A 144,179-nucleotide genomic window follows, 5' to 3' on the forward strand; every position below is an offset into this window, starting at 1 on the left:
AACCTGCCCCAGATGTTTGTTTTGCTTGGCTGGACCTGTGTCATGAAATTGAGGAAGAGAGAAAATACTAGCCATGAGCTCACAACCGGCTGAAACAATCTGCACCTTGTTTTCCCAGCCAACAAATTACTTAATGATTAATTGCTTAATAACTCAACCAAGTCGTTGTAATTAAGACTGCTAAATACATTTCTATTTATATCACACACTGCTACAAATCTTGTGCTATGAATGGCACAAAATGTTTTGAAGATCATAAAAGAATTATCAAAAATGTTGTAATAATTTGATAACAGATAAAGCTGCATAAATAAATATGCAAACATTCAAAAAATTATTTTTTGGAATTAAATATTTTTAGCCTGGGCTCAATTTTATATCAGTGATTAAGCTCATGTTCAATTTCAATGAAAAATTGAAATGTTTATTACAATGTTTATTAACGTGATTTTTTTTTTGACCCGTTTTTTTTATTTATTTATATATATATATATATATATATATAGTATAGTGGGCGGTGGTGGCTCAAGTGTTTAAGGCTCTGGGCCATTGACCAGAGGATTGAGGTTCAAGCCCCAGCACGGCCAAGCTACCACTGTTGGGCCCTTGAGCAAGGCCCTCAACCCACCCTGCTCCAGGGGTGCTGCATTATGGCTGACCCTGTAGTCTGACCCCAACCCTCAAGGATGGGATATATGACGAAAGAATTTCACTGTGCAGTGATGTATATGTGACAAAATAAAGAATACTTAACTTCATTAACTAGAAGTAAAATTTCTATTTTTGCTTAGATTTAACATTTGCAAGAGTTCTGTTTTTTTTATCTTTGCAAATGAAAGATTTCTATATCATTGTACATTTAAATATGCAAGGATGGTGCTGGTCAAATCTGTTTTATACACTGTACAGTGTTATACCTCCCAAGTTATCCTGGAATTGTGGTTTCTTTCAAGATATTATTTTATTTCTTTTTTACTTAATACAGTGTAAAAACACAAATGTCAAAATCAAACTCTTACAACACAATATAAAATACTGCACAAAAGCAAAAAGTATGTGAAAGCACTTAAAGTAATGTTTGCACATGTAAAATTGTCAAAATGTACGTTTAAACATAGTATTAATGTTGTAGTAAGTATTTTCTTATTGTGTGCATTGTATTTTGCATTTTTGTTGGGAATAGTATTGTTGCAGGACTAATAATTAAAAATCTCACAATTTCACGTTCTTGTATCTTGTTCAGAGTACCTGCTCCGAATACGCCATGGTGTATATACAAAAATAGAACTAATTCTAAAATAATGGCTAGATTAAAAATACTATTAACATTTAAAGTGCCTTAACATTTGTTGTCATGATATGTAAGGGATTCTTAATGAAATGAACACATAAAATGCCTTCACAAATATCACAACATACTGTTCTATCATTTAAAGACATTCTTAAAATATCTTTTTAAGATATATAAGAAAAGCAAAAGTCCAAAAACGTCGCAAAAAAACTGTGCTGTAGTCTACGTAGTCTTCCACCATCAGTACAAGTTAATGGTCATGTTGCCAAGTGCACAGTCATGTGATGCGTGTCAGATATTGTATATGTATGTGCGGTTTATAGCCTGAGGAATGTATATTGAAGATAAGGTCTATTTAAGGTGAAATTTTCATGCAATGTAAGCAGCTGTAGTTGAGTTCATCTATCCATACTCGGTAACATCACTGTGTTTCCAGCAAGGTGGTTTGTGAAACCACAAGTTTCTACAATTTTAGTAACTGAGTAGTTTCTCATCCCATCGTGGAGTTCCCGGGTGGTCCAGGAGGTCCACGTGGGCCAACAGGTCCAGGCTTTCCTCTAGGCCCAGGGATACCATGTAAACCTGGGAGTCCTGCTTTACCCTGGATTCCTGGTGGTCCTTTTGGCCCTTGCAATCCATCTTTGCCTGGAAATCCCATGTCGCCCTTCTGCCCCTGTTCACCTCGAGGTCCTGGTTGTCCTAAAGACCCTTTGGCTCCTTTAAAACCTTGGCTTCCTTTCATTCCATAAGGTCCAGGTTCCCCTTGAGCTCCTTTAGGCCCTATAAAACCCTTTGGACCTGGAGGACCAGGAACACCAGGGCGTCCTTTGTCTCCTTTAACCCCTATTGATCCTGTAGGACCTAATGGCCCTGCTTCGCCCCTGTTCCCCTTTGGACCTGGTGGACCAGGAGCACCTGCAAAACAAAAAGATTAAATTCCTCTACATTTTATAGAATGCACCATCTAACAGTATATACTACAATTAAAAAGTATTGCTACCTTTCAAAATGGTGAAGTTTTGGATTAGCTGAGAATGCCTGGTGTCCACCAACTTCATCTCCTCCATAACCATAGAGATGTTCCTCATATCCATATCAAGACGTACATTAAGGATCATATATTGTGATCTCAAGGAATCAGCAAGGTTAAGCAGAAGCAAGACAGTATTGTTTAAATTCTGCAAGTCTTCTGTGTGGCCCCCCAGCTTTAACTGGCAAGATGAGCTCTCCATGTTGATATATTTGTACATGCTCTGAACATGGCTGACTGTTGCATTAATGCTGGAGGCAATGGTCTCAATCTCCAGTTCAATGGAACCCATTCTTGTATCGAGTGTCATAAACCTTTCCCCAGTCCTATTTTCATAGTATTTTGCGTGATATTGGTGGTCATGCATGTTCTCCTCATGCTCATCAATGTATGAAGACACGTTTTCCAGCTGTGTCTGCAGGTTCACGACCTGTAATGTGAGCTCCTGCACCATATCTGAGCTCATGCTGATTCTCTGATATGTGGCAGAGATGCCACTCTGGATGCTTCGCATAGTTTGGACATTAGTGCTGGAATTGGACTTGAGTGCACTTAGTATTCTGCTGTAGTTCTGCCAGTCTTTGGTAATTTTCTGTAACACCAATGCCTCTTCTTCGGCTTTCCTCTGAAGAGCATCTATCCACAAGGCACTAAGTGAGACAGTGCTGTTGACCTGTTGAACAGTAGCCTTCAAATCATATTGTTCTTGGACCAAGGTCTTCATGCCCTGATCAGTCTCATTGATAACAGCCTGCCATCCATTTACCTGATTCAGGTACTGCTCAAGAGATTGGTTTATTCGTTTAATAGTAATCCCATAAGCCTGGACATCTCTCATCATCCTGTTATTGGACTGTGTTAGAGTGTTTTGGGATTGAGTGTTCTGGTCCAATAACTGCTCTTGACCCACAACCATCTTTTGGAGGTCTTCAAACTCCTTTTTGAGCCTAATGATCTCGTCCCGGAAGTTAACTGTGCTGTAGCATTCTGTACAGTTCATGACATCTGCAAAATATATATTATATTTACATTTCTGATGGGTTTGGATGGCTGTACGATAGAACAGTATGACTGTTATACTTAGAAAAAGCAGAAAAAAGATAAATCCTCCAAATTATAAGTATCTGTTCAGTTTACACCTGAGATTCAAGCCAGTAGTAATGTAACAAGGAGGATTTTTTTTTTTTTTTGAGTCAATGAGTGACCGACTTCAAGGGGGCAAAGAGTACTAAGAAGCCACGTGATTAGAAAAATACTATCATCAGACCAGAGGGCCAATTTCAAACATGGCTTACAGTTTTCTAGATGAATAACTAATTACCATTTTTTTAAAAAAGCTATTCTGTCATTTGGTGTTTTGATGATGATGGTGGAGAGTGCTATTAAAAACATTGCTTCTCAAATCTATATTTTTTCATTTGGATTGAGAACTTTGTAAGTCAGGGGTGTCCAATCCTATCTGGAAAGGCCTGAAGGTTTTCATTCCAACCAAGCAGAAGCCACAGCTGAGTCTATTGAAAGCCAAGATCAACTGATTAAACAGGTGGAATTAGGTGTAGCTTCTGCTAGGTTGGAATGAAAACCAGCACCCACAAAGGCCCTTTTTGGATAAGATTGGACATCCAGGGTATAAGTGGACTCAAACACCAAACCATGCCAGCAAAATGAATAAATACCCCCATAGCAGAACAATCATTTTCTTTTCATTTGTCAACTGTCACCAATTTCCTTCTTTAGGGATATGACAATATTAATATCTCACCTTGAGTACTCCCCTGGCCCGTGGTCATCCTTTTATGATAAAGTGATTCCTCTTCATATAAGCTGTCAACCTTCCTAAAAACTGATGACAAATTAATTTCAGGTTTAAGTGATTAATGAAACTGTTCAAAGCCCTGGCACAGAAACAGAAATATTTTCAAGGCCTAAATCCTCAAATTAAAATGCAGTATTGCAGAGTTCTATTAGACTGTATGCATATGTAACATGTTTTATTTCGACAGGGTGATGAAAAGGCCCTGTTGTTATAAAACAGGGATTAATAATGATAGATTACATTATAACTCCTCTGGCTCTTGCCATGTTTTGCATACGTCAAAGTTTATTAGTTTTTTTTTTTGCTCTTTGATAGATTTTATGAAATAATATACTTTATTTGAAGACAATTGAAAGCTTGCTGTTTTACACCCATGTTGGGTAACTGAGAAATATGAAACAGATGTGTCAGTGTTTCTGCCCTCACACTATCTTGTTTTTTACTTAGCAGTAACAGCAGTTTTGGAATCTGTCTTTTCCAGTTCTTTTGTTTTCAGTTCATTAGGCCATGTATTTGCAGGTCAAATTTATGTCTTCCCAGTAAAATATCAGCACCACCACAGAGCCTCAAGTGTGTTTTGGAATTGTTTGCTGTCCTTTTGTTATTATCTGTAAATCTGCAAGCATGGGTTAGGTCTCTGCAAGCCCATGATTACACTGAAATCTGAGATACATCTGGAGAGAAACATCTGGAGACCCTGCAGTGGCTGACAGAGAGGATGACCTGCTCATATGATACCGTAATTATGTGGCAGTTCCTCTGTTCTTCAGTCAGACCCCCATGGTTTCAATTCTCTGTGCTTTACAACTCCACTGAGTCACAAGCATGCAGTGAAGTCAAGCGTAGTGAATGTGGGACGCTGTTGGTGGACTGATTGGTGATGTGAGACTTGTAACCATGGTGCCTTTTAAAATGCCAAATGTTGAAATGAACTTTATAAGGATATTTAATGTCATGGCACTCATTCTAGACAGTGAGACCAGCTGATTTTTACTCATCTAATATTCATCATCACTAACAATGGACAGATGTCTTTTTTTTATTTGTAAGTGAAACCTAACATCTTTATCGCATCATGGCACGGTATTTATGATATCCATGGTGCAATACCTCAAATCCCTAGGAACCCTGGTTTAAACCTGTGTATGGGAACCTGCCTAAGTTTCACATGTTCATCCTTTGTGGGCTTCATCCAGGTTCTCCAGTTTCCTCCCACTGGTAAGCGTATTTAATGGCTATGCTAAATTCTCTCTATATGTAAATAAGTGTATGATGGACTAAGGTGTATTTCCCCCTTGTGCCCAGGGTTCCCAGGATATTCTCCATCAGGATGGTGTGGTTACTCAAGACTCAAGAACATCTTTAGCTCACCCAGAGAAGCCAGCACTGCCAAGGCGATGACTATGAAGGCAAAGAAGCCGTAAAGAACTCTGACAGCCAGCTGGAGAGAACGAGTCTGCTGACATTTCAAACAACCTCCTCGGGTTCTTCCTGTGGACACAAACAAGTCTTGAGTACATGGTTCCATATGCCAAACCATAAGCTCATTTTAAAGAGATTTGTGGTGCCATTACAAGAGTAACCACTAAAACGAATACGAATTTCAAACTACGCCCAAAAGTTCTACTCTCTCTCTGTCTCTAAATTCTCTAAAGTGACGACATAACTTGAAGTTAAGTCTCTGCTTAATAAACCCATACAGCCTGTGCCAGATATTTACAGTTTACACACCCATTTCCTAGTTTCACAAAGAATTGTATGAAACAGGCATTGGGACATAAACAAGACTGTAAAAGCTGACACAAAGAAGTGCAAATCTGCTAGAGTTTTCAGTTTAGTATCACATTCATCATCATTGTCATTATTGCTATGTGTCTGTTTTCTTGGCTTTGAATTCATTAGCACTCAGTAAGATCAAGTTTTGTATGTTCACACAGCATGCACGTAGTTACAGATCTGTCACACTGTTAGCAATGCTGTAATATTCGGGAAGTTTTCTCATTTCTCTCTAACCTCTGAAGGGAGGAATCTCCTCCTCCTCCCCGGTCAGGTCCTCCTCTGAGAAAAGAGATTGTTCATAAGATAAATGAGTGACAACTGCAAGATCTTAGCAGCACAAATACATTAACTGCCTATTATCAATGTTGTAAACTCCTTTGAGGCACATTAAAACTCTCTCCGTCTCCCCAACCTGACAGAACACAGATAATAATGAGTGGACTGCTTTGTTGGATTATTTCAAATGAATAATATGTAACCTTTTAAATAATAAAACAAAACAGGACAAATTGTTCCATTTTATTCCATTCGAAATGAATACATTCACATTCCAAATGACTAATAAATAAGCAAATCGTGAAAAAAGTGAAAGAGAAAAAATTCACAGTACCTTTGAATAGCTGATTCTCATAGCCACAATAGCTTTCTGCAAGAAAAGTAATTAGAGGGTTTTGTATTAGATAGTTAATGAAAGCACATGTTGAAATGGTACTTTAAGATTTTCACAAAAAAAATCAAATAAAAACAAGCTGCCAGTTCTGCTGTCCATGACACAAACCATGTGACTTGGGCTTGCTTCCAAGCATGAGGTAATATCTAGAACCTAATGCACTACACGGTAATACAAAAACATGAAGTCAGGGAAAGGAGTGTGGTTTAATCAGTACTTCAGGAAAAAATATATCTTCTTTTAGGAGAAGAGGAAGCAAAAACAACAGTAAGAATAGCATAACTGAGTTTAAACAGCACGAAGAAGAAGACTCTAACAAGAATGGCTCCACTTGGTGTATAACACAAACACATTATAAATTCTACCAGCATCAGTCAGAGAGAGTTGGGCCAAAGTTCGATTAACAGATGCTGAAGCAGTGACTTGTTTGAGTCAAGCTGATTAGACAGTTACTGGATAGCAACAACTCCAAATCAAGATCTAACCATAAAATATCATCTAGTACATTTCTCAAAGTCAGGCTTAACATACATTAAATTGTTGGGGGGGTTTTTTTGTTTGTTTGTTATAAGCTGGTGTGCAGGGCAGCTACAGGGCATCATCTACCCCGAGTGTACAGGTCAAGTGAGTGAAGTACTGCACCAACAGACCAAGAAATGTGCAGGAATGCCGTCTGTCTGCACTTTTTCCAATCCAGGAGTGGTTACGCAGGTGTCTCTGGATCAACAGCCTCAACCTTAGCCACTGGCATTAGCGCTGCCAACAACACAGAGGAAAAATTTAGGAGATCCTCTGGTCTGGATGGCGGCCATCCTTCTCCAAAAACAAGTTCAGAAGCTTACTTTTAAAAAACTGCTGAGGCTCATCTAACAGAAGCAGCCTTCAAAAGTACAACTTCTGCATGTCTGAAAGGGGCAGGATGTTTGGAACAGGCGCCCAAGAAACTACAGGAAATGGAGGGTTTGTTTAAGTCGGAGAACACAAGGAGAATTTGGTTTTGATGAGAGTGATGAGTCAGCGGGAAACCCAGTTTGTCTTCTGATGTAAGACTTAAACAGATTTACACTGCAGAAACGTATGTTAAAGGATTGCGTAATTTTATAGCACACACAATGACGATGGAAAATCGAACACAATTGCCTGTATGTTTAGGTTTCCCCCTTCAATTGGGAAAGATTAAATCTAGACAATGCTGCAGCCATCCAGAAGATCTGTGTGGAAGGAATTACTTTGGCAGTAGCCAGTCAGGAGTCTTAGTGAGCTCATGAATGACCCTAAATGCCCTTTAACCTGACTGATTATGTAACAGTACCCTGGAGTCTCATTCAGGGTGTACTTCTACCTCATTTCCAGAAATCCAAGGAAAATTGAAAAATGGTGGCCAGTATCCAGCTAATAAAATGACATAAATGTCTTTAATAGTTCAGTATCAACTGAATGGTGCAAAGCAAGTCTAGATATTAACAAAACAGTTACAGCATGTAAGATCAATACAGGCTTAAATATGCACAATGTTAAATGTTTTCTCAAAGTCTTTAATCTTCATGGAGATACCAAAATGTCCTTCAGACATGTTCCATATAACATTTTCCAGCAGAAAACCGCTAGCATTATGGAGAGCTTGTTAACTGGATCTGTAAAAAAAAAAAAAAGAAAGAAAATAAACAGCCCCAGGACAAAATAATGAGCTCCACCTATAACTTTCGGTTGAAATGTAATAGTTGGCCTACAAGTGTGGGTATGCAGTATATCAAAATCTTTGACACTCAGCATTTTTCTTCTCAGATGTAGGTGGAGGGAAGGATTAAAGGTGATTGGTCTGCTTGGACAAGATGTTTTATAGCATTCTGCCCACTTCCTGTAAAAACAAGGGGATTAGATGTGGTGGTGATGTTACACACGTGCCCTTTAGCTCAACTCAGAACTGTGCCGAGTGAGTAACTACATCCATATGAATCATGGCATGCTGTATAGTCATTAAATATAATCTCTGAATCTGTTCTGTAGAGTAAATCTGTAGATGGCTGATTTGTATTGAAGTCCAGACTGTGATGATGAAAGAGGCTTTTTTTTGGCAACTGTGAATCAGTGCACATTCTCTGCCAATCAGAAGCCGAGTAGCTTTCAACTAGTTTCTGACAAAAGGAATAATAAACAATTTCCTTTTATTTATTTTATTTCTGGATTGCTAAGTGGTTAACAATCCTAACCACTGCCATCTAACACATCTAACAAGTTCTCACACTCCAATCCCGAGCTCTTCATCAGTGGTTTGTGTTCCTGAACTATGTCCCAAATCGCAGCTTTTGTATGCTCGTCTTTCAATAAATAAAATTGTGTGTTTGTATGCTGTTTGGATAGAAAGTTAATATTTGAGTGCAGTGCAGTCACATGCTGTTATTATGAAGGCTGTGTAACACTGCCCAGGAATATAAAACCAGTCAGGATCCCGGATACACAAAGCATGTGGTGTGACAGACGTTTCTTGTGGTCTATTTCGCATGCAACAAATCAGGATGAAGTGTTCCAGAGATGTGCAAAGTATTAATACTAACTTAATCTTTAATTTTTTTTTTAAATTTTAATATCTAAAAAAAAAATCCAAAATAATTATGCATTCATTTATATGTGCTAGATGTGTTTACCCAAATTCCAAAGATGCACAATGAAGCCCTTTTGCAAACGCACAAGTCTCACTTTATCCGTGTCAACAAACCATCTTTTCCAGATGTACTTTATAAGCAGCATGTGGGCATGTTCTGAAGCAATGAAATGCAAGGAATGTGTATATGCATTTTCATTAAATACTGAGAAATGAACTAATGTATGCATGTGTTGTGGCCTGGGGTTGAAACTGTTAAACTAAAACACATGCCTCAAAGATGCATATTAATGAAGAAAGCTATAGCATTATCTCAACACATACTATAGAACCTTCAGACTTGTTATGAGATACATTCTTGGGAAATCGATTCCTTTAATGGACTGACAGACAAAGACCACACCTCCTTTATTGGACTGAAAGGAAAAGAGACCACACCTCCTTCATTGGACTGACCAGAACAGAGACCACATTTCGTTTATTAGACTGACAGACCTAAAGGCCACACCTCCTTCATTGGAATAACAGACATAAAGACCACACTTCCTTTATTAGACTGATAGGAAGAGACCACACCTCCTTCATTGGACTGACAGGCATAAAGACCCCACCTCCTTCATTGGACTGACAGGCATAAAGACCCCACCTCCTTCATTGGACTGACAGGCACAGAGACCATGGATCTTTGAATTGACTGAAAAAAAAAAGTCTCTTGTATTGGACTCACAGGCTTGGAGGCCACATCTCTATGATTAAGACTGACGGACATAAAGCATTTAGTGGAACTGATGGAGATAGAGGTACAACTTACAAGCACAAAATCTACAGGGCAACTGCAGGACACAGAAACCATGTCTCTTCAATGGATTGATAAGCACAGAGGCCACACCTCCATAATCTTGACTGACCAGCAAAAAGCATTTACTGGGACTGTCAGGCACAAAGGCCACACATCATTCACAATGACTAACAGGCATATAACATTTGCTGGGACTAATGAGCACAGATGCCACTCCCCATTTACTGGAACTTACAGGCACAGAGTCTAAGGCTCATTTATTGGGCTGGCATGTACAGAGACCATGTTGCCATCATCAGGACTGACAAACAAAAAGTATTTCCAGGGACTAACAGGTAAACAGGCCTCATTGACCTGTGGCAACGATCACAGCCTATTTACTGCAACTTAGAGGCACAGATGCCATGCCACATTCATCAGGACTGTCAGGCAGAGAGAAGCAAGAAGAAAACTCATTAACACCAGTGATAAATTTAGCTGGCCATCAGATTTAAACAGCTTTTAACAATACGGGCAAACCCAGTTTTATTCATTCACCACCTCCAAACAAATTTTACACGCTGTTCTTAAACAGTGCAGCTGTATTGCAAATAAGTATATCTTTACACCACTTGTCAATACACATGACTTGGTATTTCTGTAGTCATGCCCAGACTGGATCATGTGATGTGGATCTCCGGTCACACACCTGCTGCCGGTCTCTTGATCGCCGAAAATGCACCGTTCCTGCAGCTCTCTGGGATATGAGCTCAAATAAAGAGAAACAGACCTCCTACCTGCTCCCTTTCCCCATAAAAACAGCTTACCCGTATGCTACCTCTGCCTTCAAAAGGTATCACTCAGCTTCATTTCCAGTGAAAAAAAACATTACAGGATAATATCACTTGATGGTATTATTTATGCAGGAGTTTGTTTGAAATGCCAAAGCAAATGTCTTGAGTGCTGAGAATGTGGAAATTTAATATAAACCCCTCTTTCTGAGTCTGTCTTACATCCAAGATCAACATATGCTGACTTTCCCCGGACACTGAAAGGGGTAAGAGGTGTAGCCTTTACAGAAAAATGCCTCCAATATATATATATCTATGTTAATGGGGAAAAAATGACCAAAGAATTTTGTCTTACCTTTCATATTTGCTGTATAACGATGTTTCCGAAGGAGAGGTGATGAGCAGGTAGTCTTGAGAATTGTCTCCCTTCACAGGTCCTCCACTGTCTGATAAAAAGTAGACAGCTGCATGCGAGTCTTAAATAAGTATCCTGTTTATAACCAATCCACTTTATTGTAATCGGAGTTCACTTGCTGTTTTGAGCAGCTAACTTGTGCTACATGTTTAAGCAAGTCTGCATATGTAGCAGCCACTCCAGAACATGCTTCTCTTTTCCACAGAACTAGAAGAAGCTGAGAAACATGTGCAGTTTGGAGAGAGACAACAGAGATCGCAGTGTGTTCCTTACTGAGAGAAGGACAGAAGGAAGGGGAGGGAGAGGTGGAGTGGAGAGAGAGAGAGAGAGAGAGAGAGGGAGTGCATATGTTCCTGCAGGCCAGTCCCATCCCGGCCTAATTACTAACAAATGTCTGGATAGAGAAGGACAGGCACCTTTGTCTTCTGTTTCTCCGTCACTGACACATTTATAGGAATTTAGATCGGTTCACATATTCTGCCATCTGGCTGTGTCTCAATGTTCCACATTCCGAATCAGTATCTGTGGAAAGGAATTTGTGCCATGTGGATTAGCGCAGAGGTTCTCAAACTTTCTTCAGTCAGGTAGCTCTATAAAAATATATCAGGCCTCCTTAAGTATACATAATATTTAACAGCTAGAAAGATTACGCTCACTATTTAAATGCATGGATTAATATTTAATCCATGCATAAAATAAAATAAAATAAAATAAAATAAAATATCAGTAAGAAATTGACACTACTTATGTGAATTTCAGTTTGTCTGTTTTTTGCCTCTACTTGTTAATGTAATTGAAATAGAAAAAGTTTAGGACCAACTTTAGGACCAGTTATATACAAGTGTTAGGCTAACATGTGACGTTGCTAGCTCATTAATACTCGCTACAACAACAGTATCCTGATCAGCTGATTTTAAAGATGTTCACCAATGAGGCTGTAGAAACATCAGCCACCTACAGATATTTCCTGAGGCTAAGCCTTTTATCTTGCTAAGTATCCTAATGGTCTAACGGTGATTCTTCGGCTGCTGAGGAAATATATCTGGCTGTCATCAACACTAGAAACAACTAAAAGTGATACATTTTTTCCTGGTGTTTTTTATGTTATTTTATTGGTTATTAAATCGTTTTTGCGTGGCCCTAAACAGATTTTATGAATTAAGAGTACATGGATATGTGGGGAAAAAATGAAGCACACATTTTGCAGGAAATTGTAAAAGGATAAAATCACAGACTGTTAAATTTACAGCTATATTTTGACTATGTCACAATCACATAAAAGACCTGAACCCAGTTCCCCAAAACCACTCTGAAGTTCAGGATAATCTTAAGTGGTAAAGAGTGTGTTCAGTGTAATGGTCCCACTACCATCCCCATTGGTCTAGGTTTCTTTGGATATGAATTATTGGTCCCCACAGTGGGAAATGTGCCATGTGCCACCACAACTGGACCTGTTCTGATGAATCTCAGTTTCTGCTGAGGTACACAGATAATAGGGTCAGAATTGGCACCAACAGCATAAATCCATGGACTGAACCTGCCTGGTGGAGGTGGTGTAATGCTGTGAGGAATGTTTTCTTGTCACACTTTGGGCTTGTTAATACCAATCATCCCTCACTCGAATGCCACAGTCTATTTGAGTATTGTTTCTGATCATGTACATCACTTTATGTTCACAATTTACCATCTTATAATGCCTAATTCCAGCACGATCAAGCACCATTTCCCAAAACAAAAGTCACCTCAAACTGATTTCATGAACATGACAATGAGTTCAATGTTTTTTTCCATTCCTCTGATCTGAATCCAGTAGAACACCTTTGGGATGTGTTAGAACGAGAAATTCACTAACAGGAAAAATCTGCACTAATTGCATGACACAATCAAGCAGTCAACATGGACCAGAATCTCAAAGAAATGCTTCCAACATCTTGTGGAATCCATGTCATGAAGAACTGAGGCTGTTTTTAGAGCAAATTGAGTCCCTGATTAGATTGGTCCCTGGTTCAGATTAGTATCATGTTCATAATAATGTGCTCAGTTTCACTGGGAAGCAGTTTCACTATATCCATGTCATTCACACCTAGGAGTTATTTAGCATAGCATGCCAGTCCACCTACCAGCATGGTTTTAGGAGATAAAAGGAAAAAGCCAAGACCAGAAAAGAAGCTCATTTGTATATAGAGAGAACATGAGAAACTGACACAATCTTGGTATCAGCTTGAGATGGAACTGAAAACCCTGGCCTTGGTTTAGTATTGTGTAGTAAAGGAAATGCTTTAATCACAAAATTTCCCATTAAGACATTCATCAATACTGAACAGAACAGTCACCAAAAAGGTCTTGCTTGATTGACCACATTGTGGATAAGGAGAACATCCTGTATGTGTTTTTTAAAAGTCAACTAAAGACTTCAGACCAAAAACACAAACGTTTGATGTGTCACAACAGGAATGTAGTGTGCATTTTATAGTCATACAAATAGCTGGCAGTTCGCAAGCTATCCTCAGAGGCAGCGGTACAATGATGGCAACACATCCAGTTTGATAAATATTGCAAGATGCTCTTCAAATAGTTTGGATGAGCTTCTGAGAGCACACGGTTCCTTGATTTAGGCCAGAGGAATTCCATTCAGTGAAGAAATGCTCTTTGGGAAGCAAACACACACACATACACACACACACACACACACAACAGGCATGTAGAAGACTTTATAAAAAAATAAAAAATACACACAGTTGGGATACATTTTGTGGTTGGATAAATATAGCACACTTATTTGTAGCAGCATTATCCATTGGAAATATGTACTGTGGATCTGGATTGCTAAAAATAAGGTTTCTTTAATGGGTTAATAATTATATTGTTCAAAAGGCTCCAATCCCGGTCCAGTCTTTTGAGGTTTGCTGGCATTATATAAAAAGGTAAAAACATCCCTGAGACAAAAAGGAAAAGACTAAGAAGTGGTTATTAAGATTTACCCCAAACAGCAGGATCACAGTCGTAGTCCATTCTTGGGTGAGTATTGAGACCGCACTGATTGCATCTGTGCAGATGTGGAGATTGCACGTGATCTCGAGCAAGGCATCTTAGCACAAACAAACATCTGGAGCGAGTGATAGATAACGGGTTTTCTGCCGGAAAAGAAACATGCCGAGTACACACATGGAAGGTCTTACTTTAGGAAATGAAATGGAAATGGTTAATAAACATCTCAGTGATGTTGTATAAAGCAAATTTCACACCCTGTTATATCAGTTCATGTGCCCTGTAATCTGATGCACTCAACATCTGGAAGGCATTATACCTAAACCTTTTACAAACATTTATCTGAAAAATCACAGAGATTACTGAACGATGATAAATATACCACAGAACATCATGCTGAAATGCGTGCTGGCATGTGATGGGTAACATCTCTGTCCCGTTGGGAGGTGGAGAAACGGGAGCGTTCAATTTGCCTGTTCATTTCACTAACGCAGGGTAGTTCACAGGTTTGAACAGGGATCTAATGACTTCACGCCCACCAGCTTACATCTGGCTGCCAAAAGGGCCCATTTGGCTGACATATGCTGTATGAGTGTGTGAATGAATGTGTGATGTCATTTCCATAAGATGATGCTAATGTTGGGAAGCAAGCGACCCCTTTTAGAATACATAAATATATGGATTATCAAAATAATAATATCACAGCTTTAGAGCTTTTAATTTCAAAATAAATCACACACATTATATAAACAAAAAATTTTTTAAACAACTGCTATCATATAAATAGCACTTGTTCATGGTGGAGTTATTGCAGTTGAATTGAGTCACAGTTCATTATTTATACTTGTCATAAAAGTTTGTGAATTTAAGTGGACAATAAGAAACATTAATGTGACTGGAATTTAAAATGCCAGCCAGTATATATCTGTAATAACCATCATACCATTTTCTGCAGCTCTGATTGTAGTGCTGCTCTAATTCAAATCAAAGATTTATATGAATGCTTATAGGAATAGTTTTAATATGTTTTCATTTCTGTAGTAAAGGTCAACACTATATCATTTAAGCATAATAATGAATACATGGAAGCATTTAGAAAACAAATAGATAGATAGATAGATAGATAGATAGATAGATAGATAGATAGATAGATAGATAGATAGATAGATAGATAGATAGATAGATAGATAGATAGATAGATAGATAGATATTTTTCATCTTAAATGATTCGTCTACCATCTACCTGACCCTATGTGAAAAAGTAATTGCCCCCTAATCCTAATAACTGGTTGCACCACCCTTGGCAGCAACAACTGCAGTCAAACATTAGCTGCAGTCAAACTGGCCTTCATTTACATCGCTGGAGGAATTTCAGCCCACCCTTCTTTGCAGAATTGTTTTAATTCAGCCACATTGGAGGGTTTTCGAGCATAAACGTCCTGTTTAAGGTTATGCCACAACATCTCAATCGGATTTAAGCCCAGACTTTGACTAGGCCACCTCAAAACCTTACTTTGGGTATTTTTTGAGCCATTCACTTGCTGGTGTGTTTTGGATCATTGTCCTGCAGCTTAACCCAAGTGTGCTTGAGCTTGAGGTCATGAAATGATGGCCAGACATTCTCCTTCAAGATTTTCTGGTATAGTGCAATTATGGCAAGCCATCCAGGTCCTGAAGCAGCCCCAGACCATCAAACTACCACCACCATGTTTGAGTCTTGGTATGATGTTCTTATTATGAAATGCTGTGTTAGTTGTTAGATGTTTGATGGAACTTGATGCAGGATCATGTGTAAGAAGCAGGCCGCCATGACCCTAGACCACCACCAGAGGGAGACAGGGAGACAGCTCAGACACTCAGGCTTACACTCATATAGATATATATATATATATATATATATCTTATTCTTCAAGAGGAGTTGATTAGTTTTCTATAGCATCAGTGCTGTTTGTCATTCAAATGCTTAAAATGGGGTGGTTTAACCCCCAAATGTCCAGCATGCTGTGGAGCATCTTATTCCACTTGTTCCAAAATTGAATTAATTCGTAAATGACGAATCATATTTTAATGTTTATAGTAAGATATAATGTTGGGGAATAGACAAGAGACAGGTTTATAATATATGTGTATAATAATCAGGTGCCAATCACTTCCATGGCCACAGGTGTATAAAATCAAGCACCTAGGCATGTAGACTGTTTTTACAAACATTTGTGAAAGAATGGGTCACTCTCAGGAGTTCAGTGAATTCCAGCGTGGAACTGTGATAGGATGCCACCTGTGCAACAAATCCAGTCGTGAAATTTCCTCGCTCCTAAATATTCCACAGTCAACTGTCAGCTGTATTATAAGAACGTGGAAGTGTTTGGGAACGACAGCAACTCAGCCACGAAGTGGTAGGCCATGTAAACTGACGGAGCGGGGTCAGCGGATGCTGAGGCGCATAGTGCGAAGAGGTCGCCAACTTTCTGCAGAGTCAATCGCTACAGACCTCCAAACTTCATGTGGCCTTCAGATGAGCTCAAGAACAGTGCGCAGAGAGCTTCATGGAATGGGTTTCCATGGCCGAGCAGCTGCATCCAAGCCATACATCACCAAGTGCAATGCAAAGCGTCGGATGCAGTGGCAATCTGATGGACGAGTCTGGGTTTGGCGGTTGCCAGGAGAACGGTACTTGTCTGACTGCATTGTGCCAAGTGTAAAGTTTGGTGGAGGGGGATTATGGTGCGGGGTTGTTTTTCAGGAGCTGGGCTTGGCTCCTTAGTTCCAGTGAAAGGAACTCTGAATGCTTCAGCATACCAAGACATTTTGGACAATTCCATGCTCCCAACTTTGTGGACACAGTTTGGAGCTGGCCCCTTCCTCTTCCAACATGACTGTGCACCAGTGCACAAAGCAAGGTCCATAAAGACATGGATGACAGAGTCTGGTGTGGATGAACTTGACTGGCCTGCACAGAGTCCTGACCTCAACCCGATAGAACACCTTTGGGATGAATTAGAGCGGAGACTGAGAGCCAGGCCTTCTCGTCCAACATCAGTGTGTGACCTCACAAATGCGCTTCTGGAAGAATGGTCAAAAATTCCCATAAACACACTCCTAAACCTTGTAGACAGCCTTCCCAGAAGAGTTGAAGCTGTTATAGCTGCAAAGGGTGGACCGACGTCATATTGAACCCTATGGATTAGGGTTCAAAGGACATTAGTGTGTATTTCGGCCGCCTTCAGCATTGTTTTACAATGTAGAAAGAAATAAACATCAGGAAAGACCATGGAATTAGAAGGTGTGTCCAAACTTTTGACTGGTAGTGTATGTATACAAAAAAAGATGTCTTCATTTCTTGTGTTCACTATTAATGTTGTGTGTGAATAAAATGTAAATAATGTGAAACATGATTTCCTCTGTTAAATAAACTTTTATTTTAAACTCACTGCTGTACCTGAAAATGTAAAATAAACTTGTTGCACAGGACATATGTCAGAGACACATCCACCAAACCGCAGGGGTTTAGAATAGAAAAAAAATCAAAAAGCTTTTATAAACTCTGTGTGTTAAATCACTATTTAATGATATCAATTGCAGATAGACAGCAGCAACATTAATATGTAATTATATGAAAATTTACTTCATTTACTTCAAAAAATAAAAATAATCCACGTAAAAATAAATAAAACACGTGAATCACAAGGATGCTAGGAGTTTGTTCTTTCCAGCATGATAGTGTTTGTTTGTTATTCCAAAAATTATGCGTAGAGTTTTATGCAGATTAGGGGGCGGGATAAAAGTCCCTATTGGTCCACTGATTCTCAACCTACTGCCCTTCTCTAGCCAATCAGTAAAATGACGTCACTGACGCGCGACTCTGCCGGTTAGTGTTTGAACCTGTCTTAAGCAAGTGAGAAGATGGGCGATTCCACACAGCTACATGTAATCGATATCAATGTATAGGTTAGTTAGATGCCTTAATTGTTCAAGGAATCAGTTGTAATATGGATCTTAAATGTTCCAGTTGTTTTGTGCAGGTGTGGAGGACATGGTGCTTTCTTTCTAGAGGAGCAGAATACTGGGGTTGTGCTTACAGAGACTGAGTGGATGCTGTGACCACAGGCACAGTTTAGGACACACACTGACCCAAACTCCCCATCCTGAGACTTTGGAGGATATCTGTATTTATTAGTTTTAAACTATGTGCAGCAAACTGTGGAATAAATGTTTTAATTACATTTATAGCATCACTTTGCAATGCATTTAACCCTAAATCCTTCTGCACCTTTTGTGGTTGCATGCAACTCCATAATGATGTTGATCTGTCTCTAGCACACAGACAGAAATAAAGAGTCTAGAAAAAAATTCTAATTTAAAAGACTTATTTTGAGTTTGACTCTGACAAGAAGCCATTGTTATAATATGAATAAACAGCTCTCTCTCTCTGGCTTTAATATAAAACAGTAACACTCACTGCTTTAATAAAACTTTATTTTATTTATTTCTTTTTTCAACACAGGACAGAACTAGCAGTAACAGCATTCGACACAGAATTAAAACAATAAAACTACTGCAATGGGCAGAAACAGAAGTGCAGAGTCAAATACTTTAAAAATATTATACAAATAAACAACTGTATTTTATATATCAAACAATTACATCTTGTATAAGCAAGAACACTGCTGTAATGACCGGAACATTTAGACTAAAGCTTTTGTTATCTTTCATGGTTTCTGGAACAGTGTTTATTCTACTTTTTCCACAGGCAGGCTGCCTCCTGAAAATATCGGGGAAAGAGCCAAAAATGTGATAAAGAGAAATGCAGCAGACTTTCATAAACTCACATAAAACTGAATATCTAGCTTTTATTAACGGTCATCTTGAAAACATTGCATGGGGAATCTATGCTTCATTACAGCACCAGCATGGACTTGGCCATTTCCTTATCAGTGCATGTGTCCGTCTCTGATCCTGCAGCCCCTGACCCTGTGTCTGACTGACCTGAGCCTGTATCTGAGCCTGTATCTGACTGACCTGAGCCTGTATCTGACTGACCTGAGCCTGCATCTGAGCCTGTATCTGAGCCTGTATCTGACTGACCTGAGCCTGTGGACGCAGTGATACAGGACTCTGGTTAAGAGTCTGGGTTAATACAGAGATAAGAGTAAACACAAAGTGAAGGACATTACTTTAAAGCTCTACATTTCATCATGATGAAACTGAACACATGAGCTTAGTGCTGCTAGTGCACTACTCTACTGTTTGAGCAACAATAATGTTATGCTATGATGCTAATGATTGTACAATGATACACTTGTCCAGTTCATTAAAATACTCTTTAGCATAATAACAGGAGGTTTGACTCGATACTACAATAGACACACATTTAAGAAGCTTTAAACGTATTAATTAAATCATCTCACTTGCTTAAGACAGGTTCAAACTCTAACCGGCAGAGTCGCGCGTCAGTAACGTCACTCGGCTAGAGAAGGGCAGTAGGTTGAAAAGCAGTGGACCAATGGGGACTTTTATCCCGCCCCCTAATCTGCATAAAACTCTATGCATAATTTTTGGAATAACAAACACTAGCATGCTGGAAAGAGCAAACTAACATCCTTGGGATTCACGTGTTTTATTATTTTTTTTACGAGCACGATTTTTATGAGTACCATATTTTTTACGAGTACGATTTATTTCACGAATATGAAATAGTTTATGGCTTGACGCCATAAAAATGCGCGGTTTAAAGTGAACTCGTGTTCATGCTGCAAAGAATGATCTGATCTACATTAAATATTTAGCTAGCAGTCTAGAAGTTGCCTAGCAACAACAGTGGATATTAACGTTAGCTCAGACACCGCTAGGCTAACATTAACAGGTGTAGACAGTAAATATGATCATCCTGACCTGAGCTAATTTACTGAATCAACCAACTCACATCTCCTTTCTTTCTTTTCCTGCATGTTGACATTAAAGTCATCTGTTTGCTGCTTCTGGTGTTTTGCAACGAGCTTTTTCAGTGAGCTAGTTTTACAGTGTGCACGTGGCGCTCCTGGACGCGGACGCGCGCATCGACACAGGCAGACTCTCTGTGTCCTGCTCGGTCCTGCTCCTCCGTGGCGATGATAAAATACCATAAACCAATCTGAAAACTGGTGGGGACATAGACGGGATTTTGAAAAGTGGGATTTTGAGAAGTCCCAATGGAGATTACGCCCCTGTATGAATCAGATTCTGCCAGTGTATCTACCGTTAGCACCGGGAGCTGTGTTTCTGATGATTTGAATAGAGAAGCGAGTAACTGGATCTAAGGAGAAATGTTTCTCTGCAGCATGCTATAAGTCTAGACCCTGGCTTGACCAATCCATCAAAAATGATGCCTGCTTTGGTTTCCCATGTAGGGTTTTAATCCTGCATATGCCATGAGAAAGACGGTGCATTTGTCCGAGAGGAGTTACTAACCGGACAGCGACACTAGCACGAGACCGTGAGCTGCAAAAGCACGTGGGCACGACATCTAGCAAGAGTTTGCCAAAACACGCCGGAGATTTACGATCTGATCAAATATATTAGTTCAGAAAGCTCATGCACTGATTGGGTGTACTTCTGTCATTGTTGCCGTTTGTAGTTTGTACATTTAGACTTCACAACCTTTAGCTCTGATCAGTTTTTAATAGCAGCGATTATATTAGTGTGTAGTTAGGAGTTTATTCACTGCTATTGCAGGTATTATTTACCAGGTGTCTTGCAGTCTATAAGAAGTCTACGACTTAACCAGTAAGCTACTACATCCTTAGAAGTGCAGATTTTGGTACGTCACTGCTGAGCTAATAATGGAATTACGTCACTGGGGTCACGAGTCAGAATTCGAATAGTGACGGGACTGCTGAAGATTTGATCATTTCTACTTTGGCGACTTGACGGTTCACACTTTCAGCACTTTTAGACTGAAGCAAGAGACGGTTTTTTGGAGTCTTTAAACTGACAGGTGTGTAAAACTCTAATTTAATGATCTAAATGAAAACAATATCAGATGGGGTTCAGTGAAGGAAAAGAAATTGTTGTCCTGCCATCATTCAAAAACTCGCACTAACTATCTGTTTACGTTTCTCCTCCATGATTTACTGTTAGAGTCAAATGTCTGCGGTGTAACTGTACTTTACACCAGTTTGGAAAAGCTGAGACTTTCTCACATTCCTGCAAATGAAAAGTGAATCTAAGAATAAAAATCACTTTCCGTTTATTAAAAATAACTTCGAATAGCAGTGGTGGCCGGTCAATACGGGGTGCTGGACATGGAAGCGTTATATAAACTTAAATCTATAAGCAGAAGTAGTTTGGATAAAGGATAAATGTTCCTAATAATATGACAGGAGTAGCTCTACACCACCTTCATTTTGTCAAAGTAGCTCACAGCAGAAAACAGGTTGGAGAGCCCTGCTCTATAAAGTTCTACTGTTTTTGTGTAGATTTGCAGAAGTACAGTGAAGATGATGGCAACAAAGGTGATGAGAAAACGTGTTGGAGTTTTGGTGCCTCATCCTGTAGAAGAGGAAGATGAAAGTTGTTCATGCAGTGAAGGTAAAACACACTGAACATCCTGAGCTCCACAACCTCACTGTCCTTTTAGCTCCTTCCAGTCATGATCACAACATTTCTTCCTCTTCTTCTCCCTCTCTTTAACTCCAGGGAATGCCAAGGTCCTGCAGCATGAAGAGAAATATGTGTCTGATGGAGAGATGTTAACATTTCCTGGTCCTCTGATGAGGTGAGACGCTCTTTCTCCTCTCACACACTCAGGGTTTCAGCAGTAATGTTCTGAAGCAGATCATCAGGAGGTTACAGTGTGTGTGTGTGTGTGTTATAGGGCTAATCTGCAGAAGGACAAGCTGATGAAGTTTATCCAGCAGAAATATCAGGAGTGTTTGCTTCACCTGGATGATCCTGAGCAACAGTATTCCTATTTCTTTTGGACCATTATGGAACGTTTTCTTAAGAAAAATGGAGTAAGTGCTGGACTTCATTCTGTGAGAGTTCCTCTAAAATCAGATACTTAAGAAATGTTGATGCTGGGAGCAAAGTGTCCCGCTTTGAACAAAAACAATTAAAGAATTCAAAAAAAGAATATTTTTGATAAAAATGATAAGTGGCTGAGTGAATAAACCGGTGTTCAGTGAGACGTGAAGTTAAAGAGATGTTTCTTTTCCAGAGAGTAATGATGGCTGAAATCACCGCACTGCTCTTCAAGGGCTACGGCCTTCTGAGCCAAAAGGTGAGTGTATCAGTGTCACTGCCTTCTGTCTGTACTGTGTATTGCATTGGTCAGAATCACGTGGACTAACATGAACCTTTCTGGTCCAGGTGCGACGTGTGGAGCACAATGGGACCTGGTGTCTTCATCTGGCACGGCTTTTATGCTCCACTGCACCAGGAGATCAGCGAAGAGAAGCCATAATAAAAATGGGAGACAAGTACGGTAAGGATACGCTGCACAGGAACAGTTAACGTGATTAACATGAATGCTGGTCTTGCCGGTCACTTTATTAGGAACACATAACATAAGAATGGAGGAAGATGTCAGTGAGCTCAGTGACTGTAACCATGTCGATGGTTGCAGTGTTTCTGAAACATCATTGGCTGATTGGAGGACTGCATGAATGTGCAGGTGTTCCTAATAAAGTGTACGGTGAGTGTTTATTCTGAACTCTGGGCTGGTTTATGGAAGTCGATACTCATGTGCATGTTTGGTTTCTCATTGTCAGAAAACAGAGGATGGACCTATGCAGCACACATCTGCTATGTGGTGGCGCAAGTGGACCTGGGATCACGGCCCAGATTTTCACTGATTGGATGCAGCAGGTATTTGGTGTTGGTGTGTGTTTGTGTGTGTGGGTGTGTGTGTTTCATTATTTGACATGTATTTCTTTTTGCACCAGTTTGCCAGAAAAGAAATCAGCCATGAGAGAGGCGATGGAGAGAACTGAGGTCTACGAATACCTGCTGTCTCTTACCTCAGGGTTCAGCCAGGAGCACTTCCAGGTCAGAATTTTTCTTCTACTCTTTTTCACAACAAATTGAAGCAGGTACCATCGTATTGACAAGGAACATTTCTGTATGTTTCTTAGGAACTCAAGTGCATTCACGCCAGCAAGCTAGCTGAGGTTGGACTTGATGCTGTGGCGCTGGACTACTACGAGATCATCACTACAACGATCCTCAGTTTCCCTGATCGCATCCAGAGCACTGTGGTGGAATTGCTTATATCGGTAAATGAGATGATCTGTGTTTGTGAAATGGCTCTTGGGCCTGAAATGTAAAGTCTTCATCACTATTTTCCTTTCCTTGTTAGCTCTCTGAGAAGCTGCTTCAAAGGATGGAAGCAGAAGAACCCAAGTGGCTGATGAAACTTCGCCAGCTGCTGCCAGATAATACAGACCATTGTAGCCCTTCTGATAAACAGAATGGGTCCGGCTCTAAATCTGAGAGAAATCTGGTGTTCGACTCTTCAGTTCACAGTACGTTACAATCCTCACAGACTATTGTTAACATTTCTAAATCACTTAGCAAGGTGTCTACACTGCCGAGTAGCTAGTGAAGGATTCGTATCATTTTCTATTCAGACTCTTATACTTACTCCAGATGCTCATATTCAGAGCAACATAGAGACAGGATGCAATACTAATTGAATTACTGTGTGTGTGTGTGTAACAGGTGAGTTTGATTCACGGTACACCGTTGGAGAGCTGCTAGGGGAAGGAAGCTACGGCTCAGTCTACGCTGGAGTCCGTAAGGCAGATAAACTTCCGGTAATTAAGCTGTTATTACTGTAAAAAACCCAAACACCAAATACTAGTATACAGGATTTAAATACTAACTGGTTAGAGGGGGACTTTGTAGCTTAACACATACCAGGGATGTAGGATTCACATGTAAATGTGTGTAAATGGACTAATTAACTTCTTTATTATAATGAAGGCTTGTAGAACTGATTCATTCTTTTGTGTCCATGTGAACAGGTCGCCATCAAAGTGTTGGCCAGAAATCCCGATGATAAACTATTCACCATCGTAAGTAAACTTCCTTCTGAGATTCTGCAGAAAAGCAATAAGGTGTAAATGACAATCAGTTTATAGAGCAGATCTACAAGAAAGTGATGTGTCTATCAGCTGGTTCCTGCTAACAGCATCACAAAAAAACTCAGCTCTTAATCACGTCTCAGATTCCGATTTTATTACCTTTCATTCATAATAGATATCTGAAGACTGCTAGAGTCTAGTCAGTGCAACTCCAATCCTTCACTCTACTATCTCTGCTTACTACACTTCAGACATGTTCCTCTTTCCGTGCTAACTCCTGTGTGTGTGTGATTTTAGCCTGGAGAGACACTCAAGCTCCCTCAAGAGGTGGCTTTAATAAAGATGGCATCTGAGGCTCCTCGCTGTGAGAGCGTGGTGGAGCTGCTGGAGTGGTTCAAGACGTCCCATAACTACATCTTAGTGCTGGAGCGACCCGTCCCCTGCATGGACCTCTGTCATTATATTGAGCATTACAAACGACTGCCTGAACCAGTGGCTCGGAAGGTCATGTGGCAGTTGGTTCAGGCTGTGGATCACTGCTATAAACTTGGAGTTTTTCACCGGGACATCAAGCTTGACAATATTTTGATCAATCCCGACACGCTGGCCATAAAGCTGATCGACTTTGGCTGCGGGGAACTGGTGACAAACGAGCCCTACAGGGACTTTTCAGGTCAGTTCACTAGAGAGATGTAGATACAGTCAAACTGTGGAGAAGCGTTTTGGTGACGGTTTCTTCTCTTTCTTTCACTGTTCACTCAGGCACTCAGGGTTACTATCCTCCTGAATGGGTTCTCCAGAGACAGTGTTTGGGCGTTCCTCATGCTGTCTGGAGTCTGGGAGTAGTCCTGTACGAAATAGTCTGCGGAGAGTCGGCCTTCATAGACGATGAAGAGATTATTAATAGACGGCTGTGCTTCCATTCTTATATGTCAGACGGTGAGAAAATGCACAAGCGTCACTTTTCATGATTCATTTTACTGTGTGGAGTTTGAATTCCTGTCTGAATCTTATGACTGATCACACAGAGTGCTGGGATCTGATTCAATGCTGCCTGCAACGGGACCCTGATTCTCGGCCAGATTTCAGTAAAATCCTGACCCACAGGTGGTTTAAGAAGTAAATTCAGGACTCGATCCAGGTGAGACAGTTACAATAAAATAGATTTAATTACACTGAGCTAAGAGACGCTATAATAGTCTAGACTAGACAGAGATTGTACTGGATCACTAACCAGTTCTGGAGCAGAGATCACGCTGGTGATGTGTTCAGTGAGGAAATTACTTTGAATTTAATATGCAACTCTGTTGATTATTTTACAGACCCTTCCTGTCTACTAGGATCTGATAACAACAGACGGACAGACGACAGAATGAAAGAAACAAAGAAACTAAAATAATGAAAAATGCCCCTACCCCTGCTCGACTCTGTCGGACCTTCTCGTGTTAGTCTCCGTTAGTTGCCTCCTGCAGCGTCTGTTTACTCCAGCTGAGTCTGTAATGGGAGCTGTTATTCCACCCTCTTTACACCAGAATGCTTCACTGTCATCAGCACAAGGCCTGAGTGCTCCACTGTTGAAGCACAAGGTCATGCTGTGGCAGATGTTTGCTGCTGCTGTTCTGTCAGGACCGGCGAATACACCTCCCTCCTCCAGCTGTGTTGGAGAAACAGATGTTTGCTGCAGGTGACTACAGGATTCTGACCTTAGACTTCACTTACTTTGTTCAGGGTGGAGTCTGACCTGAACAGAGGCGTGTCTCTGTTTAAATGATGAACAATACTGAAAACAATTAATAAAAAAAGGTGTTACAACTCAGACTGTACAGTCATTGAAATCCATTAACGAAGATTTTTACATTTCATTTGTCCTTTATTTTTCTGTTCTAATCCCGCACAATCCTTTATTTAAGGAAACTTCAATATATAAAAATTTATTAAACAATGTGTAAAGAAGCAGAGTTCTTTATGGTTTTATTTATTCATCAACATTATTTTGGAAAAAGATGTAATTTGTCTGGTGGGTACACACACACACACACACGCCTCCTAAAGGCACTGTTTTTATTCCACTGAAAAATGAATAGAAGTATATGACTATCGTGTTCATTCAGGGATTTACTTTTGTACCTCATCTGTCCTCTGATATGAAAGCACAAATAAAAATAAACAAAAGTACATCACAACTGAAACTAAATGGAAACGGTCAACAAAAAAAATATCAAGGACCGACTCTCCCACCACACAAGTGAGCAGGTAAATAATATGAAACCACACCCATGTGATGATGGGACCATGTTAAAATATTCCAAACATCTAAACACACACTTTGGCTCCTACAAGAAGAGCATTTAATTTGATGATATTTGATAACATACTCGTATGCTCATTGCATTTTCAAGAATTGTTGTAATTCTGGGTGTTTTTCTTCAGAATTAATAGTCAAATCAGTTTAGTTTTCCTGATTAGTTTTGAGTGATGAAGTGACCGTGACTCCTGACCGGTTCCTTGGGTCCACATAAGTATGTGTCAGACATGAACTGTTTCTGCTGAACAGTATCTAGATATTTTGTGGTGAAACACTGATTTTAAGTACAAAAACATACACATTATCTGATTCTTTATGAAAATTTGTTATTGTGAATAACTGAAGGAATATTCGAAGCTAATAACTGATGGAATATTCTAAGCTATCTTCTCTAGAGGTCATGTCAGCTACCTCATCACTGACTGCATCAGCCTTCTGTCCGGATGTTCCCTATGCTTGTGGACAAGAGTTCTCTCTCGAACCACACTATGTCAGTGGCAGCTGTAGGTCATTTCCCATCTATTTTCCGGTTAAGCTCATTATCACCTTGTTGCAATTATCACTTTATTTCCTTAAATATTCTAGTTTAATTTACTTATCTTATCTTACTGCTAATTCCCTTTTTTCTGTTTTTATTTTTCTGACTATTTTTATAACAAGGACAGTCATATAAAGTTTTTCACTTCATGTACTACTGTGTATGTGACAAATGCTGAATTTGAAAAAATAAAACACCAACATTAATAATATTATTAATAAGTGTCTGTTTATTTCGGGTCCGGCTTTGTGGGGGGCAGTGAGGTGGGCCCGAGCCCACTCTGTCACATGGCTGGCCCATCTATCTAAGAGAGAACGGAAGAGAAAAAATGTGCTCATATCACATATACATACACTATATTGGCAAAAGTTTTGGGACACCCCTCCAAATCATTGAATTCAGGTGTTGTTTTTCAGGGGTTGGGCTCGGCCCCTTAGTTCCAGTGAAAGGAACTCTTAATGCTTCAGCTTCATACCAAGACATTTTTTATTGTATTACATATATTTGATTTATTGGAATCTTTTAGTAAGAAATAGCAGATCATTGAGACTATATTTAATATATCATTAAGTATTAACTATTGTAATTTAGACAGACGCTATTTAACCTCAATATGAAACACTGACATCTAGTGGACAACAAAAGGAAAAACTTTAGTTACTGGGAGAAATCTGTAAACTTCCTGACCAGTTGCCTGTTTAACATTTTTTTGAAAGTTATGGAGAAAAAAAAAAACTTCATCATTTAGTAATAATTAGATTTTCTTTCTGTTAATTTGACAGCTCAGGGCATTAACCTGCCAGAGGCCTGAAATTTATGTTGCCCTGCTGAAAGCAACAAACTCAGTCACCCATCTTCAGTAAGAGCTTTATCCTAGTCAGGGTCGTGTTGGATCTGGACCTAATCCCAGGAACATGCTGTGAAGCAAGATATCAAACCAAACGGGAACCCACGTGGGTCTTATTGAAATAAGCCCCAAAGCCGCAAATTGTTTATTATTATTATTATTATTATTATCATCAATATATAGTAATAATAAGTCAACTTTCTTGTAGAACATGGGATTGCTGAGATTAGTATGAAAGTCTACAGCCAAGTGACAGACTCCAGTGTTGCTCATTTTCCCACTGTGGTTTCATTTAATTCTCAAAAGTTCAAGACTCATGGTGAAATTTTGACATTTTTGACTTTATATACTTTCTTAAAATAAAATAAGTTTCTCTTGTATATGTAGCTCAATCATAAGTGGGGTTCCAGGGTATTTAAAGTCACATTTTCCCCGAAAGTGAATAGAAAGAAATCTGTATTTTAAAGATTTCAGAGCACTATTTAAGATAATTATACAAGGTTTTTAATTAGACGGACTCTGTTAGTCTGTATTATTAATAAGCATTTGCAAGGAAGCTTAGGTAAGATAAAAAAAAAAAATGTAATAAGACATTTTGATCAAATAGATGCATGTTTCTTGAATTTGAGGTGCCTGGATATGTCATAGGCAAAAAAAAAAAAAACTTTAATATTTTGTTTAAAACTGATGCTTTTGGATGCCCAAGTATATTTATATCTCATTCATATGATTTATATTGCTAATATCAATTAAAAATAAATAAATTGTAAGGTTTTAAGGCCCAAAGGAAGCTTGTGTAGTTTGTAGGTTTGTCCTTAACATGGGGAAAATACCGGAATAATTTTACATACTGGTAGTAATAATACAACATTTTAATATTTAAAATGAATTAATTTTTCTTATTTTATTAAGAATACAGGGCAGAGTTCGCTGAATGGATTAACCTCAGTGCTTGCAAGCGGAAAGGAAAGAACATGTTCAGTTCCCACAACAAAAACACTGCTGTTATGTGAACGGGTGACATCACTGTTATTTTGTGACTAAGAAAACAATTTAAACAGCTCATGCTATTTTTAGCATCACTCTTGAATCACGATCAGACATGAACTTACCAGAATCAGAGCAGTTTTGCTAATCCTAATGTTTGCAGAGCTTTTCTTTGAGCAAACTACCCAAAAAAATGTATATCCTCTTGTGTGTAACTGCTGCTGATAATTATATCTCTATGCTGTGTGCTGACGTGGAAGGATTTGACATTGGGTGATAAAATTTGTTGTTAAACCTTGAGGTAAAAAACCTGTAAAATCCTCTGTGGTTATTATAATTCAGCCCTGCAGAAGGAAACGCCCACGTGGAATTATGTAAGGCTTTGGCGCTTGTATTAGTGGAAGTTTGGCTGTGTTGGAAAAACAAATAGTACCAAAACAGCCACCATTTTAGAAAGTTCTTAAAGGAAAAATCCACACTGAAGAAAATTTTTTCATAATAATATTATACGCTTTTGCTTTCATGCAGATGTTGCTCTGTTTTCCGAGAGCAGTGCAATAAGAATCAGGCCTTACTAAATCTCCACCAATGCTGCAGCGCTTTAGTCCTTCAGTCTGTCCGGCTCTCTCACCTCCTCATCTGTACATTCTGCTCAGCTCCAGTTTTCATGCTAATCATCACCATCATGATGCTCAACATCTCGTCTCAGCTGCGTCACAGACAGTATTCTGAAACTTACAATAGAATAGACAAATATTGTGATGTTTAACGTTGCTGTAAAATGGTGAGTTAGAAAAGAATAGAAGCTCCCGCTCTTCTGTTTTTAGGTGCTAAGTGACTGCTATCCCGTATGTTCAACTGTTTCTAATAAATGTAGCTCTCATTGCGCTACTATTGACATCAGACACGACTAAAATCAAATACAGCACTGTCCGGCAAATTAAGACCAGAAAAGACCAATAAACACATCGCAAACTTTTCAAAACGAAAAATATTTCATATGTTTCAGGGTCCGTGTTTCCCTCAAACAATGAGCATATTGCAAGATTGTGTAAGTGTAGTTCATGAACAGTACACAGTTTTTGTACAAATCTATATAGATTTCAATCTGTATGTTTCAGTTCAAGGGGAAAATGAATCAGTCATACAAAAACCCATTTTTCATGTCAACCTGTGTTCAAAAACAGGCTTTAGTCACCTCTGACTCACTGAACAAGACAGGACAATGTGCAGCTGTGGTCTCCTGAAATTTTTGGCTTCTGAGATGCCTGACAAACAACTTGGGCCAGGACCTAAACACGAGGAGTAATAACACGCACTGAGCAACCACCAGCACCGCTTCTCTTCACCACAGCAAACTTAATAACTAAAAGTCTAAATCCACTTACAGCAGAGTATGGCACAGCATATAATTACCAGCATTATAAACAATGTTTACCCTGCAGCCTCTGGGACATGAGGCACATGTTTATCGAGGGCAAGCTTCTGACCTTTGAGCTAGAGTTAAGTGCAAAGGTTAGAACTAAATAGAGAAGACAAAGGCATTAAGTTTAGACCGAGAAGTGCACTGATTTTATTATTAAACCTACATGTAAATAAAATGGTTAAATAATGCATGTTTAGCACATTATTAATACAAAAAGTTAATGATAATATGATATCATGTATGGCCAGGTTTTACCTCTATAACTGCCTTTAACCTCAATGGAGCAGGATAACATCTATAACATCTATTGAGCAGGATTTATGCTTTCAGTTTAGATTTGACCGATGGTCTTTGCATATTGTCCAGTGCATTTTCTTCTTTTCTAAACATTTTTCTATGATTTTACTTTTTTAGTTTGGATCATGTTCTGTCGCAGGAAATATACACTTTTATTTTTTATTAACTGCATTTATAAATATACACTTCATTTAATCTCGTGGATACACTTTAAAAAACAAATGTCCTATATCATTATTTCTATGTAATATGTTTTAATAACAACTTACTAACTCATAGTTTGAGCTTAATAACTCATTATTTCAACGTATAATGTCATTATTTCAAGACTGGCCATTATGAAATAAATCCTCATTATTTTAAGAAAGTGTATTTTTATTTCAACGTATTACATCCTTATGTTAACTTGACCAACTATCAAACAATATGACCGTAATATCTCATTATTTCAGCTCAATAGTTAATATTGTCTTCTTAAGAACTTCTGGTTTCAGGATATCATGTTATTTCAATGAGTTTTAACGTAATAACCAATTCTTTTAAAATATTTAATATCATTATTTCATCCTTGCTCTAAAAATGTTTTTGTATTTTATATTTAAGATTTAATATCCCACAATCTCCCAATAAAACAAATTAAATATTTTCTTCTTCTTCCCTGAACTTCCCTCTTCTTACCATGAACATGGTATTCAGCATAAAAATAATAAATTAAATTTAATGAATTATTGTTATTGATAAATTGTGAATTTGTTGTTATAATAAAATGAAGAGAAATGTCAAAAATAATAGCATAATATAACATTACTATTATTTAGAATGATAATATATTAAGTTGAAATAATACTGAGATAATATTTGGCAATAATGCATTATTAAGTAGTGATATATTAAGACATACAAGAGAAATAGCATGTCAACTTGCAATTCAGGGCTTGCGTGAGGATATTTTCCATCACAATAAAAAATAAAGCCCATGCTGAACAGCTGGATTCGGAGCTACTTGGCACTGACGCGCATGAAAATCGAGCCACTCGTTTATAGTCTGCTTTCAATAATGGAGAGAAAGCCACAGTTTACACTTGTTTACATTGAATCCTTGTGCACTTTCCCCACAGGATGGATTAGACACTAATGCAGATGTTATTCAGTGTGCATGTATTTCACAGTCTGAGCTGAAGATCTGTCTATGTAGGTCAACTGATGTGTCTCTGCTGATTCACTCCTTCATAATGTGATCACTTCAGCAGATTGGACAACAACACCACTTGCCCGTAAATGACTGAACGTTTTTATCCCGTAAGTCTTTGGTTCCAGCTTGCCTTGGAACAGGGTTGCCAGATTGGGTTTAGAGTTTGCAGGAAGTGTAGGATTTCAGTGATTTTTATTTACTTATAAATAAAAAAAAAAAAAAACAGTCCATGAAGGTTCTTTGTTATTAGCTGATGAGTTGAGGCATGGCTGCTGAAGGATTCAGCTTAATCTAACCAGCTACTAGTTCTAACTAAACTGTTAGAGCATTTTTAACTGGTAATTTAAACTGTATGGCCAGAAGTTTGTGGACACCTCACCATCACACTCATATGTGCTCTTACTGTTCAATTGTGGTGAGCAGAAAAGCATATTAGAATGCACAACATGTCTATCTGTAAGCTGGATGAACTAGAACACAGAAGGCCATATTGGATTTTACTTCTGTGAGCCAAAAACAGCCAAGTCTGTCAAATCCATCACAATAGGGTCAGAATTTGGCACCAAAATGGTAGGCTCAAAATTTGTCCCATAAAGCATGAATCTATGGACCAAACCTGCCTTGTGTCAAGAGTCCAGGCTAGTGGAGGTGGTGCAATGGTGTGGGCTGTTAATACTAATCAATCCTGGCTTGAATGCCACGGCCTATTTGAGAACTGTTTCTGGTCATCTTTTTGGCCACAATTTTCCATCTTCTAATGAATTCCAACATGATAATGCAGCATGACACAAAGCAAAACCTCTCGCCTCAAGATTCGTTAACATGACAATGAGTTCAGTGTTCTTCAGTGGCCTTTCCAGGCCTGAATCCAGTAGAACACCTTTAGGGATATGGAGGAACAGAAGACTCATAGCATCATGCAACTCAAGTGCAACTGGAAAATCTGCAAGAAGTGCATATGGAATCCATGCCACCGAAATTGGCCCTGTTTTGAGAGCAATGTGTGTACAACTGTGTGTTTAAAAATTCGTGTCAAATGTTTGCGGAAGGAACACATATCCTATGTTACTAATGTTACACGCTCATGTCAGTTTCTTCTGTACAACATCAGAAGGATTCGGCCATTTCTATCCACACAGGGTGTTTAGGTGCTTGTTCAGTCTCTTGTCATTTCGAGACTGGACTACTGCAACTCTCTACTGGCAGGTCTACCTCTGAATGCAATTTGTCTACTGCAAATGATCCAAAATGCAGCTGCATGACTTATTTTCAACCTGCCCAAGTTCTCAGACACCACCCCACTGCTGCGTTCCCTCCACTGGCTTCCGGTAGCTGCACACATCCGATTCAAAACACTGGTACTTGTCTACAAAGCTAAGAATGGGCCAGCACCATCTTACCTCAAAGCTCTTATCACTCCACCTCACTACCTCAACACTGCTTGACTGGTCCCACCATCTCTTAGGGTAAGAGGTAGGTATACATCTAGACGATTTCTCTGTTCTGGCACAGAGGTGGTGAAATGAACTTCCCCTAGATGTCCGAACTGCTGAGTCACTGACCGTCTTCAAACAACAGATGAAGCCCTACCTCTTCCTGAAGCACTCATATTGTTCCGTTTGTTTTATGCATTGTTGTATGCAGATATTATTTAACAAACAACAACACAGTTTCAAGGCTGATAGTATCCTAAGTCTGTGACCTATTGAACCAGTGTTGATGTGTTCATTTATAGAGACTTCAAAGCACTTTTGTACATCGCTCTAGATAAAAGCGTCTGCCAAATGCCAGAAATGTAAATGTAAATGTACATATGGTAATGTGTGATGGTCAGGTGTCCACATATATTTGACCACATAGTGTATATACCTAGGGAATGAAATGGCCTTATATCTGCAAACGTGTTGCAAAGTCGGGCTGAGGTATAAGAACACATTTCAAACCCACTTTACATGATAAGAGGTTTTTGGAGCCAAAAGAGAAATCCATTTGGGAGTAAAAAAACTGTCTAATCTGGCAACCAGGTCTCCTTTAAGCAGAGAGAGAGAGAGAGAGAGAGAGAGAGAGAGAGAGGGACGGAGAGAGAGAGATAGAGAGAGAGAGAGAGAGAGAGAGAGACGGTGGGAGAAAGAGAGAGAGAGACGGTGGGAGAGTGAGAGACGGAGGGAGAGAGAAAGAGACGGTGGGAGAAAGAGAAACAGAGAGAGAGAGACGGGGAGAGAGAGAGAGAGAGAGAGAGAGAGAGACAGGGGGAGAGAGAGAGAGAGAAAGAGAGAGACGGTGGGAGAAAGAGAGAGAGAGACGGTGGGAGAGAGAGAGACGGAGGGAGAGAGAGAGAGACGGTGGGAGAAAGAGAGACGGAGGGAGAGAGAGAGAGACGGTGGGAGAGAGAGAGAGACGGTGGGAGAGAGAGAGAGACGGAGGGGGAGAGAGAGACAGACGGTGGGAGAGAGAGAGACGGAGGGAGAGAGAGAGAGACGGTGGGAGAAAGAGAGAGAGGGAGAGAGAGAGAGAGACAGAGAGAGAGGGAGAGAGAGAGACGGGGAGAGAGAGAGAGACGGAGGGGGAGAGAGAGAGACGGTGGGAGAGAGAGAGACGGAGGGAGAGAGAGAGAGACGGTGGGAGAAAGAGAGAGAGGGAGAGAGAGAGAGAGACAGAGAGAGAGGGAGAGAGAGAGACGGGGAGAGAGAGAGAGGCGCGTGACACTTCTGGAAAAGTCCAGCAGTGCAGAAACAAGGGTGGGGTGGAGGGAGGGGTTGGTTGATTAAGGCTTCGTTCTCGCGCGCTGAATCACGTCGCCACCTCGCGGTATAAATAACGGTGCACGCGCGACGGGATCTACAGGACGCACGGATCCAGCTGCAGCTACAGACGGCTCGGTAAGTGCGCGTTATCTTCTTCCCACATTTCAACTCTTCACTAAAACGGGCAGAACACAGTGTGTTGCAATAATAATAATAATAATAATAATAATAATAATAATAATACTCACACTCACTGTTTCATAATAAAAATTCTGTTAATAGGTACTGTCGAGATTGCATGATTTGGATCGTTGGGTGAGATAAATAATAATAATAATAATAATAATAATAATAATAATAATAATAATAATAATAGGCACATGAAGAGATTGAGTAGAGTTGCAGCTGTGCATGAAGAGAGTGGGTGGGAATGTTTATGTCCTCAGATTCTGCAGAGGCAGATGCACCAGAGTCCAGGAATTGCTCTCAAAATACGATTCATGATCAACAGTAACACATTCAGAATGTATACATTTAATCTAAATGTAGAAAATATGAAAAGTCTCTTATTTGTTGCAGACACTTCTTCTTAAATAAGCCTGATAAACAATAAATATTACTCACCTATACAAGCAGACTGACCTCTGTGTTAACCCAGAGTTATGGTAGAAGTATATACAATAATATATAATAAGAATGAAATAATAAGAATTAACAAAATATTCAATTTACCCTGGATATTACTAGAGTGGAGCAGGATAGGGTTTGTGAATGCTTTTGCAGGAAATATACATGTGTCTGTAATTGATATTAATATTACTTCCAATATTATACAATAATAATAGCAGCAGAAGTATTAGTAGTGTCTATTATATAATAAGATAGTACCAACACAAACCTTTTCTTAATCAAAATCCAAATAAAGGTGAATATTTAAAAATGTATAAAATGTTTAATACCTGATACTTGCCTGTAATCCTAATATAATATATGAAAAATACACTCCAAGGCATCCCTAATACCATTGGGTGTAGTAATATGCAGAATAAATTAAAGATATATATATATATATATTTAAAAATCACAGGTTTGTCAACTAACCTTTAACTCTGTCACTGTTGTGCAATTGTGTGACTACTTGGATTTGGACATACAGACCGTTAAATAGCGTGTCTGCTCTCTCAACCTTGCTGAGGTGAACATGTATTGATCTTTCAGTGCAGGGAATTTGACTCTCAGCTCTAAATCGGGAAGGGGTGGCAAGGTAAAGAGGGTTCATGTCATACTGCCCTCTCTCGCTGCAGCACCACTCCAGGTTTGTCTGATACCTCCGAGCTCAGGCCAGGCCATCTGCACAAAAACAAACAAACAAACAGACACAACAAAGAAACAAAGACACTAAAGACAGCCTGCCAGGGTCATTTTTTTCTGTCTGTTTTTGAGGGCCTCGAAACAAATACAAAAGCTCTGTTTGGAATTTGCTGGATAACAAACACAGCAGAATGAGGAGAGATGCGGCTTAGCCTGCCCTTGCCAAGTCATTGTGTGCATATATATATATATATATATATATATATATATATATATATATATATATATATATATGACTATATAGCAAATATGGCACAGCAATACTTTCAAAATATCTTTTAATTATATGTATTGTTGTTTGATAGTACAGATCACATTATTTAAAAAAAAAAGACCACCAATTCTAGTATTTACAATTAATGTCAAACAGGCGGTCAGAAAAACTACATCATGATTGGTTGATTTTTTTTTTTTTTTTGCTAATATAATAATAGTTTTAAAAAGCTTTAATTAGAGTCACCAAAATTACAGCCTGCTATTTTACATAGATTAAAAAAAAGCATAAACTGATAGTTTTAGTCACACAGAATTTCTACACTAATTCTAGCTCCACCCATAAGTCTCTATTCGTCATTCTTGGTCCAGATCAAATTCAGTCCATATCATCTGGAAATATAAATAATAACAAAGACTGTACCATAGACTGTTTACTGTACACGTCATGTCATCTGACCACTGGGTGGTGTGATAATTATTTCTCCTCCTACCAAATCTATTTGACGATGCCTATTTTTAAAAGTTATATTAAAAACTTAGAATGCAATGTCATATGTTTCTAGTCAAGTCATGTAGCTTTTATTGTCTTTTTAACCATGACGCAGTACCCAGTGACATGAAACAAAGTTTCTCCAGGACCCTGGTGCTACATAAGACAACAGAGCTACAAAACAACACAGAGCTAAGGACTGAAAGTAATTTGTCCTAGTCACATAAAGTGCAACATGTGTAACCTAGTGCAAACAGTACAAGACAAAAAGACGCTTCAAACAGACAACACAAAACACTATATTGTGTACCAGTCCTGTACTGTTTTGCAATGTTTGTGTACTTTTAGGGGACATTCACAGTCAGTGCCTAATATCACTTACGTTATAGCAGCTATAAACAACCTTTCTCTCATTTTTTCTTGAAGAAATAGAATATTTCTATCTATCTATCTATCTATCTATCTATCTATCTATCTATCTATCTATCTATCTATCTATCTATCTATCTATCTATCTATCTATCCTCCTTCCAAAAGCTGTTAAATAATACCTTTTTAGAGACATTTAGTGCATTTAAAAAATCCATAAATAAATCTTCTCATTATTAGACTTACAGCCTTTGCCATACAAGTCCTGTGAATCAGCTGTTGCTATAGAAACGTTGAATAACCACCTTCATATACAGCCAGCAGCTACAGAAATACAGCCATCTCTGCTATCCTAAATATGACCAAACGAGAATTCAACAGCACTGTGGTAGAAACCACAATAACATATTGTTTTCTCACACACCTCTAATCTCAGATGTGTGCAACTGTTTTTCTCAGCACTGGGTGGGTGGATGGGGGGGGGGGGTGTTCTACAGCCAGCAGGGTTGCATTACTGGCATTTCAGTAAGCAGTGAATATCAGACAACTTGTGTGCTGCTTATATAACCGAGCTCCCTGCGTCGATCTGGCAAAACCTCAGAGGGTTTCTGTGCAGCGGCACAGCATGCAGGCATTCTTTCAGCATAATAGCACTGTCAGCACACGGCGAGTGAATGACTAGCTCTCGATTGCTCATCAAGATGGATTGGGAATGGTGGTGCAGCTTCGGAAACGATCTCGGGTTCCGTCGTCAGCTAATACCGGTTGGGAAAATAATTCACTGTGTACTCACACGCCCAGACACAGATTAAAGATCTGATCTTCTGGATTTATTCTCTGCCTGATTAGGAAGCAGCACACATAATCTTTCAAATCCAGTCGAGACAGAGGTCACGGGTTGCATACGACTGCTGAAGGACTTAGTGGGAGAATTATTAGATATTACACAACATCTCAAAATCAGAACACTGCATGATGGATGATTTCCTGGATGGTTTTTAGGGTTATAACTCAAACTGAGCACAAGGCTTTTGCACTCCACAGGAACACACACACACCTGAAGTGCAGCAATGTTATGATCCTAGATTTTAACGGTTAAATTAACTACTTAACTTACATCATAAAAAAAAAGAAAGATATTTTTAGCACTAAAAGTACTTTTGCTAAATCTAACTGGTTACTATAATCTTGCTATGAAGATTTAGCTGGATAAACTTCACAAAATAGCATTATAGCTAGATGGCTAATGATGACACTGGATTAGTTATTGATTAGCTAAATAGCTAGCAGATTAGGTATTCAGCTACTATTACTCTATTAAATCAAGTAATAAACAATACAAGGTTAAATATAGCTAGGTGGGAATTATGCTAAATCATTGTCAATGGAGTGGCTAAGACGTAATTAGTACATACATAAATGTTGTAAGTGCAGTTAGCTGGCTATTACTCTAAATAAATTACTACATAATTAAGGTAGTAAATACAGCTAGATGGCTATTAGACTAAATAAATCAATACACAATTAAGGTAGTAAATACAGCTAGCTGGCAATTACACTAAACAAATTACTATATCAATTAAGGTAGTGAATTTAGCTAGCTGGCTATAAATTACATTATCGTTAACTACATTATTCAGTACGCTAAAGGGTTGCTTGTCACTAGAGTGGATTAAAAAGCTAGCTAGCCTCAGTGACATGCACACAGAGACTCACACACAATATGAAGAATATATTAGGTAAGTTAGGGTATTAAAATAAGCTAGTTTTACACTGCAATAGCTTACATTCAAGTTAAGTCAAGTAGCTTTTATTGCCATTTTAAACCATATATAGCTGAAGCAGTACACAGTGACGTGAAACAGAGTTTCTCCAGGATCATGGTGCTAGATGAAACAACACAGAGCTTGGGACTGAAAAGTAAGCTGTCCTAGCCACATAAAGTGCATATGACCTACATAGCTAGCTATAATCACGCCGTAATTTTTGAGAAAAATATTTTTTTGCAAGGAAGTGATCCGATTAACATCAAAACTACAGCAGCTTCTAATGACTCGTCCTTTATATTTCAGAAGAATGGTTTTATTTAATGTGAATGAGATCTATTGACCATAAATGATGAGTTTGAAATAAAGATAATTCAACTGGGGGACACATTATATTACATAGACATTGCATAAATTTGGTGATAATTTTATATTTCATGCTTTATAAACAATTAAACCAGACGAAAGCTGTATAGTCAAAGGGAAAACAATATGAATGTTAATCTAGTATCTGGTTTCATGTGTCAGAGGAAGTCATGTTACATCTCTTTCTCCTACCTTTAGTGTTTCCTGCACCAGAAAGCTGAAGATGAGGGTGTGTTGGTCTTTGCTAGGCCTTTCGCTCCTCTACATCTCTGCCGAGTGTCTGCTTCCTCCCACCAATGAAGACCTAAAACGTGAGTATAAAAGCTGTCCTCCTACCGCAGTTAGAATTGATTGGTTTAATCCAGTGTCTGATGGTAGTTGTGCATCTGCAGAGATCTCTCAGCTCGGAGAGAAATATGTGGATAAGGAGATCGAAAATGCCATTAATGGTATAAAGGAGATGAAGACGGTGATGGTGAAGTCGGAGGAAGATCACAAGAAGTTCCTGTCAACGCTGGAGGAAACCAAGAAGCAGAAAGAGGTTAGTGAAGATTTTCAGACTTTGAGGACTGTATGTAACAGTTTGGAATTGTGCTAGAGCTCCAGATTTTCTGTGTGCATTAGGAAGCTCTGAAGGCGGCACAGGAGATAGAGGAGAAGATGAACGAGGAGCAGTCAGTGTGTAATGAAACCACACAGGCCCTGTGGGAGGAGTGTAAGCCGTGCCTGAAGAACACCTGTATCAAATATTACTCTCGAACCTGCAGCAGCGGCTCCGGCCTGGTGGGTCGACAGGTGAGATCTGAAGTCCATAGCACTCATGCTATGTTCAGGAGCTCGGTGGATGAGCGTACGAGTCAGACTCTGAGCTAACAAATACAAGTTACTTCCTGTTATCACTTACATTATGGCAGCTTTGACGAGTTGTTTCCTCTTTCTCTTGCTGAGAAACCAAAACTGTGCTGAAGTGACTGACTTTTATAAAGCACTGATCCTGCCGTAATTGTAAAATAAACATCTTAGAAAAAAACCTCCATATCAACACCTACTAACCAAGAAGCACTGCAGTGTAAGAGAGAAGAAGTAAGACGTATCCATTGCCTGTCTGTTCTATAAGAACTCAAAGCCATACTTGTGTGTTTCTCCTGTCTCAGCTGGAGGAGTTCCTGAACCGCTCCTCACCATTCTCCATCTGGATTAACGGTCAGAACATGGAGACTCTGGAGAAAGAGGACTACCAGCAAAGGCAGCACTTCCAGGATCTGGAGAGACGCTACACTGACGTGGCTGACAGCGTGGACAGCATCTTCATGGACAGCATGAGAGTATTTGACCACATGCGCTCCCTGCACCAACCCAGATGGCTCCACAGACCCTCCTACAGGCCCTTCTTCCATAACCCACAGTTCACTGGCTTCCACAGCTTGTTCCAGCCCATGCAGCAGATGACGCAAGACGTCTTTGGATCATTCGGCTCGTACATGAACGGTGATTTGACCTTTCCCTCTGAAGGTAAAAAGCGTGAATTTATTCCTCATCTATGTAACAATTTAATGTCCTTCACGGTGTGTGAAATTAAACTTAGTACATAAATCCTATACCATATTCATCACAAACATCACATACACAATACATCATGCTGCATTGCAATAAAGGCATTTTGTACATAAGGTTGTTTATTGCTATGCATTCTGGAAAGTACTCTCCATTATGTACTCAACTAGTGCACTATATTATAATATTAATTTCCTTCCTTTACATCTGCTGTTTTTTTGACAGACGGCAACGTGAATGAAGACGTCATCATAACCAAGCCGTTCGGGAACAATAAAATGACCTGCAGGGAGATTCGGCGCAACTCCGCCGGCTGCATCAAACTCCGAGACGAGTGCGAGAAGTGCAAGGAGATCCAACACATCGGTGAGCTTGGTGTCTGAAACACATATTCAGGGAAAAGAAAAACAAGAACAAAATACCATGCAAAAATGATCGTTTTATTCTCACAGTACTCTTTTGCTTCCATGTATAACTGCCTTCCATTTATACAATGATGCATATAAACATAAATAAATAAAGCTAAAGTTTAATAAATCAAGTCAGAGGTATTGAGGCTGTCAGATACACCCCCCCGTGCCTTCTGTAGAAAAATGGCTTGAGTTTATTCATTATAAAATACATCAGTGTGTTGTATGAGAGTGGTTATAAAAAATTTTTTTAGTAACTAGTATTTTTAATCAAATTCGACCCTAAAGACAATAAGCAATTTTTTTTTCTGAATTCTGTCCTTTGACCTTTATTGTGACTGAAGGTCATTTATAAATGTCATTGAGGCCATTACAAATTTTTCCCCACAGTTTATTAACAAAATATGACCTTAAAAGTAAAATAAAATAATACTTTCAATGTTCCTTACAGTCTTATAGTTATAGAGTGACATTTTACCTGTATAGAATTTATATATTAAGTTATGGAACATCTGTGGGGGGAATAAAAAACAACTTACTTATATCATCATAGCTATAAATGGTTGTTTCCTTCACCAACAGCCCGTCAAGGCCTAAAATGTTTCTCAGAGACAGAGCAATTCTGTACTAGCATCCTTAAACAAAGCAGCCAAAACTGCAAGATCATTTTTTTCCCCACTTGAAGCTTGAAGTCATTTTTCTGGATAAACAACCAAGAAAACAAGCACCGAACTACTACTTCCTGCTTACTACACCGCTACGCTTGCCTGATAAGCTCGGCTCGCCTTGCAGGCCGTCTTGGGTTGGTTTGTGGTTAATGGTACGAGTGCTGCTGACGAAGCAGAGTTGAGACGGCCTCGTTATCTGCACTTCCGTGTGCCGCTTTTGAATTAGTCTGACAGGAAACCAACTTATCTACATCTAGCTGAGCTGGTCAGCGGCAGCTTATAGCTGATTCTTTTCAAAAAGCAAGACTGTCGCACAACACTGAGAAAACCATAAAGTCTGCACTGGGCTATTGTGTATAAAAGGTAAAGAAGTTATTCGTTGCCAAAGTAGGTAGCTACACCAGTTGCCAGCGAGTCTGGACACTGATGGTCCAGGTTCTAAGTGCTAAGCATGTTTCTCTTGTGCAGATTGTTCTGGAAAGAAGCCTCTGGAAGGTCCACTGAAGGATGACCTGGAACAGGCTCTGGCTTTAGCTGAGAGATTCACAAAGGAGTACAACAACCTCCTGAGGAGCTTTGAGGAGGAGATGTTCAACACCTCGAAGCTGCTGGACATGCTGAGGAAGCAGTTCAGCTGGGTGTCCTCGCTCGCCAACCACACGTCCAGTGACGACAGCATCTTTAAAGTCCAAACAGTGAGTCCTGAGGGCAATGTCATTTTAATCGAATGAATGCAGACCCTATCTGTGCTGTATATAATGCCATATTCTGCTTTCATAAAGGTCATCTGTAAGGACACAGAGAGCCCTGAGAAGCCAAGTGACACCAACGTATCCGTCAAACTGTTCGACGAGCCAGAAATTAGCTTCAGCGTTCCAGGAGAAATCCCCTGGACCGACCCTAAGTTCTCTGAGGTGGTGGCCCAGGAGGCTCTGGATCACTACAAACAGAACACTGTGTAAGGTTTTTAGACACAGTTCTGGAAAAGCTTAATTAGCTGTATAACTTGCACTTATTCCAAAATCTTTTTTTTCCCCCCCGACATTCCAGAGTTGCAAAGTAATCATGAAGAAGACCGGGTGAAACTTCCTGCTGAATAATCAACCCAACAAACATCACTACAGAAATACAGTTAAAAGTTATTTCTGCATTTAGCTCACAATATACCAATGGCTGTCGTACTACTTAGCTCGGTGTTCTCTATCTAGCATAATTCCTGCCGTATTATCCTGATGGAGGCTTCAAAGGATCCTCAGGCCTGTGTGTGAAAATAAAAGTGCTTCCAATTTCCCTGTGATAACCAACCATACATTGCGAAATGGTTAATAAAACGTACAAACAACCCTGACTACTTTGTTTTGCTTTATATGGAAATGAATAAAATGAGGCATGAACAGGATAAACATGCCATAAACCTTGTTTTTTTTCTGGTGAAATTTGGAAAATGGCAAGTTTTCAGATATTGGAGACTCAGAGTGAAGGTTCTGTGCCGGAAAGATGAAGAAACACTGCAGTTTCCCATAGATCTGAAATATTCCTGGGACAAGCTGCTCTTACAGATCCCTGACAGTTTTCTTCATGGCACAGTGAAATTGCAAGAAAAAAATTAAATAAAAAGTGTGCGGAATTAATTAAGTGACCAAGCACCGATGTCAAATATACAGAACCGGCACAGGGTTCTATCTAATCCAGCCTAGCAAATAAGGTTGGATTATTTCTTCATTTCTATTAATTCATTCTGAATTAAAAGATTCAAGAAAAAAAATCAAGTTCCTTGTCATTCCACTAGGGGGCGAAATATAAGGTTTATAATAAACCCACAAAAAGTGCTAAGTGTAAACATTACGCTGCAAACAAGTCTCACTCCAGAACAACTGAATGATGAGTTTTATACATTTGAATGTAAACACTTATGCAATACATTTACAAACATTAACATGAAGGGCTATTTTGTATAGATTCATGACATACAAGCCATTTGTCACCTTATATGCTTAGAAGAATTTCCTTTCCAAAGACAGGCTGCACTGTAAGTGTTTCACTAAGAAATCACACCACCCACCCAAAACACACACACTTCTGATCTTTAGATAAGATAAGCACATTATAATTACATGTGCAGTTTTACTTCCATGTGCAACTAGCTAACGTAAATCCAGCACGCTGCTAAATAAAACCCGAACATATTTGAAAATTCACGACAAAGAAAAAGTTATTAAAATATTGTGCCATTTTTATTTTGTGTAAAAATCACACAGCTGCTAGTTCATTCTGCAGAGATACATCCATGCAGTTAAACATCTATGATCCCACAGCCATAATATAAGCAATTAAATAGAATATTTGCTATTAGTCAGCAATTAATGCAAATTTACATATGAGATCAAAAGGTGTGTATCATACAATATACAACAAACCCCTTATACAGTACATCGACCTGAACAGCAGGGGAAGGGGGGGGGGCTCACCTTGATTCAACATGGGGGCAGGGGGTAGATTAGTGTAAAAACCTGAATGAATGGAGTAAGTAAGGCTTTGTGGACAGAAAAGGGGAAACAAAAACAAACTAACCAAAACTTAAGACATGGAGTTTGAGTAAGATTGTAAAACTCTAGTACTAGTTAAGATAACAGACGAACAAAATCAAGTGGTTTGATTTTAAGAGCTGTTTTAGATCAAATAAGAACAGGAACGACATGCAAAAAAAGTGATACAAGGTAAAATATGGACGAACGAAGGAAAGCCAAGGGGAAGAAAGTGCAGTTTCAGGTCTCAATTTTTTTTTTTTAAGTGATGGAACAGGAAAACACGATTCTGAAGCATGACTCACTCAGGTTCTGTGCCTTACAGGAAATGCTCTGATGAGTGCGGGAGTCATGAAAAAGATCTGTTATACAGGGTCAATGACTGTACAAGGTAGAAAAACATTGTTATACCACAGATGTTAAAAGAAGAAAACAGAACAATCTTTGATGCATTATGCCAGTGTTTCTCAACTCTACTCCTGGTGTCCTTTTACCCTGTGCTAACACACATCATCAGGCTTGCTCCTCCTCCTCATCATTGTCGTCAAGTGAGCTGGATGTGCAGAGCAATGACCTTCAGGACGAGAGCTGAGAAAATCCAGTATTATGCCATATATTTATAACCATCACTCTCACACACAACCACACACACACACACACAAAGATTGGTGATGGCCAAAGTAATGTTAGGGAGCTTACAAGAAACATGAACGAGTGCCTAGCAGTCATTCGTGAACGTACTTCTGAAACAGAGCATGATCTCCCCACAAGAAAATCTGTCCTCCCCTGCACACATGATTATCAGGCCAGAACTGCTGGAGAATCATCCCCATCAATCCTCAGTGTGATTCAGGAACTCCCCATAATAACAGTGCTAACCGTGTGCTGCATAAGCAGAGGATGGACAGTTATATTTAACTCACACTCTGTTTCATCAAAGTGCCAAAATGTTATATATTCCCACTCCTTGCTGTGAGGACAGCCTCTCTATCAGAGCAGGATGGGGTGTGTGAGAGCATTATGGAGGAAGCAGCATAGTCTTTCCTCACGCAGCCAGATGAGCAAGGAGGAGCAGGAAGAGGGCTGACATGAGCGTCCTCCCGGAGGATCTGTCGGACCTTTCCTGTCGCTCTCTGTGGCTCTTCCTTCACATGCTTACAAATGGGAAAAAGGTCTTAGCTGCTCCAGTTGAACTTCCAACGATATTCTCTCCTCCAGCAAGTCCTACAAAAGAAAAGTAAAAAACACAAAATTGTGATGCTGAGTAACCTGATTGGTCATGACGGTCACTTTACTGTTAACAGTTTAAGTAGCCATGTCTGAGATTGACCAGGAATTCCAAGTTGACACGATATTTTCTTTGATTTTTCCGAGTCAAATGTGATAGGTGAATGTATCCTCACTAAGGAATCCATACTCAGAAACCCTGTACAGAATATGGCATCATCTCAACATGACATCACATACTAATAGTAAATAAAATATTAAAAATATATAAAGATTTTATAGCATTTGCTTTAATAAATCCTCATGCTACATAGATTTGTAAGTTAAATAAAACTATACACTTTGTTGATAAGTTTAGTAAATACATAATGAATGTTAAAGACTTGCATCACAAATGTTACTTATTGAGTGATTTGTTTTCCTTATTCTGTAACTTAAACCAACACTGGATGAAAATACTCCCACTTTGAGCATTCTCAACACACACCTTCAACTGCTGCTGTAATTCACTGTTGAGTCTGGCCAGGACTGTATTCGTCTCTTTATTTCTTCTAATGGAAGCTTGGATTGCCTTTTTATCCTTCCCAACAGACCTACACGGAATAGAAAAGATTAGAAAAAAGATACACAAAGAATGTTTGTTTTTTTTTTTTTTTAAATAAATGGCCTGATTGACACAAACGTATTGTGTGTGTGTACCGTGGTATAGAAGGCTGTGTGGCGAGGACAGTGGCAACGATGTTGGACTTCTGAGGGTGCTCGTCTATTTCAGGTCTGAGCTCATCTTCTGACTTCAGCCTTCGCCGCACTGGTTTGGGAGGAGGTGCCAGTGGAGTAGATCCTTTGGCCTGAGAGAAAATACAAGGTTCAGTAGCAATACTTAATCAATTAATCTGTTAGGTGTGTGCTGTTCCACGCCCATAACCACAGGCTCTTCCTGCCAAAACTGTGTGGGTAGAAATGTAGTTCAATTAAATAAGATCGGAAGCTGCCTGTCAGACGAGTCGTGCTCGTTTGTGGGTAGTGTCATTTTCAGTGATCTTTATTTCTTTATCTTTATTAGTGGTCATTCTCTAATAAAAGTACATTCACCAGTGTACAAGACCAGGGATTTTAGTTTGGTCTTCACATTAACTATCATAATTTTATTATTTATTTATTATTTATTATTATTATTATTATTATTATTATTATTACTGAGACATCATTTGTACAAACATCCATTAAAAATTATTTCTAAATCTGTGAGTGTGAGAAACATACAGAGTTCACAGTGGCCGCAGGTCGTTCCTCTGGTTGAGTTTCGTTCTTCACTGATCTCAAAGCTGCAGCAGTGTCTGCACATTTCTCTACCTGCATGAACACAAAAGCAGCAAATTCAGACACTGACTGGTGATTAACCTGGTGACACACAACAGGCTTGTTATTCTCAGCGGAAAGGCGAGGTTTCCTTAGTTTGGCTTTTTTAAATTTCTACGATCTTACATGTGAACTAGGGAGGAACCAAGGAAATCAGGTCAGGGTGATGAAATCCACTGCTAGCCAGTGCTAAACAAAGAGGTCACCAAACTGTGCTGGACTCCAGCCCTCCGGGAAAAAAAACTGATGCAACTCCTAGTGTAACACATTCCGTAATAACTGTACTTAAGTGAGATACTGCATTTTATATTTAAACTTAATAAATTTGGGAATTTTTAATAGCTGATTTGGTGAAGCTTTCTGCAAAGAGACGTTTATTCAGCATTTAAGGAAAGTAGACTGTAATGTCAGTTCTTTGCAATGGACATTAAGTTTTCTACACTGGGAAAGTCTCAGAGACACAGGAGTGTGCATTTTGTGGATTCTCTTGACAATTTTGTGGCTGGTGAGGAAACATGTTAGTGGCTATAATGTGATAACGTGATAAGAACAAACTTCTCCGGTAAAAGTGTGATGTGGTGTACTTTAATAATCAAAAGTGGCTAACAATGGGAAATTGCTGCAGTATAAGAGGAATAAAACACTTCTGCACTTCATTTCCTTCTTTACACACTGTGACGCACACTCAATAGGGATACACGCACAGCCCAAACCAACAACATAACACAAACTGAAGGACGTCAGATGGCCAGCTTTACATGACGGCTCTGCACAAAGCCAATAATCTGGATTTCCCGCATCACTAGATTATAGTTCATCTGCTTAAAATGTCAAGCTTGTCTGTTACAACAAGGTGGGAAAGCCTGAATCTAGATTCCCTCACTAAATGAGCATGTACTTCCTTTGTTTCCTCACCTGTCCACTATCCTGTGGTTTGTCCACTTCATCTGCAGGTTGTTCCACAGCAAACGCCTGAAACTGGCTGAAGTCTGCAAAATTGGGCTGTTCAGGAATCTGCTGGGGTGAAGTACTGGAATGTGCTGGAAGACCATCTCCATCTACTGAACGGTGCCCATGTGGCACTGACGTCTGAGCAAAAACAAACAAATATCTTTAACCAACTGAATGGCAGATTAACCAACAGCAAAAATAAACATCATGACTGGAACATACTGTCAAATACTAGAACAGCAAAAATTTATCACAGTAATTTAAAAATGGCAGAAAATGGGACGCTCCTTCCCACTGCTCATAATCAGTCTATGTTTCCACAAATGTCCTGCAATAAGATGCACAAGTCAACAAAAGGCTGATACTGAATATTAAGTAACTTCACATTATCAATGACGGCTGGTTAAAATGTATTATGGCATCATCACATTTAAAATATAGCTTTCATTTCATTAGAATTTGTAATGGGTTATATAGGAAATGAGCTCTGGCTGTTATGACGTGTACCTGTGTAGCCAGTGGCCGAGGAGGCACAGCAGGAGGAAAAGCCACCACTCCTGCCTGTTGCTGAGCCCCTGCAGAAATTAAGTTTAATATTTGTTATGAACACAGACGGTTTGGCTGCCCTCAGTAAAAACGCATAGAAGTGTGATGTGTACCTGCAGCGACAGTGGCAAAGTTTCTGTTCATATCTAGAGAGGAAGAGCGTGAGTGTGAAGCATGAGGGCGGGGAGGAGGAGGGGGTGGAGCCACAGCTTTCAGACCTTCAGGAGAAGTGCCAGAATGAGACCTGCAACAAACACATCAGTGTTCAATACAAGCCAGGCTGTGCTTAAGACACAACACACCCACATACCCCTTCAGGCTCAAAAACAGAGTGAAAACGTGTGTATGTTTAGTACCTCTGTCTGGTTGCAGCACTTGAAATGGGTTCCTGATCAGATGTAAATGAATCAGAGCTGCTATAGCCATCACCTGCATGACAATTAGACATTTAGGGTTTGTCTAAAAAAAAAAAAGGCTTACACTACTAAAAACTAAGCCAACCTTACAATGGTGTTAAATACCTTACCTACAGTACTGCCAGGGAATTTAATTGTTGCTAGCTTTTTGTCCTCTGAGAGTTCGGAAGGTTTAGCGATTAAAGGACTTGTTGGATGTGCATGGTCTAGAATCAAGACGGAGAGAGAGAGAGTGAGCATTTGTCAATTGTATGGATGGAAACGTCTCTGCAATCCAGGACAGAAGTGTGTACATCTGACTTAAGACAGATTTACATCAACCGACTCAGGGTATCTCTTCATGCTTGGGCTTGGATGGAGGATGTGTGTCTCCTGTGCAGTGTGAGAGCCAACATTCTGCACAGAAACTGCTCAATTCTGAAGGCCATCACAATTCCTAATTACAGAAAGTGCTTACGCTTCCTTCCTTTCTTCATGTTCAGATTACTGGATAAATCACCTCTAAGTGACTGTAGATTGATGACTGCAGAAGGTCCGTCAAGCAAAATGCAAGTCACTTCTGCAAACTGAACTTTTCACTGTTTACATTCTTACAGGATTCTGGTCTTAACGTCAGTGAGACACTGCTAAATCTTTACGTTTTGGCATTAGTTTCCTTACATTAGTTAAATTAGTTTCCTTTTATATCGATATATCATGCCGATTCTTGGTTGCAATGCATCTTCATTTGGTTACGTTCTGTTAACAACTAAAATACAGTTGCTTATTGTTTAATAACTATCCAAAATATCAATATAAATCTTCACTACAGATACATGCATTAAGCTTACTAAAAGCTGGCACAGTTAGAATTTGGGAGTTACTTCTGCCACCCTAAAATTAAATGTCCTGAAGCATTTTATTCTGCTAAAAACTCAAAATATTTATGCAGGACACGTTGTACACAGAACATCTGTGAGACAAGGTACTTCCTGTAAACACAGGCACACTCATTACAGGGCGAGGATAAAAAATAAAAAAAATAAAAAATTTAGTCCCAGAAGTGAGGCCATAATTGTGTAAGCATTTATGCGAAACAGGGAATAGAGGAAATCCTTCATCCTGCATTTATTTCCACTAAAATCCCTGAATAGTTGTGCTAAATATGATTATACCATGATGCAAAAGACAATAATGATGATTAACAATTAAAAGAGAAAAAAAAATTTAGTTGCTGATCCCATCATATACATAGACATAACTGACAGATGCATACAAAAGTCATTTTTAATAGACATAACAGACAGTTTAAAAGTTTCATAAAGTTCTTTAGCACAAATACAGAGAAATTTCTTTACCACTTCCAGTTCTCTTCAGCTCCATCTCCTGCATGTGTATCTTGCTAGGCGTCATACGGATGGGTACAGGGTGCACGATGGCTGTATCCTGTAAATTATTCATGCGTTATTCGTTACTGCAGTGTTAAGTATCTTACTTTACTCAACACAGCAGTCACTTATACACCCCAAGCACAAATGTGCAGCAAAAGAAACACTGAAAAACTGAGCTGAATAGCAAACTGAGCTGACAGAACATTCATTGGGTAGAGCTAGGCGATATTTCTCATGCGAGGAATTTATATAAATTAATTTAATTTATATAAATATAATTTAAATTGTAATTATATATATATATATATATATATATATATATATATATATATATATATATATATATATATATATATATATATATATATATACATACACACACACACACATATATACATACACATATACACACTATATAGCCAAAAGTATTCGCTCACCCATCCAAATAATCAGAATCAGGTGTTCCAATCACTTCCATGGCCACAGGTGTATAAAATCAAGCACCTAGGCATGCAGACTGTTTTTACAAACATTTGTGAAAGAATGGGTCGCTCTCAGGAGCTCAGTGTATTCCAGCGTGGAACTGTGATAGGATGCCACCTGTGCAACAAATCCAGTCGTGAAATTTCCTCGCTCCTAAATATTCCACAGTCAACTGTCAGCTGTATTATAAGAACGTGGAAGTGTTTGGGAACGACAGCAACTCAGCCACCAAGTGGTAGGCCACGTAAACTGACGGAGCGGGGTCAGCGGATGCTGAGGCGCATAGTGCGAAGAGGTCGCCAACTTTCTGCAGAGTCAATCGCTACAGACCTCCAAACTTCATGTGGCCTTCAGATTAGCTCAAGAACAGTGCGCAGAGAGCTTCATGGAATGGGTTTCCATGGCCGAGCAGCTGCATCCAAGCCATACATCACCAAGTGCAATGCAAAGCGTCGGATGCAGTGGTGTAAAGCACGCCGCCACTGGACTCTAGAGCAGTGGAGACGCGTTCTCTGGAGTGACGAATCGCGCTTCTCCATCTGGCAATCTGATGGACGAGTCTGGGTTTGTCTGAGTCTGGGTTTCTCCTGGCGGTTGCCAGGAGAACGGTACTTGTCTGACTGCATTGTGGCAAGTGTAAAGTTTGGTGGAGGGGGGATTATGGTGTGGGGTTGTTTTTCAGGAGCTGGGCTTGGCCCCTTAGTTCCAGTGAAAGGAACTCTGAATGCTTCAGCATACCAAGACATTTTGGACAATTCCATGCTCCCAACTTTGTGGGAACAGTTTGGAGCTGGCCCCTTCCTCTTCCAACATGACTGTGCACCAGTGACCAAAGCAAGGTCCATAAAGACATGGATGACAGAGTCTGGTGTGGAGGAACTTGACTGGCCTGCACAGAGTCCTGACCTCAACCTGATAGAACACCTTTGGGATGAATTAGAGCGGAGACTGAGAGCCAGGCCTTCTCGTCCAACATCAGTGTGTGACCTCACAAATGCGCTTCTGGAAGAATGGTCAAAAATTCCCATAAACACACTCCTAAACCTTGTGGACAGCCTTCCCAGAAGAGTTGAAGCTGTTATAGCTGCAAAGGGTGGACCGACGTCATATTGAACCCTATGGATTAGGAATGGGATGTCACTTAAGTAGTTCATATGAGTCAAGGCAGGTGAGCGAATACTTTTGGCAATATAGTGTGTATATATATATGTGTATATATATGTATGTATGTGTATATATATATATATATATATATATATATATATATATATATATATATATATATATATATATATATATATATATATAAAAAAAAATTAAAGTGTGGTTTCAGAGTCAGATTCCGATTAGCACTCAAGTTTATTTTCACACAAGAGGAACATTAATGCTGAGCACTCGCCTGCTTCATCGATTATCAAGTCAAAAAATTTAACGTGGTTTTCTTGCACAGTGTGACATTTTTAAGTGAAACGGCATTTCATGAACCACAGCAGTAAAGGAAAAGGGACTGTGGCTATAATTATTCAAGCTGATATGTGCAGCTGGAAATTACGAAGAGTCAAGGGCAAGTTTACGTGTGCCACTACAAAGATCTCAAATAAGATAATTTTAGGAATTTATTTATGTTCTGATAACGACATGGTAGAAGTGAGCTGCACTTTAAAAAGAAAGAATTAGTCTATTAAGGAATTAGTAAAAATGAATTGTCTCTAAGCCACACCTCCTTTCTAGCTTCACTAGCTGAGGGCTTAAACCAAAGAAATGATATACCTACAGTAACAGAGCATGAACATGCAGCTGCAATAAATTAAACTATAGACAACTTTCCGAATAATAACCGTTATCGCCCAGCTCTATCAGAGCTTTTCTTTTGTTTTATAATATTTAAAAGTTTTACAAGTCCATCAGTGGTCATCACCTAGGCAGAGTTATGCAAACAGAGTGAGCAAAATAAAAATTCACAGGCTCAGCAAGCAAAAACAAACAAAAAAAAATAAACAAAACAAAAAAAAAATTATACTGGTCACTGCTGCAGATGAATTAGCAATGAAAACATGCATTTTCTTTTCCAGACAGAATTCAAAGGGTTAATGAATAATCATTAATCATGAAAGAGCACTAGGTGATTGACTTACAGGGTCAGCTGGTGCAATGTTAGAATCAAATTGGGTCAGAGTTTGTGAGCTTGAGGAGCGTTCGCTAAAAGTCTCCCACTGCTGGAGAGACAGAGCAGAGACATAGAGACACGTCAGCAGGCTGCACACGCCGGACTCACGTCCAACTGAACACAACAGCACCAGTGAGCCTGCAGTAGAACTACAGCTTCCACACTCCCAAAATAATAAATCAACATAGTATAAGAGAGATAATGTGCAACACCAAAACAACACCCTCAACCTTCAACCAGTGTGTTGTAGCAAAAATCTTGAAAACAATAGTCTCTCAGTGTTTTGCTGAACAAAGCTCAAGCAGCTGCCCACACTTTCCCAGAACATGAACAGTGAGTGACACAATGACCAAATACCACCTAGTGAAAGAGACTGAAACACTTACGCTTAAAATAAAACGTAAATGTTAAACAAATTAAAGCAATCCAGCTAACGAGAAATATAAGTTTGTGGTCTCAGGTTTTGGAGCTAATAGTCTAATGTATTAGCTTAACTTTCATGTACCTCTAGGTACCAACTTAGCATTGCGTGACCTCCAGTCCCAGATCATCACACAGAGACTTAATAAGACTTAAAAAGTCTGTCTCAGCAACATTATTTTCATTAACAGTTGTATACATAGTCTTGAAAAAGAGTCAAATCTCATAACTAGGTCTATTAGAGATTATAAATGTGTGATGATTTAGAAGTGCACAGACTTGAAGCTAAACTGAAGGCTAGAGGCGTGCCTTTATAGCACATTAGCCATACGGCATCATTATTCATCAAGGGAAGGGAAGAAAAAAAAAGTGTGAATAAACACTTTCCCTTTCCCATAAGGTTGCAGCTGAAAATGAACTGTCAAGCTAAAATGCAGACTGATATATTAGTTTCCATTTTATAAATACACATTTTATATATATATATATATATATATATATATATATATATATATATATATATATATATATATATATATATATATATATATATATACATACACACACACACATACATACATACATACATATACACACACACACACATTTTAAGTGACTTTTAGGTTAACAAATAATAAACAGTAATAAACAGTTTGGCTACAAAAGCATTAACCTGTCCTCCTGAGCACTCTTACTTTCTCTTCAGTACATAATGTTTATGTAAATGTTTTTATCTTTTTAATTACATACATTACTATTTTTTTTAATTCAGGATAAATATTATTATTTTTAGAAATAGAGCAGCTATATTAAATGCTTACTATCTGCTGTAATTCTGCTGTATTTTAGCCTATGATGGGTAAGAAATTCAGGCCAAACCTCGTTGCTCTGGTTGAGCTCAGGCCAATTCTGGTTTAAGGAAGGCATGGAGGGAGATTTATTAGGCGTCACCTCCACTGGGGAACCAGAGAAACCCACTTCAGGTGCAGGCTCTGGGACTCCTAAAAAAAACCCCACAGATGTATCATGGACACACACAGACACACACCCCTAAACCCCATGTACCATATGTCTAGTGTGTTCTTTTACATTCTGCATCCTGGCTTTTGAAATATTACTCCCGTTATTACTCCAATTACACGTTTCTTAGGTTTCACGTCTGTGCTTCATACCTGCTGAATCATCCAGGTCAATAAGCTTTGGCATTAAGCTCTCTGGAAGCTTCTCTGGAAGGTCATAACCGTTCTTTCTAGCAACCACGAGATGAAACGCTGCACAGAACTCGTCCAGGGTCAGTGCACCGTCTTTATCAAAATCCGATAACTCCCTGCAGGGGGGAAAAAAACACATCTTAATATGGAGTACACTCTTTAACATAAAACCCATCAGTCTGTACTTTCTGGTTTCCTTCAGAAAACTGACTTCCTCTTAAAACAGTGACTTGCAATGTAGTGTGGCTAGACCACAATAGGAGAATTCTAGCAAGAACAGTTAAGACTTCTAAGAAATGGCGTAAAACAATTACATTTAAAAACATTATATTTTCACTTCAATTATTTAAATTAGGGCTGGGAAAGTTCTATATTATTTTATTTTAAGTAAATATTTTATCGCACATTAACGCAGTTTTTATTATTTTGTAAAAAAAAGTCTGCTGCTCAGTGGCTCTGAATACACACACAGACAAACCACAGGTGACATGAGGGGTGGGATCTCGTTTCGTATTGGCTTGGGATAAAGGTGATGACGTGTGTCAACCAATGAGAGCATTTGGGTTGACAGGAATCGGAAGAGAAGTAGAAGCGGCGGATAAACGAACACGCAGGGAGGCAAGCATGCAGAGAGAGAGAGAGAGAGAGAGAGAGAGAGAGAGAGAGCGTTAACTCGCGTTAACTCATGACAATCATGCGATTAATCGCGATTAAATATTTTAATCTATTGACAGGCCTAATTTAAATACAAGAACTGTTCTGTTCCTCCTGTATTATGCTAACAGTGACAAATGTTTGAACAAAGAGTGAATATCGGTCATATTTGTCCTATGATTTTAAGGCATTTTGTTTAAAGCTTAGGACTGAATTTTTTTCTAAGACAAATGTAATTCTTGATGTGAATGTTCATGTACACAATTATTTATTAACTAATGTGGGTTTATTACAAGTACTATTCACTAGATTTCATTTAGCAGTGCTCGGCCTAGTTTGGGAATTTGGAAGGAAAAAGTCTCTTGGGTGAAGCTGGCTCATGAAGCTGGGTGAAAAGATATTTGGAGTGTGCAAAGTTTCATCACTTTTCAGAATAAAAAATAGTTCCGATTTCTTGCTCACTGTACAATTCCATATTTCAGGTTCTCAAAAGAGCCAAAGAGGCAATTTTAAGGCCACAGAGATCTCCAAATATTTTTTTCCCCATTGTACCACTCATCCGATCTATCATCGGGTCACGGGGAGCCTGTGCCTATCTCAGGCGTCTTCGGGCATCAAGGCAGGATACACCCTGGACGGAGTGCCAACCCATCGCAGGGCACACACACACTCTCATTCACTCATGCAATCACACACTACGGGCAATTTAGAGACTCCAATCAGCCTAAAAGCAAGTCTTTGGACTGTGGGAGGAAACCGGAGCACCTGGAGGAAACCCACCAAGCAAACTCCCCACACACACGCAGTGAGCAGGAGCGAGACTCGAACCCAGGACATGTTAGGTGAACGTGCTAACCACTAAGCCACCGTGCCGCCATTTCTCCAAATATATAATATGCAAATATAAGTAATGGGAATGAAGCCAATGAGATTTTCACTCCTATGGTCAGTGGCATATTTCAACCAAACCCAGAGCACTTTCAGCTGCTGCAGTAAAAAAAAAAAAAAACTTAAAAAACTTGTAAAAATTATATACATATATGTATATGTATGTATGTGTATATATATATATATATATATATATATATATATATATATATATATATATATATATATATATATATATATACACAATTTTACAAGTTTTTTAAGCACATACTGCAAAATAAAACACAAATACTGTATTTTTCAATAGCTGTCCTGTGTAAAAGGATGTTTGGATTAACACAAGCATGTACTGGACAAGCAGATTTCATGTCAGTGCACTGGATGCAGTGAATTGGTCTTAAGAAGAACATAAAGCTGAATGAAGACCAATACAGTTTTAATCATTATTATATTAATAAAAAAATCTCTCCTAAGTGACCTCAAGGTTACAAACCTATGCCACATCTTCATTATCATCCTAAACTGATAGGAAAATAGTAAAAATGAAGAAAACTCTTCACTGAGCAGGTATGCCCAACATTTTGACTGGCAGTGTATGTTTGTTTTTGAACAAGCTTAAGCAAGGTCACTGAAGGCGAACACAAACATACTAATCTCAGTAAAGCAGCTTACCAAATGTGAGACAATTCTAAAATAGGCAGCTTTGACTTCGTAAAAAACTCCTTTGCAGCAGAACCTGTAAAAAAATAAATAAAAATAAAACAAATGAAAGAAATATGAATGAAAATCAAGCGTATGTATATAAATAAAAGTGGCAAAGGTTTATCCTACTTACCCGGGATAAAACCTGTCAGATCAGGTTGGATAGTTTTAAACTGATTAATGTAATACTGTCTTTGCTCATCTGTGATTTTCCAGGGATCGTCATAACCACTGGCCTGTCTTTGGATCTCGTTTGTAGTAGCAGCAGATGCCGCTGTTCGTACTGTTGTGCTCTCCTACAACACACAACGGCACACACAGCAGCATTTAGAAACAGGCAACAACAAAAAAAAAATGCACCTTCAAACATCAAACATTTGTGGATATCTGATCCTTACACTCCTATCTGCTTTCTGGACATCCCTTTTCAGATTTAGTCCACTCTTAGCTGTTAAGACAACCTCCACCCTAGGCTTTCCACTAGATTTTTGAGCATGGCTGTGGGGATTTGTGATCTTTCAGCCAGTATTACAGAGCTCAGGATGATATTTGGTGAAGAGGCCTGGAGGACCATCAGCATTCCAGTTTATCCTAAAGGTGTTGAGGTCAGGGCTCTGTGCAGGACACTATAGAGTTTTTCCATATCTTCATGCACGAGAGCATAATCATACTGGCACAGGTTTGGGTCTCCCAGTTTCAGTGAAGGGAAACTGTAATGCTACAGCATACTAATACATCCTAGACATCTGCGTGCCATGAACTTTGTAGAAGATGGTGTATGAGGTTAACCAAGCTCACAGCTACTGTATAAACAAGCAAAATATTTCCTCGAAATGTCTTTCCAGTTTGTCAATTTGTCTTTGCATACCATTTTATGAAATGACAGTACAACTGCAAAGGTACGTACAGAAGCCCTAGTGTTTTGGTAATGAGAAGTAAACATAGTAGAACTCTAGGTTCAAATCAAATGACGAGGGCAATGATATGAACTGTTGTACATGTAAACATTCTCTCGGCTCCCATGGATACTTGCTTTGTTTGCTGCAGGCATCGGTAATGGATTTAACTGTGTGTGAGCTCGACAAATATTAAAACAGGCCTGTGCTTACGCCATCACAGAAAATGCTTTATAAACAGAAGCTTTATTAGCAGCGTCCATAACCGGCTTAGAAAACAAAATGGCTATTGAGATGGGCCACAGGTTGAGAGATGTGGACGGTGCAGTACCTGACCAGAAGAGGGATGCATTGCTGGAAGTGTGCTGGAGGGAGGTGTGTCTGTAAAACTGACCCAGTTTTCCTGAACGGGAGGAGGAGAGTGGGCAGACCACATCCCGTCACCTGCTACTGGACCTTTATTAGTGAAAAGTGTTGAGAGAGGGCAAGGGATGAGGAAGCAGGGGTTAGATATCTAACACTTTCGAAGTGAATAATAAAATCTGAAGTAGATTTTCAATGCGCTCCAGAATCCTGTAACCTGTTTCATATTTTTCTTATTATTGGTTTGAATTGTTCTGAATGGTATGTTTTTATCTGCTTATATATTTTATATAGTCATTACCTACTTTGTGCAAGTCAACAAAACCATCTGTCACATTTTTTTTTTATTGTTATTAATAACAGGAATAAAATTTTAATGTTTGTTTTTAATGAAGGGTGCCATTAATTCTGGAGGACATTATATACATTTATAACAGATAACAATCCCTGACCATCATGACACTGCAGCTGATTAGATTAGCTGGCTCTTCATACTCTATGTGTACAGAGCATGCTTGGAATTTTATTTTTGCAAATGCATCCAGCAGAAAAACCTCCAAAAGGAGAAGCTGCTCGGTGTCAAATGCAGACTCGTTCACAGAAAATACAATGTGGCTCACGAAAACAAATAAAAAGAGTGATGGGTGCCAAGGCGGATAATATATCCAGCGTTCGGAACTGTGTTACTTAAATACAATAATGTTGAGAAAGAATCCAGCTTTTGGGTTCTTTCACATTCTATAAAATGACAACCGTTCAATACTGTGAAGAGTTCACATATCCACAAGAGGAAGTGACTCAGCCATCTTATAATAAAATAGATTCCCCTTTTTTTCCCTGCAAAACAGGTCACATGATTAGCCTTTCCTACAAGGGTGAGTCAACTGAAATGGTATATTAGAGAAAGTTAATTACATTATTGACTCTATTAAGCTGCAGATTTAATTTGTTCATGAAAATGAATGATGTACCCGGTTGTGCTTCTCTGAACGGTGGCCAAACGGCTCCTGCCACCGCGGCCTGTCGGTCCACAGTGCCACCGCTGGGTTGGCGCTTGTGCTTCCTCCACGCGGGAGGTGAGGTGGGCGGAGACTGGTGGGGGGACACTACGGGAGACGTGGTGTCTGGCTGGGGTCAGAAAACATGGAACATAGATAATTTTCACATTAAAACTTTCCAATATGGTATAACCTCAAACTGTAAAGACATCCTAAATCTTTATGACCGTACCCAATAAAATGTAGAAGTAGCATAACTAGGTACAACTAATAAACATTAAAGGTTAAAACCAAGCGTACAGACAACAAAGACACGATGGACCGTTTATACATAAACAGTTTCATGCTTTGGCAGTCTATATTAATAAAATAATACACAAATCAGACCTGAGCTGATGAACATGAAACTATGGGATAAGATTCAAGATGGCTGTTACGAAAGTAGGTCTTTCAGTTTGAGTTAAGATAATCTTTAAGATTCACCAAGATCTTTGGAATAAGTGCGAAAATGTAGACATAGATTTAGATTCTTAATGAACAAACCAGAGAAGACATAGGAAAGAAAACGACAGAAGGAAGAAGCTTGAGAGGAACCAGACACAAGTGGGAAGTCATCCTCTTCGAAGGGACAGCAGACGAGGGCTTATAAATCATTATAATATATGCATTATAGTAAACATATAAGTACATATGTGTATGCAAACTAGCACACCATCTTAATGAAACACTGACTGAAATCTACATTAAATTCAGACAGCAAAACAAAAGGCAAGCTACAGACATAATGTGCTGAGTTACTGAAAATCCTTCAAAGGCTAAATATATCTGCTTTTAAACTGATTCATAAACCAGAGCTGGATTTATTCAGTCCCTCTAGTATTTCACTGAGGTTTTTGGTGATTGTTGTGGCCAAAAATGCATGATTTTGCTGTGGCTTTTTTGCCCCCAAAAATTTGCAATGCAACTTGTAATGCAAGCTCCTTAGGATATCGTGACATTTGCTTGATTTTGCATTCATTTCTGAGATCATAATATCACAAAATTCTGGATGGACTAAAAGCATAAAAGCATGCTTTTAAAATGCTTTTAAAAGCTTTTAAATGCTTTTAAACTTTTAAATGCTTATAAAAGCATTTATGATGCAAGGTGTTGAGAGCGGTGCACTGACCTGGGGATCAACAGGAGGTGCACAGGGCTGGATCACTTCATGCGTGGACACTTTTTTGGTCGGGACTCGGCCCGGGGGTCTGGGGATGACGCTGGAATACGGCCCCTGGTTCTCCGTGTCTGGGTACACAGATGCGTGTCTGGCCTCCTGTTCGTTCTTACCCACCACAAAGCGAGGAAGGGGCAAGTCTTTGACTGTAATGTGAAACACAGACACACATTTAGTTACAAAAAACATGTAGTGATAAGCTTTGGATAGTGATAAGCGAGTGTGAGCGTTTGGTCTGCGCAGGAAAGCGCAGATCAGTGTGGGGCTTTGAGCTTTGATTCCTTTTCCACTCCAGAAAAACAAACCACATATTCACAAAATTTCAGAGCACTTCTTAACAAAAAAGTTAATTCAGTTGCACAAACTAAATGCTTTTACCCATGTGAAGCTTAAGTGTGCTGTCCAACTCGAAGTTTATTTATCACAAAAGCTAACAGAGTAAGCTAAAACAGTGAAGCTACCAAAAATATGTATGATGAACTAGAAAATAAAGACTAAAAGAAATGAATGGGGAGAAAATGACTGTCTAGTGATATGCTGTAGTCGACTAGAAATCCTAACTTTCCCAGTTATAAAATTGGGACAATCTCCTAAACCCTGATTTTAGTAGAGACAAAATACAATATTTTATAATTAACTTAAATTGTCTTTGTATTATTTGTTCGTCCGAGTCAAAATTATCATGCTTAATACAACACACATTTAATTTCCAAGTACAAGTTGTAAAAGTATGACAGTCCCATAACTGAGGATTTTTGAAAGACACCGATGAAGACTTAAATAAAAGTTCTTCTAAATTTTCCTGATTCACAAATGAGCTTGGTTCCATGTGAATGAATCGAGTTGCATGATTTTATTGCGCATGTTCAAAGCCCTGGAACAGACCCGAAAACCGGACACACACCCAAGTTTAAACCCGGAGCTATGAGCTGTTAACATTGCCCACTATAAACAATAAAATCAAGCTTTTATGTATGTTATGTAAACTATACAATATTTGTTTTTGTCTTAAAGCTGACGGATCACATATTCCCATTTTTCAGTGTGCACTATGGCAAAAAAAAAAAAAATTGTTCCCGAGTATTGTTTGCTCCAGATGCGACTACAAAAGCACAATGTTTGGATAATTCATCAGGCTTCAAAACCAACCTGACACTGAGCAGGTTTATCCAACAGCATATGTTGCATTAGTAACTCAGCAGGGCCTTACAATTATCTTTATTTGTGGATGAACAGAAATTAGCCAGACTTGGCCCATGAACCAGAACCATGCATCATTACATGCATGGCAAATTTTGAATTAGTGAACAGCATCTTTTTCTACCTTTAAATAAAGAAAACCTACATTCGAGTACTAGCAAGAACCTTGATGCTGCAGAATAAAATGTTTTTATAAAACTGAGCTCTGCATTATGGCCTTCTTTACTGCAATTTCCTGTTGACTCATTTTCTATTCTCTTACATTATCTTCAGGCCTACAAGGGATGCCCTTATTTCCTGCTTGTTTTTTTTTTCCTTTTTAAATCTCTGTCCATTTTTATTCATCCTTCATCTATGAAACCAGTCATTTCCTGCTCTTTAATACAGGAGCTTTTGGACTGGCAACTAAGAATACTGGAGACTGTGCAGACTTTAGGATTTTGCAAACAGAAAGAGCTTGAACAGCGTGTTCAATAAATCTTTACTTGGAATTAAATAAAAGGGTCATTTATTTGCTTTGCTGTGTGCTAAATAAAACTGTCATCCACAAAGATTGAGGCATTTATCTTTTTTTTTTTTTTTGTCCCATATACATGACATTTACAACAGGTCTGCTTTTGCTTACCACTGTTTAGGCTCTCGACGCGAAGCGGCAGTCCAGACTGGGCTATTGCAATAAGCTTCAATGCAATGTAGAACTGACTCCTACCAAAGTGGCCAAGACGGGTCGCACCACACAGTTCGGTAATCTGAAACAATAAGAAGAGGTCAGAAATTCTGCTGTCAGAATACTTCAACCATTAACAAAGAAGTGACCATGACTAAGCAGATCTGTGGGGTTACTAAGTAAGGGATAATGTGTGTTATTTTGTCTGCTATTTTTAAGGTCAGTTTTGTAACAAAGAGAGAGTGTAAATGTAATTCTGCCCATCTCTAATCATAAAGCTCAAACGCGAAAAGGTCTACACCCCAAACAGACCCACCGCTCTGCATACGGGTTTGTATACAACTTTGGCAAGCGTCCTTGTTCAGCCTACTGGATCCTCGATGCTGAAATGATGAGGGTGCGAAACTCCTCATCTGATGACTCATCACAAAACGGGGTTTTGGCTTTGCGTGTTTCGCAAGTGTGCAAGTCAGGCCACAGGGTTTGTGGCCTTGATTTGACTTCTGAGAAGTTAGTAGCACAAAAACTCTATCAACACTAAGCACATGCCCTATCTAAAACAATGAGTTAAGATGTTAAAAAACATGTTTACATTATGTCGTTTGGAAACTGTTGTGCAAACAGCTACAATGATAAAAAAAAGTACTTTAAGTGAAAGTACACAAGAATAAAAAACATGCATTTTAATTTCTATTGTCCGTTTTATCCCTGGTGAAGAAAGATTTACGGTTTTTATGTTTTCAATATTTCATTTTCACTTTCAGTAGAAAAAACAGAGATGTAAAGTGTGTGTGTGTGTGTGTGCGTGGATTGCCAGCACCCCTGAAGAACCCAATGACGCTAGCTAGCAATGACAAATAGAAAAAATACTACACTATATTGGCGAAGGTTTTGGGACACCCCTCCAAATCATTGTTTTTTAGGGGTTGAGCTTGACCCCTTAGTTTCAGTGAAAGGAACACTTAATGCTTCAACATACCAAGACATTTTGGACAATTTCATGCTCCCAACTTTGTGGGAACAGTTTGGGGATGACCCCTTCCTCTTCCAACATGACTGTACACCGGTGCACAAAGCAAGGTCCATAAAGACATAGATGAGCGAGTCCTGACCTCATCCCAGAGTCAGACCTCTTCGTCAAACATCACTGCCTGACCTCACAAATGTGCTTCTAGAGGAATGGTCAAAAATTCCCATAAACACACTCCTAAACCTTGTGGAAATCCTTCCAAACGTTCCTTTCACTGGAACTAAGGAGCCATGCCAAACCCCTGAAAAACAACACCTGAATTCAATGTTTCAGAGGGGTGTCCCAAAACTTTTGCCAATATAGTGTATGTATTTGTTTATCATTTGCATGTTCAATCAAGTGAAATTATTGCACAAAATGACAATATGCAATTGATAGTGGTCAAATCTTTTTATGACTTACGATTACAAACAAACCAACAGGGCTATACTTATAATTGTCTTCTTATTTCACTAAGAAATGCATCACTGTCCACTTTTCTGCAGGTCACCATGTAAGACCTCTGTGTATCAACTGATATTGATCTGACATTTTTCTAATAACCAAGAACATTTAAGAGACACAAGGGAGAAATGCTTTAAGCCTTGTATTCTATTCATTAATCTCTCACCCTCAAAGCTTCTTTTGTATATTTAAATCCCCTGAGTAAGCAAATATTTCTTACAGATCAATGAGTAAACAACTGTTACTTTAAGAGTCTTAGATTTGACTTCTGATCTTCTTAAATATTAAATATATCAGCCACAACATTATGAGCACTGAGAGGTGACGTGAATAAGACTGATGATCTCCTCATCATGGCACCTGTTAGTGGGTGGGATATATTTGGCAGCAAGTGAACATTATGTCCTCAAAGTTGACGTGTTAGAAGCAGGAAAAATGGACACGCGTTAGGATTTGAGCGAGTTTGACAAGGACCAAATTGTGATGGCTAGACCACTGGATCAGAGCATCTCCAAAACTGCAGCTCTTGCGGGGTGTTCCCGGTCTGCAGTGGTCAGTATCTATCAAAAGTGGTCTAAAGAAGGAACAGTGGTGAACCGGTGACAGGGTCATGGGCAGCCAAGGCTCAGTGATGCATGTGGGGAGTGAAGGCTGACGTGTGTTCTGATCCAACAGACGAGCTACTGTTGCTCAAAATACTGAAGAAGTTAATGCTGGTTCTGATAGAAAGGTGTCAGAATACACAGTGCATGACGGGTCAGAACTGTTTTGGCAGCAAAAGGGAGACCAACACCAAATATTAGGCAGGTCGTCATAATGTTAAGCCTGATCGATATAGCTAGCTGTCTATTCAGATTTTCCACCATATGTATAAAAGAAAATGCATAAAAGAAAATAAATTCTCTAATTAGCACTCAGCTCACTCACTTTCACACTGGATCTCATCCCAGTTCCTAGATTAACCCCTTCCCTCTTCTTTTTTTCCCTTTTAAACACATTATACTGTTGTTCCCTCTGTAACACACCCACTATAACTCAGAAATAAGCTGTTAATTAGCTGATTAGCTGAAGCAGGCATGCTAGAGCAGGGAAAACACTAAAACCTGCAGGACAGAGAAAAGCTGGTCTTTAAGACAGTGTGTGTTGTCTTGTTTTGTCAATTTTGTACCACTCATGGCATAAATAATGTCAGTAAATCAGACTGCAACAATATATGCATCTCATGCAGCATGTCAGACCTGTATCCAGCTCCATCAATCATTCTCAAGGTACATCTGTAGTGACCCAAACACCTTGTTTTATAATAGCACTTTTACATCGTTGAAATAATAAAATCTATGTAGGATATATACTGTCAGACATATGTAAACAATAAAATTCTTATACACCAGTAACGTGCTACTAAACCTAACAAAAGTACACACACAACCACAACACAAGCAACCAGCTGCAAATATCATTTAGTGAAACGATCCTGCATTACAGTTCTGTCATAAAGAACATTCACCAAAAGTCTCCGGACACCTGAATATCACACCTATATGTGTGCCTTTCCCAAAGGGCTGCAGATGAATATCTAGAATGTCTTTGTATACCGTTGTAGAAAAACATATTTTGAGGTCAGACTAAAATTTTTGTAACATACATTGCTCTTTGCTTAATTATTTACATATCCCAGCTCTCACCACCAAATGATGATCAAATCAGGCAGTAATCAGGAAGTGTGAACTAGCTGACAGTCGTGGGTTGACTCTGGGGATCTTTCTCCCATTCGATGCTTTGTTTATGAGCATCACCTCTAGGCTTTTGTATCGTCACACCTTCAAGGCCTGCCCACTCAAGGCTTATGTGCCTTTTCACTGGACCTGATGACTATAGCGCCACTGCACTGTGCTTCGGTGGTCTGGTCTGCTTTGGTGAATTCACAGCACTGTATAATTTCCCTACACTGGCCTAAGACCTGTTCCAGCATGACAACGCCCCTCTGTACAAAGCGAGCTCCATGAAGACATGGAATACTAAGTGTCCTGCACAGAGCACTGCTCCATAGTGTCCTGCAGAGAGCCCTGCCAGCTTTGGGATGAAGTGAACATCAGGTCTCCTCACCCAACATCAGTGCCTGATCTCACTAATGCTCTTTTGGCTGAAAGGGGCAAATCCCCACAGCCACACTCTAGTGAAAAGCTTTCCAAGTAGAATGGAGGTTATTACAACCGCAACATGGTGTCTAAATCTGAATGGGATGATGGTCAGATATCTATATAGAGTATAATGTTGTGCCAGAAGTGATGCTGAGGTACAACAAAGAATAAAATACGGTTTCACATCATTGTTTGCTTCCAGAATATACAAGAAAGAAAGTATTTGAAATATAAACTGTGCAACTTATGCTGTATGATATGCAGAGTGCCCGAAAAGTCAGGAACCAATCAGAGTTAAACTACACATACATGAGCGTGTATTCATTACTGATTAAGTATTCATGATAGAGATTTTTTCCATTACAGATAAAAACAGCGCTCTTTTGTACTCTCTCTGGGTTTTTGAATGCCACGTTGAGTATAATTAAAAATAGTGATATAGATGGACATCACAGAACAATATATGATGATCTACCCTGGGCGGCTGGAAGGAAATACAACACGTATAACTAGACAAAATGATCTGATCTCAGCATTGCTGTACAGATACCAAAAATCATACTTCCTACAAATAACAATGAAAGGATTGCCTTTCACTCCTCATACGTAATAATACTGCTGCACAGTTCTACTGCAGAACTAAAAATCGTTAAACATACCGTTTATCGAAGTATCGCGATATGACGTTCTTTGCCATATCGCCCGTTCTATTAACAGGTCGTGTTCAAAAGTAATGGCACACAACAGCAGGCTAGCTAATGAACTAACTTTGCAAGGGAACACACCCTCTATCAGTCAGGCATCCCGGCTAACCCCGTGATGCCTTTTAATAGCTTGTACCTAAAATCACGCAATTTTCACCCGCACAAACATGACTGAAAATATCTGTTTGGACCTACAGAACATATTGCACTGTTAAAACACACACACACATACATATATATTTATATACACACAGCTTGTATTGCGGCGCAGCTTGCGTAGCTCATAACATACACACCGCTATAGCTGAGTTACCTGCAGCACCACGTCGTTGGAGAGCTGGGCCGCCCGGAACAGCTCCAGAACCTTGCCGTTGGAGGCCACTTTCTTCGTGTTGTCCACGTCGCAGTACACGAACAAATCCGAGTAGTATTTCTGCTCGACGTCGCTCAGCGTCAAACTCTCCATTGTGGCATATAGGCTAAGTTATTAGCGACGAAGCTAACGCTTAGCTGGCTAGACAGCAATATACCCCCAGACTGCTAGCGTCAACCTGCGAAAATAAAGCGGCTAGCCGAGGCTCAAGCGTGTCCCTTAGCTATACCTTCCCCCCCCGCAGTGTGCTGTGTGAAATGACAGGGAAAAGAGCCAAAGGTTTTCACGACTGCAGCCTACCGCTCAGTGCCAAAGCTGTAAGGTTAGCTTCCTTGCTAACGCAGGTAAAGTTACAAGTAATAAGTTAGCTAGCTTAGCGAGCTTATATCCGTGGCCGCACTTCGCTTTAAGCCACGGGATAGCTCTCTGTGCCTTTGAAACTCTCTGTCGTCGTGCCTTCGGCGACTGAAACGACGTGGTGTGTTAAATCCGCAGAAGGTGTGTGTGTGTGTGCCGTGGAGTAAAGTTTTCAGGCTCTCCAGACTCCCTCCCTCACATAGACAGACGGCGCCGCCATTCCTGCACCCGTGACGTCATCGGACAGGCTCTAGCGCGTGTCTACGCGATGGCGGAAAGACCCGGATGTTCAAGGCAATTATAATTTAACGCGACTTCAGCGTGCGTTCGCGGTATCAAGGGTTGTTTATGTTTGGTTTGCTTTTGTTTAGTGTAAAAACGACTGATTATACTCGTGCAAAGGAAAGGTTGCGTGCAAAAGGAAAACGTGAACATATATTTTACTGTATATATATATATATATATATATATATATATATATATATATATATATATATAACATACAGATTTCCTGAATAGTCTTTTTTTTCTGTCATGTATAACTATTCAAGTGTTATTAACACATTATACATCTTATAAATGTATGTACTTTCTAAAATCTGTTTGCTAATTTGGGTTAATATAATATAAAGCCATGCAAAAATCCAAACTTGCAATCTGTGGAATTAAAAGCAAATCAACCATTTGATTTTAGAGGGTTTTGACGAGGTTCTGGCAACCCTAAAAGTGACGCCTCTGTTGCATTCTGGGTAATGCATGTAATTCTTCCAAGGCTCTTTTTATGTTTAACCAATCTGAATGTCTGAAGTACGTTGACGTTTATAAAATCACATAAATCACAGAAAAATGTTTATTTTTGGCGTTGTTTATTAGTCAGGATGGCCGAGCGGTCTAAGGCGCTGCGTTCAGGTCGCAGTCTCCCCTGGAGGCGTGGGTTCGAATCCCACTTCTGACAATGTGATCCTTTTCAAGCACCTTGTGCTTAGAAGATGAGTACACACTACTCACAAAAAGTTAAGGCTTTTCGTCTTTCGGGTGATATTTCAGGATGCACCTAAAATGCACTATAACCTTTACAGGTGAACTTAATTTGACCTTCTCTACACTTTTGAACACTTGATCAACAGTACCTCGCCATTATGAGGCTTCAAACAGGATGTTCTCAGAGGGAAGTGGCCACTGAGCTTAGCGTGTCGCAGAGTGTCATCAGCAGGTTGCGACAGAGATACAAAGAGACTGGAAGAGTCACAGAAAGGCATAGAAGTGGACGTCCTTTGGCCACATCCCATGTTGATGACCTCTTCATTGTGAACAGTGCCCTGTGGAACCGGATGATGAATGCCACTCAACTCCAGGCACATTTAAGGGAGATGAGAGGCACCTAAGTGTCACGTCAGACCATTCGAAACTGTTTACATCAGCGTGGTCTGCGTGCTAGACGACCTGCATGGGTACCTGACCATACCACCAGGCACAGGCTTCATCATCTTGCATGGGCTAGCTGGACGAGGGACCAGTGTGCCTCAGTGCTGTTCTCTGATGAAAGTCGATTCACGTTGAGCAGAAATGATGGCCACCAATGATGTTGGAGATGTCAAGGAGAGCACTATGCATCAGCCACTGTTGTGGTGGTGTTACAGTCTGGGCAGGTGTGTCTACTCAATACAGAACTGCCCTCATCTTGTGAATGGTACAGTGACAAGCCAATACTACCTGAATAACATCATCAATTCAGTCATTGTGCCCCTGCATGAACAACACAGGCCTAATTTCATCTTCATGGACGACAATGCTCCAGCTCATTGAGGTCACATTATTAGGGAACGGCTGCTGGAGGCTGGGGTACCTCAAATGGAGTGGCCTGCACTTTCTCCAGACCTGAATCCCATAGAAAACCTATGGGATCAGCTGAGTCGCCGTGTAGAGGCTCGTAACCTCATAACCCAGAACCTTAACGACCTGAGGGCCGCCCTTCAAGAAGAGTGGAATGCCATGCCTCAGCAGACAATAAGTCGACTCGTTAACAGCATGAGACGTCACTGTCAAGCTGTAATTAATGGTCAAGGGCACATGACAAATTATTGAGACATTGACATTTTTTGTTGTGGTATACCCACCACTGTTGTTGGCTTTTGTTTCAATAAATTGTTTGAGATGAGGAAATCACCATTGCATACTTCTACTTAAATGCCCTACTTTTATGATATAATATCACTGTAGCGTGAACTTTTTTACATTTTCCATAAACTTCACCCAAAAGCCAAATATCCTTAACTTTTTGTGAGTAGTGTATATCTGAACTGTATGAAATGGTGGTGTAAGCAAGAACATTTCAGTTCCATTCAAAAATTGAGATCCACCGGGTTTTGAACAAAATGTGAATAAAGAAAAAAAACTGAGACATTTATTTTAAATTTCTGTATCATAAACAGTTGACTGAATCATAAACACAAAAAAACAAATGAGTTGACTGAATCATAAACAGTTTTTATTGAATAAATGATCTCTATGACCTGAGTAAAATGATTGACTCAAATATTATGGGCTCTATAGCAGAAATAGGCTCCAAATCAGCAAAAATGTCTGTTATATAATGAACTCTATAAGGTATCACATGTGTTGGTTGGAACTGTTAAGTTATCGGTGGCTTCAGAACTTCAGATCTCACTGGCCCTTATCACGTCACCAACATGTACACTGTCTATATACTCTATTCTATTTCGCTTGCACGGATTAGTACATTTGATGTTTAACCGGTGTAACTGCATTACATTCATAATTATAAAATCATGTAGGCACAGGTCTAGAGCTTCACTTAATATTCACATATTATTCAGACATCAGAATTTGGCAAAAGTATGATCTTATTGACCAGCATGGTTGCTGATTTGACTTGAGTGTTTCAGAAACTCCTGGATTACTTTTCAGAAAAAGCTTAACCATCTTGAATAATGCGCACTGACATGTAAAAACAGTTGTATGAAAACATCTTCTGCTGTATTGCATAATAATGTCAATTATGTAGGCATTTTGTGTATGACTTGCTTGCTAATAATGTGACTAGATAGATAGATAGATAGATAGATAGATAGATAGATAGATAGATAGATAGATAGATAGATAGATAGATAGATAATGTACACTTTATTATTCGGTACACTTCATTATACTGAGATTTTTTTTTGTACTTTAAATGTCAATATTTCCTATAGATCAGTACTATCTGCACTTCAGCATTTTTCATGTTTCAGTATTCTACTCTCATCATTCCTAGATACTAGACAGTGTACAATATATAACAAAAACTAATGAAGGAGTGAGTGCTTTTCAGAATTTGTGTAAGTAATAATACATACAATAAAAACAGATTTTTAAAATATAGAAAATAAGTGTGAATGCTTCTGTCGAGTACTGAAAAGTAAATGACGTTTTGGAGCAGCCAAAAATAAAGCCTGTGAATGAACATCAGGTATCAGGCGTTCTTGGAATGTACGCCCTCTCTCGGCTGTGTTGGCTTACTACACATGACCACAGCTGTGGTTTTATCTCGGTAACAAGTGTCTTATACATCATTAAGTACAAGGATGAGTAAATATATTTTATTTTATCGGACAATTTAAGCAAAGCTGCTGTTCACTATAATCAGTTTTTGCACGTAGTCAGGATGGCCGAGCGGTCTAAGGCGCTGCGTTCAGGTCGCAGTCTCCCCTGGAGGCGTGGGTTCGAATCCCACTTCTGACAGCAAACTTTTCTAACGACAGCCAAAAGTTCACAAAAGAATATAAATTCTAAGAAAACACAATGAATGTTGGGGCACCTGAGATAATACATCGACGTATCTGGCATGATTTCTCCTTCTTCACATCAATTTTAACTTAATTTAAACCTGATCGAGTAATCCAATGTTCTTTTAAATCTTAAAAAGGAGGATCATTGAGGGGCTCAGTAAAAAAAATATTTACTTCAAATGACACCCCATCTTGATTAAAGGCTGTGAATTAAAATAGTATTTCATCAGTGAGCTACTGAAAACATATTAATTTTTAAAAGTAAAACCTCTTCTGTATTATCCCCTTGGTTGAATGAAAAACAGTCAACAGACTTTGAACAAAATTGCTTGTTTGCATGAATAAAAGTAAAAAAAAGAGTAACAAATCAAAAAGTAGATGATCAGAGGCAGCACCCACGGACCTGGCAACCCAGTTACAGTTAGGCTTGCAGAGCATTCTGGGCAATATGCATGCTCCTCCAATACTTAGTTTAACACATTTAATTTAATTTAATTTAAAACCTGAGTGAAATAATAATAAGTACAGATAGTCAGGATGGCCGAGCGGTCTAAGGCGCTGCGTTCAGGTCGCAGTCTCCCCTGGAGGCGTGGGTTCGAATCCCACTTCTGACAAAACAAACATGTTTTGTGTTTGTGAACTGCAATATCCCATTAAAACAAGACAAGAATTATGAGGTTTTTCTACAAAGAGAGAAATCCTTGAGAATGACCATGTAGCTCATGGTTTAACTAAATAGTTTTGATATGTTTAATGTTTAATGCAAAAAAAGTGTCTTCACATTAATTTTAGCTCGCAAACAATGGGTCGCGAGAACGAATATTGAATAGGATAAAAATGGAATGGGATTTAGAGAGTTCATGATTATATAAAATCGGAGGAAAACACTTTTTTTTCTTCATGATTTCTGCATCATCCAATTCTTCAGAAATAAAATAAAACACTGTTTGTAAAATGTTCTGTGATTATAAACGTATCCACCAGAGGGCGCAGCTGTCCATAAATATCCACAAATGTCAGACTTTCAAGTATTATTTTATACTGGTAAGTAAACATGATACATGTATACATGATAGTAATTGTCATGTGTAACTTTACTATATATACACTACCAACGTTTATTAATACGCAGAAATGTTCATTCATTCATTCATTCATTCATTCTTTAGCAAGCGCTTTATCCGGGAACCAGAATTTATCACAGGAACCCTGAAAACGAGACATCAGTCCATTGCTCCAGTAACACACACCTTCTCACATGAAGCAACTTTGAGTGGACAGGACAGTCCAACTGTGCATTAACCTACATGGACACTGGGACAATGTGAAACTCCTTACGCACAGGACAGGGAGATCAGGGTAGAACCAGAGCAGTAGGCTACATAAAGTAATATTGTTATAGATATATATTTTATTTCAAGAGATAAAATGAGCCAACGAAATATTTCAATATTATAAATCTTGTTCCAGTTTGTAATTTGATGCGAAATGTCACATATTTTATTCCGGGAATGTAATTAGATACATACACTTGATTTTCAATTCAGAATCAATGAAAATATCCTCCAGAGTGAAGGCTGGACCAGGAGATACACGTCAGGTCATAGAAGAACGAGTCAGCTACTATTTTTACTAAATAAATTTCCCCCCTTAGGGATAATTTCGTTAATAACAAGACACAGGCGAATACACAGAGGCTGAAGAATAAAGTGTTAATAAAGGGGACGATATTTGAGTATTAATTAAAATATTCTGAGTGCTCATAAAGCGTTCATTAAAGTGTTAAGAGTGTTTATAACGACAGACAGAGAGATTCAGTGTTAATTAAAGTGTTAAGAGTGTTTATAATGACAGACAGAGAGATTCAGTGTTAATTAAAGTGTTAAGAGTGTTTATAACGACAGACAGAGAGATTCAGTGTTAATTAAAGTGTTAAGAGTGTTTATAACGACAGACAGAGAGATTCAGTGTTAATTAAAGTGTTGAGAGTGTTTATAACGACAGACAGACAGAGTTAAGCATTTCTCTACATGTACTATGTAAGGTTATATATAGAATATAGAAATAAAATTAAAGCTTGTTCATTAAGGTGTTAAGAGTGTATATAACGACAGACAGAGAGATTCAGTGTCAATTAAAGTGTTAAGAATGTTTATAACGACAGACAGAGACAGCGTTAAGCATTTTACTACGTGTAAGGTTGTGTATGTTGCAAATAAAATTAAAGCTTGTTCATTAAAGTGTTAAGAATGTATATAATGACAGACGGAGGGATAATGTGTTTATTAAATTATTCCCAGTGTTTATAAAGAGAGACAATGGAAGAGTGTTCAGTGTTAATAAAAGAAACACATTAATGAAATGTGAATAGTGTTAATAAAGAGGTACGGAGTTCATTAAAGTGCAAAAGTTAATCTGAATGCCGTAAAAGAAAAATTGCTCCATTTGTTACAAACTAAATCAACCAGTCATAAACTGACCTGTGTATTTTTGCTGGACATTTAATATTACTAAACACATTGCATAAAGACTTCCAGTGTTTACGCTAGGCGTATTTGTTTGTCCATTTCGGAGTGTCAGTGCAACATTATAAACTAATCTAATGTTACTTATAAGAGCAGTCTTCCTGCGCGCGCTCTGCTTCAACCACCTCGCGCTCCACAGCCGTCGCTAGTCGCCCCCCTCCCTTCCCAGCGCGCGCTGTTCTTTAGGTTTCTGCGCGCGCCCAACGTCACGTCCGTACTTGAACTTGAATTCCAGTCTTTATTCTTTCAGTCTGAGGCAACCCCTGACCACACACACACACACACACACACACACACAAGTACAGGCGCGCGCAGGGTGGGTCCTGTCCTCCTTTCCTCCCTCCCTCACTCCCTCCCTCGCGAAGAGCCCCGACGTAAAACGCGAGACGTAATTAATGACTCGGCCTGTGGGTCGCTTTTTGAGAGGCGGCTCCGTCTCGTGCGCCGTGAGTTGCCGTTGCCGCGCGCTGACGCCGGGCAGGATGGAGCGTGAGCTTTCAGTCACCTGTCAAAACCACTTTGGGACGAATTGGGATTTGCGCGAGAGATGCCTTTTTTGACACGTGCGTGCAACTCTGAGCTTAAATAATAATAAAACAACTACAACACTCTCCGAGCCGAGGAGCGAATATTTACAGGCAACTTTTAGGTCGGAGAAGTAACCTAGTGTCGCGCGCGCTGCGAGCAGAGGAGCTGCATTCGATATTAGGAAATTAGGTGATCAGTTTTAGCTCGCGCACGGAGGTCTCTGTTAAGTCGCGCAGAAGGTGCGTTATTATTTTTTATTTCTTTTCCTGCTTGTCGTCTCCTTCTGTTTAACCCGTGCACACCGGAGCATTCTCCTGTCCTGAAAATTCACCTGAAAGCTACGGACTCCGTACAGAAGAGACGAACAAAAAGTTTGCGCAGAGGAAGAGGAAGAAGAGGACTGCGTGTGTGTGTGTGTGTGTCACGGACTGATTTTATTCCTCTGTGCTGAGTGTGTGTGAGATGCCGGGCGATGTCCCGCCGCAAGCAGGGCAACCCGCAGCACCTGTCCGTGAGCCAGAGGGAAAGCGTGCAGCGTGAGTAATGCCACCCACTCACCCACCCACACACACACACACACACACACAGACGATTCTAATCAATAGGCCTAATCAATGACAATAACACGCTTGTCAATAACAATTTTGCACACACGCGCAGGCATCACCTATAACCCTACACACACACACACACTCACGCACACGCGAGGGCACGTGCCATTAACTCAGACGCTATTCTTTGTTTGATTAAATGATACATATTTTATAACTCAAGTTTAAAATACAGATATCTGCCCATGGACACCGACTAGCTATTAGTCCAGCTTCAATCTGATTACACTGACCCTTTAAAGAGATTCCAATTAGTTCAGATGAAGCAGATACCTTGATCTGGTCCTTGAAATATATCATTTTTGATCCATCTTATCTGACGCGAAAAAAGGACTTTCACTCTGGCTGAACTCCAGACATCCTATTAAAGTAAAAAAAAATTCTTTTTTCGTGACCTTTAAGAGTATTTGTGCTCAAAAAAGGTTCCTGGAATTTAGTTTTCCTCACCTTGAACGTGTTTCCAGGGAACTTCATTTACAAATTGGTCAAACGTAACTGGACTCCATAACTAGAAGATCCCTAGTTTCAATAAAACCTCAAATTCCATCCAAATTTGCATTATTATTATTATTATTATTATTATTATTATTATTATTATTATTATGTTTAACACTACATGAGACTACTTTCATCAGTGTTTACCAGAGAGCATACTTTCATTTTTCACTCTGCATTGTATTGCACATTGTTTATATTCTTCATTTGGCTGATTTTCTGGTATTCTGAGTTACACTGTATTTACTCATGCTTACCTGGATAGCTTTTTTAATTCTCATTTAACGTCCATTTCTTTTTCATTCACCTTTTTCGCCAAATAAATCAAACAAAACCAAATGTTAAAAAAAAAATTGTATTAAAAAAATAAATAAATAAATAAAAATAATATCTAGATCATCTGCATGAACATTAGGCTCTAAAATAAACTGTTAAAGTAGTCTTAATATTTTAAAAAATTTCGGTGAAAAAGCAGAAGGCGTCGATTATACAAATAAAGCACAACTGCCGTGCTTACGTTTTAAAAATAAAGAAGCTTGGCATAGAAATTCTAAGTTACTACTGAACTGAGGAAGTCTTAAACCATGTCTGTCTCAAACCCACACACACACACACACACAAATATTTTTCTATACAGACTACACAGGTTCAGTGGAGCTCATGCAGTTTGTTGAATACTAGGCTATTTTTTAAATGTACAAATATATATATATATATATATATATATATATATATATTTATATATATATATATATATATATATATATATATATATATATATAAACACTACACAAATTATATAGACATTCTGTAATGTGCATTTAATTGAACAGGATGATTTGACTTATGTTTATTCTAATTAGCAAATGAACACATTGTTGTAGTAAAGCCATGCCTCTATAGCTTTACAGTCTCTCATCACCTTACAGCGCAATCAACATCATCAACATCAACATCACCTCATAAGAAATCTAATTTTACTTCAATTACAGCTTACGAAGCTTTCACTCATATATGCCTGAACGCTATTCATTTCACATCATTCTGAAATGTCCTTTTTATCTGATGTTAAAGCAGCCAAACAAGTAACATTCAGTTCCTGTCAGCAGTTCGACAGCAGCTTAATCAGCGTAATTTATCCAGCCTGTTTCCTATTGACCAGCTTAACATCTTCGTTTAACCACCTAGGGCTGTAGCTAGATTTCTGCGTGTGCCGAAAATAAGCCGTGTGTCATAATACGATTCTTGAGATGATGTGTTGGAGGACGTGAGTGTGTCACTAACGTCAGCGTCTCGGTTAGGCCCGTCGAGTTAGACGGTTCGACCTGACCTTTAACCTGTCTGACTGCTCTGTTCCAGTTCGAGGGCACTTTCCATGCTTTTATGACCGGTTCAAAGACGTGTATGGTTTAGGTGGATTCTGTAGATGTACATGTTGAACGTGTGTCCATTGTAGGTGTATTTATTCCTTAATTCCTATTGAGCCCTTTCAGATATGGTCAGAAAAAAAATAGAGGTGTTGAATGCGGATTTCTAAAACAGTGACAGACAGAATTTTGTGAATGTATAAATCAGCTGGAGATATAATTATTTTACTGTAGTAGTAAGAAGTAGTAAGAAGATCGAGTTCTAAGGAGATCGAGCTCTGCAAATATGGACTATACAATACCGACGATACGTAAATACTCAAGTCTATACTAAATATTAAATATATAAGACATTTTTCCCTTAATGTTTTGGTCATAGAGAGGTGTGTGTGTGTGTTTATGTGTATATGTGTGTGTGTGAGCAAGTGAGAGGAAGCAGCGGATGACCTTTGAGCCGATGGTCTTTTTCAAGACTCTAAACTTTCGAGCTTTAGCTCTAGGGCTTCTTCTTCCAAGATCCATGCGTACACAATGTAAAGTTTGTGATGGACTTAGTGAAAGCATGCCAATAACTTGTTGCATGTAACTTGTGTGTGTGTGCATGCAAGTGTATGTTTGCATTTGTGTCTTAGTGTGTATGTTTAAAGAAAATAATAAGATTATGACTCATATGTAATGGTTTGTTTGTTTGGCCTTGCATGTATCTGTCCAAGGAAAAAGTCTGTGGGTGTGTGTGTGTGTCGATCAATTCATACCAAGTGTATTACTCTATTCCGAAGATCGAATGCAAGGGGAAAAACCAGAACGGTCTCGTTTGGATAAGCTAACGCTCTTGGAACAGGACGTGTCGGTTGAGACGGTTGCTCAATGCAGGTAGACTTAACTCAGGGTGGTGAGATCTATAGGTCACATTTGATTGAAAAAAGGTGTGGAAACTGGAGGAGCCACATATTTCAAGCTGCTATATGCTGATCGTGAGCCTGAATTCACTGAAGAGGCAGCTTTAAATGTTTAAAATGATTCAAATTGCCTGTGTCTAAGTGACGGATGAGATCCTTACTGAAACAATGAATGCACATACTGTATATATCTATATACACACACCTTAATGACTTAATGACCTTTAATTTGTTTGTGTGTATGTGTGTGTACAATGGTATTATGTGCTGCACATTTTAGCACATTATGTATATATATATATATATATATATATATATATATTGATTTTTTTTTTCTTATTCATTTCTATCCAATTTAATGCATGTGTATATATAAACATGCGTGTACAAAAATATTTATTGCCCATATTAGCAAATTATATATAATATTTATTTTTAATATCTCATTCATGTAGATATATACAGTTTAGTACGTGTGTGTGTGTGTGTTTGTTTGTGCATGTTTTATTATGTTGCTGGGGATCAAATGTTCCTACAACGATAAGAATGTAACAGTTGGCATGTTTAGCTGGTCCCTACACGATAAACTGTTTGTTTTTTTTGTTTGTTTGTTTATTATTTTTATTTTTAACTACAGCTTTTATTTAAAATTAACAAAATCAAATCCAAAAGGCTTCATTATTGTTACTAAGGTTAAGGTGAGGGTTGGATGTTTGGGTAGGTGTAGCGTTAATAATTATGCTAGTGACAAGGATAGTGAGACCAATGTGTGTGTGTGTGTGTGTGTGATAGTGCTCTTCTGTGTAATTTGACCATTTTCTTAAAAAAAGAAAAGCATGAGTCAATGCATGAACCTTGTGTAGGAGGGGGATGTCCATCTCGGTCCTGTGGTTCACTTTACTGTGCATGTAGTGCAGCAGCATGCTCGCTGTTTCAAAATGATTTGGTGTCACGGCTTGCGGATGCACACACATGACCTTTTGACTCTACACTGTAAAAGAGTGACCAGCATGATTACTTTTGTCTTCTTCTCTTTCTTCTAACGAGTGTGATGAGGTGGTAATAAACTCGAATCCTCTCTCCCGAACCCACATGGACACGTGAGCTGTGATGCCCCGGTCTGGCACAGATTCGTTTCATCAGTTTTGTCTAAGCTACTGAAGCCAAGCAGGACTTCATATTCACGCCTACGTTAGCCATCAAGCATGGTGGTGTGGAAAGCATGTGCACTGTATATGTGTGTGGTTGAGTCCATAGTCAGTTGTGTGACTGATAGGGGGTGCTGTAAGTCTTTAGGAGCTTTGTGCAATTGTGAAAAGTGAAACCCCTATACCCCCCCCCCCCATTTTCTTTTGTGTGTCTGTGTGTGAATATACTTCTTCGGAATTTGTCCTTCCCCCTGATTATAGCCTTCAGGAATAATGTGTGATAAGTGTATTTATCGTGTGCACATCCCCCATGTGCCTACCTGTCATCCCAGGAGTATCGTTCCCAATCCGTATTCACTTCCAACCCCTTATCTTAAGCTGGATATAATTCATTCACTTTATTGTCTGTCAATTTTTCCCTGAGGAACGTGTATGAAATTGCTGCTTTGTGTGTGTGTGTGTGTGTGTGTGTGTTTGTGTGTGTGTAGTCGCTGTACACTGACTATAATTGAGTAAAGTTATGATACAGTGATGCACAAAAACATCTTGTGAAGCATGCAGTAATTCAAGAGCATTAAAACAATGTGTACGGTGTAGCTTTCTTCCCGGCCTTCAGCCCTTCACCCAGCCGTACTGGGAGCATGCCATCCTCTGTAAACGCAGCTGCCGGGGTTTGCTGATGGTTCGATGGTTAGAGCGTTTATGTATTTATTTATTCTTGCTCATGTCGTGTTTGCGTCTGAGATACTTTTGTGACACAAACAGGTTTCGACTCAACACAAGCGCTAGGTTTGGACTTTTGTTTTACTGAATGCAGTTTCACTTTGGAAAGCATTCATTAGTAATGACTAGTCACTTAAAACATATTTATGTTTATGGTTATTAGATCAATTTAACAAATTTGTGAATTTCCTTTTATGATGATAATTGATAACTGATCATTTAATTTATATGAATGATTGTTTATTAAAAATTATAATAATAATAATAATAATAATTTATAATCATAATAACTACAACTATTAATAACCACAATGTTAGTATATTATTATTATTATTATTATTATTATTATTATTATCTCTTTTGTATGCTATATTTTGTTTTTTTGAGTATTTGATACGGAGCGTGTGTGTGGTTTGCAGCCCCACCTGCATTTTTTTGCGCTGTGCCCCGTAGCAGTGCTGGGCGTTTTTTCTCGGGGGCGAGGGTGCTACTGAACGAACTCCTGTCCGCCATTCCTGTGGCGTTGGGATCTTTGCCAACTCCATGACATTTATGTTCCTCCTCCGGCGATCTTACTCAACCGTGTGTGAACAAACAGGCTGATGCCTCTTTCATCTCACACTGAGAGCTGAGTACAGATGGCCAGGTGTGTGTCGGCGACACGGCTTCAGAATGGCTTCGCTGTTAACGTTCAGGCTGCCATCTCGCAGCAACGTTCTCCTGCGAGAACATGGAGGGGTTGATCGACACGAGATGTAGAGTTGTAGGATATTTAAATATATGCATTATTACATGTTATAAGATCTCATAGCTGTATTAGTATTGGTGTATGATGGACAGAAAAATATTAATACTCGAAAAATTTGTGCCTACATTTCTGTTTAATGTATACGTTAGGACTCTCTCTCTCCCTCCCTCTCACGCTCTCTCTCTCTCTCTCTCTCTCTCTCTCAACTGTCTGTAATTCACCCAATTTATAAACCTATATAACGTATGTAATGTATGTTATTATGAATACAAGGCAGACAGTACAGCTGTATTCTGGTTAGCAAAGGATCAAGTACTAGCGTGACAGAGCACAAATATTCACACAGGAGGTGGTTGTTTATCGAGTATCCTTAACCGAATCCTTTCCCAAAGCGCACCTGCGAGGCGGCCTGCGGCTCTCGCGCCCTGTTTGCGGCTTCAGCAAGCGCTCCTCAGCTTCTACCTGTACAGTGCATGTGCACGTCTCCAGCATCCGGTCCAGCGTGCAGAGAAGTAGACCGGAAATAGAGATAGCACTGCAGGATTGTGCTATTGCACGGCTGTGACACACACACACACACGCAGACACCTTGTCTGATCTCAGTTTGTAGTTCACAGGTGTTCTGCTTTTTGCGGTGTGAAGAAAGAGAAAGGTATTCTGCAACTGCAAGACACTACTTGTGCGCTATAGCAAGCGTACACTATCAGGATCACAAGCTGCGGTCACTTTGAGGCAAAGTTTATGCTCCAAGCTGAGAACATGGCATTAGTTAGCATCAGGCTCATTTTAAGAACATTGTTCTTTCCAGAGTTTTAGTAGAATTAAAGAAATAAGATGATCTGAAATCAAATATCGGGGGGAAAGAAGAATAGCCACAATCCAAAATTTCAGTGGAATGACTTTCTTTTCAGCAACTTTCTGCTTGTCTGAATATATTCAGTTCTCAGTCTTCTGACGTTTTTGTCTCACTCTTAGTTTTTGTCTTACTTCAGTTTTGAAGATACTGTAGCTCATCACTAATAAAACTCTATGCCAACTAAAACCTTTTCTGTTTACAGCCGCGTATAACTACATTCAGCTCTACAGTGGTGAAGTTTAGGACACAGTGTGACCTAGTGTAAGATATAAACAATAAGAAAATGCTTACCATTATGGAGGTAGGCATCTTGGGTAACTGGAATCACACAAAGTAGGCGGAATTGCATTAGAAAACTGAAAGTGATTTGAATGAACATATAGTCTTACTTTTAAACCTAAATTTGAAACCTTATCCTGTAATTTTTAATAAATTGATTTCAGTAAATTGTTTATGTAAGAGGCTTTGAAACAAGTAAAAGTTTGTGTATGTATGTATGCAAGATTTCACCAAAGCTTTCCATAAACTTGCTTTAATAACAAGCTGAAAATGTTATGCTTTAATTCAACTCCGTCTCGTCCTCTCTCTTTCCCCTCCAACAGCCGAGGCCAACCATGAAATGGGGGTTGAGCCTCGTTCACCAGGGGTGTGTCCACCCAGTCCAATGGGCAACGCTGGAGAGAGAGACCTGCTGACCTGTGGCCAGTGTCAGACCAACTTCCCTCTGGGAGACATCTTGGCCTTCATCGAGCACAAGCGGAGGCTGTGCCGCGGGGCCGGAGCCTGCTACGAGAAACCAGGCGAAGGCGGTGCCACGTCATCATCACCGCGTGCTCTGCGAGTAGAACTCGCCAGGAGACCCTGCCCCGTGGAGATCGGCATCCAAGTTACACCGGGCGAGGAAGAGGAGGAAGAAAAGCGTCTAACGCCCGCAAGAGGAATCTGCCCCAAGCAAGAGAGTGTACCGACAGGTACGAGGTGGGAGGGGAGGAGAGGGGAGGGGAGGGTTTGGAGGGAGGGCTTGTAGAGAAGTGATTGATATGGGCTGGAAAAAATATATGTTCACACATACATCCAGGTGTAGATGTGTGGAGAGGCGGAGCTTAGTAGAGAACAGACCAGACCAGGCGGCATTTGAAATTTCACACATAAAAAGCCTGATCCTAATCCCACAAAAAAATATAACCGTTTTTTCCCTTTAGCTTTGGTGGCAGGGGGGATTACTACATGATTACATGTCATCTGTCAGTTCAGTTCATCAGAATTTTTTCCCTTTCTTTCTTTTTCTTTTTATCTCTCTCAAACAAACTCCGACTGAACAGCAAGATTTTATTTCTAGAAAGAATGCTCTTGCCATCCTTGCTGTAAGGGTGCTTTAACACTTCCCAAAGTGCACACTGTAACTAGAACAACGCTTTAATCAGCTCTAGCTAGTATCCACTCCCTAACTAACTAACTGACTAACTAACTAACTAACTAAGTATCCCAACTAACTTGCTATGTAGATTAGATTTATTATTACAAGTAATAAAGCTGAAATAATGACTGGTTTCTTTGTGGTGAGGATGTTGTTTGGTTTTGGAAGCAGAAAATCATGAGAAGAGCCTCGGCTTGTCGCTGGAAAACTGATTGTTAGTTTGAATCCCGGGCTGAATGTGGCTTTGAATAAAAGTAGCTGTGAAAGAAGGAAATCTAAATAAGTGCTTGTGTGAATGACTGCAGCTACAGTTAAAGGAGAACGTCACGTCATGAACCAGCCCCCAAAAAACAGACAGTTAAAATTGCAACAGTGGAATACTGGAAGTGAAACATTTTCAATTGAACATGTCTTAGATGTTCTGACGCTGTCCTCTTGATTGTTTTTCTTGCTCGTCTCTCAACTCTCAACACGACCTGTTTGGTCAGAAGGTAAAAAAATCTCTTGACGTCACACAGGCTTTTTTTTTTTTTTGGACATTTTTTTGAAAGTTGACATTTTTTTTGACTTTGGAACGCCTGCTGTGACCAAAAAAACATGTCAATGGGATCACTTTTTTATAAAAGAGGTCACATTCCGTATGATTTAAAGCTGCTAATTTTAGCATCCCATGTCAAAGAGTTCTTCTCGTGTGAAAGCAACCTTAGAACAAACATGCGAAGACAAAAAATTGGGCAAGAGGGTAGGAGGATGAGACAAGTTTCAAAAATCATCTTGCAACTTACTGTTTACTTCACGCTTATGCATTGCTAGCTAGCTAAGTTATCTAATCAGCTCAATCAGACGTCTGTATTTGGCGCTGCTTGGGGTAAATGAGCAGATAATCAACAAGTTTATTACTTATCTAGCACCTAATTTTATCTCCAACATGACCTCATGTTTAGAAATTGGACAAAGATTTATATGAAAAGTTATTAAGGTTAACGTTGGGGTTAACGTTTGTGTCATTCCTTTCAACTTTGTTTGGACGAAATTGAACGAAGTCCAACCACATCATTCGTGCTCGTCTGAATCCCTTTTTTGAATGCCTTTATTTTTTGTTTTTAAGAGATCGGCCCTTTTTTCGTATCAGGTTTTAATAAGTGGTTTTGTTAAAGGAAATGAAAGCGTACACTTTGCTACAGAAGTCGCTGCCAATGTTGGGTTGTTGTTTCAATTAGGTCTCATTAGCAAGTCACCGCTTGACGTATCCTCCGTATTTAGATAGGATCAAAAACATTTTCAGGTGTTCGAACTGTTCTCGCACTCTTCAGTTTTGGAAAGAAACTTAGTTGGCAGAAGATGGTATCAAGGAAGTATGCAAGACAAACAAGAATGCATGCACTCTTTCTTTTTTTTCTGTCTGTCTGTCTGTCTCTCTGTCTGTCTTTCTTTCTTTCTTTCTTTCTTTCTTTCTTTCTTTCTTTCTCATTTGTAATAAAACATCCCTTTGCAGCCCCAAGCACTTTGCCAGCTGAAACCAATTTTCTTTCCAAAAAAACTCTGAACCTTACCCTACATGTTAGGGGGGGATTTAATATATTAGGAGAATAAAGGTTAGGGAAGCTCATTAAAATACAATGGCTCTAATGTATAGGAAGGTATTTTTATGATTATTATTATTGTTGTTAATATTAAGGGAGAAAATTTAGAGTTTTTAGAGTTAGACATGATCAACAGCAGCAGCTAACATACTGTACACTACACACCCAGGTCTCAGTACTGCTCTCAATCGACTGTATTTGAGGGGGATTTCCATTGACGTAGCTAATCGACACCTAGCTCTAGCCCAAGTCATAAGGGTAAACACAACCTCAGTCCTGAAAAATGAATATTTTTCACTTTTTTTGCATGTTGTTAGATAAAAATCATTGCTTATGGGTGGATTAAATGCCGGTCCAACAAGATCAAGGGACATTTAGTCCTCAGAAATAGTTTAAAACTTGCATAAACACACACACACACACACACACACACATACACACACACCAGACAAACACACACTAGACACACACTCACCACACTGTTTTCACACCTTTAATGCATTCCTCTCGATCATATTTAGCAGAAATCTGTACTGCATTAAAGCTGTCTTTACACTATACAAAACACACACACACACACACACATCTTAAAATAATTCTTCGGTCACGAGTTGAGATCAGATTACAACACATAATGTAATTTAGCGCCGATTCAGTGCTGTCATGATCAATGACGGCCAACGGCAAAAAGTTCTGGCAGTGTCAGAAATGTTTTAATCTCAGAGAGGGACTTCTGCGACGACGCTCGTCTTAAAACTACCGACAGGAGGACGGCACGGAGTCACACCAAAAACAGAGGACAGCTATATAAATGGTAGCAGCAAAGATAAAACATAAACCAAATGTCTAACAGATGGAAAAAGGTTTCTTTATATTTTGAAACTTTCAACGCCAGGTGATTTGAATGATTACGTAAGCACAACGTCTTCTCACATCTTTTATTCACACATCTTTTATTACAGATCGATATGGAGAACATGCTATGTAAAAAGGTTACAAAAAGGCTTCAGCTTCAAATCAGCAGATTTATCTTATTTTCTAAGTTTTAACATCCGAGAATGGAAGGAAGGAAGGAAGGAAGAAAGAATGCATGGAATCTAATCTAAAAGAGTAACAGCAGAATAAATACGGCGGGATAGTTGTCTTATGTCAGAAATATGTCGTGTCTTATATGTATTCATGTTAAGACCATAAATTTTCCAAACATGAATGAAATTAAAATATTGATACGGACAAACTTAGTGATCTCACAGGAATAATATAATGAAAGTGAGGAGGATTTTTGTGATTTGTTTGAAGCAGGTAGGTGGTGTCTAAAGTCTAGCATCCTGAAGTTGTAAAAAGTGCTGATGATACTCATAAAACTTAAAAAATATCATAAAGTGACATGATATATTATGATCATAATATCATATCATGTCATAGTGGGCACCAATGCAGCTTTATATACCGTTATTTATCTTAGTCATAGACAGTTGCACATACTCACAGTTCCTCCACCACCAAAGGACAGTTCAACAGCAGCTCTTATAATAGTTCAAGACAAATCGTGAGGTTTATGTGATATTTATGCTCTCGTTCTAATACTTTCTAGAGTAAAGTCACAGCAAAAACACAGGGACTTGTACTGCAGACACGCCACAATAATCTGTGGCTAATAATAAAACGATAACAAGATTCATTTTTTTTATCACGTACATGTACATTATACAGTATACAACACGCAGTGAAAAAAAAATCTGGCCACTCCCCTTAGGTTGTACATATAGATAAATTTAAGTGCTAAATTAAAAACAAATGAAATGAATAGAATTAAAAAGGAGAGAATGTAATATGTTTACATGCTCAGAATGTGTAATTATTACAGAATAAAAATGATATATTGACACACAGGTGAGTTACAGGTGAGTGCTATATAGTCCAAAATAATTTAAATTACAGGAAAAGAGCATAATTGCTGATTTGGTGACGTTTTCTTAAATAGATATTCATGAAATATTTAGGAAAGGAGTCTCCAGTGCCAGTGTTATGCAATATTCATTATTTATAAATCTTTTTGGTTTCCTGGTAACAAGCTGTTTTTTTTTATTTGCTAATGATGGACTGACAGTTATATAGCAGATACTATAACATAAGCGATAACAGGAACTAACTTGTCTTGTAGACATGCCACAACATTAACTATATGCACCTATAAATGGATTAAAAAGTAACTGTAGTTGTTCTAAGGTCATGTGATTGTAATTACTGTGGTGCACGAGAGAAAAAACTGTGGCATGTGCTGTTGTATTAACATGAGTTACTGAACCAGTTGTTGATTATTTTCCAGTAAGGGCACAAAACATGCTGTATTATATTCCTCGCTTAGAAACATCAAGGGAAATGAAGGTTATCTGCAGACATGCAGGGTAGAGAGGAGCTCCAGGGTGAAACTGTAGCTTGCCACAGCATGAAAAGTTTGCTAATCAAACTGAAGACAGTAAAGCTTTACGTGTATCTTTGGTCAGAAGGAATATATACTGATTGCTCAAGGTTAGAGTTTGATGAGTACACAACATTAACCATTCACATCCAACAACGACTGAGAACATCTAATCATGCTATGTCAAATTATTCACGTCTATCTACTGACAGGACGTCGCCGTAGGCACAAAATGATTGGCAACAGAAAACTGTAAAAGGGATAGTGGCCTTCATTTATGTCCGTAACCTTTCCTGCTGAGGAAGGGACAGAGTGTGTAGAGATATGTCCCTCTGTCCACTGCAGTCCCACAGGCTCGATCCTGGCACATTGGCAGACGTTTAAACTCGATTGCAGCCTTGGCCGTCATTTGAACTCATCTTCTCCCCCAACATCACGCTCCCGCCGGGGCAGTTTGACAGCATGGCAGGCTCAAGCATGAGGAAGTTATCCCTGACCTCCAGCTTAAAGGATCAGCGCCAATGAATCTATACCGAGATGTCATATGAGCTGCCTTTGTTATATTAGAAACTTACTTCCAAAAAATCTCAAGTTGCAGTAATACCAGACGACAAACAGCTTATGGTTTTAATTTAGCATTCTTAAGCAAAAAAATTAGGTGATCCTGAAAAGTGTCGGTGCTAATCTTGGCAAGGCGTGAGGAAGCGTGAGCAACAGTCAATGTCAGAAAAATCATTAGCTAAATCATTACTCATTTTAAAACAAACAGGAAATGTAGCATAGTTCCTTTCGTTTTCCGGTTAATCTTCACACAGATACAAAGCAAAATAGGTGAACATTTTGTGAAATTATTATTTTTTTCTTTCCCCCATTCAAATAAATGAATTCCCCCAACATTTCATTCACAATTTTTATTCTGACCATCCCTTTAATTTTGCATCACATGCGTCTTGTTGTTTTCCTCTATCATTATAGCGGTAGATAAAAAATAAACAAAAAAAATAAACAAATTGGAAAATTAGTGCTCTATGAAGTTTTTCCTCAACTCATCTTTCACCTCACATTTCCAGAATGTTAAATAACATTTTATGTAATTGTCACAATAATACTTAATTATCCGTTATCTAGTTTTTTTTTTTTTTCGTTTGGAAAACCAAATTTTGACATTTTGACATTTTATTTTTTTTAAAAATCACTCAAATTTCCACCAAAAATCAAAAAGCACAATGAAATGAAGTCAATTTGTTTTTCATTTCATTCCTCAGTCTTTTCTAACTTAAGTAAATCGCTTTCATTTCATGCAAAACATCATTCACATAACAAACCTTTCTCTCCACCCCTTGAGTCTTGTGTCTTTTCTCTCAGTATTTCCAAAACAGCAGTGAACCAAAAACAATGACAAAGTAATCTCTTTTTTTATTACTAATGTCCTCTTTTTTAGGAACATTCTCTAATGCCAATATTACTCACTGTCTTCTGTACATACAGGCTATTTGTAGAATACTGAATCACGTTGAATTGTATTATAGTGTATTATACGGCGTTGCACTGAAACAGCTCCACATTACTGGCAGCTTTATAATCTTTAAATATAGCAATACGCTCTGATCTCTGATCATGTGTTGTTTTGGAAGTACACATACACAATGCTTAGAGTTGTTCTTGTACTCCGCAAGATCTGTAATCTAAACTAGTGGCTCTGAAAGTGGGGTTTGTGAAGCATTGTCAGGAATTCAGTGGTTATTTTTTTGCCTGTTTGTTTTCTTATGTTACAGTGCTGGAAGCTACGACAACTTGTTATATTTACTGTATAACTGAGTCCTTTTTTGTTATTATCCGTATTTGGCTTGCATTCAAAGGCTTTAATCTAAACCTCGATAACTGAAAAACAACTATAAATGGTATTAATTTGAAAATAATGTGTTTTGTAAGGAGAAAGTTCAGGAAGTTTAAAAAGAAGCTCTCATAAATAGCTAAAATGTTACTGTACACATTTAGTTAGTGAGATTAATATTTAAATAGATGGATTATATACGGAAGAGGTCCGAATATATTTGCTGATATTTGATATTTGATTTATTGATTTGATTTTTTTTCATATTGATATTTACTTATTAGATAAGTGTTTGAGACTGTAGATTGTTCTGCGTCTCGGTCATAAATCAAGAAGTCATTTGCCCAAATTCATATTCAAGGTTAGAGCAGATATTTGGCGAATGGCAGGAATATTTTCCTGAACGTTTCGACACATTTCTTAGGTGCCCAAGTGAAAGACTCTTTGAAATGACAAATTTCAGTGGAATCAGTGCAGCACTCTTACCGTGGCGCATGACACAGCTTCCAGATGTGAGCGTAATCATTGGTGAGAGAGAACGGTTCGTCAAACCTTTGAGGTTTTCCTTGTCTAAACGTTCGCCTCACGAGGCCCAAACCCTGATCAAGAGGTCTCCAAGAGTTCTTTTGTTTCACGGCTGCAGATGGTGCTCTGTGTTTCCTATACAACATGTATCTGAGTGTGTAAGATATGTGGGATTGTAAACAAGACGGGATTGTCACGGTATAACCGTAAACCACCAGGCTTGATTATGGCATGTTTCTTATTTAAGACGCTACCTGTTCTTTTGTGAAATACAAATGCCATCAATTTTCTCCTCATTTGCAAAACCGCATAGACGACGACACCTACACCTCGCGTTTATTGCAGGCTGCATGGTAAATCGTTTTTTTCTTTTTTTAATCTGCCTAAGCAAGCACACGTCCTCGCACGCTGGCCCTTTGCAGTGTTCGTCTAATCACCGAGCGTGCTCTCATTTAAATATTAGAGTAGTCTTTAATCATGGAAAGTAATCAGTGTCATGCATATTCATACGGTCCCGGTCTAACAGTCTCATTGTCTCGCTTCAGTGCCAAATCATCTCAGCCAGTCTCTCAGCTGCCTGCTCTGATAGCGAGAGCCTGGTGCTGTGCCAAAAATACAAAAAAAACCCCACCATCTCAAGTTTGAAAGAACTTCTCTCGCATTTATATGTCGTCCCTGAAGAGAGAGGTGTGAGTGTGCATGTGTGTGTGTTTGCGTGTGTGTGTGTGTGTGTGTGTGTGTGTGTGTGCATTTGTGGGTGTGTTTGTGTGTCTGCGAGAGGAGAGAGATAGAGAGAGAGAGAGAGAGAGAGAGAGAGAGGAGAGATTTTCGAAAGATGGCGAGACTGATCCCTGTTCCGAGCGATGAATATTTGCGCAGGGGCTCAAGGAAAACTCCATTTGCATAATGACTTTGTAGTTCTGCATTAATTAAATTTGCATATGAAACTGCGTTAATTACCTCTGATCATCTGGTTTCGACTCAGCTGCATTTGATGTCCAGCCTTCAGGGTTGTGATTAGAGGTTACAGTGGCATTTTGTGTGTGTGCGCGCGTGTGTGTGTCTATTTGTGCGAAGAGGCAAGGTGTGTGTGGCAGTTAGTTAGTGGCAAGAGATCGTTAGCGGATATGAAAGCCATTTTCTCACACTGTCACTCAGAGTACACAGGATGAGTAAACTATATCTGTGACTCTCCATAGCCTCTGTACAGTACTGACTATAAAGGTGTTTGATGAACAGATATCATAAGAATGTCATAACGCATCACGGTATTTGGTTCAAACTTCTCCATTTCAGATCACTACATTTAGTATGGGAAAACGCTAGAATAATTGAAAATAGAAAAAATAGAAAACACTTTCTATACAGGCCATACACATCATAACCACCTATGAACACATTCATAACACGTTATTATGGTTTATAGCAAAGTCAATAATGTTTTTATACCATTCATGGTTACCATTACAGGCATTGTCAGTGAAGAACATCATTACATCACCAATATTGAAGAAATTCAAAATGAGCTTGTGATCAGATTTGCACAGATTTATTTATTTATTTATTTATTTATTTATAAATCTGGTGAGGTTATACACTTTAATAAGTGTGTCAACATCTCTGGTATGATTAATTTAATAAAGAAAATAAACCTGGTCTAATTCTGCACTAGACAAAACATGACTCTTTAGTTAGGCGATGTAATTTGTTATGAAGTGATATGTTATAACCATGTTATATCATGTTAACCATATGTAATAACATGCATAATAACAATAGTTGTATAGCGTAACGCAATTTCATAGATAATTGTCATGCTGTTAAATATCCTATCACATATCATGTGTTCAGAGTTTATTAAAGAAATTATACATATTATTATTATATTATTAAATAATCTCTGATATTCAACTGTTTATTTATTTTTTTTTACCGCATATTACATGGCGTGACTGTTATATGAACATTATGTGTATTCTGTTAAAAATATATATACTCCAGCACCCAGTCCAATCTGGGCTCACCATATCAATAGCGTTTGCTCAGATAATAATATCAACGTTTCACTGTTCTGAGAAAATAACCGAAAAACCCAAACCTTTTTACTCGAAACAAGAGCAGTTAGTGAAGTAAACAATTCAAATAAATTGCATAAATTTATAATGCCGATTCAAAGCTACAGCTGTTACACTAAACAATAAAAGGTCTTAAGATGAGATGCATGCGACCAAATCTGTACTTACAAATCTCAAGTTTCGTTCAACTATCCATCACTAGAAAAATAATTCATACCAGTTAGGCTTTTCTTTTTTGAAGGTTTTGTGGTGGACAAAAAAATTGTCTCATCTCTAAAAGGACAATTTATGCACATTTTTATATATATATTTTTTTTTAAAGCTTCAAAATAAATACCTTCGGGCTGAAGAAGTCAATCTACAAAATATGTATTTCACAAGTTATGGTTATAAATAATTAGGTTTGAAGTAAACAGCTTTTTAGGGTTTATTTTGACACTTTAGGAACCTGTAAGAAGACTTTTGTTAGATTATAGAATAAACACTGCTGGCTAGAGCATCCACCTTTCCTGTTGTAGTGAGTCGTGGTTTGGGGGGAAATAAAGGGCTACAATGCAAACACATAAGTCTGGCTTGTGAAATCCCCAGGAGTTTTGCATTGCCTCGAAGACTCATGGGATTGGGATTGGAGGCGTGGCTTTTTGGGGCAGGCCCAGACCACCCCAATGAAGGCTGATTGGTTTTCGACCCTGCTCCATGCTGGATCGGTTAAAGTGCGGCAGAAAAGAGCGACACGCCATGTGCTTTCCACTCGCCGCCCTGTAAGGAGTTAAAGTCTCCCACATGAAGGCATCAAACGCTCCACATACCGCTTTATGGTAGTCATATGGCAACCGATTTGATATTTTTCCTACCACAGCAGGGAATAAAACTCGCCACTAATTTAGGCTGCAAGCGCCGCCGCTAAATTTCAGCATGTGCTGACGGTGTTCGCCAGATGTTTTCCTTTTGGTCCCTCTCGCTTTTCAGCCCTCTCTCTTTCTCTCTCTCTCTCTGGACTTGCCTAATGTTCTCTCACATTTTGTGAGAAGCTGCCTGGCTGTGGCACAAGTTTGGAAAACAGAGACTAAGTTTTTATTATAATTATTAAAAACATCATTGCTCTGGTTATAGTTTTCAGCTTGTGAGGAATCATGTCCCATTGGATCTGTCAGCAACAGCTCGTTCTCATCGTGTCTCTGCGAGCTAACCGCATTGCTGACGCCCAGATGCGACCCTCTGCTTCTGGAGCATGTTTAAGCCCCTGTGATTTTCTGCATTTACGCATTATTTTTCTTCTCCTGCTCCTTGATTATGAGAAGACCTCTAGATTATGTGGGTCATGTTCCATTAAGATGGAGCACATCACAATGTTTTCCTGTTTTTCATAGCGTATTATAAATGTGTGTTTACACACCCTCACACATTTTTCACATTTTTCTGTCCGTCGCGCTCTCTTGCGTCCCCTCGGGTAGGTATTAAGGTGAAAGTGTAGGGTGCTGTACGTTCAAAGAGATGCACACACACACACACACTGATCTCCTTGTGAAAACACTCCTTCCTCATTTTTTTTTTCTTAGGCCCCTAAAGGCTTAGCCCTCTGTCGATCAGCACTGAGGCTCACAAGCCGAGGACTTGCTTAGCTGGAGAAGTAAGCGAGATCTGAAGCTGCGGCTGTTTAAAACAAACAGTTTTTCTCCGCAGACATTACAACATCTCACGTCGACGGCGAGATCTCATTGCCTGAGCTTAATTCAGTGGTAAAGTGCGGTGTCGGCTTGAGCATTACCAGCCAGAACGTAAGCTCAGTTACAGCGGCTTTGCTTGCCACCGTTATTGTCGTTGCGTTCTGGGTGGCATTATAAAAATGTGACCGCTTTTAAACACTGAAGTTCTCATACGCTTTTTTACGGGTGTCTTATTTTTCCCCTCCCTCACTCAAGCTGTCTGTCTTTTTCCCTGGCGCTGATTTTGATCTGTCTTGATGTGATAAATGCCGCATGCTGACCATGACTGGGCCATATGCCGCCGCTTTGCTGTGGATACTATTTTCACTGTGCAGCAAAACACAAGCCAGACCTCTCCTTGAGAATCGCGCATGTACGCTGTACTCTCTCACGGCTGGAGAGTTGATCGTTGGCAATTTCACCTGGCTTCGCCTCTGTATGACATCGCTCGGTAAATTGAAACCGGTTTAACTTTGCCTACGGCGAAGTCCTGGTCTGTTCCACTCTCGTCCTCTGATGCTCTTATATGCACTGAAACACAGCCTTTTTTTTCTTTATGGAAAAAAAGGCTTTGCTGTGTCATGCTAATAAGATCTCATGTCATTACAGTACATAGATTTAACTCGGAGAAGTTATGGACACCGTGGTACCATAAGTACCCTTCTTTGTCTCTGTGGGAGCCCCTGTGAAATGAAATAAGGCCCTGATCTTATCTGATTTTGTTCTTGCCAGCACAGGCTTGTCCCGACGTGCTCACTGAGTTAGCCATGGCCCTGGCGCTACAGGCACTGCCGAGATGAAAGAGCCTCCTTAACCATAAGCTATGTAGGGAACTGAGCCAGGGATTGAAATGCATCGGCGTGATAACAGCCAAGGGAAAAACGAATCTCCTCTTGTTTATTTCCCCCATGGCTGCAGCCAGGAGAAGGGTACGGACAGGATGGGGGGGGGGGGGGGGTTATGGCTGACATGGTCATTTTTGTTCAAACCTGACTGTTAGGATTTAGCATGATTTATTTGTTCATTTTGAAGTAATTGATTGCATTGTGTTAGTTTAGTTTAAGAGTATCACAATCTGATCTGTATCAAAGATTGTTAGCATAGTGAGGTATTCTCTTCTCCGGTTTTATCTTTTTATTTCTTATCATTCGTCTTGTTATCATTTGACCTTCTCTTCTCTTCTCTTCTCTTCTCTTCTCTTCTCTTCTCTTCTCTTCTCTTCTCTTCTCTTCTCTTCTCTTCTCTTCTCTTCTCTTCTCTTCTGACCTCTCTTCCCTTTCAAATGTATGTATACTATAACCTGTAGCTGATTGTGTGAACGAAGGCAGAACCTACTCATTTACTAAAGGCTGTTTTAAACATGCACATGCACAAAACACACAAACTCGTACACAGCTCTGTAATATGGTCAGCTCTGGGGCTCGGTGCCAGCAGGCATGGCAGTAAGGTGGCTGGCATGTGTGGCGGCTTCTGCCATCATAAGGGCCAGGCGGCATCTGAGGAGCCGTTTTATAGCACATGCACACACACACACATGCACGCACACACTGATTATAGCAGCCTGATTGCTTTGGAAGGCACTCTGAAGGTCTGCTGAGTTTTACAGTGGCCTTTAAATGGGTCTAGATGCCTGCACTCAGCTGGGGACCATTATGGGGTACGTTATCCTAAAAAATGGCGGGGCAATTATTTCCCATACGGGACTGTTCTTTGTGCCATTTTGCTCACACACACATGCAGACGTCCACACACACACACACAAACAAGACATGGCCTGCTTGTTTTGTGCACTTATGGATTCCGGGCTTCCTCCTGCAAAACTGAAGAGATCAATATGCACCTCCCACAGTTATGATGAACATGATGGAGTATCATTCCCGACGGTCAGAGCTACCTGCGCTCGTGCTGATCTGTGAGCTGATTCTCTCAGTCTTATGTTGGAGCAGTTAGCGTGTGTGTGAAAGCGTAAAGCCTGTGGATGTGTGGGTGGGAGATGGTGCCCATCCAGGAGAAGATTGACGAGATGCATAGCGCCCAGCTCACGTTCCCTTTGATCTCGTTCCTCTCACTTGCTTTTTTTCTCTTTCTTCCCTGCACGGCGGTCTGCGTCTTCCTTCAACCGCAAGCTCGAGTGTCATTCATCAAACCCCTTGAGCCCTTCGACATCGGAGGCTCATGCCAGCCGGGTCTTAGCGTAGCGACACATACTGGGGCTTGTGCCCGAACCATGATTCAGGCTTGCTGCGATGCCATGAAAAGCTTAGCTAGCGCACTCTGTATTGCTGTGGCCAGGCCAGGAGTCATAGTTCTTATTGACAGAGTTGTCTTTCCACTTATTTTTCACTGTCTGCTCCTGCTTCTGGCACAGGATCCCCCTCTTGTTCCCCTCATGTCTATCTGATGATGGCACACCACTCAGACCCAGTATGTGTTTTCAATTAACTGCTTGTGCATCTTAACCTGTGGTGGGAGAGCAAAATGTGTAGCTTATAGAGGATCATTGATCTTACACCTCCTCTCCCCCTAACACACTCACACACACATACACACACACATACCACCTGCTGGAAAGCGGGCATCTAGCCAAAATTCAAGTTGGAGTGAGTGTATGAGGTGAGGGAAGCATTTATGTCCAGTCTTCTTTCTTAAGTCTATTTGTGTATGTGAATGTATGTGTGTGTGTGTGTGTGTGTGTGTGTACAGCAGCCACATCTCTCTTCAGTCATCCTGCAGGTGGAGCCACAACCGGTCTGCTTCTGATATGTGTGTGTGCACCATTCACAATGGCTTAACTGCTCCACACACACGCTCCCCTCAACTGTTCCACTTCAGATTAGCTGCTTTTTCTAATAAAGTTGCCTCATCCACTTAAGGAGAAGAAACACTGGCTCAAAGAGCACCAAATCAGACACACTAGAATCTAGTCTAAGCATACAACTTGGCAGTTCAGGGTTAAAGGAATACTTTTGAACCTAATAACCATTTAAAGCAGTGAAGGCTGGTCATGATATTGAATGGGAGAGCCTTGGGTCTTACTGTAGGCATAAAACTGTTAGGTACACACAAACACACACATACACACACACTACTTCAAATTTAAGTGGTTCTCCTCCATCATTTTTTTTTTGAATAGCAAGCAAGGTAAAAACTCTTAACGTCACTCAGGCCATGGTTCGCTCGTTGGTGTCAGTCAGTAACACAAAAGTTACTAAGAATGTAAGAGACTGTATTTCACTTGCAGCTTCTTAATCACTGCTGATGACATGTTAAGGCTGGTTTGTACTTCTGCGTCGAAGTGTGTTTGCGTATGTGTGTCACAATGCAGAGCAAGGGTTTATGGGAAAGCCTGGCATGCAGAGGCACACCAATGGATAGACATGCAAACCTCTATATATCCTAACAGAGTGTTGTGTGTGTCTAAGGTGTTGTTGGTGTATCTAATGCTGATTGGATGAGTGCAGGAGGTGTTTGTCCGGTTTGGAGGTTTTATTATGAGATGTAAAGCAATGTTGGCCTATATATGAGCATTTTATTTATACAGAGTACTAGTGTTTATGTTCATATTAGTTAGATTTCTAGTGTGGTAGTTAACATGAACATTTAGGAAAGTAAAACATCTGACATGAGGTGCTGTAGCAGATTAATAGATATTCTCCTTTATTATGCGATTCATCATTTACTGTAAAGAGAATCTGAAAAATCTAGTTGAATGTCTACATGGTCACAAAAAAATAAGATGATTCTTCAGTAAGATGATTTTGAGGCCTTATTTTTATGTTTGTTTGTTTGTTTTGGGCAGCCCTGCTAGCCCTTTTATACCAGACAGCCCTGATCCACAGCATTTGTACCATACGTGCAATTACAATAGACAAGAATTTTGAGGTGTTTCCATGCACTGAAACCTGTTTACTTGAAATGCAATTATAATGAACGGCCTGGAGGCAGCTCATTATTCCGAAAAAAAAAAAAAAATGAAGTTTGGTAATGGATGATACAACTGGTTAACATTGACATCTCAAAGTAAACATGGTCATGCTTCAAATTTGGCCCTGTGGTTATTGTTACAGTGCAACAGTAACGTTTCTTGTCCATTGTAATATTCTTTAATTCTGTTGCTCAATAGTGGCTCTTTAGCAGTCCTAGGATCTGACCTCACAACTTTCTGGACATTAAGACAGAGGCTTGACTGCTAATATACTCTGCTACACACCCTCAACACTATTTGACTCTATGTTCTAGTACATTGTAGTCAAGTCTGAAATTGTATTATAGTAGATAATATGCAGTGTGCTTCCTGGTAATCCCAAAGGACTAGCATCCAAATGATAGACCCAAGCTACCACAAGATACCCATAATGCCCTGTGGCATGCCCTGTGTGCTGTACAGGAAATAAGTTACAGATACATAAATACTGTGCAGTGCATTGTGGTATTTTATGAGCACACTGATTCAGGCCTGACTTTAAACTGTGCACTCGTAAAAAAAAAAATTACATTATGTAGTGGAAAGGCTGTGATTACAGATATTGAGAATATCAAGGGAGATAGCAACGTAGTCACAGTGAGGTCTCTCTTTCTCAAGACGCCCTGGTGTGTATCTGCAGCAAAATCAGCTTTTTCCAAAGAAGTGGCAGCATGACCCACACCACAATGCATGCATACATGTTTGTGTGTGTGTGTGTATGTGTGATTTGCATGGCAGTCTGGCCTCTTGATTAGCCGCCATCATCTGAAACAAGACATCAGCAATGCGAGGTGAGGCCCTGTGGGCGCCCGGGAGCTGCAGATCACAGCCATGCTAATGTGGGCACCGTGCCAGGTGTCACACAGTGGGTGACAGGTTCTCAGAGGGGGCGTGGGCGCTGCCGGGGGGGTGTCACACTCGGTGCGTTATCACCTCGTCCTTTGTTCTCTATGCAAATCTACCGTCGTAGCATCCTCCACTGCTAGGAATGTGACACATTCTGAAAGCTGAGCTCCCAGAAGTGCAAGGCGTAAGGCTTACAAACACACAGACTCACTCACACACACACACACACACTCATCACTATGACTGGCAGTGTCTCTCTCAGATCATTGAACATGGATGGGCATCGCTGTGGTGCTCGAAGTGTTAGAACTAGCAATCATGTTACCATCCCCTTTTCTCAAGACATGAGGCTCATGAACTTTCTCAGAGATAATTAAATATCAAACACCCTCCTTTACCATTATACACATGCTAATCGCCTCAAAAAGACCAAATATCCTCGTTTTAAATGAGAGCTAAACCCTGAAACGCTCTCTCAAAGGACGGCTTAATTGGCTGTGTGGGTTTTGTAACACCAAATCCACGAGGGTGGGGAACTTTAATGCCGGACCACCTCTAATACACACACACATCATTAATCACACACACACACACACACACAGACACAATGTGATGGGAAGCGAGCCCCTCCTCAATGATTAGCACTGCAAGTTTGGCTAGCATGAAAATGCTGCACAGCCTGGCATATCTTATCACAGCCGTGACTCAACTTGGCTATTTAACCTGTAATCCTTGCATTATTTATGGAAGTGTGAGGGGTGGGTGGGGGGAAATGTGGCCATTAGGTTCTCACAACGAACACCCCGAGAGTAGAAAAGACGCTCTGCTAACTGCTAGTTGACCTCCACGGCCCACGGCGAGAGCTTTTTTTTTAGCACGGACCACCGTAATTGCTGCAAATTGAATCACAGAGCGAGTGGCAATGATTCCTTAATGAGCACTTTTATTGGCTGGAGCAGCGCGGTGTGGCACAGCCCTGCCCGGTGCCATGCGGCGCGACCCAATGGGCCATGATCAGATGGAGATTTGTGATCCTGAGGTGGCTGATGGGTAATTTCACACCATCACACCACACAAGCTGCCGTTGCAAGACACGGCTCTCTGATGGGTCATTAGCATATTTTAACTTATTCATGATGGGCTTCTCTCATTCTCTTTCTCTCTCTCTCTCTCTCTCTCTTTCTCTCTCTCGCTCTCTCAAGCTTGTTTTGAAAGTTGATGAAATTTGTCTTTGGTCGTCATTAGGCCTGCCTGTCTGTTAGCTGACACGCTCCTTTGGCAACATATGGCTCTTTCTGTAAGAAGTGATAAGATGCAAATTGCCAGAGCTTGAGCGCACATTTATGGCAGAGTAGAGGCGCACACTCATAAAGAGACCTGCACACATACACACATTCATCCAGTCCCTCTCCTCACACCCCCTCTCTATCACTCTCCCTGTCTGTCTCACTGCCATCTCCCATCTTCCACCTCTCTATTTAGAAAAATCCAGTTCGGCACTAAGCAGTCACTTGAGGAATGTGTGATCTTGACGAGGCGTCATTAGAACTCATGGGGGGACATCAATTACGTCCACTTCTGATCCACACTTCAGCTCCGGGCTGAGTTCCATGCACGCTGAGAAGAGAAAGGAGCAGGCACGTTTATATTTTAGTATCAAATCCTCCCCCTCTTCCTGCTCCCTCCTGTCAGCCATGTGTGTGAAGGCTGGCCAAACTAAACATGGACATCAGGCCTCCACACTTCTCTCCTCTTCTCCAACAGAGCAGCACCAGTGGGACTCTGGCCATGCCATACAAGCCCCTGGCCATGGCCCCAATAACACCCTTTGGCCCCTGTGAGCCGTAGAGACGGTATCACACTCCCATTAGCACACAGCAATTCTGCACACACATACACACACACACCATGCAAAATAGAGCCACCACGATCCTCTTCTCTGTCTGAAAACCTGATCCATACTGTAATTTTAAATAAAACAATTTTCCACTGAGTTTATCATATTTCACTCACTAATAGGTCCCTAGCTCACTTTCACTGACAAATGATTATCCTGTGTTCTTGCCATATATGTATTCTACATTTGTATTCCACACACATAAGCTTTCTACATAGTGCATGCATGCATATGCTAGTGACTGTAATGCAGTTTTATGAGTCGGAGTGAAACTGATCACCACCTCCCTTGTTTTTTCCCCTCTTTATTTCTTCATCTCCTCTTTCCCCTGCCTTTGCTACATACTTATTCCCATATGGAAATTGCAAATGTGTGTGTGTGTGTGTGTGCGTGTGAATTGAGCTGTATATTAAAGCCTGTCTGGCATCAGCATTAGCATAATGCGTTGAGGCCTTCAGGCTGTACCTGCCATCTGCATAAGGCTCCAGCCCTCAGGGAGTCTCAGGGAGACGCTCACACACCAACCCTCCACCCTCCGGCCCTTGATCCTTACACAGTCACGTACAGACACATCCTCTCAACTGAGGGTTTAGCGAACAGCAGGCACCGTGAGGCCACTGATAACCTGGCAGAGTATCAGCCGATTCGGCTCTCCCACTTACAGCGATGCAATTTTCATTTTGTCTCATAAAATGGCTGTCACCAGAGTGCGGTGAGATGCTGCTCACATGTTGCCTGTTTAATTTTTAAAGGGAAATGATCCATGAACCTCATCATAGAGAACTCTTCCCTTTGATTACACCCAAAGCCATTGCTGCAAACAAACAGATGCAGGAATGACATGAAAATCTATTAAAGCGTGCCATCAGAGCCTCTCCTAAGAATGTGTTGCAGAGTTAAGAGCTAATATTTATGCTTTCATTCACACCATGTACCCTTTGTGTCTTCTAGGGAAAGATGAGCCCTCTAGCTACATCTGCACCACATGCAAGCAGACCTTCACCAGCGCCTGGTTCCTGCTGCAGCATGCTCAGAACACGCACGGCATCCGTATCTACCTGGACAACCACCCTTCCAGCTGCTCCCTTACACCCCGTATGGCTTTGCCCCCTCCTCTGGGAGCAGATGCCCTGCCTCGATCACCCCTTGCCAGTTTCCTGGGAGACAACAGCAACCCATTCCACTTGCTCCGCATGGCAGCACCTCTTCTGCGAGAGCCTCAGCCTGCTGCATACATGGAGACCCGCTTGCCATCTACACCACCATTTGTAAGTCCACCTCCACCGCCCCGTCATCCCCTTGACCGTCTGGGCCCAGAGGAGATGGGGATTCTCACCCAGCATCCCAGTGCCTTTGAGCGGGTGATGCGCCTGGCCCCAATGCCCATGGAACCACCATCCATGGATTTCTCCCGCCGCCTCCGTGAGCTGGCCAGTAACAACAACAATAACGGTGGGCCCACACCTCCTCTTTCACCCAACCGTGTGCCCCCTGTGCATAGGCTCCTCAGCCCAACGCTCTTTCAGCCTGGTGCCAAGCCAGCACCATTCCTGGGAACACCAACACAGCCACTTCCGGTTGCTCCCAGGTCTAGCTCTTCACCAACCTTGGGCAATGCAGGCAAGGTCAAGTCCTGTGAGTTCTGTGGAAAGACCTTTAAATTTCAGAGCAATCTGATAGTACATCGGCGCAGTCACACTGGTGAGAGGCCTTACAAGTGCCACCTGTGTGATCATGCCTGCTCTCAGGCCAGCAAACTGAAACGGCACATGAAGACCCACTTACAGAAGTCAGGTTCTCTGAGCAGCTCGCCAGATCGGGGCAGGCGTGACTCAACAGGAGAGGAGCAAAAGAGCGGAGAAGGCAGGGAAATACTAGACAATGATGATGAAGATGAGGAAGATGAGGAGGAGGATGAGGAAGAGGAGGAGATAGAAGAGCAACAGAATGGCAGTAGCAGGCCCGCATCTAATCTCAGCATGGACTCTGAGCTCAGCAGAAACCGAGAGTCCCGGCCTTTGACAGAGAAACCGCGCTCCATTGACAGTGGGAAGGAAAGCCAATATAATGACATCGACAATCACTTGAGAATGCCTTTGGGTAACAGACCTAGGGACGAGGCAGACACAGATTCATCACCCAGAGGAACAGATGCAGAAGGTCGACCCATGGTTAACGGCAGGGGCTGTGGACCTGAGGACCCCATGTCAGGTTTGTTCCAGCATAAGCCTGCACCTGTCATTAGCCCAAACCTCTCTGGCTCCTCAGCCAAGAGGATCAAAGTAGAGAAGGACATGGAGCTTCCATCTCTGCCACTCATTTCTTCTGAAAATGTGTACTCTCAGCTGTTGGCTGGCTATGCTGCTTCCCGCCACTACATCAGGGAGCCCTTTCTGACCTTTGGTGACTCCCGGCAGTCACCATTTGCCACATCCTCTGAGCATTCGTCTTCAGAGACGGGTAGTTTGCGCTTCTCCACACCCCCTGGGGAGCTGCTGGAAGGTGGAGTGTTGTCAGGACGGAGCGGCAGCAGCACACCGCATCTCCCACTGCGAGGTCCAGGTCCTGGCAGGCCTCCTGGCTCTAAAGAGAGCCGTAGGAGTGACACATGTGAGTACTGTGGCAAGGTGTTCAAGAACTGCAGCAACCTAACAGTGCATCGGCGCAGCCACACGGGCGAGAGGCCATACAAGTGCGACCTGTGCAGCTATGCCTGTGCACAGAGCAGCAAGCTCACACGCCACATGAAGACCCATGGCCAGTTTGGCAAGGAGGTGTATCGCTGCGACATCTGCCATATGCCCTTCAGCGTCTACAGCACCCTTGAAAAACACATGAAGAAGTGGCATGGTGAACACTTGATGAGCAACAATGTCAAACTTGAGCAGGCAGATCGAGCCTAAGTTATGTGCACTAAAGCACAAACTTCAGACAGTATGATGAGTTTAGCTGGATAATCTTTTGAATAAATCTAAGTATAGAGTTTTTGGAATGATTTGGTGTGTTTTTGTTTTTTTTTTTTTGTTTTGTTTTGTGTTTTTATTTTTTATTTCTAGTGCCACCTGAGAAATAAGAACGTTAGTAAATGTTTGTGGATGGATTTGAAAAAGCCCTGCTGGCATTCCCAGCAACCACCAGGAATTTGTCCATTAAGAATCCATGGAGCCTTTCTACTGTGCAATAATTTCTGTATTTATTGGATCATTTCTTGATGATACATGGCATGTGCAGGTATATTATGGCATGTGCAGGGGTTTTAATGCATTCCTTTGTTAGAATATTATTTTCAGACACCATTTTAAGATATGACACATACTGAGATTTCGGCATTCTGCCACCATTTTGTTTGAGGAATTTCCTGAAAGGAAAAGAAGTCATTTTAACCTGTCCTGCTAAATTCTGAAGAAGTTGTACTTCTAAAAATCAGAGAGAGATTTCCTTGTGTACTACTGCTGTTTGCAGTCACACCAGACGTGGGTGATATATTAAAACATAAAGCACTGAATGTCACGTTGACAATAAATATTAAACAAATTCGAGGGATATGGAATACCAGGGATGTCTCAGGCAGCTGGATGACAGTTTGACTGTATTTTTAATGATTCCCTTTTGACCACCATCCAGCTGAATATGTTCTCGATATGACTTGTATGACTTCAGCTGTCAAGCAAAACAAATTCATCTCTACCACAATACACTCATTTAGACATTGTGCATTTATTGTATTCTTCATAAGGCTGGTAATGTGATATAGCCCGTATTTTTGTGATCCAGATGTTTACATTACCACAATTTTCTTTAAACAAAATATACCACCAGCGTATATTTTCTTAACACATGTTTTAATGGGTTTGGCCTCATAGTACAGTAAGCATTTTATCCTGATTGAAGTGAAATGTTTAAATGAAAATTGTGAGATGTTATTAACATACTACAGCCCAAAGTGTTTTTAACAAAACCTCAGCCGGAACCATTCATTTACCTGGTCTTGCAGTATTATAGATGTATTATTTCCGAAAATTGTTATCAGAATTGGTTTGTTATGGTAACATGCAATGTCCTAAGTGGCTGCTTCATCCCCAGAGCATTGTGGAATGAACCAATGTGCTCATTTTAGACGTTGGAGGCCTCCCTGCCTTCTACTTTTCACACTTCAACAATTCAGAGGGCTGCTGTGGCTTTAACAAATAACCATTCTCTCCTCAAATCTTAAAAATCTCAGCCTGCTGCTTTTTCTTTTCTTTTCTAAGACTGTAGGCATTTTATTTTCAGTACTGTTTTCATTCCGAAATTAAGCTTAATAATCAGCACTTAATAAAATGCTGGGTGTTATTTTGGTATCTCATACAGACGTGGAAAGATACCATAAGGAAAAATTCCTACATTTCTTACATGATCTTTAATCCTAGCTTATCAAGTTCTGGATAAATCCTTTGGGTAGCATAAATAAATACAAGGTAGCTTAAATGGCAGAGAGATTTAAAATGTAAACCAGAGAAAGTTTTATTCAAGATACTCGGAGACAAACTAACCCCGGATACACACGCTTGTATATTACTGCCGTTCAAGCCAACAAGCACGCAAACGATTATGCAGTGTGTACGCTTGTAAAAAGGAATTTCATTCCAACGACAAAGAAGAGGTTAAATATTTATGCATTTGACGTGCGTACGTGTACTACCTTTCAGAATCGAATTCAACGCACAAGTTTGTCCGAGACGACCAAGCCATCTAGTTCTTCACTGATACTTACAGCTGGATCTTCACCAGCTTGGAAGAAAATCGAGAGAGAAAAAAAGAGAAAAAATGACACTCTGTCTTTAAAATAATGTTTACAGTGTTGAAGTACAAGGATAACAAATTCCTGTGTAAATGTGTTTTAAAAGAGAATAATCTCATGTTTTTTCTACCATTTTTTTGAATGCCATGGCAGGGTTGGTTGTTTGTTTGTTTGTTTAATATATTATTTCGTTTTTGGTGCAGGGTTTCTTCCCCTTCCCCCATAAATTTCAATGGATATATTCGTATATGTTTCGTTCACTGTTAAAAATACAAAGTGTATTTGTATACCAGTGGCATTTTATGAAACGATGCAAAAAAAAAAAATCTTTATATTTTGCAGTCCATTATAAAATTGTGAGTCTATCCAAATGTTTTTTTTTTTTTTTTTCGTCTCTATACCTGTTCATAATTTTGGTAAATCCATCCTTGTGAGGATGTAAAAAAAGAAAATAAAAAGGAATGAAAATTCAACCTGTTTATTGAATCGCTGTTTGGTGTTAAACTTGCAGCTGTTGGATGATTATGCAGTGTATCGTTGGGATTTTGAAAGGAGGGTGTAATTATATTTTATTTTACCTGATCAAATATTCTGCAGAAGGAAGAAATCTTAATTATAATAAATAAATAAAAATGTAATAACTTAAATATTGTGTGTTGAGACAGAGAAGAAAATTAATGAAATACATGAAGAAATAAAATAAACACAGTCTCCCAACTGTCAATAGCGTAAATGGTCCACTGCAGGCAAATTTCATTGGCAGCAGGTTTTATGTGAGGCTTTTAAGATTCAGGTTTGACTGACTGGTAAATGCAGCTATTTAAAAGCCCCAATAAATCTCATTCAGCATCTCATTTTCAACGCACAATCATACAGAGCCTCCAGACAGTAGTGCTGCTTACTTCATGACCTTTGACCTAAGGAGTTCACTATTTTTTTGAGCCCTTCCTTTCCGTTGCACCTGCCCGCCCCTCTCTGCAGTGGGAGATGCTCTAAACACAATGACCCGTCTGACCTATCTTGACCCCGTCAATGTCGCTACGTCCCTTCTTCCCACGTGAGCCAGGTGGGCTTTTGTAGCCTTAACAATGTTGTGTGTAAGGGAGGGAAACTACTTAAAAAAAAAAACCCTTATAGCCTATTTACGCATGGCCAATCATGGTGCTTTGCAGCTGAATGAGGCTCTCACGATTTGAACACTGAGCTATCTTAGAGACCTTTTCTGAGAGACCTTCTCTATTTGTACCAACAAACAATTAAAGCGTAGACTCTGCGTCTTGAAACGTCTTCTAGTGCTCCGTGTTGACGTGACTGTCTGCTCAAACAGCTAGGCATGGATGTGGTTAGACTGACCCTGGACATCTGGGATGCATCTTCAGTCCTGAAACAGCCCATTCCCAGCAAGACTCTGAATAAGATTAAAAGACAGCAGATTCCCAAAGTCTCTCTCATGGCACCACGCTCTCTTGAGGTCTCACCATTTTCCCATTCTAATTACGCGACTCAGCCACACCGATGCATCTCTAGGCCATTTTGACCACCGCTCCACACAGGGTAGTGTCATAGTTCACATCTGACATGTGATTTAAAGTCCCTTTTAAGCTTGGGTAATAGAAGGTCCCCATTTGTGCTGTGTGGCCAATGCCACGGGATGAAAATGGGCCTACATTTACTAGGCCAAAACGTCTAGAACGTGAATGGGTCACACACAAGGAGACTTTAGGAAATGATGGCTTTTGGTAAAACCACGGCCTCAGGGAACAGGGTGTCAGCAGGGGCTGTGGTCGGGGCCTTGACCACACAGATTGACCACAGAATCCTTTATTTTTTAAATAGTATTGCAGGGGCCAAACCCCACCGGGTCTCTGTGTCTATATCCAGTTAGCAATCTCTATTCCCTGACCAAGGCAAAAGGAAATGGCACCCAGTGAGCAGGCTTTACCCCCAAGGCAGAGGAGCCGACAACCAGAGCAAATCCGACCCATATGGACAGGCCTGGGAACACGGAGGGTGCACAGAGCAGTTTTGGAAAAAAGGATGGGCAGGAGACGAAGAGGAGTGCGGTTGCTCCACGGTCAATCGGCAGCTGCGGATCTTTTTTTTTTCCGAGGAGATCTGACCGAGAGGAACAAAGGCTTTGTGGTGCTGCAGAATGTATCTGTAAAGCGAAGGGAATGCATGCTCCCTGATTGAAGAGAACAAAGAAAAAACTGTTCATTGTGCCCCTGTTACGTCAATGAACACTCAATGAACACAGTGCACTTCAAAACATTTTGAAGCACAGCACTATTGAATCGCCAAATCTGATTGGGTGAAAGGTGTTTATTATTATTTTTATTATTTTTTATATCTAACAGCAGCACAGTCAGTACTGCCACATGGTTTACAGTCCCAGATATATATAAGTTATTGTTACTATAGTAACAGTTTACTCACCCAGGCAGACGTTGGCAGACAATTCAATATTTACTTGTGACATAATTGTGGGTAATTGGTGAAATTTTCAGTTAGGAGACGCTTATTTAGTGTTTATGGAAGGAGACTCCACTTTCTCAGTCAGAGGAAAGAAGTCTTCCACCACAGGAAAGTCTTCACGGCGGAGAGCTTTGCGGTTTTTCCGTAACATAACAAGCTGCATTGTTTTTTTTTGTTTTGTTTTTGTCTTATTAACTTCAAGCGAGAGAGAAAAACAAGAGGCTTGTGAGAGAACAACTATTTATAGCTACAATAATGATATGTGATACATGATAGCAGGAACTGAGTTGTTTTGCAAGTTTCTGTTCGTTCCAGTTAGTTTTGCATGATTCATTTCCTCAACATTAAATGTGATAAAATGAGAAAATGTGCAGCAAATGAATGTGGTATGGTATTAATAAAACACAGTGCAGTACCATGTGAAGTAAATGGAAAATAATCAGCTTTGGAGGTGGTAACTGTTCTTTCCATCAGGCTGCATCACACACACAAAAATAGAAAATTTAAAAAAATCCATAAAAAAATAAAAAATAACAAAAAAATAAATAAAATAAAATGTAAAAAAATTTTTAAATTAAAAATCTTAATTTAATTTTTTTTAATGCGAAAAAATATATTTAAAAAATTTATAATTTCCATGGATTTTGTGAATGAACTTAAATGAGTAAATGAGGAATATTACAGCTATTTTACCAAATAGTTTATTTAAACACTTGCTTAATGTAGTTTCAAGTGACTATATGGAGATTTTCTTTTAGCCATTATCTCTAGTGCAAAACTAAACAAACAACAAACTCTGTGATGTTTTGGTGGAGCAACTAAGGGGAAAGCTGTGTACATTTTTACTGAACTACTCCTCCTCCTCTCCTCCTCCTCCTCCTCCTCCTCTTCCTCCGCAAATAAGTGAACACCAACATGAAGTTTCTGTGTTAAAGCAAAAGTATGTAGAAGAGAAAAAAAATAGAAGAAGAATATAACAAATACACACCCAGAATGTGAATAATTACCTTTAGTATCTCCAAGCTGTAGTCATTTGGCTTCTTAAAGCCAGACCTCCCTGAAGCAGATGTAAAATTAGGAATCTTTCTGAGCCGCCAGGGCTGTTACCTCGAGGGGGTCGGTGTAATTGTTGATATTGGACTCTGCTCCTGTCCCAGAGAAATATTAAATCTTCTCATTTGATTTTCGAGCATAATTATGTCGTAAAAGAAAACTGGCTGTGAGACGGCGGGCCCCGCCAGTCGAATTTGCTTTCATCAAGTACGGACTGGCTTAATTACAGAGCACATCACCGGCCGTCTTTTCACCGCACAGCCACACTCAGCCGTTTGTCTCTCTCCGAGTCATCACTCTCTCATGTTCACAGCTGATCACAAAGCGACTGAGGAGGTTTGACACTCGATCACACACACACACAGCACAGCACAACACAGCGAGGAACTTCCAGTCAATACTTCTCCAGTGATTAGGTAGTGTACTCAGTGTCGAGTTACAGATACAACAAACGCTGCTTCTAACCATAGCGTGAGGAAGACGAGTGTTCATAAATCAAGGGAAATGATGAAACGTGAGGCGCAAAACTTTCAAGTGTAAGCTGTTTAACACATTAGCAGCGGACGTCAGTCACCTACTCTAATCGCTATCATAATAATCTAGCTAACGTACAGTATATCCAACATCAGCTCATCTAACATCAGCCTCATGGACACAGATTTAACAGATTTATACCTTATGTGTTGGGGTTTTTTTTTCTTATTGTTTATAAATGATGATAAACCAGACAGTGAGCCAGACAAACAGTTATATAGAAAGGGAGATAACCCTAAACATAGATAGATAGACAGACAGACAAGACAGACAGACAAACAGACAGATACATAAATAGAGAAAAGATGGACACACACGTGAAAAGAGAAACAGACAGACATAGATTAGGAAACAGACAGACAGAAATAAAGACAGACGGACGGACGGACGGACGGACGGACGGACGGACGGACGGACGGACGGACGGACGGACGGACGGACAGACAGACAGACAGACAGACAGACAGACAGACAGACAGACAGATAGATAGATAGATAGATAGATAGATAGATAGATAGATAGATAGATAGATAGATAGATAGATGATTAAAGAGATAGTCAGTATGAGAGACACACAAAAAAATAAAGGCAGAATGTGAGATGCTTAGATCAGTAATTCAGACATAAATAAAAAGACAGGCAAAGATAAATAAACAGAAAGTCAGAAAAAGACAGACAAACAGAGAATTAGATAATCAGACTGACAGACAGACATATAAACAGTTAGAAAAAACAGATGCATAAACAGACACAGACAGACACACAGACAGACAGAAAGAGAGATGATTAAAGAGATAGTCAGTATGAGACACACATAAAAAGACAGGCATACAAGATTGATAAACAGACAGACAGACAGACAGATAGACAGGAAGATAAACAGACATACAGGAACACACAGGAATAGATCAGGACAGGCAGATAGACAGAGTGATAGACAGACATACAGATAGACAGACAAATAGACAGACAAATAGACAGACATACTGATAGGCACACAGACAGATAGATAGATAGACAGAGAGAGAGAGAGAGAGAGATAGATAGATAGATAGATAGATAGATAGATAGATAGATAGATAGATAGATAGATAGATAGATAGATAGATAGATAGATAGATAGATAGATAGATAGATGATTAAAGAGATAGTCAGTATGAGAGACACACATAAAAAAATAAATATACAAGCATATAATATTGATAGACAGACAGACAGACAGACAGACAGACAGAGAGACAGGCAGGCAGACAGACACATAAACAGACAGACAAAGATCAGGACAGACAGTCAGACAGACAGATAGATAGATAAAGATTGATATAGTGTGTGTGTGTGTGTGTTTAAGAGAGAGAGAGAGAGAGAGAGTGAGAGAGAGAGAGAGAGAGAGAGAGAGAGAATGAGCAGTGTCCTTATTAGCGGATAACTAGCTCCGCTGGCTCGTATATCTGCACGTTTATGGCGAGCGTCGTCTTGAGAAGTGTTTGCTCAGCACTGGGCTTGTTACAGTGATAAGTGAAGACAGAGCTTCTCTCCCTCAAACGCTCCATCAGGATGACACACACTCCTGGCAGCGGTTTAGGCACACCAACTCGGCAGAGCTCTGCACTGTGTGGGGAGAAAAAACTGAAACTTTATCACTCAGCGTAGAGGAGTTAAAGTCTGTGCAGATTATCTGTTTCATCAATTCGTTCTGTTTGCATCATGTTCAAGCAACGTCAAGATGACTGAACACTGAACAAGTTTTACTCAGGACCTGCGCTTTACAGACTGGAAAAAGACTTGGCATGGTGCCTCAAATGGAGAGTTACTCTATGTGTGTGTGTGTGTGTGTGTGTGTGAGAGAGAGAGAGAGAGGGAGGGAGAGTATGTGTATGTCTGCGTCTGTGTGTCTGTGTGGGTCTGCGTCTGTATATGTGTGTGTGTGTGTGTGTGTGAGAGAGAAAGAGACAGAGTATGTGTATGTCTATGTTTGTGTGTGGGTATGTCTGCATCTGTGTGTCTGTGTGTGTCTGCGTCTGTATACATGTCTTGCGTGTGTGCATCTGTGTATGTACGTGTGTGTGTGTGTGTGTGAGAGAGAGAGAGAGGGAGAGGGAGAGACACTGAGTCTATGTTTGTGTGCAGGTTTGTATGAGTCTAAGTGTCTGTGTGTGTCTGAGTCTGTATATAGGTATGTGTGTGTGGGGGTGGGGGTGGGGGGTTATATCTTGTTGGGTTCCAAATGTGCCCAAATTAGGGCAAGAATATCAGATAGTTTTGCATTTCTGTCAAATTCTGTCAAAGGTTTGACTTTGTGGGGATATCTGGTTGGTCACCATATGTTGAAAACTGCATTTTTTTTGTGTTTGTTTGCTTTTACACAAAATTTGAACTTTTATTTTAAAACCCAAAAGCAGAAAAAACCTTTTAGCTTCTTTTAGTGGAATTGACTAAAGACATTACAGCTGTATTGATGGCTGAATTTGGTCGCACAAGTATAATAGGACAATGCCTCCTGTATGTGTGTGTATTTATTATGCTACATTCCTGGCTAGATAATTGCCTCTTCACCTGGAAAGAGAATTCCCGTATTAGATAGCCGAGAAGGAGGTTCTCTGATACATGATGATGGGTTTCAGAAGGCGCTGGACTTTTGTCTATTTTTTCAAAGTTTCAAGTTTCATTTCGGCTGAATTTGCTAGATGAGTGAGACGGAAGCTAAAGGATTTTTTCAATGACTCATAAATAGAGTTGAGGCTTGACTTTCATTGTCTGTTGCCGTTTTCTTGGTGGCTTTGGAGTGGAAGAATATGTCACAGTCACAGACATTCAGATTTCAAAACTGCACTCTTTTTTTCCACTCAGCGTTCAGACAGTGAAGATGCAGTCAACAAGTCAACATGGTCAACTTCCGTTATGTAACGTTTACCACGATTATCATATCCACCCTGAATTTGAAATATTTTAAGACGTATAGCCTGATTTGACTAGCAGCTTTCAGAAGTCCACTTGTAAGATATGATTTAGGATCAGATCAGATCAGATCATGTAGGTCCTCAACCCTGACATGAGATGAGTGGGTGAGCTTTGTATCATCACTGTCCCCTTTCCAACCAGTCATAGTCTGACGTGTTCACGGCATGGTGATTTTTTTCTGTGATTAATTAAATCTCAACATTATTACCAGAATCAGAAATTTTCTTTCATTAGTAATTGACTTTTTTTTTTTGCCAAATGAAGACATTTTCTTACACCACAGAGGAGTTCTTAAATCTGATTGATCAGATGTTGATTCATTTCCTCTAACAGCAGCTCTGACAAATATATCTGATAAATATACAAATTTCTTTTGAATTCATCTACATCAGGGTGCTAACAGTAACTCAGCATCACATCATCTAGTCTTTGCTTATTTTCCTCAACAACAATGCGTCCTCATTTGTCAAATTTATTTGGGAAGACGCATTAAAAGGTGCGGGGGAAAAAAATCAATACTGTGAATAAGTTAAATTCCTAAAACAATCAAATAGATCATTCCAACATTGTCTAGATCTTCATTTTGCTTTCTTGGAGCACTCCTGCATATATCTGAAGAATATCAGATGCTAAATTGTTAATCCTCCTGCCTGAGCAGCCTGTCTAACCATTGACCCCCTTTAAATGAAAGAGAAAATAGTCCTTTTTGCATTCCTCTATTCCAAAAATCCAATTAATCACTCGTGTTTGTTGCCATGTCTTCTGGACCGGGGCAATTTCCTGACACTCGAGGTCTCTTTCCTGACACTCATTAGCCTGGTATTATGTAGCTTGATATTTTTCCTCCCGCGAAGCCTTCATCTGGGGCTGCGGTGTTTGGTCGTGGACCACCAGCTGGAGCCACTTATCCTCCCCCAGTTCAGATGTCCTGCGTCCAAGGGAATCGGCGTCATTAGCCTGATTTAACGTGATCACTTTGCTCAGGTTGTTTGAATGATCCCATCATTGCGAATTAAGCTTCTCTATAGCACACGGAGGCTGTAGTTTACATAAACCCATGACAGTGTGCTGCTTGGCAGAAACTGGCTGCGCTGTTTAGGGCCTCGGCGCCCTCCAGGTAATGCCGCGCCGGCCAAGTGTGATCACTCAGGCAATTTGAATGATTTTCAACGGGCGCCCGGAAAGTAGCATGGGGGATAAAGACAAGCACGACCACAAGCGATGCACACACACACACATACACACACACCGACCAAACACGGGTGTTGAAATTTGCATGGTGCTCAGTAATACATTAGTGAACATCACTTGGCAATCTGTTCATACCAGCTTAATTGGATTTTAATACCGCCTCTGATCTTGTTTTCTAATTAATGGCGGTGGCTGGCAACCAAGCAGAACCGTGCACTGAACTACACCTTTGATCCTGGCCATATGGAGCTCCTCCAAGCATGGCTGCGATGGAGAAATCCGTCACCTCAGCGCTGGGTGTAAAGGTGCAGGGACGATATGGGGGGGGGGGGAGTGTGGCACAAACCCCAGCCTCCCCGGTGCCATCCCTATTGATGAATTTCCCTCACGATCGGTTGTGATCACAGATAAATAAAACATGAGCCAGTGAACTGATGCAAATAAGCCCTTGCATGCTTTAGGGAAATGTCAATTGCTTCTCCAATCTGTTTATTTCCCCCCCTTTCCATGGCCTTTTTGATGAGCGCCTACTAAAAATGTTCCATTCTTCCTACTGGCAAGGTAAGAGCTACATTTCTACACGGTAATTGAATGGCGCTTGATAAAACGTTTATGAAACACCAACAATATTCGATCCATACGTGTGTGTTATGTAGTTCTTGTCCAATCTCTAGGACGTTCGTTTTGATTTCAGTGATGTGAGGAATGTTAGAATCGTCTTTGACGTACCGAATGGCCTTCCAGTGAACGCGCTATTGACGTGGCCTCAATCTCGCCATGCGTGGCCCCGTATGAGGGCTTGCTATTGTAAAGGTGTTTGCCCTTCACGAGGTAATTAATTTAAATAATGTTCATTACCTTTAAGCTGAATGCCTAATATCCATATGCTTTTCTCTCTGTGCTTCAGTTTAACGATGACAGACAGGCTGATGACTGAAATCAATTAACGCTAGAGGAAAGTCAAGTGCGGATATTCAGAGAAGGTCCCCGTCTCATTTAAGAGTTCAAGTGCACATCAAAGAGCGTGGAATAAAAATGTCTATATGCTCAAGTGCCTTCGTATGTGTTCTTCTAAATGTGAGCGTGAGTGTTGTTTTGTCAAAGTTATTTCTCTTTGTGTTTTTTAAGACGCATGCAGCAGAAAGCCAATGTCAAGCATCTTTCTTCGATCAAGGAATAAATGAATGAATCACAAAGAGCTTCCACATGCATAGATCACTCTGTAGAAAGACTTCAAGAGACCATGAGGAGAGCTTTGCTCAAGAACGTTTTACATACAGCAAGCATTATGTTAAAGAACTGTAGCACGGCCGTCTTCTTTATCATCATCATCACCATCATCAAGTAAATATGTAGATTTAAAGTAACAAATTTCATAAATCCTGATTTTGTAATAATTTTTACATACCAAAATGCACCAAGATGGGTGAAAGGTGGGAATATACTCGTACACATATGAGTATGTCTATGCCAAAGCACCTTGAACACACATATTCACACCTAGGGGCAGATTTCGAGCAGCTCCTTCACCTACCAATATGTTTTTGGAGGTAAGAAGAGAACCTGGAAAGCCACACAGTTATGGAAAAAACATGTAAAACTCTACACAGAATGTAACCCGAACCCCGAATCGAACCAGAACGAATCATGGGGCGGTGAGGCGACATTGCTTCCCACAGCACCACCGTGACAGCATGAATAATAACGTGTTTATTAACACCCAAGACCTATGACTTAAATGCCACTATGTATGAGTATGAATGATATACACATTTGAAAAATTCCCCTCAAATGTCAGAAACCACTGTATTCTCTGTAATCCTTGTACATGCTTAGAGAAAACTCTTACAGGTTTTGTGTAGAACAAACTGACAGGGTTCACATTTAACCCTTGCAGAAAGAAAGGAGCCGGTTAGAAACCGTTCACGTAAGACTCGGCAGCTTAAGACGTATCAGAATGAGAATTGTGTTTACTGATATTGCATGCTGCTACTCATGCTGCATATCTGAGTAACGAGTACAGTTTGCACTGACAGAAGCTAGCCGGCTAGTTAGACTAGCTTGATTTGTCATATGAGTGGGATTTCAGTATCACTGTCTGTTTTGCATATTCATCTCAGTGATTTATTCAACACATAACAAATTTGGTCGATTAGAGCCGTTTATGAGGATGTGGATCGAATAGTATAGTGTGTCTGCTAAGATTACAATCATTTCTGCTCATTTCTGTTAGCTTTAGCAAGAAAAAAAAATAAGTGGTTATTTTTATATTTTTAAATAAAAACTTTATGAACACGGGAAGTAGATAATGTTTTTATATTTCTTTGTATGGAATGGTATTTTAGATGGTGCCCAATTTATAACACTGCTCTATTTGCTTTTGTGTATTAAGGACCATAATAGAAAGAAGCAATCTTGTTTCATATTGTCAAATACACTAAACCAAATTAAACTAAACTAAAAATATTACCATGTCATTACAGCTAGGATTTTAGTGAGCTAGCAGTGGACTTTATTATTCAAGTTCTGTAAATAATAGTTATCGTACTCTAGATAGACTTTTATATTAAATAGGAGTTTTTGACATCACCAATTGAGCTCATGTTTATTTATTTATTTATTTATTTATTTACTTAGTTAGTTAGTTATATAGTTAGTTAGTTAGTTATTCTTATTTAAATCTGTCCATATTAAAAAAAACAATCAATTTGAATAGTCTTAATAAAAAAAAATGAAAATAATAAAAATTAAAAAAAAAAGATTAAATCAAATAAGTTAAAATGCAAAAGAAATAAGTTGGCATTAGCTGTCCAGCTGAGGAGTGGAAAAATAAATAGACAAAATATTTAAAAAAAAAAAAACATATGAAATGGCTCAGATTGAACAAAATGTTGAATTAAGAAATTTAATCAAGCACAGAGTTAATAACAGTTAACAAATTGTTATGAAGTGCAGCGTTAAAGTAAGACCAGGATAAGAAATGTAACTAAATAAGAAATCTTTTGGCAAGATAACTAATATCATGGCAAAAATATCTCATTTAACTACATGTTGTATTAAGAAATTTGACTAAACGGTGTGTTAACAAATTTGACCAAACGCAAATCAAGCACAATTTGACTAAACATCGATAAAAAGTCGACTATTTGCATATTGTGACAGTGAGTTCAAGGATACTATAAAGGACAATGTTACCTAACCTTTTGCTGCAGGCTTCTGGCAAACACTCAACACTCCACCTTTATAATATATAAAAAAACAACAATTTCAATCAACACAATTCCCTCTGGCCACACAGCAGTTTTCAAAGCTAGAGTGATGAGCTCTAAGTTCAACTGCAAAGATGTCAGTCAAGTTGGAAGGAGTAATAAAGAGCACCTGGCATCAGTCAGAGAAGATCACATTATGAATCATTTTTTACGTCCCGTTTTGTTTTGTGTGTGTGTGTGTGTGTGTGTGTGTGAAGCAAAAGAGGTCAAAAGGGAGAGAATACAAATTAATATAAATTAATGGCCACAGATCATCTGTTCAATGACCATCTGCCTTCAAGTACATGAGCTGAAAATTGAAGCATATTTGAATAATTGAAGAAGATTGCTAAGGGCAAGGTGTTTTTCCAGTTTCCTTGATAATGTCTTTAGAACTATGCTATGACCTGCTATGACCGGCAAGCTATTAAAACAAGTTTTGTGTTTGTCTTGAGGGCAGACGATTATAGGAAAGTTTGCGATGGCCAAAATATTGCTGACACGATAACAGTTCAGTATAAAATGTCAAACACCGTTGCACTGATTTGGTGCTGGAAATGAGATCAACATTCAATCCAGATAGTTCATGATTGGCTGATATGAGTCAGGTGTATTACTGTGGAGGGAAACCACAAAGCTACAGTGCATAGAGTGCCAATGACTGGAATAAAGAAACACAGATTTACACAGTAGATCAGCTAAACAGCCAGTGATTTTTGTACTGAATATATGATGTGATGAAAAATACATTGATGTATACCCAGGAGTTGATAAAATAACATGGTGTGGCATGGGGATACAGTCTAGCCCACCCAAATACGCTGTTTGAAATCATTTCCTGAAACCTTGAGATGATGTAAACTTTTTCATATCAAGACTATATTCAGCAAAAGTCTTTGTGTCACAAGATGCCGGCCTTCATGATGCGTGTATCCAGATAAGTGCGCAAGAGGTGGCAGAAATTCTTTGGGACATTCTGTAAGTCGATCTTCTGACCATCTTAACTTTCACCAATCCATGCAGAACTAGTTAGCAGCTAGTAAATTATTCATTCATTTATCAGTACCTACTTCATCCTGGTAGTGCATCTAGAGCCAGTTCCAGGATCACTGCATGAAAACTGAAAATAAACCCTGGATTTAATGGTAGTAAATAGACAGGGAATCCCTTCCTAATTAATGAATCATTATCCTGCTACACTGGCAAGATACAAGATAGGAAGAACAAACTTTGCTAAATTTTCCTTTGTCTGTTCTGGGACTCACAGAAGAAGCATCATTGTCCATCATGGTAAACACTGAACTGTGGGGAAATGCCGTGAGAATTAAACAGTGAAATTAATACAAAAGTTTATTCTCTCATTCAAAGACGCTAAACAGCTAACCAGTTTGAACTAAGCACTGGGAATTGCTCAATATGGGAGCTGCTGGTGTTCAACAGTACAGAAATATCAACAATCAAACATATCTGGTCAGAAGTTTTATTTGTGAATGTTATAGAAATGATAGAAATTAGTTTCCCTGAGAACACACTGCTATCATAGACTGTGATATTTCTCAAGATGATGAGAACATGTTCACAAGTTGTTATTACCCAAGCATAAACTGAATCTATGTGAGCGTTGTAATAGCAAATTGAGCCTGCTGTGAATGTTCGGTCTGACTGCACAAAGGACATAACACTGATCTTCAGCGGGAAAGTGTCAGATGCGACACAGAAGCAAGGAAGTACATTCTTCATCAAGGTTTTTTTTTTTTTTGGTAAAAAAAAGTGGGGTGTGAAATTTCCCAGCCAAATGTAGTTCAGCCAAGGTGACAAGTTTGCACTGAAGCTACAAGGCTAGCACAGCTAACAAGACTTATACATTTAACATGCAGCTTGAAAAACTTTCCAGTATGACGGAAAAATCTGAAAATTGTTTGGAAGTCAAAAACAAAATGGTAAAATGGGGATATAACATTAAAGCAATAAACTGTTTGTGTATTTGTAGCGTGAAGTTTGGATAATTACTTCCCCCAAAAATCAATCAATCAATCATTACGAGAGGGTTTAGGGGTTAACATTTTCGGCTTAGATCTTCAGGGTTAGGGGTTTGAATCTCGCTTCTCCCCTGTTTTTGTGAAGTTTCTCCCTGTTCTTCAGGGGTTTCCCTAAGATACTCTGGTTTCCTCCCCCATGTCCAAAGACACATGTTGTAAGCTGACTGGCATCTCTACATTGTTTATAGTGTATGATTGGGTGTGTGAGTTTGTGTATTATTGTGCCCTGTGTTTAGTCGGCACCCAGTCCAGGATATCCCACACCTTGAGTCCCCTGGGATAGACTTCAGGTTCTGTGTGACCCCTGTAGACAAAGCTTACAAAACTTATGGCTGGATGAATGGATGGATGGATGGAAGGAAGTATGTGTGAATGGATGGATGTATGGATAGGTGAATGAATGGGTGAATGGATGGATGGGTGGATGGATGGATGGATGGATAGATGGATGGATAGATGGATTGATGGATGAATGAATGGGTGAAAAGATGGATGGATGGATATGGATGTGTGAATGGATGATTCCATGGGTGGATAGGTGAATGGATGAATGAATGAATGAATGAATGAATGAATGAATGAATGAATGAATGATGGATGACTGCATGGATTCATTGATGGATGGATGGATGGCTGGGTGGGTGGATGAATACATAATTGAAACTATCCTCCTGAATCTGATGTTTGTATGGAGTAATACCAAACTATAATGGTGTGGTAGAAAGTGATTCTGCTTTAAGGCAGCTGTTACTACTATTAACTCTGCAACATATTTTTAATAAATACCAGTGTCACACAGTGGCATAAACCACATGGACAATTCTGAGTGAGTCACAATGTGCTAGTTTCACAAACTGTTACCCATAAGCCTCCTGTACTTGTTAGCTCCTGTGCAAAACTAAAGAAGCAAACCTCAGACACAAAGCATGTCTTGGCGAGATGGACTACACTTGTGGAAAATTTCACTTTTGACCACACTATGATGAATTATGATGCTGTGGATCTCCTGCGATAACTGTATTCTGTAGATCTATACTTAATGCCAATTATTTTTACTGCATGATTATCATCCCTTCAAATGTTATTAACTCTTGTATTAACTCTTTTTTCGAGTCATCACTTTGGTTTGGCTGAAAATAATATTCCTGAGAGTCTTTAGTTAAAGCTCTGCCCTGCCGTCCCTGTCCAAGCCTGCTGTGTGTTCAGTGAGAAATCTCAGACTGTCTGTGGGAGTGCTGCAGTGAGTCACATGTCAGTTCACTCCTTCCTCAGTTTAGACGAGATTAACTTGTCAAACAACTGGTCCTTTGCCAGCCTGCTCTTTCCAAGCGGATCTGCGACTCTGATCCTTTCTTGGACTGATAGTTGAGGCTTAACAGAATGCAGGGCCAGCGAGAAGCGAGAAATAAGCGGCTGTGGATTTAAGACCACTTTACCTGGATTCGGTGGTGCAGGATGGTGGGATTAGCAGCTTGGGTCTGGCGGCATACTAGTCTGTTTAGTTTAAGGTAAACAGTGTCATTCTGTGTACATACACACAACTCAGGGACTACAAAGTGCAAAGGAAGTGGTAAAGAAAGACTTCTGAAGTCTTTATTGTTTAGAGTCCTAATAAATCAACCTGAATAACGTCCTTGAAATATGATGGATTGCCGATGACTGACCATTTAAATGCCAAGCAAGCTATTTGGTATCTAAGGTAGGTTCCTAGGCCAAGTTCCAAACTAAATACTACTGGACTAAACATTTACTTAAAGTTTCTGGACACTTGGCCTTAACACTCACATGTGTTTTTCGGAACATCTCATTCTGGATATAGTCCAGCTATCTGTGGATATAAGCTCCACTCTTCTGGGACAGTTTTACATTTTGGAGAGTGGCTGTGGGGATTTGTGTTCATTCAGCCACAAAAACATTAGTGAGACCAGACACTGATGTCCCAAGTGGAGGTCTGGAGTGCAGTCAGCGTTCAGGTTCATCCCAAAGCTGTTCAGTGGGGTTGAGGTCACGGCTCTGTGCAGGAGTTCCTCCACTGTTCCACAGCTTTGTCAAACCATGTCTTCAAGGAGATTGGCATCATCATGCGGAACAGAATTTGGGTCTCTTAGTTCCAGTGAAGGGAAACTGTAAAACCACATCATACCAAAACTTTTACCTTTATGGCAAATCCAAAGCGACTTTCATTTTTATCTCATTTTTTTAAACAAATGAGCTCAGGGGCCCAGCACTGACAGTTTGGTGGATTTGGGATTCAAACTCACAACCTTCCAAGCAGTGGTCCAACACCTTAACCACTACACTATCCCTTTTTTGTGCACACAATCTTGGGGAAGAACCAGATATCAATGTGATGGTCATGTGGCCACAAATCTTTGTCTACAAAGTATATTTTATTAAGCATATACACTAAAAAATTATCTTTCAGAGTTGTGTATGGGAATATGTGTTTTATTTCCATTTTCACAGACTCCTAACATTCGTGATTGGGTCCCATCAACTCCCACAGACCCTCTTAACCAATCCTCTCTGCTCCTGTAGAAAGAAAGATAAATCCCACACACTCCTGCAGACATTCTTGACTATCCTCATTCACTCCCACAGTTATCACTGTTTGTATCTGGCTGCGATATTTTTTTAATGAATGTAGTCATATACATATATAACAAACTGTAAACAAGTTATTCTTTTAAACTGCAATGACCTTGATTAGGATAAAGTGGTTCCTGATGATGAATAAATGAAAGCAGGGAATGCTTTATATATGGTTATGTTAATGAATGTCTTTGTTTGGGCTTCATACTTGAGTATGCGCTCTCACAACCAAAAAAATGTCCTGATGGTCCTAAAGATTTGTGGACATTTGTGGACATTCACACAGATGAGTGGGTCTTCCACAATATATTGGCACAAAGTACAAGAAGCACTCAATTGCTTGGGATGTTCACAAACTTTTGGCTGTATAATTATATACAGTACAGTCATGCCCCACTCTAAGATGTTTATTGGTTCCAAGAGATGCGACGTAAGTCGATTTTTGCCATAAGTCAGAAATGCCCCTATAAAGTGCTGTATATGTTCCTTATAATGACACATGAATGAATATATGCATTTTCTTATTTTATAAAAAGAATTTTGTTTAGTTTGCTTTTATTAGCCATTTTTCATTGTTACTATGTGACGGAGGGACTGATGTAAGGTGGTGTAAAGCGCCGTAAATTGGATATAATTTTTCAATTTAATATTTAAGGATGAGTGACTTAATGGTGGAATTGGCGTAAGTTGAAACGACGTAAAACGGGGAACTACTGTATTTTTTTTTTTTTTACAGATATTTCCAACTATGGTATGTACCAACTCTCATATTTTTGTCTTTGTGAAAAGCCAGACACAACCCACACTTTATCCTAATCTTAACCCATCAGATCATGCTGGTTTGATATTGCACAGGCTACTCTCAGTATAAATTTATCCAACTCCGAACAGGAGACCCAATGCTCATGTCTCTCAGGCAGCTACCTGCTGCCGTTCTCCTCTCGGCTCTAATTGGTAATTATTTTTCAGGGTTAATGCCTTTATTCAGGTTGTCACCGTCTGCTGAGGAGCGAAGGATTATGAACCTCATGGGGGGAAGCGGTGCGAGATGAGACCCTGGCACAGGCAGAACTGATCATTTTTGTGCAGGCAGAGACGGAGGACAGCTCATCTTTGATCCACTGGGGTCTTCGCAGGCCAGAGGGGTGACAGCTGCACTTTCTTTAGCCCCACATTTGAATTTGAATTCTATCTTATGATGCAGCTATGCGCCGACTTGGCAGGCCAGTGGGGTAATCTGTTCCGCGCAAAACGCAGAGCCTTTCTTCCTGTGTGCCCTCACAGAGATTTGAGTAATTAAAGTTAAATGGAATGCATTAGGAAAAAAAACCTCACTTGTACCGGTGGCTGTCTTGCGAGTGCCAAGCGTGAATAGTCAGGGCTGTCCTTCGCTCTCTAATCCCTCGTACTATTTCTGCCCCTGTGACTTTGGCTGCCGCTACACTGGAAGCTCAGCTTTCTTCACAAGCCGTCTTTGCAAGCTGAAAAGTGGAACTTCTGAACTGGTGACAGTTATTTGGAATAAACATCTGTGCTGGTGTTGCTTTTCGGCCCTTTCACTCGTACTCTGAGCAAGAGAGTCAGGAACTCAAATGTGCTACGTCATACATTAACATCTGAAAAAAAAAGAAGAAGACAGAACCAGTTTTGAGAATAGCTTTAATATGTTACATCATTAAAGAAAAACTCTACATTGAATATGTTTATATTAAAATATTTGTGGTGTTTTCAGTGTTTCTGGTGCTAATTTGTTGGTTAGTGCTCTATTTAATTTTTCTAATGATTATTTTTCTTATTTTTCCTGTGAGACATTAGCGGTTATGTGCAACGCTTTCATCACAGATGGATGTTGTTAGCGAGGTTACTGTAGAATGGTGCTTAATAGGAGAAAAATGTGAACAATCACAAACCTAAGTGCTAGCAGGCAGGTACTACTGTTATAACAGCATGTGCTTATTTCTTACTCAATGTTTTCCAGCTATGTTTAGCATTTACATTGATTCGTTAAGCAGATGCTTTTATCCAAACTGAGGAAATACAAGCAAAGCGATAAAGCAGAGATGAATGAAAGTAGTGCAAGTGGTTAAGGCTCTGGGTTGTTGATCAGAAGGTTGGGGTCAAGCCCCAGCACTGAAAAACTACCACTATTGGGCCCTTGGCCAAGGACCTTAACCCTCTAATGGCTGATTCTGTGCTCTGACCCCAACTTCCAGAGCTGGGATATGCAAAGAAAGCATTTCATTGTGCTGTAATGTATATGTGACAAAAAATAAAGGCTGCTTCTTTCTTTTTCTAGGTAGTGCTAGAATAGACCTGAAAATGCAGATTTTCTTTTCTCTTGGATTGGGAACAAGCTAGGGGCTAATGAATTATTCACAGAAAGGGTGAGAACTGTTTTTTGAAGATAGGAACAGATTGTGCTGTTTGAATTTAAGGTTAGAGTTTAAAGGTTTAATATCATATATAGAATAATGGAGACCGGAAGTAAATAGACCGGAAGCTCCAGATTGTAATGCTCTGACATGGTTAAAGAAGAGATTCGACTCGAGTTAGTTAACAATCTACACTGGTACTGATATCAGTATTAAAGCTTCATAGGATGATCTGAAGCTGTTGAAGCTTCAAAAGCTGATCTCTTTTTGCAGTGTGTACAGATGAAAAGGGAGAGGGGAGAGCTGGATAGACTAAAGCACTAAAGCGCTGCCGCATCACTCTCTCTAGAGATATACTGTAAAGCGAGGATTATATGCCACAGCACTGCTATGAGCATAATAAACATCCAGCTATCTATGACGTGTACATCAGCTAAAATTACTGGCTAAACATGAGGGTTAAGACTTAATCAAGAAAGCTTTAAACAAAATTAGCCCCACTTTACATAGAAAGAGGAGAAATGATTGGAAAGTCACCAGTAATTTGTAATGTGTGTTGTTCGTGTGCTGCACAGATTTAGTTCCTATGAATGTGAGCAATCATATCAGAAGTAACTTTCTCACCATATTGCGTCATTGCAGGGAACAAACCAACAAAATGGAAATTCATACACTCAGGAGTAAAATAACTAGATTTCTTGTGAATTAGTCTTTTTTTAAACTTTCAAAATCAGCAAAAACACAAAAGCTTTGCTGATCTAGACAGTTTCATTAGTGTCACCATTCAAAAGAAAGAAGGCGGGGGAAGCTGTGAGACAAACATTTTTGCTTTGAGCTACGATACTTAAGTGATAAAAGGGACGGCCCCAAAATGTACATGGAGTCATAAATTGAGTCCAACAGTTCCTGTGTTGCATAAAAGACATTAAGTAGTGACTGACAGGTTGCTATACAGCACATTTAAAGCAGGAGGAAATGCTGTCTGCACACGCATGTCTCAAACTGTAGCACCTTCAAAAAAAAAAAAAAAAAACAGTTCAAAAGGACAGCAAGTTCGCAAACGTTCTCAGGACTTCAGATTTCTCAGAGTGTGTTTTTTCTATTTCAGGTTCAAATAGGAACCATATTGAGAAATATATATATACATTTGGTCCATGTAGTTCGTGTTGAAATAGTTCATTTCAGCTGAAATCAAAACCTCTTCATTTTTCCATAGCTCAAAACTCTCTAGTTTCAAAGAGTTTTCTGTCTTTGTTTATGGATTTACATACTGCATATGATATGGGATGTGTAACCAGCTAGAAACAGAAATAATGCTAAACCTCTCTCCAGAATACCATCAGAGGGTGGTGGTAGCTCAAGTCTTTAAGGATCTGGGTTGTTGATTGGGGTTCCCAGCACCACCAAGATACCATCGTTGGGCTCTTGAGCAAGGCCCCCCAACCCCCCCTACTCCAGGGGTGCTGCATCATGGCTGACCCCACGCTCTGAAGTTTGGACACACCTTTTAATTCAGTGTTTTTTGTTTAGGGATTTATTTTCTACATTCTAGAACAATACTGGAGATTTCAAAACTATGAAATAACACACATGGACTTAAGTAATCCATATGTAATGACAACAAAAAACAGTCAGTTGTTATTTTAAGACACGAAGGTCAGGTGTTCTGGAATAGTTCTTGCAAGAACAGTATTGTCAAGTGCATTTGCAAAACCCATCAAGCACCATGATGAAACTGGCTCACATGAAGACCATCCCAGTAAAGCAAGACCAAAACTTACCTCTGCTGCAGAGGAGAAGTTCATTTATAGTTACCAGCCTCAGAAATCACCCGTTAACAGCACCTCAGATTAGAGCCGTTATGAAGGCTTTACAGAGGATAAGTAGCAGACATATCTCGATATGAACTGTTCAAAGGACATTCTTGTGTATTTCGCCCGCCTTCAGCATTGTTTTCCAATGTAGAAAGAAATAAACATCAGGAAAGACCATGGAATTAGAAGATGTGTCCATACTTTTGACTGGTAGTGTAAATGTGACAAATAAAGGCTACTTGAATAAACTTAATTAGGTTGTTAGGGCATCTATCAAAAACCCTAAAGCTGGAACCTTTGGTACTCTTCCAGTGGACTATATAAAGTGCAGTCCCACTTGGCTGGTGGTAAAGGTTCAGTGGAAAAAGAAATCTCTGATACTTAACACCTTGCTTGTAAGATATCAAACCATCACAGCCACTTGTCTGTAGTGCTTACCCTACACAAGGAACCTGGAGTCTATCACAGAGGAGTCTATCACATCAGTGTCTCGGGACACAAGGCAGGGGACACTCTGGATGGGGTGCACACACACACATTGACACACTATAGACATTTTTGAAAGTGTCAGTTTAAATATTTGAGGAAGAGGTAGGACTTCACCCGTCGCTTGAAGACTGAGAAGTTTATTCCACCACTCAGTTATCAGAAGAGAGAAGAGTCTTGATGCAGTCCTACCTTGTACCCTGAGAGATGGTGGAACCAGTCAAGTAGTTAGAGGAAACCCCTGAAAAATAGGGAGAACATGTAAACTTCACACACACAGGACTTTACTTTACTTAGCTTAACTTAACTTAATGGGGATGATGGAGACCTAACTAGTTAACGTGATTATGATACAAGAATGACACCAGAAAACTTTTTACTTTTAATTATAAAACATACAATACATCACATGTATATATCACAAATCGACAGGAATTTTAAACACATTTAAGAATTAAGTTCAGTTTCACAAGAATGAAGCTAGAAGTAAAGTTAGAAGCACTAAACTTCATTTGGCTCATGTGAATTTATGTGATTTCGCAATTATGAGATCTTGGCTTTCTAGCAAGGGGTGACATATGGTAAAATGAAACTAAGACCAAACATGATGATCACAAAATAAATTTGCATGTCGTTCCTCAAAAAAATGTGTCTAATTACACAGGTTTTTAAGAAGCAAACACAGGAGCGAAGTCTGGCAGCCAAAATGTGGCTCATCTCTCATTATATAGTGCCATAAAAAAGTCTGAGATCTCAGGTATAATACCTGTCAAATTGGATGCCGTTTTTTATTTCCAGACGGATGAAGATGGAGACAGAGGATACAAAACGAGCATTGTAATGGTCTTTGGCTGGATGTGTGATGATCTCCCCACCTCTTGATAACATGGAAGAAAGTGAGGTCCAAGTTTACTCGGTCTCCCATCGCAGGCGCCATGAGACAGACTCCACATCAAAGTCGAGAAAAAAAACAACACTCCCCGGCCGACCTGTTGCAACACACACCTGAGAAAAAAAAGCAAATTGATTACTCCTTAACCTGCAACGCTAACCAAGGTAACCCTCTGATATGAGTATGAAATAATTATAACGTGCACTTCTCGGTGGGCATTACTGCTGTATGTATATTTTCATTGACTTATGTGAAGACCTCCAAGGTCTGGACAGAAAAAAAATCTACTTTAATAGCTACCTGTCAAGTGTAATTAAGTGTGTTTTTCCTTTTCTATGCTTTTCCCATAGCCTGCAGGGAGACGTTGCTCTTAGCTGTGTCTGCCTCAGCGCCTTTGCCACCCAAAGCTTGGAGACAGTTTTAATTGCAACACGACGACCACAAGAAAAGCCCAGAATCCCCATAAAAGCACAGCAAAGCTGGCTGCAGGCCCACTGAGGAGCGCAAGCCACACCGTAATTACAGGTAAAAGACCTCACTTTTTCTCAGACTGCTCTGAGTGTGTGAGAGAGATGTATCATATTTTAGCATTTCAGATCTCATCACACCTTTGAGTGATCATGGAATATCAGGACATACAGTGGTGGAGGAGTGGTGTGTGTCTGAGGGAATTGGGATTGCTTTCACTGGGAAAGATGAAACGTGGTTGAGATCTTTAACAATTCAAGGTTTCACAGATAAAGGAGTTGGGGAAAAGGGTTGTAGTGCTCAAGTCTGGACACGCACTTGTCTTGTATGGACATATTCGCTTTTGTACTTGGACTTGTCTCTGTCTTGGGCATTGGCCTTGTTAAATATGGTCTTGTTTGAGAGGTTGTAAAAAATTATGGTCATGTTGACACAAAGTTTGGCGAGAAACTCTAGAAATCCCTTCTTCTAGGTAAGACTTGTGCTATATCCCAATACACCTAATATTAATCCAAAATAGTAGCCAATATTAGAATTAGTGTGTCCCAAATCATTGTATGCTGTAATGCGTCTCCCAGAGCTACCAGGATGGTCAAAGAAAGGAAGGGTTTTGTGATGGTTTGCTTTGCCAAATTTGACCCACAATCATGGGGGACGAGTGTAACGTGTAACCTATATTGTCACATAAGATTAATGATTGAATGTTGTAGGGTCAGATGAAGAGACATAGCACCTGATAAAATGCAAATTGGAATTCACTCATTTTTTACACATTTAAGAGAGGTGTAAAGGAAATTTCTAACAATGAATCAAGGGAATGGAAAATTAAATAGTATAATTAAACAGTATCAATTATGTAAGAATAATGAATGAAATAAAGCTGAAATATAAATAAGAACGAGTTTGTTTATGGTAACTGTGTGAGTAACATCGTTCTCTAGCGTTACATGATATGCTAGTACCGTTCAGTACTTTCACAAAAAGCTTACATAGTGCATTTTAGTATATAGTATAAGTAAGAGAACTGGTACTCAGCATTGGTTTTGACTCGGCTAGTCCTGGCCCTGGACTTGTCTCTTGCCAGATGTCAGCTTTGACTATAGTTTTAATCGAATGCATAAAAAACAAACAGATTCCTGAACTCACATTTCAATCCAGGCTTAAGTAAAGAACAAAATATTTGGGCGTGTGCCGTTATTGGAAAATAATCGATGACACTTAATTGATGAGGTCATGTGGCATGACAAAAAAGGAAAGTTACTGAAAACAAAGTTATCCCTCATAAAGCAATTTATTTATTTAAAGAATTATTGTTTTTTTTTAGTCTGTCTATAGTTGCATTTAATGTTGTGGAATGTCACTGAAATTTTTTTCCATTTAAGTTAAGTTAATTTGTCTTTATTTGTCACATATACATTACTGCACAGTGAAATTCTTTCTTCGCATATCCCATCCTTAGGGGTTGGAGTCAGAGTGCAGGGTCAGCCATGATGCAGTGCCCCTGGAGCAGGGTGGGTTGAAGGCCTTGTACAAGGGCCCAGTGGTGGCAGCGTGGAAGTGCTGGGGCTGGGGCTTCCAGCCAACAATCCAGAGCCTTAACCACTTGAGCTACCGTTTATTTCATAATGCTTGTATTTCAAATATCAGAAAGCTCTGACACTGGAAACTTACTTAAATGCTGAATAAATGTCTCCACCCAGAAAACTAGTATATCAACACATTTTTGTAATCTACTTGTGTGGAGCATCGGCTATACGAATCCCTGTTTAAGTTGTAATTATAGAAACCTAATATTTTAAAATGTGATATTTTTATGAAAATGGTCAACGTGATTCCTGGATAATTGTTTAACTGAGTCTTCCTAGCAATGGTTCCCAATCCCCTCTCCAAGACTTCTATTTATTCATTTAGTTTACATCTTCTATACCGTGTCCTAAGTAAAAACTAACTAAAAACTTATTTTCAATATCCATCTCCTGTCAATGGCCTATTTTTCTTTCATCGTCTGCTTTATGATTGTTTTTTTGTGTGTGTTGTGGTTCAATGTCTTTTTTTCCATTCCATATGTCTACTATAACTTACTGTAAGACGGCCTTGGTCTTGTGAAGGGCAAAATATAAAAACACCATATTCTTGTCTGTAATTGTTTATCCAGTTTAGGGTTGTGGTGGATCCAAAGCTTTTCCTTGAACTGCTGACAGAAATGTAGGACACATCACAGAGCCATATCTTTCACAGAACATCACACAAAACTAGACAACTGAAGATTGGATAAAGACCAGGCATGTTTATGCAATCTTCAAGTTTCCAGTTTCAATAAGCCTGAGCCCATTGCAGACTCAGATTCTTGTTTTTGGCTGATAGAAACAGAACCCGCTGTGGTCTTCAACTGTTGTAGCACATCCTCCTCAAGAATTTGACATAGTTTGCTTCCTGAGATGCTTTTCTGTTCACCACAATTGTAAAGAGCAGTTATTAGAGCTGCTGTAGCACTTCTGGTCAGCTTGAATCAGTCTGGCCAGTCTCGTCTGGTCTCTCTCATCGACAAGGCATTTCCATCTGTAGAACTGACAATCACTGGATGTTTTTTTTTTTTCCACGCACCATTCTGTATAGAGACTGTTGTGTGTAAAATCCCAGGAGATCCTCCATTTCTGAAATACTAAACATTTTATAGAAACAAGACCCCCAAAACTGGTAAACCCCCAAACCATACATATTGTACATGCATGTAGAAATCATATGCTGTCTTTGCAAATGCGGTAAACATACCTCTAAGGTTAATGTGAAAAACCATCACTAGTCAACAGCTTGTCCAAATGTGTTTAATATAAGGTTATTATTTAGTCACATCCATAGATGGAGTACTGCCTCAACATCACCTCCTCCACTCGTTGATTTAATTCTCCATTTTCCTTCCAAGTGGTTCAGCAAGTGGCCTGTCAGGACGCTCACTGCATGCAGCTGCAGACAGGAGTGACTGCATGCAGCTGGTGTTTATTAAAATATTGACTTTCATGAGACTGCCATTGTTTCTTTCTGTCATAGCCAGAGCACTTAAGGCAAGCATGTGCCATGATCAATGAGACAGAGAAAAGGCTGCTGTTAGCTCCTTGTCAGGACGGATGAAGCTCTTCAGTCGTCCATGTCCATTCCAATGTCTGGCCTTAGTAAGCCAAAACAAGTGGACTTCTGCTATAGTCTTGAAGTCTTGATTTTTCTCTACTCATAATACATTCACTCTAAACCTCAGGGACCTCCAGATGGACAGCCCTCATTTCGCTCTATCCAGACACATGCAGCACAGGGAAAGAACAAAAATATGGATTGTCATCTAAAGAGCTTGGAGGATTGCTTTGAGAACCACTGCCACTTAAATTGTAAGTCTGGCAGCTTTGATTTGCTGATGTCTGGCATTATATTCTTATCTGTCCATTTGGCAGATGCTTTTATACAAAGTAACTTCCAACTAAAATACAGTCAAAGCATATAGATTTTGAAATTACATTTACTTAGCATTAGGATTAGGGCCCTACATAGGGTTAGGGCTCTACAATGGATCACTCATAGTCCATTCTCAGATTTGAACTGATTCCATTCTCACATGCCGGGCCAGCTAAGATACATTATCTAAATGGTCAAAGCCCATCCAATGTTGCTCACAGTTTTGAAGAAAATAGTTAATGCGTGCTCAAAAAGTCACTAGAGGTAATTGACCGATGAGGTCATTGACTCATTTGCATATTAATTGAATCATCATGATTATGTGCATATCAAAATATGTTATACCAAGAGAGGGGATTTTCTCAACACAATTAGACTAAAACAAAACAGAACAGTTTTGGTAAAGGCACCTAAAAATAGTGCACATTTACCAAACACTTTATTATAAAATTTGAGTACATGACAGTGACCAATGATGTACTTAGAAATTTGCTTGATTTGTCATTTGGTGGCTTTTTTTTTTTTTTTTAAGTAGTCTAAACTGCAACTCTGAGATTCATTCCTTTAAAGGAAACTCTTGTGGCACAGAACAATGTTAATATTTGCTATAAACAAACAGCTAATAGTGGATTAGTTTTTTATTTCTCTGAAACCAAGAACTACCAATTAATTTTGCTTTGGAAAAAAACAAACAGAATCAGCTGGGGCTGATTTCTATCTATCCCAAACTGTAGATTAATGCATCCTATCTATCAGTGGTAGTCAAGTCTAGTGATTACACTTTGTGAAATGCAGCCTGGGAAACAATCTTTGTGTGCACTGTGAATCATTTCTCGAAGCTTTCCTCACTGGTATATCCATAAAATAGTCCTGAGCATTGATTGATATAGCACATGTGATACACAATGGCGTGTAATCACTGAAAGCGCTGATTTTTCGAAACGGAAGAAAAACTGGCGGTAAATTGACTAAGCAGATTGTCCAATCAAAGTTCAAATTACACAAAGGAACAAATGACAGAAATATAAGTTTTGTGCGGTTTGAATGAAAGAGCTGGCTAATAGTAAGTGCAGCATTTCTGTTTACCATGCTTGCTATTTAGAAGAGGCATGATGTACCTATGCACAATAGTTTTATGCCCATGATGAGTCCCCGTGCTTTAAGGCTCAATCGTAGTGTTTTATAATAGTAACATTTTGCACTCCTCCAATTCACTATCATGACCAACAGTCACTTCTGTAGTTTAACCAAGTTCACCTAACCCTAATAATCAGCGGATATACAAATGACGTGAGACAATGCATCTTTCTACCCTTTCCGCCCTTTTTGAAACCTATCCACCCTTTTTGAACCTTCCTGTCCTCCACAGAAACATCCGCCGTTATAGTGATGATGAAAACCGAATGAGACGATGCCAACTTTTTGTCATTGCCTTGTTTCCTCAAATCAAGAGTCCTCCCTCCCAGTAGGGACCAAGAGAAGCCAAGAGCAGCATGCCGAAACGTGTCCCTCGCTGCTTCTTTCACTGTCTGCATAATAACCATCTACGCAGGGATTCTCTCTAAGAAAGAGAGTTCCTGGTAAGTAGAGCAGCCAAGCTTCTCCGGAGACAGACAGAGACTCCAGCAGGAGAGAGGAAATCAAAAGTTAAATTATAAAAAGAAACAAAAAGAGCAGAGTCTTGCTGGTTTAATGATAATTTCAGGAACTGTTCAAAAGGATGCTCGCACAATCACATAACAAGGGGCCGAGGAGGAAAGGCAGAATTATTTAATTACCTCCTACGAGTAATACATTGTACTTTTTTGTGTCCTACTTTAAATAAAGATCTTATTCAAGTTAAAATCATTTATTTATTTTTTTATTTTTTCAGCTTTTTGTTTGGTCAGGCACTGTTTAGAGGAATATGTAGGAACAATGATCATGCAGGAATGTTAATTATTTAGGGAATAGCAGAATAGGCATAGCAAATTATTTTGGAGCAAATATGGCTAAGTTTAAGCACACAAGGGTCAGTTATAGCAGTGGCAATGTATCCTGGGCCAAAAGTGGCCTAACTTTATGCAGCCACATTTAAGGTTTTTGCGGTATTTGGAGTCAGAGCCAAAAACGGCTCAAATGCAACCAAGCATATCTAATGCCTGTGCTGCATTTCAATGTTGGGCCAAAAATGGCCCAAGTGTAAGTTCTGCTCCATATCATGCCTGAAATATGGTCTCATCAAGGCTGAGTTGTGGCTGTGTTCTGGCAGCCAGATCCGGTTGAGTTCAGAGCCGTCATTCCGAGGCGGTATGCGGGCCAGATGAAAATGGGAAGCATGGGCCAGCGCTGGGCCATCATTCATCTAGTGGGCCATCATACAAGTGAGTGTCAGGACGATTTCAAAATGGTTTTGCAAAGCTGTTAATCAGATAAAATATGCTTGCTGAACTCTAGGGGGTGGAGTTTAGAAGCTTAAAACACTACTCTGAATACAAAGTCAATGTTTTTATAAACATTGACTTTGGTGATTTTTCCATCCATCCATACATCCAATCTCTGTACCACTTATCCTACACAGGGAGCCTGGAGACAATCCCAAGGGAGTCAGCACACAAGACAGGGGATACTCTGGACAGGGACACAATCAAACACATATTCATACACTATGTATGATGTATTGATACCTCAGCCTACTACTGAGGGAGAACCCAGAGGAAGCACAGGAAGGACATGCAAACTCCAAGCACACTGGGCGAGAGACAGGAATCAAACCCATATGTGCCCCCCGCTAACCTCCTGGTTCTTTACAATTTCATTCATTTGTTCATCTTCATTTAGTGCTTTATCCTAGTCAGGGTTGCAGAAGACATGGTCCTTAACTTGGGAACGCAGTGCATGAAATGGGAATACACTGTAAACTGAGCTTGTGAATGAACTCGGGATTCTAGAGTTGTGAGGCACCAACCTTACCCCACACTCTCCCACCACTTTGTCATTTATTATCTCCATTTATTGAATAAAATATCTTTAGTACAAAACAGAAATGACCATAAACACACTACAAACCTGGAAATAAAAATGTTTAGAGTGTGATAACTCTCTGCTGACATAATCACAAGATCCCATCTCTGCTCAATTTATTATTGGATTGTTGAAGTGATATGTGATTGTGATGGATGCTCTAGGCTTTATGTAATTATTGCGAGTGGTTATCATTGTCATTACTGATGGTTTATATCACTTTTATCGCCGTGTCCACCCTTGTAGAAGTGTGATTAATAGCCACTGTTCTGGGAACACATTAAGGAAGCCTTTCAAAGGAAAGACTTTCATGCTTAACTGACCAGTGCCTGAAAACTGAAGATGTTAGATTAAATTAAAATATAAATATGCATTAATTATTATTATTATTATTATTATTATTATTAATAATAATAATAATAATAATAATAATAATAATAATAATAATAAAAACTGAAAGGTAACTACCAAGTACTGTTTTATTATTTATCAAAAAATAAATATACTGTATTTATTAAATAATTGTGACATTATTCAAGAATATTTATGCATTCCTTCATTTTCAATAAAACATTTATCCTGATCAGTGTAACGGTGGATCTGGAACTTATCCCAGGAACACCAGGTGTGAGGCTGGAATACAACCTGGATGAAACACCCATCAGTCACAAGGTACCATGCATGCAAATATTCACACACTCCTACACACCTAGCAGTGATTTAGAGTATCAGATCTGCCTGCCATGTTTTTGGAAGGTGGGAGGAAACCTTAGAACCTGACGGAAACCCAGGGAGAACATGTGACACCCACACGGATTGTAACCTGAGCTCAGGATTGAACCAGGATCCCTGGAGCTGTGAGGCAAAAATGTTATCCGGTGTACTCAAGAATATACAATTCCAGAGCATAATGTACTGAATTTTTATTAGTTCAAGGCAAAAAATATAGAATAGAATGGAATATAAAATAGAATGGAAAATTCTTTTTAAATTGTTTTACTAAATATTCAGTACTACTGATGAATAAATGCTTAGGCTGTTAATTAAGTTGTAGATTAATCTATTTTTGTGAATTGAAATCAGTTAATACAAATAAAAAAAAAATTAAGTTATCTGGTAATAAAACATTAACACTATTGCAAGTGTACAGCATACATGTGAATATTTGAATCAAATATTATGCATTATACCAGCAAGGACGAAATGTCTGAGGAATATATTCTGATAATTCAATTTCATACTGTTTCTTGGACAGTTAAAATAATTGTCTCTGTTATACTGTAAAAACATATTTGAATAAATCCAATGAATTCTGGTTAGGGTGTGTTGGATGAAAAACCGATCACCGTATATATACACAGACGCTGACAGTTTCAAGTGTATGCAATCTGTCCTGTCTTCAGAAGCAACCTTGAGCTGTTGATGGAGATGACAGAACATACCGCAGCTTCTCCATGACCTTGCTGAGACGTAAACACACCAGCTGGCCTGCAGTGACGACTCTTAGATACAGTATCTAACATCTTCATTTGTCTTATCCGTTTTCCTTCCATGATGGTGGAGTGACAAAGCACTCAAAAGATTCTCATAGCTCGCTTGTTATCTGATCCCATCAATTACTGTCGACGCTTCTGTCCGGCCTGTCTTATGTCGCTCTTTGTCATCTTTGGAGATAAGGTGTCACATCTGCAATCGAGGGGCCATTAAAGCACACAAGCCTTCTCCACTCGCTCCACAGAGACCAGCTGAGAGGTTTGCCCTTTTTCATTAGGTCATATGGTCACTCTTTAGAGTGACTGGTAACGAAACCTTATTTGACAAGGTTGAAAGAGCATTCCGCATCCTCCGGGGTTGGTTTTTATGAAAAACTGTCAAACATCATCAACTGCACTCATTTCAATAATTTTACTGATTGAATTTTGTTCCACATTTCCTGGTCCTTTTGTGTTACGTTTACATTCGCTCCTTCGGCTGACACTTTTTATGCATAGTGAAGTGTAAGGGTCAGGGTACTGGGATTTGAACTCACAACCTTTTAATCGGTAGTCGAATACATTTGACACGTGAACTACTAATCCCCACAGGCTCCGGGTGACTATAGTGTAAGCAGGCAAAAGTTAGAATTCACAGCTCTGATGCTTTCACTTCACAATGAGTAGCTAAGATATTCTTTAAAAAAGGGTTGTTATGTTTCTTACTTGGAAACCTTTCACTATAAGAGATACAGTGTTTTAATGAAAGTAGAAACCTTTATGGTTTCCCTTTGAGGAACAAACAGAAGAACCTTTTTGGATCCCCAAGAGTGTAGGTTTACAAAATGTAGTTTAGTACTATAAGTTAAACATGAGTATTTACTTTTACCTCTCTTCAGAAAATAAGCCTGGCAGTTTTAGCGTATGGCCATTTTTGGAAATGTCGCAGCATGCATAGAAACAGATTAAATGAAATAGATTAAAGAACTGAAAATATATCTGTGTAAATGATTAGATCACAGAGCTGCTGAACCATCAGTTCTGATTGGTCCTAAGTTGATTAAATTTCTAAAACAGCAGCTCTGACTATAGTTCAGCTGCAAGGCAAATAACAGCTTTATATGGATTCTAAAACATTCAAATACACTAATACTTGACCTGCATGAGCCGTTATATGGCTGCTGTGCCACATAAATGGATTAAAACCTTAGAACTGTTAATATGGTTACGTTTTCTGCAAGGAGACATTTCTCAAGAATTTTTTTGGAAGGAGTCTCCAGTTCGATAAATTAAATACATTTAATACTGGATGATTTAGAAGCCTCTGATTAATATGTGAGCAACTGTTCCGAATCTGGTACAGGCATAGAGACGCAGGGGAAGAAGAAAAAGAAGAAAAGGAGGAGAAGAAAAAGAATTGATGAAGCTTTTTATTGTCATTTCAACTGTATTGAACTGGTGCAGTACACAGTAAAATAAAACAATGTTCCTCCACGACCAAGATGCTTCATAACAGCAGCAGCAGTTTAAAAAGTGCAATGGTGTACAGTTGAGTATGAGTGTGTGTGGCTGTGGCTGTGTGTGTATGTGTGTGTTAGTGTCAGTCCAGTATCTGGGTATTGTGGAGTCTTGTGATGTCTTGGGGGAAGAAACTGTCTGGATGTGAAGGCCTGAATGCTTCAGTACCTAGAGAAGAACTATTTAAAATATGAAGGGCAAATCACCAAGCTGGCCTATTTATTTATCAGTTTAACGAATAAATGATTATTTTACACACCAGTTGTCTGCCCTTTTTCAATAATAATCAAATTATAATCAATTACATTCGATAATTAGCCAATTTAGAATTTATACTTTCAGTCATTGTCTTTCGAATTGATTCATTGATCCGAATCACCTGACTGTTACACCTCTAATTTTTTGTCTTATTAACTTCCAGAAAGAGCAACAAGAGAGTGTTCATAGCTGTTCCTAACAGGGAATAAAGGATTTACATTAAATGTAACTACAGTATCAATGGATAAAATGTGTTGTTCTTGGATTAATACTGGTAATGACTGTTATGTTGCTGTGGTATAAGATTATTTTCTTATACTAGCATGCCCAGTCTTGTTTATTAGATTATTTCTTATGTAAGTGAAAATATGGGTGCTGTGTATGGAGGTTAAAATTCCTGTTTTATTGTTACCTTGCAACTCCCATACAACAACGGTCAGCAAGTTAAACATCTTCAGTCATCTCCAGGGAATCTTTTAGATCAGGTTTGAGATTGGCATCTTGGCTTCAGGTTCTTACTCTACCAGCTTTAACCTCTTCCTTGCAGTCCCTAATAGTCGTATAGGTGTCATGTTCAAAAAAATAAGGGAAAAAAATAGTTTCAGGCTATAACTGGCCCCCAGTCTTACTGAGAAAATCAGTGTGCGAGAATGGGAGAAAAGGAAAAAGGCAGTTTATCAAAGCCAGCTGGTAGTGTGTGCACCATCAGAGAGACGGCTGTTAACACTTACCTTGTTGTCTTTCTTCACGCATACGCACACCGTCTTCAGTGTTTGGGCTGGCCGTCCTCCACTGCATTTTCAACACTAACTAAATAAATAAAGAATAATGGCCGCTGAGCGAGTGTACGGTGTACAGCAGATGTCAGTGACTGAAATCAGAGATCTATCTATTACTCGTGGATCGAGTGTATTTTTTATTGTCACTCCTTTATAGACACGTATACGGGGGAGTCGACGTTGTGCCTCGAGGAATATGGCGCAAAATGGAAGATGATATACAGGGTCTGGGCATAAGAGCATGTGAATTCAGTGCCCAGCTGACAGACTGCTGCTGTGTGTTTCAGGGATTCTGCTTTTCAATAACACCACTGCATTTCAGACAATGAATAAAGGCTGTGAGTTTAAAACTCTATAGCAGCGGTAAACTATTTTATAGAACAGTGCTTTTGAATCCCTGAATCAGAAGGTGATTCAGGTGAAGGTGAAACATGGCATGGCTCTGATGATAGTTTTGGCAGCAACATTTCTAAAGTAATACCATTCACATGCATACGAGGCAAAAATATATATATTTCAGGGTTTTTTTCACCATGGAACACTCTCATTGACGTGACAAAGAGTTTCCTGGTTTCTTTAGGTCTTATTAATATGACAAAGAGTTTCCTGGTTTCTTCAGGTCTTATTAATATCAAGATGAAACAGAGAAATTGAGATTGCTATCAAACGTCTTCCGTGGATGTTCCACAACATTATATATAACTATAAAGCATTAAAAAAAATTGCAAACTCTACAGTCTTCACTCCTGTTGGTAGTCACTGCACCAAGTCGCTACATAAAATTCAACTTTTCTCAACGCCCCTGGACACGCCCACATCTAGTCATCAACAGTCCCTGTCTCTTATGCCGCCGTAAATCGCCATCTCTTATTAAAAACTAATCTCCGGTCGCTTTGTGAATGTGAGTCGATGTACGTGTGTATGTAGCATAAGAAAAATAATCCAGTCCCTTTCCTATCACACCTCTCTGGCTTAGATACCTACGATATATATTTTATATATATTTTTTCCGTTTTGTTTTGTTTTTCATAGACCCAATGTTTTTGTAGCCTACCTTTGGCCAACATTATAGAGACGATGCACTTCTGCGCTATATTTTCCTTTAAAAACTGAAAGAATTCATCCACTTTGTTTAAAAAAAAAAAAGTCTGCTCTTTTTCACCCAGGACGACTTCCTGTTTACTGCTCCTCTCCTGCCCCCACCTCATGTTTCATCTGCAATCTGCAAAGATCTAAAACCTCATATTGTTCTGAGAAATCTTCACATGTTCCATGTCCTTTCAGAGATTTCTTTGGGCTTTTCTCAGAGGTACTTAAGATTACGCATAAACCAGGCTTTAAAGGGCACACATCCTTGCTAAGGTACACATCCTGCTTAATTTTTGTACAGATTTCATCATACGCTAATGCAAATACGCAGACAGATATCTCAGATAGATGAGACTACATTCAGTTCGGATGGTTGCTTGTACACCCTGCAGTGTGTAACCCTGTCCCGTTGGCTTTGACTGTGTGCCTTGCTGCTGCTTATGCTATTGAACTCCAAAACCTCTCAAAAGGCTTCTTTATCCTGTCCGTACAAAAAAGTCTGCCCCACCGCAGCCTCTATTCCCACCCTTAAGCCCCTAGACACTCAACCAACCCCCACTCCCCCTCCACAAAACATTTTAAACCCATTTAAAGCAGAAGACGTCCTTTATGTCCACATTTGTCACTGCTGGTTTGCCCTGTCAACCCCATCCAGACAATAGACGTGCAAAAAGATTGACCAGCAGCTTTTAAACCTTGTTACCCAGGCAAGCACAAAGAAACCTGGGGGAAAACGCACACCTGCGCCTTTATGTCGCCGACTCTCGTTGGCCGACGGCGCATGAGAAATATGAGAGGACGGATAACACTGTGGGACACGAACGAGATGTTCGGCGAAGTGTTTGTCATTACGATACACCCACCCTGATTTCCCTAATGAGTATATGTGTGTATGGTATCATTTCGGAACATCATTACAGAGACGGCCTGAGGCATCTCATCACCGCTCGACTCTATCGCGGGCCATTTACACTCAACGAGGATACTATACAGGTATGAAGTAACGCATCTGAAAGGAAATATACTTCATTGTGTTGCCTTCAGGAGCCGAAAGTATGATTTATGCCTGAGAGTCTAATCAGCACCTGGAATGTGTGTGCGTGTATGTGTGTGTGTCTGTGTATGTGTGTGAGAGGGCGTGAGATAATCACTAGACCACAGCTTCTGCTCTGGAACTGGCTTGGTCAGTCAGCAAAAGAAAGAAAGTGTGGGGGGAAAAAAAAAAGAATGGATCAAGCTGCCTATAGTTTTGACTTCGCTTGAAAGGCTGCATTTTCCCATGTACACAAGAGAAAACCTGTCCCGCTCCTGGACGCCTGCCAACTTAACATGCTGAGACCAACTGTGATCTGTGTTACATTTCGGCATTAACTGCACTCCCACCGGCTCTGCCAACTATTGATAGCATATCATTGTGTAATTATGGAGAACGCCAGACATATCCACTAACTTTGATTTATGCTGGTAAAACGTACCATGTCGCAGAGCTGTGTTGCCCGAGTTGATATTTCAGTGACGCTGAATATGTCGAGGCTTGCCGTTAACTAGCAAATATGTGCGTGATGCTAAGTGGAATTCGGACACGAGTATCATGGGGGTCATATTATACGGGTGCATCTATGTATAGATGTGTGTATGGACATGGATTTTTATTTTGTAACTTTAATGCTTTCATCCAGTTAAGACAGATTATAATTGAGTAATCAATAAAAATAAAAAAAAATAAAAAATATGACCCTTGCTCAAAAGTCCTGCATCCTGGATCTTGGTGGTGTTGGGGTTTAAAATCATAGCTTTCTGATCAGCATCCTGAATCCTTGACCACTGAGCCACCAACTGACCGTTTGAGTAAGTGTGTAAGCAGTGCTATCCCCCCCTTGTGGCACACAGCTCTTCATCAGTACGTTTCCTTATCAAACACAGAAGCTCACTTGTATTTTATCTTGCTTTTCACTCCGGAGAGTGTGACACTGTGACTCATTTGATGTTATCAAGCTGCTGGAAATCAGTGCGTGTTAAATGAAAGGTTTTTTCAGCCTTTTTGTAATTGCAAATAACAAAGTGTGTCTGCAAGCTAACATTAAGGGTTACAAGTGAACATTAAGTCTTTTTTTTTTTTTTTTTTTTTTAAGATTCCTCAATCCCTGTTAGACATAGATGTCTTTTTAAGGTGATTCCATGATTGGAGTGTCACTTAGCTTCATGTTATTATGTTAGCTTTAGGTTATTTAGCTCTTTCAAAAAAAAAAACCAAAACATTTTAACACTGAATTTTTAAAGGTTTCATGATTGCATTTTGCTCTTAAATGAATAATAATGTTGGAAGTAAGAGCTTCAAATACACAAAACAGGGTTAACTAGAAGCCATGCTAATAGCATAAGGGCCTTAAGGATTTACTTCAAATAGATCTTTTTTAAAAGTAATCATTTACTTATGTGGAATTTAGGTAACAGAGTTGTAAAGTGAAGTTCATCAGTTAATATCACAATATCTAATATTATTGAAAATAAAGAAAAAAAGATAACACATTATTAACTTTATTATTTTTAAACATCTGCCATCTGAAGTGATGTGATTTGGGCTTACTGATGTAGGTTAGGAGTCATCCATCCATCCATCCATAGATCCATCCATTCAGCCATCCATCCATTCATTCATTTTTATACTGCTTGGTTTGCTATACCTGATTTGGGATGCTGATGTGGGTTTGGAAATAGAATTAATTCATTCATTCATCCTTCCGTCCATCCAGCCAGCCTTCCATTCATTCATTAATTCATCCATCCATCCATCCATCCATCGAGCCTTCCATTCATTCATCCATTCATTCATTCAGCCATCAATCCATCCATCCATCCATTCATTCATTCAGCCATTCACCCATCCACCCATCCATCCATCCATCCATTCATTCATCCCATCCAATCCATCCATTCATTCACTCATCCATCCATCTTTATTCTGCCTGGGTTTGCTGTTACATGATGTCACTTGGACTTGCTGATGTTGGTTTGGACAGAGTATTCATTCATTCATCCATTCCATTCATCCATCCATCCATTCATTCATCATTATCCTAATCATTTTTGCTGTTAGAATTTATCCCAAAAATGTTAGGTGTAATTTAAGGTAAACCTTTATTTGTCACATATACATTACAGCCCAGTAAAACAAAAGTTGTTGTTCTTTTTACATATCACAGCTTGTAAGGACAGTCAGCCATAATACTTTACCCTGAAGCAAAGAGTGTTAAGGGCCTTGCTTAAGGGCCCAACAGCAGCAGCTTAGTGGTGCTGGGGCTTGAGCCCAAGAATTTTTGATCAGTAACCCAGAGCCTTAACTATTGAGCCATTGGGTATAAATGCTTGAACTTAAAATCCATATCAAATCCAGTCCATTTCACATCTAGGGGCAATGTAGAGTAGCTGATCTACCTATTAGCATGGTTCTGCAGATGGAGTAAACTGAAGAACCTCGGGAAAAGCCAGACAGACAAGAGACGAACATACGTAACTCCACACAGGCATTAACCCAAGCTCAAGATCAAACGAGACGTGTTGTGAGGCGGCAATGCTACCCGCTGTGCCAGGACATGGTATGATTTACTGTCATCTATAAACATAAACATAAACAGAATTTCGCCGTGCAGCTGAATGCTGTGGCATTAAAAAGGCAGCCATTTTGGAAAATTCACTTTGTTCTTTGGTGCAATTTGGCACGACTCCCAGCATCCTGCAGTTTAAAGGCAGAATTGTACCATTTGTGCTTTAAACTTAAATTTGTACATGCAGCGTCATCCTATTTCAAAGTGAAATTACAAAGCAAGAAACTAATTTGGGTGAAATAAGCTACCACTTCTTGTTAGCCCGAGTGCAAAACTAAAGAAGCAAATGTCAGACACCAAACATGTCTTCGCTGATTGACATTTGCTCTAATGACACAATTATGTAAATCCGATTCTCGTGAACCATCCCTTTAAGTATGTTGTGAGTCAGAGAGCGTAGAAGTGCATCGAGGCATTAGCTCTCTGTCTAAATTGTGCCTCATTTACACACAATCTTTTCATTATTACCACCTCGACATACAAAACGCTCAGCGAATTACAGTAAATGTGTTTGCATTGGATGCTGAAGCCGTAAAATACACACACGCGCACATACACACGGCACCAGACCACCTCTAAAGTCAGGACCACCTCAATGTTTTCCGTCGGAGACTCACAGAAGTTCTGGAGCTGTAATGCTTTAATTGCTATGGGACTGGAAGGCTAATAAGCTTTCTAAATCGGGCTGCTTTTATTTGTTTTGTTTTTGACTCGCGGCTAGAAGGGAAAATGCAGCCGCTCTAATTGGAACGCTGTCATTAAGAGATATTCGGTATTAAAGTTTCTTCCTCCAGTAATAGTTTTGCGGATTTCTTTATTACCGACTTGCGTTCCCCTTGTCGAAGCGACTTCAAGGAGGAAGTTATTTAAACCCAATATAAAAGTGTCATAAAACGCAGTCGTTGCTCACCAGTGTCCGGATTCTGAGAGATGTGGTAATGAAATGGGGCCCTCCATTTTCTTACTCCATCACTGATACCTACTGCTAGAGTTTGTGTTTAATCAAGTTTGGGGAGAGCCAGTGGCTTTCATAATAGGGACCAGATGACCTTGCTTTTAACATAAGCATTTCAGGGGGGTTTTTTTTCTTTTCTTCCTCGTCTTGAATTTTCCTAACACCAATGTGTCCTTCATGCTTTATGTTCCATCCAGGTCTCAGTGTTGGTTACAGAAGTCAAATATTAATACAGTATCACTCTCCGTACTGTAAACGATATAGTCATTATATCAAGCAATCTCAGGGAGGATGTTTACATGTACAGCACAAAATACTATAATAGCGGCAATAAAGTCTGATTGAAAAATCTGATTCTGGCAAATACTTCAATACGTTCACGATGTGCCTTTAAGTAACGTGATAATGTGCAAACTGCAGGTCAATCAATGGTGGGATTTCTTTTTCCACAGCAACCTGCCAATAAGCCCAGTATAGAAAAGGGACCAAGACATAAAATCCGAACGTCTTGCCAAGTAATATTTCTTTGGAGATTTCCTTTAATATAAGAAGTGTTTTGTTGCAGAGCCCTAGAGAGAAATACTGTACCACTGTAACTGAGATGTAACTAAAGATGAATATATTATACACATTCTTTCTCTCTAGTCACAACCTTCAGAATATATGCACCAAGACAGGGATGCTGTGCGACAACAAAAACAGGGGGAAAAAAACAAAAGTGTGAGTGTGGGGTTTTTACTTTCATGTATCTGTATGACCCACAAGACAAACAACAGACATCGCACTGTTACCCAGATGAGGATGGCTTCCCTTTTCAATCTGGTTCCTCTCAAGGTTTCTTCCTCACATCGTTTCAGGGAGTTTTTGCTTCTGGCTTCCCCTTCTGGGAGAAATATAAATTAAAACTTTGTCATTTTATTTCGAAGTTTCCTGTAAAGCTGATTTTTGTGACAATGGCCATTGTTAAAATTGCTATACAAATAAAATTGAATTGAATTAAATGTGTGGCATTGCAGAAATATTTATCTTGTCATTCATCCTTAGATCATTCATGCCTGATCAAGGTCATAGTGGTTTATATTAAGCTACTAGTTTGTTTTTGCTGTTTTTTGGGGAATACATAAAGTAAGTAGCCTTTATTTGTCACACATATATTACAGCATTGTGAAATCCGCATATCCCATATTTGGAGGGTTTGGGGTCAGAGTGCAGGGTCAGCCATAATGCAGCACCCCTGGAGCAGAGAGGGTTAAGGCTCTTGCTTAATAGTGGCAGATTGGCAGTGCTGGGGCTTGAACCCTGATCAACAACCCAGGGCCTTAACCACTTGAGCCACCACTGCCCCTAGTATATTGTATATTGTGGCCTGGTGAAAACATAACCCTGATCCATGCTGATGGCCTACTAATGGTTGGAGACTCATCACTTGACATTTCTTACTGCTGCTGTGGAGAGAAACTCTTGGGGACCATGGCTGTGGATTTGAACTGCTGTCATCTGGGTCGTTCTTGTGATCAGGTCTCCATCATTGATCATTTGGTGGGTTCGACAGGACGGTTGATGCTCACACTAGTTGCTCAAAAGTTCCTCAAAAAAAGCTCCACAGCTCCACTTGACTTTATATACAGTTGTCAAATTTAATCACTCTCTCTCGGGGTCACCCAGATGAAGATGGGTTCCCTTTGAGTCTGGTTCCTCTCAAGGTTGTCTTAATCATATCGTTTCTGAATTCTGACTTTTTATATTTCTGTAAAGCTGCTTTGAGAATTGAATTGAAATAAATCATATCTGCATTAAACAAACAGTGCTACATATATCTTATTTCTGACCGATTATGAACTGGGATGATGTAGCTGAGATTGAGATCAGAGCTTTTTCTAGTGTTATGCGGTGTTTCTGGGTGATCCTTCTTGTCTAAGCCACACCCACTATAGAGAAGGTATAAATCCAAATAAAGATACTATTATATAAAATGGATACCAACATTTGAATTTATTTGGTCCATCTATCTATATAGAAATGCAGAAAAAATGCAGTAAGCAGATTATTGGGCTAAAATTCAGGGGCTCCTGCTCTATGGTGTGAATAATCAGGTTAGTCAAAGATCCTGTAATCAATA

At 39.6% G+C, this 144,179-nt stretch overlaps 5 protein-coding genes, 2 long non-coding RNA genes and 3 other non-coding genes across 15 annotated transcripts; 7 read left to right on the top strand and 3 right to left on the bottom strand.

Moving 5' to 3' along the window:
• Window positions 1–1,270: 1,270 nt before the first annotated feature.
• scara3 (scavenger receptor class A, member 3) lies at window positions 1,271–11,463 on the bottom strand. Its single transcript, XM_058379175.1, has 7 exons — window positions 11,113–11,463; window positions 6,527–6,562; window positions 6,151–6,195; window positions 5,509–5,628; window positions 4,084–4,164; window positions 2,292–3,326; window positions 1,271–2,206 (listed from the first exon to the last, which is right to left on the bottom strand). Exons 1-7 carry the CDS (start codon window positions 11,117–11,119, stop codon window positions 1,782–1,784), a joined length of 1,749 nt encoding a protein of 582 aa, XP_058235158.1. The 5' UTR covers window positions 11,120–11,463; the 3' UTR covers window positions 1,271–1,781.
• Window positions 11,464–11,951: 488 nt separating this feature from the next.
• LOC131345665 (uncharacterized) lies at window positions 11,952–31,202 on the bottom strand. Of its 3 annotated transcripts, none has more exons than XR_009203511.1 (4): window positions 29,474–31,202; window positions 25,637–25,875; window positions 14,154–14,306; window positions 11,952–13,819 (listed from the first exon to the last, which is right to left on the bottom strand). It is a non-coding gene; the product is annotated as an uncharacterized LOC131345665 (long non-coding RNA). The 3 variants fall into 3 exon arrangements; XR_009203512.1 differs by having other exon boundaries at window positions 29,530–31,201; XR_009203510.1 differs by lacking the exon at window positions 29,474–31,202 and adding an exon at window positions 29,024–29,438.
• On the top strand, window positions 23,085–25,682 carry LOC131345664 (serine/threonine-protein kinase pim-1-like). Its single transcript, XM_058378659.1, has 9 exons — window positions 23,085–23,184; window positions 23,271–23,411; window positions 23,495–23,660; window positions 23,857–23,951; window positions 24,162–24,212; window positions 24,519–24,894; window positions 24,984–25,160; window positions 25,250–25,362; window positions 25,544–25,682. Exons 1-8 carry the CDS (start codon window positions 23,104–23,106, stop codon window positions 25,342–25,344), a joined length of 1,182 nt encoding a protein of 393 aa, XP_058234642.1. The 5' UTR covers window positions 23,085–23,103; the 3' UTR covers window positions 25,345–25,362; window positions 25,544–25,682.
• Window positions 31,203–34,553: 3,351 nt separating the features above from the next.
• On the top strand, window positions 34,554–43,110 carry clu (clusterin). Of its 2 annotated transcripts, none has more exons than XM_058378767.1 (9): window positions 34,554–34,692; window positions 39,335–39,447; window positions 39,529–39,677; window positions 39,761–39,931; window positions 40,291–40,648; window positions 40,916–41,056; window positions 42,237–42,463; window positions 42,551–42,726; window positions 42,819–43,110. In XM_058378767.1, exons 2-9 carry the CDS (start codon window positions 39,360–39,362, stop codon window positions 42,829–42,831), a joined length of 1,323 nt encoding a protein of 440 aa, XP_058234750.1. In that variant the 5' UTR covers window positions 34,554–34,692; window positions 39,335–39,359; the 3' UTR covers window positions 42,832–43,110. The 2 variants fall into 2 exon arrangements, with proteins under 2 accessions (XP_058234750.1, XP_058234749.1); XM_058378766.1 differs by lacking the exon at window positions 34,554–34,692 and adding an exon at window positions 35,820–35,872.
• Window positions 42,906–67,330, bottom strand: reps1 (RALBP1 associated Eps domain containing 1). Of its 3 annotated transcripts, none has more exons than XM_058378764.1 (20): window positions 66,660–67,330; window positions 61,986–62,109; window positions 60,113–60,306; window positions 58,918–59,074; window positions 57,978–58,039; window positions 56,821–56,983; window positions 56,658–56,721; window positions 54,405–54,559; window positions 54,112–54,233; window positions 52,781–52,861; window positions 50,130–50,217; window positions 48,903–48,998; window positions 48,733–48,805; window positions 48,490–48,620; window positions 48,338–48,405; window positions 47,795–47,968; window positions 46,784–46,873; window positions 46,220–46,368; window positions 46,008–46,113; window positions 42,906–45,517 (listed from the first exon to the last, which is right to left on the bottom strand). In XM_058378764.1, exons 1-20 carry the CDS (start codon window positions 66,810–66,812, stop codon window positions 45,449–45,451), a joined length of 2,319 nt encoding a protein of 772 aa, XP_058234747.1. In that variant the 5' UTR covers window positions 66,813–67,330; the 3' UTR covers window positions 42,906–45,448. The 3 variants fall into 3 exon arrangements, with proteins under 3 accessions (XP_058234747.1, XP_058234746.1, XP_058234748.1); XM_058378763.1 differs by having other exon boundaries at window positions 57,915–58,039; XM_058378765.1 differs by lacking the exon at window positions 52,781–52,861 and having other exon boundaries at window positions 57,915–58,039.
• A 618-nt stretch (window positions 67,331–67,948) lies between these two features.
• trnal-cag (transfer RNA leucine (anticodon CAG)) lies at window positions 67,949–68,031 on the top strand. Its single transcript has one exon. It is a non-coding gene; the product is annotated as a tRNA-Leu (tRNA).
• A 2,703-nt stretch (window positions 68,032–70,734) lies between these two features.
• On the top strand, window positions 70,735–70,817 carry trnal-cag (transfer RNA leucine (anticodon CAG)). The gene has a single exon. It is a non-coding gene; the product is annotated as a tRNA-Leu (tRNA).
• A 578-nt stretch (window positions 70,818–71,395) lies between these two features.
• Window positions 71,396–71,478, top strand: trnal-cag (transfer RNA leucine (anticodon CAG)). The gene has a single exon. It is a non-coding gene; the product is annotated as a tRNA-Leu (tRNA).
• Window positions 71,479–73,668: 2,190 nt separating this feature from the next.
• Window positions 73,669–104,270, top strand: bcl11bb (BCL11 transcription factor B b). The gene is made up of 3 exons (XM_058379273.1): window positions 73,669–74,453; window positions 81,368–81,736; window positions 99,986–104,270. The coding sequence occupies exons 1-3, from the start codon at window positions 74,390–74,392 to the stop codon at window positions 101,935–101,937; spliced, it is 2,385 nt and encodes a 794-aa protein (XP_058235256.1). The 5' UTR covers window positions 73,669–74,389; the 3' UTR covers window positions 101,938–104,270.
• A 21,126-nt stretch (window positions 104,271–125,396) lies between these two features.
• Window positions 125,397–127,876, top strand: LOC131345544 (uncharacterized). The gene is made up of 3 exons (XR_009203502.1): window positions 125,397–125,633; window positions 125,820–125,994; window positions 127,397–127,876. It is a non-coding gene; the product is annotated as an uncharacterized LOC131345544 (long non-coding RNA).
• The last annotated feature ends 16,303 nt before the right edge of the window (window positions 127,877–144,179 follow it).

The sequence above is a fragment of the Hemibagrus wyckioides genome, linkage group LG25 (assembly GCF_019097595.1).
Source record: "Hemibagrus wyckioides isolate EC202008001 linkage group LG25, SWU_Hwy_1.0, whole genome shotgun sequence".
Taxonomy (NCBI): domain Eukaryota; kingdom Metazoa; phylum Chordata; class Actinopteri; order Siluriformes; family Bagridae; genus Hemibagrus; species Hemibagrus wyckioides.

Coding starts and splice junctions, on each gene's coding strand:
- scara3 (XM_058379175.1), bottom strand. Junction 5,629..6,150: donor GGAGATTCCTCCCTTCAGAG/GTTAGAGAGAAA, acceptor TTGTGTCCACAG/GAAGAACCCGAGGAGGTTGT. Junction 2,207..2,291: donor AAACTTCACCATTTTGAAAG/GTAGCAATACTT, acceptor TTTGTTTTGCAG/GTGCTCCTGGTCCACCAGGT.
- LOC131345664 (XM_058378659.1), top strand. CDS start 23,104: ATGAGAGAGGCGATGGAGAGAACTGAGGTCTACGAATACCTGCTGTCT. Junction 23,952..24,161: donor GTAAGGCAGATAAACTTCCG/GTAATTAAGCTG, acceptor CCATGTGAACAG/GTCGCCATCAAAGTGTTGGC. Junction 24,895..24,983: donor GCCCTACAGGGACTTTTCAG/GTCAGTTCACTA, acceptor CTGTTCACTCAG/GCACTCAGGGTTACTATCCT.
- clu (XM_058378766.1), top strand. CDS start 35,835: ATGTCATACTGCCCTCTCTCGCTGCAGCACCACTCCAG. Junction 39,932..40,290: donor CCGGCCTGGTGGGTCGACAG/GTGAGATCTGAA, acceptor CTCCTGTCTCAG/CTGGAGGAGTTCCTGAACCG. Junction 41,057..42,236: donor CAAGGAGATCCAACACATCG/GTGAGCTTGGTG, acceptor TCTCTTGTGCAG/ATTGTTCTGGAAAGAAGCCT.
- reps1 (XM_058378763.1), bottom strand. CDS start 66,812: ATGGAGAGTTTGACGCTGAGCGACGTCGAGCAGAAATACTACTCGGAT. Junction 54,234..54,404: donor TGACCTGGATGATTCAGCAG/GTATGAAGCACA, acceptor GGTTTTTTTTAG/GAGTCCCAGAGCCTGCACCT. Junction 48,806..48,902: donor ATTCCCTGGCAGTACTGTAG/GTAAGGTATTTA, acceptor ATTGTCATGCAG/GTGATGGCTATAGCAGCTCT.
- bcl11bb (XM_058379273.1), top strand. CDS start 74,390: ATGTCCCGCCGCAAGCAGGGCAACCCGCAGCACCTGTCCGTGAGCCAG. Junction 74,454..81,367: donor CCAGAGGGAAAGCGTGCAGC/GTGAGTAATGCC, acceptor CCCCTCCAACAG/CCGAGGCCAACCATGAAATG. Junction 81,737..99,985: donor GCAAGAGAGTGTACCGACAG/GTACGAGGTGGG, acceptor TGTGTCTTCTAG/GGAAAGATGAGCCCTCTAGC.